Below are 116831 nucleotides of genomic sequence, written 5' to 3' on the forward strand. Positions count from 1 at the left end.
TCATTCAGGTGCTCAAACCCCTCCACCACGTTAAGGTGGCGGTTCCAGGAGGGGGTGTGTTTGTGTGTACATTTATGCACACACAAAATGAGCAGTCACTCTCTTTTTTAGTCATCAAGAGTACATGTAATCTAACCCTAATTTTAACTATATGGGTCAAATCAAATACTTTAATGGCTAAGTATTAATATGGTTAAGGTTTATTTAAAGACCGCTCTTTTAAATTGACTGCCTAAAAGACAACAACACAGCCTATAACAATTGCCTATTGAGGGCACACAAATGCACATTTTGTGTCCACAAGCCTTCACTAACGAAGCACTAACCAATGATGTCATTTTAAAACAAACCAATTAATGTTTTCAGGTGCTAGAATGTGATGTCACTACCCAGTGGGGGCAGGAGCCAGGTTTCCCTATTAACTGCATTACACTTTCACAAGTCATATCTAAAAAGAAAATGTATGAATTAGAAAAATGGTCATTAATATTATTGACTGACCTCTCTGTGCAAGACCAAAAATCTCCTCAAAAACCAAAATAATTATACCTGCCCCCCACCTCATTAAATATTATAGGCCTTTAGAATGCTGTGATGTCACCTGAAACTCCCACTCTGGAGTGATCCAGGCACTATGGAGGGGGGCTAACTTCACACAGGTCCACTACTGTGCCACTAGATGGTGCTGCTCCTCCACACCTACACTATTTGTTTGGTCTGTCTGAAGTTGCCCCCTGAGTGACTTCAGCAACAACATCAACTACAACAACAACAACAATAATAATAAGGATTTCCAGGGCCATTGTCAGACTTACTGGGGCCCAGGGCAAGAAGGTTGGGCCCCCACGCGTAGGCCTGTTTGGCGTAAAAACAAAAAAAAAGTAGAAAATGAGCTCCTTGGACCTCCATCCTGGGCCTGGCTGTCAAGTGTCTTGTTTTGGTCAGGAAACTATATGATGCCCCTCTTTCCCGCAGTCTTCCCGTATTAGTTTTATCCCGCAAATTTCCCGCATTATAATAAAATAAATAGAAAAAACACTCCTCTTGCCCCTCTCAACTGAACTGCCACGTGCAAAAGCCTGAGTGGCAGTTGTCGCCGGGAAACAATGGTATATTGACCCATCTTGGAGCTTGATTGGGCTGGTGAGACGGCTTGCAGCGGGTGCCGGAAAATTTTCCATATTTTCAAATCCAAATCTTGACAGGTATGCTCAGTTATAGGAAGAATAATAAACGTTTTTGACTTAAAGATGAAGTGTTAATACAAGTTTGCACTTTTCAACACATTTTACTCAATGTCTGACAGATTTATTCTTAGAACTGCTATTTTATTCAATTCGCTCAGGTTACACCAGCTTCCCCTTCCACTAAAAACAGGTACAATAGGTTAATCCTCCAACCAGGTGTTTCTGACCATCAATCTGGATGGGCCCCCGGGCGCCGGCCTACACTGGCTGCTCACAGGGTGCCCCAGCATTAAGGATGGGTCAAATACACTTGACCTTCAGTTAAGCACCAACACTAACCGCTGTGCCACAGGGCCGCCAAATACATCTTGCAATATGTATTGAATCGCGCCCTATGTATCGTGATACGTTGTATAGCGGCAGAAGTATAGGCCTATATCGTCCCAGGCCAAGCAGAAACGGACCATTCGATTCCTCAATTTACACCAAAGATATCTTGCATGTCATTGGTTTAGATCCCAGAACTTCTGCCAAACAGTTACTCCTCTTGACTACTCTTATAAGGGTGCTGGCCTGTTCACTGTTGTGAATAATTGTGGTCTGCCGTCTTGCATGGATACACCAGCTCACCACTCTAAATATATCCATAGACTGCCAGAAAAAATGACATAAGCCTATGAAGTTCAGCCTATATAATGAAACTAACTAGTTCCAAAGCATAACACCAATTACCATTTCACCCATGAGGCTATAGGCTACATAAATCTTCATTTGTGTAATGAGTTTCAACATGATTTCTTAGAATTAGATTATTACTTATATGCAGCTCTGTCACATAGCAGGCTACATCTCCTTGTCTTGGGAACACAGGGAAGATACAAACACCTGCTAAAAATGGCAGTCCTTCTGTCCATTTGCAGGGCTGCCTTTGAGCATGTAGGCTATTAAATAACCGGCATGTAGAACTGGTAAACCAACATTTCGGTTGAATGACTGATGATGAGATAACTTTCTAAATAAGATGAGCTCCACTTCAGACTTACCCTCTCCCCATCTTGAATTAGGAGAATGTGCTATGCCTAAGCCTACTTTCTCCCCTCTTACAAAATGTTGTATCACCTTTGACACACAGCAGTGACCTTTTAGTGACCACAGGCCCACCTGCAGAGAAAACACTTAAATGTCTTTGTTAAGAGCATGTTGAGAGAGTCATAAGCTTTGCCCTTGAGTGAATGTTCTAATGTCCCACTAGGCCCAATATGGCTAAATAGGCCTAAAACAATTGAAGGACATAAGGTCCACCAGTGATCTCCTGTGTTCTACTTAGATCACATTCCACATGGGACAATACTTATTATCATATATTATAATTTTGACAATGGTAGCCCCCATATCTTTCATCCAGCAGCAGCCTACACTGAACCTCGCAGGCGGCTAGAGCAATGTAAACCCACGGCCATCCCGAGCACCCTTCCCCCGCCCGTGAGGGTTTGAACGCAGCCACTGGCCCCTGCCCCGCCGCCATGCTGCGCGAGAGAAACTAACCAAACTTTGTCACGCTTCTTCCCTCTCGCGTTTCCTTGGGCTCTGAGGAAAACCCACGGGCAGTGAGTACACGACACTTTTCCTTAAATACTACGCATTATTTTATGAACTTACCACGGAGTTTGCTCTTTGAGTAAAAGTTTAATTTGCTATTCCGCTCCGCGGGCTGCCCTCATGTGTGCCGTGGCGGCGGAGAGCTCAGCCGCTGCACTTGTTGCACTCTTAACTTTTACTCTGTATCAAAGAGTGCTCGGAAAGATAGCTTTAACTTTGTGGAACTGACGGATTTTCTATCAATTTGCGGTAAATATGCATGTCGACGTTGGCGTAATGTGCGTAGATTGGCTGCAAACTGTCACCGCCGGTTATAGCGGTTGGAAACGCAGGTCCAACTCATTTGTATAAACATCAGACTTGTATTCAGGGGTCACTGGTTACCCTGTGCATAGATCAAGAGCTGGTCTTTCATTGCAATAACAAGGCTCTCAGTTGACAGCATTCAGGGCCATTTTACAGCAGGGTCAACTTAATATTTTTGTAACCTTTCATCTTAAAACACCATGTGTTTTGAGAATCAGCTGAGGATATTCGCTGCTACTGCCAAGTCAAACGTTTCACCTGCTTTTCCACTGCCTTCATCCGCCACTATTTTCATTTTAATTCAAAAACACATTATTGAACCTCACATTACATGCATTTTACTAAAAGAGAACTTCATAATGTTAATGTTTCTATTAAAGCAAACAACCTTTTAAAGAGATCAAACGAGAATAGTTTATATTATTAAACTATTATTTAAAATCTGTTGTTGTTTTTGTACCTAAACAACATCGGTGTCAACACAACGAAACTTGTACTTTGTGAAATGTACTTATACAGGTTTTGGCCGTAATCATATTGGTCATGAGGTGCCTCTCAGATGTGATCAGCCTGATTTTCTGATTGGTGTATACAAACACAGACACTAAAGTCCAAATTGTGTCATCTGGAGCCTGAGGGAGGCCGGGGGAACTGGATACAACAGGATATTGCTGTATGATCATTCACCAGCTGCAGACAAATCATTAAATCACTGGCTGTGTGCCACTAAATTGTTTCAGTCACTTGTGGCTCCGCCTGGCTTAGACCAATATCTTTACCAGGGAATTGCCGCACTTTGTTCCTTTTTATTGGAACAAAGTTAGAATTTCTACATTGATAATATATATTGGTTGCACTGCCTACCTGCTGAGCTACAAGGCTTTAACAAATGACGGCCTGTGTATGATTATCTTGAAGTTTGTTTTGCACAATATTGGAAACACGGGGTTCATCTGCGTAATTAGATTAGACGGCCTAACTGCTTCAAGATCACACCATATAAGCATGCAACATTTATTTTAACCAGCTCCCCCTCATAACTAATTTTGTCTTTACAAACAGCCATTTTGTTGTGAGCTGACTGAATAGGAGCTTTATTATGTTGAATTCAGTGCTGAAATGGAGAGTTTTATTTTGAATGGCTTGGTTTTGTTTTCAAATCCCGTCAGACTATTGCACTGGTAAAGGTTGGGCCAGTAAGAACCCACTAAAGTATTTTCCCAGAGTCCTCTAGCTGGATCGCCTCACTGTGCACGTCATCAAACACATGCACATTATTACTTCTCCATTGTCATGGCATTAGTTTGACTCCTCAGGGGGACATTTCATTTTCATTCACATTTTCTCATATTTTAATAGTGTGCACTGTGCACATCAGCGATCTGTTAAAGGGTTATTTAAGTCATGTTCACTTCAATGGTTAATAAATATAGAATCAGAATCGTTTTTATTGCCATGGTTTGAGAACAGGTTCACAAACTAAGAATATTTCTAACCCTAACCCTGATGTGCAACATAAAACATCAAAACATAGAACACAGATTCTAGGTAAAAATAAGCTACACAACTTTAGACTTCTTCTGCATGCCCCCTATAGCCTTATAGTAGAGTAATACTTCCGATAAAATATTAAAATAATACTATATTTTTTATTTTTTATTATTATCTCCAAACTGAATTAAAATTGGTAACATGCCCTTCTTTTCTCAGAGGTTTAGGGAACACCCTGTGAAGGGTTATGGACCCGGGTTTTGATCAAGCCTAAGGTGTGGAAACACTTGAAACAAACCCAATTTGGAAAGAACCATTTGTTAATTTTCAGAGATTGCTTCACTTGGACTAACAAGCACTCACCCCCAACACGGTTTGGACAAATGGTCCAACCATAGTACTTGGAGGTCTGGATATTTGTAATTTCCTCCTGGAAACGTCACTGTTAGCGGTGCCATTGGGTCGTTTTGTTTCTTCCACGATCAGATACAATTTTATAATTTGTAAAAATTAAAGATTTCAACACTTGCATTGTATACGTATATTGAAACGAAATAAAATGTAAATTAAGACAGTGATCTATTCGGGCCAAATGATGTATGCAGAGTGGGGGTAGTGTTCCTCCTGTGGGAGTTGGAGGTGAGAGGTGAGCTCTGCGTCTCTGTGAGGTGTGCTGCTTCAGCTCAAGAGATTTGGGGAAACCCCCTTCTCCCTTTCAACCAAAACCAAACCTCCATTTTCACACCCAGCACACCACACTGGCCTGAGGCACGTCTTTGGTCTCAGTTGCATCAGGAACCACCTCTACTGCGGATATTGACATCTTTGGATGGCTTATTGTGTTCCAGGCTATGCATAATGCATTACATACCAAAGATGTCTCAGCAGAATAGTACCATGTTTCAAAAGTGTTCACACTGGATTCCACATCAGCGGATGACTCGGCAGGCTTCCTGTTTTTTGTTTGATTAAATCTAAGTAACACTAGAAGAGACCTATTCACACCCAGCCTTTGGATTAGTTGATGCTATTATTTACTTTTGCTCTGTCATTTGACTAAAAGACCGGTAGTGTCATTAATCACAACAATACAAGCTCGTTTTTCACATGAATCACAGCCCTGGCAATGACTTTACTGACTATGTGGAAGTTCAGTGGTGCATGCTAAAGTGCCATGTTTTGAAAAGGGTCTCGGAGAGTAGGCAGCTGAAGGAGTAAGTGTGTCACCATCTAGCCCACTTTCATTATAGGCTATAGTAGAGCTCTGGACCGATGTGATGTCGCCAATATTCATGTTCTATGAGGAGTCGGACACTTGTATTTCCCAAATTTTCTCGGATCATTGGATACTCACTCACTGTTCCCACTTCACTCATGTTTGTGGTTTCCATCACCCTGGGCTAAATGCGGTGCTGACACTGAGCAGCAGCTGGATGGGCAGTGCCCATTCACGACTCTAAGAGAAAAAAAAAAAGTCTTTTCAACAAAGGGCACACTCCCTTTGACAAATGCACATGTCCCTAACCTCAACCCCTTCCCCCTTGTCCACTACCCCAAATCCCCCTCCCCCTCCTCAGCAATTGTATGTTGATGCGACTCCAGAGGCACGATCTCAGCTCTGCCGCTCTCCACTGCAGCCAGCGCCTGCCTGCTGAGACAGGGCGGTTTGAGCCTCGGATCCTCCATGTTCAGTACCACTGACATGCGCTTGTACGTAGCTACCTCTGCAGGAATCAATTTTTTTTACTCCTGCTCCTGTATGTTTATGCATCTCTTTTGGAGGACAACAAAGATGAGCTAGAAGCTAACAGAGGTGTGGAAGGAGAGGCATGCGTGCCGTGTTGAGCTGTAGGAGGTGACTGACCAGCCGTCTGGGGTGTTTTTCGCTTGTCATGCAAACCATTGGTGACTTAAATGACAGCAGTGTGACCAGGCTGGAAGAGCCTCACCCACAGCAGTGCCTCTGACAACCTGCTGGATTTTCGCTTTGCTGTTGTGGTAAGATTTGCTTAGAAAACATAGTGTTGTGTGATTGTTGACATGTTCCATGGTCAACAATTACTGACATTAAAGCTATAGAAATGTGTCTGTGTTTTTATCTGAGAGGTAAATAATTCAGGATCCTGGCGAGTGCTGATTCTTTTGGGGCAGTCCCTGCTCTGTGTTGTAGTTACTGTTTGTTTCCATTTTGCACAGTCTAGACCCTCACCTTCTGATTCATAGATTAAATGAATTGACACAGTTTTGTTAAATCTAATAATGTTTTGTCTATGAGGAGTGGCGCCTTATTGTGGCATTATGGATTGGCCATCTGATTATTTTTGCTGCAATTGGCTGCTCCAAAGCTAGGCTAACCAGTCTTTCATATGATGGTGTTTGACTTTGATAAAGCACATTTCAGACACAGACACATACTTGAAGGTAGACATTTAATGTATTACTTCTGAACACCTGCAGTCCAGCACAGAAGCACTTGCCAACACAAACAGTGACTGAAGTGTGACTATTAAGAATATACTGTCTGCATAATTACTACTGCTGAAAACGGAGACAAAGTTTGGCATCCTGACCTATACGCTCTCTTTGTCATTATTTATTTATACACTAAATATTAGGGCTGCACAATATATCAGTAAAATATATCGCGATATACAGTGACAGTGATACAATATCTGTATCACAAGAAGCCACAATATATAACAACATCATTAAAGTCTTAATCTGACCGAGATCGACACATTTCTTTGCAAACTTAAAACAAGCAATGCACTGAACTTGTAAATGTATAAAAGTTCAGTTTTCGTTAAAAGACGACTTTTAAAAAAAGACTGCATCAAGACCAAAACAAGACTAAAATGTTAGCGAATGTTTGACACAATTTGCTAAAAAACTAGCTACTCAAAACTTGCGTTTAATCAAAATGGAACATATCGTATAGAAATGGTTTAGTGAAATTTCACAATATCATATTGTGATGATATTGATATTGTACAGTTATCACATGTCGCAAGTTGCTTCAATATCGTATCAATAACTTAATAGTATTTAAATGCAATTCTAATTCATGCCACATCTAATTGTTTTTCATTTGTCTTTCGTATTTATGGTTCAGCATGCTTTTATTTTCAGTTTTTGTTATAGCTTGATGCAATTCCTTCATGTTGGAATGGTGTTTGGTGTCAATACTAAAATTAGCTGCAGACGATGATAATGATACAATTATTTTTTTAATTAATTTCTACATTTTTCTTTTGTAGTTATTTTACCACTGATCTGTCGATATGCTCTGCATTTATCTGGCTGCGTGTTGACTCGTTGCTTCTCAAAGGATTGCTTCTCTGTAGAGACTAGGAGGTGACTGGTTGGCTGCATTGGTAACCATGGTTACTGTACAGACGTGGCCAATGGAGAAAGAAATGTGTCTGAAAAGTTTGCTTGGCTTGGTGTTTTGACCTTGAAAGACTTGAGCACTTTAGTTTCTGTTATTGATTGAAAAATATATTTATTCATCTACCACCTCTCTATTTTTCTGACTTAATAGTTTTAAAAACTATTAGGGCTAGTTAATCTGTGACAACTGAACAACTAATTTCTGCATCACTGGTTTGAAATGCCAGTGTTGTACAAGGTTCAAGGTAACTTCATTTATACCCGTAGGTTTGCAGTTGACAGTTGGCTAATGTATGTGACTTTTATTCTCTTTATTTTCTAGGCCTCTGTTGTGACTTTCCTCCACGACCAGACAGTTTTCTGCTGAGTGAGGGAGAGTGAACGGAAGATTTCATGAATCAGTATTCGCTCGCCGAAGCCATGTCTGACAAGTAAGTGACTTTCGACAAGGTGCCAGCCTCACCCTGGCCTAAAGTCTGTGTTTGCCTGTTTACTCAGCTCCTCTCCGCTTCATGTTGGCTGGTGTAAGGGCTTTGAGTGCAAGACCAGAGGAAACACAACTGTGGTTTTGATTGCAAGCGTTGCAGCATGCTGTGGTCATGTGGGTGGCATAAAGACGCTCTGTTTTGCCTGAGCACGGCAGATGAGTGACATTTGCATCGCTCAGTTCGCACATGTCACCACTGCTGTTAGCTAGACATAATATAGTTAGAGGATCTGATACTTTAGCACCTGCCTCTTTTCCCTTCCCCCTTTTCACTTTGAAACCGCTTCCTAGCCTTGGTTCCCTTTGCAAACTTGGTGTTGGGTAGTTTTTGCACCCATGTTCGATAAGACGGCAGAATATTTTGCAGTAAGCTAAATAGTTTGCCGTCCTTGCTCATAATCAGCGGAACAAGTGGTTGCCGGGCGGTCAGCTGAAAAGGATAGGTAGAACACTGCAAAGACCAAGTCAGCTCAGGCACATTATGCACAGAAAATTGAAGGAGTTCTGCAAAACAAAACAAAATGTTAATCTCATTTTCAATTGTTAAAGTGAAAAAAAAAGTCTAATCAAACCGAAAAATCTTAGCTGGCTTCATCAAGATCGCTTGGAAGATGATGGTGAGTCATATAGTGCAAAAAGGAATGTCCAGTATGTAAACAATTCCACCTGAAAGGGAGTGGGAAGAAGATTACGTATTAATTTAGTTGTAAGTCCTGGTAAGTATACCCCCACACTTTGACACAATACGTAAGGTATGGGAGTACCAAGGTGCAGTATAAAGTACTCAGTGCATTTTCATCACTGACTTTTGAAGATTTTTGTCTTTATGTGTCTGACATGGAGTTTCCATGACAGTTTACTATCAATTATTACTCCCAAAAATGTAGTGTAATGTATATATACTTACGATTTCAATTGGGGTGCCAGCATCAATACTTATTTTCTGTCCAGACATTATGTTGCCATCATCATCATCTTTGTTTTATTTATATTCAAGGATAATTTATATCCATCCACTTTATTATATTTAGTCCCCTGTTTAAAGGAATTACAAGCTCATTATAATCATCACTACTGTAGAATATAATTTATATTAAACAGTTTTGGTCCAAGCACTGACCCCTGGGAGACACCACAAGCAATGCCGAGAGTATCTGATAAATGCTGACCGATTTTGACAAACTGTACCCTCCCTGTTAAATGCAAAGTTAAATTCTTGGTGTTTTTCTTTAAGCAGTCAAGTCATGCAGCTTTAATGAAGTTAAAAGCTGCATTACCCGAATCAAACAAAATGTTCACAATGTAGATCTATGGTGCCAAATGAAGTTTACCCTACGACAAGAAAAATCATTTCATTACTACAACTTTACGTGAATGCCAGAGGTCTCTAAGCATGTGATGTCGAACCGTCCCGCAGCGTGAAAGGTATCCAAGCAACCGGGGAAGCTGAAAGGCGGAGGGCGGTCATTTATTGTGCGCTGGATGCTAGTTCATGTTGCGGGATGATTGTCCGTCGAGGAGGAATGATAAATGTTATGCCCGAAGGAAGCGAAGGGAAAAGTTGGAGGACTTGCCCCCCGACGGTGGAAGCAAACAAAGCCCCCCTCTACGTGGGCCTACTTAAGATTCATACAAAGGGAGAAGAACGCTACTGCCTGTTTTTTCTCACAAACACCCCTTATATTCTCCCGCTCATGAGCAAACATTGTTGACATTCCCTTATCGTCAGCATTCCTATTACTTCTCCCACATGCACAAGCTCACGTAATGCTGTAACTCTGTGGTTCCCCTTGGAGTTTTATACTTCAAGTACCTCCTGTCAAGATTGCTGCCAGTTTACTTTTAACAGAATGATCAACTGAAGCTCAGATTTTTTTCCCCATACCCCTGGTTTGGAAACACTGCCGTAACACATAGGAAAAGTTGGATCCTCTAGTGTAGAAACTCGATTCAGTTCTTCACAAAATCCTGAATTGACACGTTTATGCGGTCCAATCGTCCTGCAAGGAATGAGAAAGTCTCTCATGCCAGATTTGCTGCATAGTGGTTGCTCATAGACGGGGATTCTTTTAGTGCAAATTCAAGCTTGCATAATCCTCTTCAGCACAATGCTTTTGTCTGTGTGTACGCAATAGTACAGAGTCCGAGCCCCCCTCTTTGCATGGATTTGGGCTGCAAGAATCTCACCTAGTTTTCCGCCTGGACGTTTTGGATATTGGACGTTGCATCATTGAAACAAATAGGTCAAGACTTGCGTACAGTTAACCGCAGTCATAGTCCCGTCATTGTTTTTATGCTAATTAGATACAGTTGAGCACACAATGAGGCGGTGTCCTGCACTCTAGTCTTACCTCTGCAACTGTTCAGATAAGAGAAAAGGTCAACTTAACTTTTCTTAGACCAATAACAGGGGTCTGATTTGCTTGTGCCTGTCAGAAGAGTTCTGCTTTTTGGTTTTGTTTTGCATGCGCTACCTGTAAATGGACATGACATTTTTCAGAAATGACTGATGAGAGAAGATGATGAGGAACTGCCGTCACCAGTGAATGAATTAAAGCACGCGTTTTCTTTGGCTCATCAAATCTTTGTATCCACATCTGTTTACAAAGAGACCAAAGAATGATTTTTAAAGTGGAGTTGATATCGATGAGCTTCATGGATGATCTGCCACAGTCTTTTGTAAAGACTCAAGACCGTTTTAGAATTGACTTTTCGGTCCATTTATCATACTGCACCCGGGCTCCACGACATCTGCACTTCCTCTTTGTCCCCCCCCTCCAGACCACTGTGTCAAATGGGGGGCTTTAGGGCAACCCAAACACCCACCCAGGACATGCAGAACTAAGGCCCGTGAAGCCGTCCCGTCACAGGGTGTCTGGATCAGCTGTCAGTGGGGTTTGTGTGAGCAGAGGAAAAGCCAAGTTAAAACACTTCCTAAAGATGTCAAGGGTGATCCAACCTCTGGCCTTGCACCCATCCATCTTCAGCCACTGTCATCTTCTCCCAACATCCCATTGATGCCGTCAGTCGGGACAGACGCGCCTCGCTGTTCTGTCAAGTCGTACCCCTTTCCGTGCAGAAGTGATGCACTTGCAACATCATGTTTCCTCTTTGCGTGACATTAACTCGTCATACCACACACAATTAATAAACGGCACTACAGTAGCCTTTCTAAATGAAATGATATTCAGTGGTTTACTATGGAGATTGAGTATTTGCCTTTGATAGACTGTGTCATCTTAGACTACTAATCTGATTATTCTTAAAGCGAGGGCTTACCCCAGCAGGCAAATGCTCTGGAATATTCACATTTGGGTTACGCTGGGTGGCCTCATTTCAATTGTCTGGCATATTGTCTGCTTTATCTGCCATGATGCCATTAATCCTTTTTTTTTTTTTAATTTACGTGTAGTTGTATGTGTTACATGGAAAAGAAGCAAGTCAAGGATCAGCCTCTTTGTGAAGGGTCGCCCCAACCATCTGTCTCCCTTTTTTCTTTTTGTAACCATTGCATCAATACGTTCCGTCAAAAAAATGTCTACTTTGTGTTTACATGTTGCATTATCCAGCTTATTGAACTTTGCTTTAGTGTTTATCAGTTGTCAGAAGTTTGTAATCTAAGCCAAACAGTGTTGTCACAATTGTATTTTGATGCTGAAGTCGTGTTGTTTGATAAAATGATCTTTCACCAAAGAAAAAAAAGAGTGGAAAAAGAGTGGTGCGCACTGAATGGGTGCTGCTGCCGGATGCTCTCTCATCGAATGCAATTTCTCCATCTGTGAGATCAATAAAGTATCATCTTATCTTATCTTATCTTATCTTAAAATGCTTGGTTCGCTGATGTAGGGTGAACTGCTGTCCATCACCATCTCCATAGTTCTGCATTAACCCAATTGTATTAATATACTTTGATGCAATTTTCAAGTCAAAATCATTAAGTTTTGTATGTTATCCCGGGGTTTTATCCTACTTCTATTTGCAGGAACTAGTTTAGATTCAATATTTAGTATTAATTATCTCGCTGCTGATTCTTCAAACGTCAATGATTTTAATTTGGTTATCCTGAATAGCATTTTGAGTGTAAGGCTCGAGTTCTGTCTTGTCTTTAGTTCGACCTTTACCTGCATCCGTTATTCTGAACATCTGTGGCTAACCTGACCCAAACCACACAGCACAGTTTCTCTCTCTCTGTGACTTTTCTCACAGACGATGTGTGAGAAGCAAATAAGTTATGGGAATAGAAAAGCACCACCACAGCCTACCTGCACAACACTTTAACCTTTTTAGCAGTGGTGTATGAAACATGTGTATTTTTGGTGTGGGGCCACCCGTTTGTAGCCACTGCTGAATGTAACTCTTGATCTTCTGTTTTCTCCACTCCCCATAGCGTGAGGATTTTATAATTGTCGCCTGAAGAAGAGCATCGCGTTGTGTCGAGCCACAGGTCAGAAACTTTTGTCCTCTCCCTCCCACCTCCTGTTCGTCTCCCCCAGAGCTGCTCACCGGCTGCATGCTTCAACACGAATGCCGCATGCTTCCCCTACCCCTTTTGTTCATCACCTTGGGGCCTTCCTCCTGCTTTACCCTCAACCCTGCATGACCACACCATTTTGAATTAAGTGTGGATTCTGTTCAATTATTATGATTTTTTTTTTTGGTTTGGTTGCAAAGCTGCTCTCCTTTGACCTATCATTTTATTTATTTATTTCCTGCTTGCTCTTAAGGGGTGCTTTTTGCTTGCTGCCCTCTATTGCACCACTTCAATCTTGTGATCAGTTTCCAGTAACTGTGTGAAATATGCATGACGAACAGTTTTAACTGGAGCACAGCTTTCAGAGAAGCTTTGTAGTTGATGATCTTATCGTCTAATTACAAGGAATACTTTACGTTCAAGGTAAAAAGATGAAACAATTGTTGTTGTGAAACCTATTCTCAACTTTCAAAAATAACCATGACTTGCTTTAGAACAACAGGTTTAGTATATATTAGGAAAATAAAGCAAAAACAAGAATAGACCGTCATTCAGCTTGTCCTGGATTTGTTGCACTTTTCTGGAAAACTCTGAAATTAGGTTTCCCCCTCTGTAATGGCAAGTTCAAGAGGAGACACAGCTCACATTCAGGCGGCCAGTGGGTGATGGGCTGTGGTTTTGCTCACTGCTCAACAGGATGGCTTCATCTGTGTACATCGGAAATCACCTCGATGACATCAGGGCAGACGAGAAGAGACGAGTGTAGAAGTCTGAAGCAAGAGACATGGCGTGGAAGCTCTCACGAAGCTCCTTCTCATGTGGGGAAACCCTATTCTATATAGATATATTTATTTAAACTTGCCACAGTCGCTCGCAAGCCGTCTTAACCCTTTTTACTTGAGTTTATTTAAAATCCATTTAAAAAAAAAAATCCGCCAATGTGACTTATGTTCTCTTGCTTCAAACCACAAGGCCGTCAGCTTTGGACCACAGGACCTTCAGCTGGGCTTCTGCAGCCTCCTAAAATAGTTTGGGATTATATACGCCCCAAGGCCTGGTCGCTATCCTTGTAATCCCAAGGAAACGACATGAAGTGAAAGGTTTATGACTTAACCAGACCATACTTCCCACTTAAAAAAGGACTGTCTTCTTGCTGTTTTGAAGGCCCCGCCCCCAGTTTTGTCCTTCTGAATGTGACATGTATGGGGATAAAAGTGCATATAATTATAAAGCGTCTTTATTCCTCCTGAAGAAGTTTCTTAATGGTTTGCTGCTTTAAACGTCATATTGCCCGGCTTCTTCTTTCAGTATTGAAGATGTCAATGGCGGAACCTTCCCTTCTAATTAGATGAGAGAGCGCCTGGTGATTACGTTTTGCGTGTTGGACAACAGACGTATACTTGCGAAGGGAACACCACACAGAAGCCCTTGTTCTTCCAGCATGCACCAGTGCCGCGTGTGTTTACGGGGACGCTTTTCAGATGTGTCCAGCCTCACGTGACACAGGGAAAAGGGCGTGTTGTTTTTGAAAAGCTCACCAGCGGCAGACTAAATATACCCTTTACTGGACCTGACCCCTCATTTGCCTTTTGCTGTGGCCACTTTAGGTTGACATGCTAGCTCAGCGGGGGCTCAACAACTAGTAATTATATAGGAGGGTTTCCATTTTACTTCCCCGTATAGTGTTGCCTTTTACACAAGCGCTTTTTCCTCCCAATTTAGACGTTGGGCTTATTGATGGCTTGGCGTTATTCAAAATGTGTGTTGTTTTCTTTTAACTCCTTTACTGAAATGAGTGCGTCTGACTGAAGCGGTGAAGTAGGTTTCCTTATATAGGGCATGGACGTTTTTTCCTGATGGTGCTTTTTTAGTTTGAAGTTTTCCTCCCTTCTGTCAGTCTTGAAGTACCCCATTAATATTTCATAAAATGCTACATCATCGGTAACTAAGGGCTCCGTGCAGCTGCGCCCTTTGCTTTTAGACGTCACGGTCAACGTGAGGCAGCAAAGACGCGGTGACTTTGCACTTAACAAGGCGAGGGAATTCACACTGGTTGGAGCTTCGACCGGTGTTGGTGTTTTAGTGCAAATGAGCCATTATCCAGGTATTGCAGAGTAACTATATTAACCCATTAAGTTCCCTTGTTAATGATTGAAAGCACTGTAAATATGCTCCACCTTGTATAGTTCTCTTTACCACCAAACAAAAGGATTTTCCAAATATGAAGTTGACTCAGGTCTTTTCAATGTAACCAGTAGATGTTAAATTTGTGTGACGTCTACAGCAGGCCTATGGAGCCCAACATGCTCAGTGTGTGCCACATCCTGAGCCAGAGTGCGTTAATCTGCTCTTGACACTGAAGGAGACATCTGTCCCCATCCGTGTGTCATCCTAAACGCCGCTCGCTCGCACAAACGGGCTGCTCTCCAAGTACTTCCTGTTCCTCTGAGAATTAAAGCAGATCCATACGTGCGTCCCCTCAGTTCAGCTGCATTCTCTGTTCACGTAACATTTGTGTGAATACACTCACAAACATGCAGTCATTCCTCTTTAGTAATGGGTAGAAGTAACAAATACTGTACTGTTATGCTGGGGTTTCATGCTCCAGATCCCAGATGGAGACAAATAGGGTTTCAAAATTCCGGGAATTTTCAATATCGGAGATTTTCCATGGGAATGAACAGATATGAACTGCTGTGTACCAATCTGATTTGATAAGTTTGGGGAGAGCATTTCCTAGCTTTACTCCCAAGGCTTTCAACATTTTGCCAAGATACTTTAGTACTTGGCAAAGTGGAACTTGGAATTTTTTGCTCTGGTTTTCTCACCTTTTCAGGCAGCTGCCATTTAGCATCCATAAACCGGTGACCTCTCACTTGAGCCAGGTCTCTCTTATCGGCTCTAAAACACAGCCAGACCCAACAAACCCAGCTCTCCCCAACACTGAAATATCTATTCCAGCAGGGATGAAAAGTCTAGAAGAAATCCTCTTGGCCACGTCTGAGCACCAGGGTTTTTAGAGTGCGGGGTTTTAGGTGTGAGGCCAATACAAAGGGGCTTCTGGAAATGGAATCGACTCAAGTGTATGCAGTGTTATATTATTGTTTTAAGAGTCTGTAGAGATTGTTTTATACATTTTAGGTCTGTTCTGGTCAGACACAGGCCCCGCCCATTCCTCGTCCAGTATTGGTCAGTGGTTGGCATGATTTGAGTGATGAGATGAGCCTTTAAATGGAGAAATGCAGGATAATGTGCAAACAAGTCGTAGTCAATAGATGTATCTTACACAATGAATACAAAAAAATAAAAAATATAGTGTTTAAGTTTTCATTACTGAAAATTCCTCAAATTTCCAAAGTGGCATGAAATGTTTCCGGTAATCTATTGGGTAATTGACGCCCCTTTGCAACCCTAAATGCCTTCTTTAAAACAAACAAACATGAAAAGCAGTGTACTGTTCTATTAGAAGCTGCTGGTTTCTTTGACCTTTCCATTGCTGGGTGTGAGCCGTGCACACATGGTCCAGCTGATGTAATGCATGACAGAAATGTACTGTAGGGAAGTGACCTACAGATTAATGATAAATGAATAATGATGCTTAACCGTACGGCACTTTTCTAGACACTCAAAGATGTTACACAAAGTATGAAACGGTAAGTGAAGTAATATTTGAAATAAAACATGAAGATTTAAGTAGGAAATTCTTAAAGGTGGGAGGTTATTGCATTCTCTGAGTGTTTTCTTGAATAAAGTGGAAAAGAAATCTCTCATATTGCGTGTCGAGGGATGAAGAACAGTTGGACAGGGCAGGCCTAAAGTGTACCAGCTTGTTGGCATGGGTCCTGGGGTGGTAGAGAAGCTCTTCAGTGGGTTGATGATTACTGAGGACATGGAAAAAGAGTGAGCGCTAGTGAGAAAAAGGCCGGGGATTTGGAGCTGTTGGCAGGAGCTGAATGTCTAAACCTCGCATTACCCCAACTCTGCCCACAGGATGTAGAGCATCTTCTCTCTGAATGATAATGAAAGTGGTGAATATGTCCATCTTTAGCAAAATACCATTACTCACCTTGACCTCAACACCTACTGACAAATATAAATGTTTTAATTATGACTAGAATATTCATGGTTATTGTTTTTCACATAGTTGAGCAGCCATGATTTGGGCATTTTCAGTATCCAACATAGTTTTTCTAATGTGTCCTGAACCCCTGCAGATAAGATCAGTTGCTCTTCCCCTCCCATGTCCTCTCGTCAGCGGGCATCTCGCCAAATTCCCTGCCCATTTCTCAGCGCGGTGCTGGGAACCCCCAGGCCCCGAGCAGGTGTCACCGTAACCGCCCAACCAAAGGAGCTCGTAAGACGGCACAATGGGCTCAAAGAGTCCTGCCAGCATGGTGACCGTCTTAAATATCTGTGAACAGTATGACCACTCCTCTAAATCTCTCTGCAGCACAGTGGAGCTGCCAGGTCACTCTTTCTGGGACTCTGCCCCTCTTTCTCAGACGCACATGGAAGATCTCTTTAAACTGCTTCCAAAGGTGTCTTGTTGTGCCAGGATTGATGTAGGGCAAACGGCTGACGAGAGTTTGATTCAAATTTAGTTTTGTAACGTGCCATCTGGTTGGAACGGGCAGTTTGTCTTATTTTGATCGAACTGTGATTCAGTTTTTTTGTATCAACTGTGGCAGTAACGGCTTATTGTACTGAGGAGTTGTTTGGACTTTGAGTAATGAAATGGAAAATGGCACTGGATTATAAAACGTGCATTTGTTAATTAAGATGAGGATTATGATTTAAAGTTAGGGTTACGCATTTAATCACAGGCCATTACAATGTGCAAACAACAAAATATTCTGTCTCCATGGGGTCAGCTGAAGATGCAGTAAAGCAGATCGGTCTCAAATGTTAATGCCTCTGGACGAGTTTAAATAGAAATAAATCCAGATTTGTTTTTATACATAACCTAAAAATGGATTGCACTCTGAACTGCCTATCAGTCAGCCATACTAAATCTTTGAAAAGTAGCTGTAAGATCGTCAGATGATACGAGGGTTGATGCCTGCCTCTGGTTTCTTTGCTCCTCTGTTCATTGTTTAGCACTTGATGTGATGATGTGGCCTGGACGAGGGGTGGCTGGGGGTGGAGCAGAGCACTGGAGGCTCCCCTCATCTTCAGTAAACAATGGCTCCTTGTGTATTTGACCCCCTCTTTAGAAACTTGGAGTCCACGGCCAATGCTGAAGCCGGGCTGGAATTCCACTCTTGCCAGATTTAGTCAGTGGAAGCCCTTGTGAAAAAAAAAAAAAAAAATACCCATGAGGGTCAGAGCTCTGGGGCAATTTGTTGCTCTTTACAAACAGATCAATAATCAATTATAGCCTCCCCATTTTTCACAAACTCTGGTGGGGCATCACTGATCCTCCCCCCTCCTTGATTCTACGTATTGGTAACACATATTTGGCACAAGTTTGAGGTCATTCATTTGATGTTACGTGGCTGTTTTTACAGTCTCCGGGGTAAATATAAGGCATATAAGGCATTAGTTGATGCCTCTGAAATGATCTCATGTTTGCTTTACCCAACTCTCGCTTTGCAATAAGACACAGGAGTTGATTGTTTTTATTCTGCTAAAGTGCAAGAATCTAGTCCAACCAGCTTGGTGCTGCATCGCTTTACTTTCAGAGAAGTACTCGCTGTGCCAACCCACCCCCTGCGTCTGATAACACCTGAGCCTAGAAAACCAGCTTGTGTATTTCATTCATAACATATTTGCTTAAAGGGACTATAAGGAGTTTAAAAATGTTAAAATTAAGTATTTTCCTCCCCCTACATGTTCCAGCCATGTCCTAATGTGTAGAATGAGCTCAGACCTGTTCACCACAACTGCCTCTATAATCCTGTACGGTCACTCAAAAATGTGTCACTTCGGCCCGAATTGCCGTCATGCACGAGCTTAATATAGGAGGTGCAGTTACACATATGGCCTGAGGTGGCAGTAGTGAGTATAAAATGGCGAACTTGCTTCCAGCCCCTTTAAATACCAGGTTCAAACTTTCTGGCCCCTTTTTATTTAACTTGATCACCAGCCCGTTACAGATCTGCTTGAGTCTGGAACAAGCTGCAATGAACAAGCCAGTGATACGATAATAAAGCCATTTTCAATCATCTTGAACTGTATTTTCATTAAGGGGAGTGGCTAAAGCATTTTATTCTTAGATATTGAATTTAAGTAAGTGCAGCATGTTTTTAGAGGTCGGGGAAACCGTAAGCGCCCGGAGGAACACTGGCTGCGTTCAGTTTCTGATTCTCTGAAGCGCTGCAGCGTTTCCTGGGTTTGTCTCGGTCTCAGAGCGTGGTGTCCTGCGCTGGTCAGCTCCTCCTCCTCCTTCCTCCTACGCAGCTCCCTCCGCTCCACAACAGTCTTTCACCATCTCCTGGGAAGAGCTTGGCAGTAAATCTCCTCGTTTGTCCCTTCCTTGTTTCCTGTAGCTCCTCTTGTGACACCTCCACTGTGCTGCAGGTGTGGGGGGGGCTCTTGGTGGCTCTTCAGTGTCTCAGAAGAAGACATTTGTACTTCTCAAATGGCCAGACCACTGCATGCATCAGAGACCTAATTTGGTGTTTGTGCTTCCTGTTTGAGTGCGTGCGGCGAGCTGTATCTGTCTTGTGCTCTGTGCAGAGGAAACTTCACTGTGCCGAAGTTGTCAGAGGCGAACATGGGCTTCGGTGTGCTGGGGGTCTTTCTGGGACTGCTTCTCGAAGTGTCCACCCATGGACCACACGCTGTTCCTCGGTCGTCCTGGAAACACCAAGGTGAGCCAGCAGTTATTTTTATATTCAAAGTACATTTTTATAAAAGTGTGTTTCCTAAATTTTAATTTATTTGAAGTGGAGATGTGATCATTTCAAACACTTCAAAGACAATAGCAGTTTGATTTTATTTTGGAGAATGATCTTTTTAAATACGTTTATGTGGCTTGACTGTGTGAATTAACAAGTTTGACCATAAAATCATCTCTGAGCAACGTCTTGCAGGAAGAAGGAAACTGAAAAAGTGTCTGTTCTGCTTAAGCAAAGTGTGATTCATTTTGATTCATATTTTTTATTGCATTAACCCATATGCAATTAATTAATCATAATTTTTTTTTTTTTTTTTTAAGTCACGACCCTCCTTTTTATCAATTTGTATCACACGATGACTAGACAATGGTCATTGCATTTACATAATAGGATGAGAAGAGTTTATTTGGCGACATGAATCACAGACTGGTTTTCTTATCAGACATAGATATTCGCGAGTTCTCTGAGCCCGGCATCTTCAACTACACCACTCTGCTGCTGAGTGAAGAGCGAGGCGCTCTGTATGTGGGAGCCAGGGAGGCCATCTTTGAGCTCAGTCAAAATAACATAACCCAAAGGAAAAATAAGGTATTGGAATCCATCACTGGAACCTTTGTTACTTTTTATTTTCAAATTCTAATATTTTACTGCCTGTCTTAGGTTGTGTGGACGGTAGAAGAACAACCAATGGAAAAGTGTTTCAACAAAGGAAAATCTAAAGAGGTTTGTGCGATGTTATGCAGCATCATTAGTGAAAACTAAGGCTTTGTTTGATTTCTCCTTTTCTCTTTTCAGAGAGAATGTCTAAACTACATACGAGTGCTTCAGGTTGTTGATGAGGATCGACTTTATGTCTGTGGCACTTATGCATTCACACCTCGATGTGACTACCTGGTAAATCAGATGTTTGTGATTAATTTTGGTCATTACAGAAACACTTTGAGTGAAGTCTGTCACCGTTTCAGAGTTTAGCTGATTTCAGTCTAACGGGACAGCCTGAGGACGGCAGAGGGAGGTGCTCGTTTGACCCTAATCAAAGCTTTACTTCGGTCATGGTTGGTGAGTAGAGATGTTTGAAGATGTTTTTAAAGTACTGTATTTGAAAACCTGCTTTATAACCTGATTAAAAATCTTTCAGATGGCGAGCTCTACACAGGTACAGCTTACAACTTCTTAGGCAGTGAGCCCATCATTTCTCGGTTCTCCCCTCCTCAGTCTCTGCTGAGGACGGAGTACTCCACGTCTTGGCTCAATGGTGAGTTTTATGATCTTCATGAATCTTGTTGGCATTTGTCACGGATTATAAACATGATGTATGTTGCCGCCTGTTTTGTTGCAGAGCCTAGTTTTGTTTTTGCTGATGTGATCAGAGAGGGGAGAAGTACGGCTGATGGTGAGGATGACAAAGTGTATTACTTCTTCACTGAGGTATCTGTGGAATACGAATTCTTTGGCAAGCTGCTCATCCCTCGGGTAGCGCGTGTCTGTAAGGTAATCTAATCCCAAATAACCACACGTTTCCTGATCCTAGCACGTTCCACTGTGGTTTCAGCTTGCGTTAATCTTTGTACGTCTACCTGTGCATGTTTTAGGGTGATTTGGGGGGACAGCGCACCCTTCAGAAGAAATGGACATCTTTTCTGAAGGCCAAGCTGGTGTGCTCAATGCCTGAGCTCAACTTTGTCTTTAACGTAGTTCATGATATTTATATCCTAAAGGCAGCAGACTGGAGGGACACAGTCATCTATGGGGTTTTCACCTCACAGTGGTTAGTGCTAAATGAACATGAACTATTTAAACTAAACAATAAAACAACCTTTTTGTCCTCCACTAATCTGATGTTTTATTCCATCTTTAATCTCAAGGGACAATGTAGGTTTGTCAGCAGTGTGTGCCTATAATCTGACGGCAGTAGAGGACGTCTTCTCTAAAGGCAAATACATGCAGAAAGCAACAGTGGAGCAGTCACATACCAAGTGGGTTCGTTACAATGGAATAACTCCCTCTCCACGGCCTGGTGCGGTAAGTTTATTATTCTACTCTCTCCCGCAATGCCAATCTCATCATTCATTACATCATTCTCCTCAGATTCACTGTCTGAGCTGATTATGCATCAAATATGACGTCATCCTGTTAACTCTTTCAGTGCATTAACAACGCCATGCGTCAGGACGGCATCCACAGCTCTCTGCACTTACCAGACAAGACTCTGCAGTTTGTGAGGGACCACCCTTTACTGGAAGACCCCGTCCTGCCCATTGGCAACAGGCCACGCCTCATCACTAAGGACGTGAACTACACCCAGATCGTTGTGGACCGTGTTCGTGCTCTTGATGGAAATATTTATGACGTCATCTTTACTGGAACAGGTAACACTGTGGATTAGCCACGCTAACATAGGAAACGTATGTTTTACGAATTTTAGATAAATTGATGCATTTATATGAAAATAAGGCAATTTATTGAAAACCACAAGTGGAAACAAGGTTTAAATTTGGGTTTATTTTGTTTAGAAATATTGATGTGGAGGGGATGTGGGATATTTTATTTAGTCTTTGAATCATCTGTATATTACTGAAAAGTGAACGTACAAATTGGGCTAGGAAGGAAACTGGATACCAACAAAAACTTACAAATAATGTTGACCCTGTAGGTGCTAGTTTAGGTGTTGATGTTCCTAGAAGGCAGTGGTGGAAAGAAGTACAAGTAAAAAGTACAAATTATAGGTACTTTTACTTTAATTAAGTACATTTTATGATAAATACTACCTACTCCATTATATTTTTAAATTGGGTTTAAAGTAAAAGTGTTTTATTTTGAAAGTGACCTCTCCACAATGAACTGGTTTAGTCCCAGTTTAGAGGTTTCCTCTTTAGACCTGGTTTAGACCTGGTTTAGTTCCTGTTTTTGCCCTGGTTTAGTGCCCTGGTTTACTCCTTTTAGACCTGGTTTGATTCAAATTATTTAAAAACCTCTTAAATACTTTTACCTTTTGCTTATAAAGTACATTTTACAATGCATACTTTTATGCTTTTACTTCATTAAAAATGTTATCAGATGGACCAAAATGTACTTCAGTAATAATATTGAGCATGTGTCCTGCGCTGCCAGAGGGTTGAGGAGAAATGCATTTTGAGAAACGGCTTATTGTGAACTTTAAGACTATTTCTTTGTTTCCAAATTAAATGTACATGTTAAAAACTAACCCAAAACCTGAAGAAGTAATAATTTTGAGCGTGTCCCTCCTTAAAGAGTAACTAAACACCAAATCCACTTTTTTTTGCTGATAAACGGTCTAAATGGTTGTTGAATAGAGTTAGCTACATGTCCCAGTCAATATGTTGACATTTGGTGCAAACTTGTTCAAAATCTCACTTTTGTGTCTAAAACCGCAGGGTTAGCGCCTCTACTGGTTTCACGCAGCAACTACATTTGATATTTTGTGGTTGGAGGAGAGTGTGTCCACGGCGTCCACAAAACGTCATCAGTTCTGCCTCTGTGCCTCTGTGGCCCCGCCCACACACGCCGCCGAATCCGTCACGAAGCAACCAGGACACGCATAGCGCACACACTGCCTGAACTCATGAGTCAAACCAGTAGATGGCGCCCCTGCGATGCTCACACTTCGGCCGAGGTGGTGTAGAGGAATAAATCCCTTAGAAAAGCTACTGTGCGATGCTCTCTCTCTGTTCGCAGTCACTGACAGCGAGCGAGTCGTCTACCAGCGGCGATCTTTTTTATTTTTTTCGTAGGATAGTTGCTACTAGTGATGCGCGGGTTGCGGGTTCCACCGTCGTCTTTACAGCAGGTTTTTGGCGTAAATATACGTCGGATTTTCATAAAACAAGCAGCGTTTTGCAGCTTGTGATCCAGAGAACGCTTTTGTGGAGCTCATGTCTCCTGTTTTCCACCGTATGTGCGACTGTGTGTGACTTCGCGTTAGGCCGACCTCTGCTCTCTTCCTCTCTCCCTCTTGCCCAGCGCTCTTCAGAGGGAGAGAGAAAGCGAGAGCGCGCGAGGGGCTGACACGCCGGTGCTGTTCATACGGATCATATTTGTAACGAGTAATTTTTAATGGTTGCGGGTGCGGGGCGGGGCGGGTTGTAAAAATAGAACAACGTTGCGGGGCGGGCTGGGTCGGGTTAGAACCTGCTCCAAATGCGGGACCCGCGGGTTGAAAAAAACCCTGACCCGCATCACTAGTTGCTACATCAAGCAATCACAAGTCATGAGAATTGCACCAACTCTCTACGAAAAAATAAACCTTGCGCACAGTGGTGACAGCGGTAACAGCAGTCTGTCAGTCCTGTCAGATCTAGGGGCTTGGTCTGAGACTGTCAACAGAGCAGACCCCGCCTACACACTCACCCCCCTCATCTCCCCGAAAGCCTCCGAGACCACCCCTTTCTCAGCACTTTTTGACTTGTGTTTGTGGGTGGGGAAAGGCTCTGCCACGCCCGTTTAGTTGCACTTTAAGCCGTCACAGATCTTGACATTTGTGCATTTTTGTTTTTCAGATAAAGGAATCCTGCATAAGTCTGTTGTGTTTGAAGGAGACGTTCACATAATAGAAGAAATCCAGCTGCTGAAAAACTCTCAGTCCATTAAAAACCTCTTGCTTTCCACAGGGGTCAGTGACTTAAAACAAGTGCTTATTTTGTTAAGCCTGCCACTGCATCAGTAATAACTCTAAGTTGTTTTTTACAGACACAGTCCATATATGCAGGCTCAGACTCTGGGGTTGTCCAGTCACCCACGTTTCTTTGTGGAAAGTATTTATCATGTACAGACTGTATAATGGCACGAGACCCCTACTGCGCCTGGGATCCACATACAAACAGATGTGTCAATACTGTGGCCAATCGGGATGGGTAAGTCACTTTTATTGCAATTTATCATTCCGGAAATGTGTGTACATTATTTTAAAATTGGGAATGTGTGTGTTTTTTAGTTCGTTAATTCAGAATCTCAGAGGTGATGCAGAACGATGTCCCACAGGTGTGTTACTGAAGAAGTTTACGCTAGTTTTGTTGTAGAACAGGTCTAAACAATGATCCTTTTGTTGTTGTTGTGGCAGGAAAGTCCCTGAGTAACTACCAGTCGGTCAGAGTAAAACCTGGGAGTTCTGCTGAACTGCCGTGTGTGGCCCCGTCCAACTTGGCCCATGTCTTGTGGAAGTCCAATGGCTCTCTCCTCACGGACGCCTCTCGCTTTCACCTGATTGGTGAAAGTGGACTTCTCATTTACAGCGTGGCCTCTGAGGACCAGGGGCACTATGAGTGCTGGTCAGTGGAATGGGCTCCTGCTGCGGAGAAGAATTTCAGCCGCCAACTGGCTGGATACATCCTCACTCTGGACATCCCTGAATCCCAGCCCCATCGGGCAGGTCATGTGACCACTACCCTCAGCAGCAAAGAGGCATCTAGCACACAGACTTTGGCAGGTAATGGTAAAGAGAGAGTACCACTAACTTCAGCACTTGTCCCCTCCAGTTTTACAACCTTTTTGACATCCCCACCCCAAACTGACTCATCATTAACCCCCCCTCACAGCAGCAAGCTTCAGCCCATTCAGACATTTTCACCAAGCTCTTATCCGTCCCGCTCTGGGAACCAGGACGCAACAGCAACATCATATTTGCAGCAAGACAACAGCACGGCCCTGCTGCTTCTTTTTCTCTTGTTTTTCGTCCTGTTTTTGGCAGCCATGGTGTACAACTGCTACATGCAGTACCTTCCTGCGCCTTGTCTGCGCTTGCGGACTGCACTTATTGGTAACCACAAAAGCGCCAGTCAGCCCGAATATCGGGCATGTGAGGCAGGGCTAATGGAGATGTCAACAACGGACAAAGTTAACTCTTCTGAGCCGCCTAAGCAGAATGGTAGTCAGTCCACCACCAATTTGCGAGCGCTGCGGGACACTGGATATGAAACTGAACCCGAGTGTGGCAATGGGAAGATCCACAGTTTTGACGACAGTCCTTCTATGGAGAAGCCCTTTGACATAGACAGTGACTCCCAGCCCATTGAGTATGCAGATGCTGATGTGGACCCCTAATGCTAGTGGAAAACAAGATTTTATTGTTGAACTAAATATTTAGAGCGTATGCAGTGTCCCTCTGCTAGTCACAAAGCCAAAATCAGGGTATTTGTAAAAGAAAGGACAAATATTGTTGTATTATTCAGGCTTGAGGCTCTGGGCTTGTCTGCAGCTTCTGTCTCGATTCTGTAAGCATAGACTCTGCACATTCTTGATCCAGCAGGAAAGCTATTGAATTCCAGATTGGAAACACAATTTACCAAATTGGTATGTTAGCTAGCTGTTTTCCAAATTGGAGTTTTGTTACATTTGTACAGCTTTTGCGAAATAAAATGCAAGTGTTGACATTTTTTTCATAGCAATGTATGTACCAAACAGTTACTGCTTCATAATTTGTTTTCACTCAGGGAAGGTTTTCTCAGTCGGTGCTTGTTATTGTTCATTGTTGTCATAATATTAACATCATCTTGGCAATGAAGAAGGAAAGTCAACAATGGCATCCGATAAAGCTGCATTTGATCTGCTGTACTGCTGTCCTCAAGTGTTTTTCGTTTTAATCCTGTGAAGTCAACAATCACATAAGCATTTAACCACTGCTGTATCATTTTTGTTGTTTAATAACTTTTTTACCACTGTACACACACTGATGATGCCCTGGATACAATCTGAAATATACATTTTATTTTAAATAACTTGTAATGAAGACCGACATGGTTATTTAAGACTGGCTTCAGCTTGTGATAATTTAATTTGCTAATTATAGTTTTATTGAGATTTTATTTATTGAAGTAGTTTCTGCGATGTACATTTTAAAAACTAATTTGTGTAGAATACCATTTTCCTCAACATCGTCTCTCTGTCCATCACTCCTCCCTCACAGCCTCTCCTCCTGTCGGCACCTCAACTACCCTCTCCACCTCTGGATGTAGCACTCTTTCTTCCTTTCCTTCCTCCTCCTCTTTCTCCATCAAAGCCCACACTGTGAAGGCCAAAGAGGCCGAGGTGAGACTGTTGCCTCCCCTGCTGAAGGATCAGGCCTGGGGTGTTCATGCTCAGGAGGCATTTATGCTCTTCTGCCTGGCTTTGGGTGAGTGGTGCCTCTGACAGGGCCCCCACACAGTCAATGGCTTGATGTGAAACTGTCCCCTACATCCCATCAAGTCTCATTTCTGTTTTTCAGTTCTTTGCACTCTGCATGTGCCAGTTCTGCAATGAAACTAACACACTGCTTGTTCCCTGTACACAACTGGTCTTGGTTGAGGTGTACAAGTAATGTTGCAATTCTGTACATTTTTGATGTGTAGTGAGATCATCGATCCAGTAATAAATGATTCGTTTTATCATTTCCTTTCTGCATATTCTAACTAAAAATATAGCGACATCACATTCTAGAAAAACAACCCATACAAGAACACTGACTGGAAATAATCTACAGTCATGTTTTTACTGTTTGTATGTGATCCTCTGTAAAAATGTTAAGCTGTATGTATGTATATAGAAAATACTTTGTACAGAGATTTAGGGTTTATACTGTGTCTCTTCATAGGGAGATCGAATAAAGTCTGTGAAATGTTTTTTAAATCTTGCTTGTGTTTGTTTTTGTTGCTAATCGCATGTACCTGTAAAAGTGCTGCATCAGCTGAGAGCACTGTCATTTACACAAGACTGTTTTGTATTGATGTAGAATGTTTAATGGAGCTATGCATAAGACAGTGTTTTGCATGAAGATAAAACTACGCTTTGCAAATGTAAAAGGTTTCCGCCGAAGGCAAGTGCTTTATTTTTTTACATTCAATTTTTAACATTAATTTACGCACACCACGTTGTGTTATAGGTAGTCACCGAGTCACATTGTATTCTTCAGGTCCCAGTGATCTTCACATTGACTGGTTTCTGAACGGAGACAGTCTGAAAAGCCTTGTTACGGAGTCCCGCCAACCTCTGGGTCAGCATGTGGTACTGGTGAGCAGCTGGCTACGGAAAAAGTCACTGATCAAGGATGCTCATTACCACTGTGTGGCTGAGGCCAGCACGGGACGGGACATGTCAGAGGTCGACCTCCAGCTCCCCCTTGGAGGTATGGAGAATGTGTGGCATATTGTTACTCTTATGGGTTTCATTCAAAGTGTGTCGTTAAACCATTCATTTGTCAGATGAAGACTCCATTGCCCCAAAGTATCTAAACAAGTGGAAGAGTGCACTTGCAGAATATGGACAGATGCTTAAGAAATGGGAGAAGACTTTGGTATGTCCATGTGTTTTGTGTTAAGTGCAAAGCAGACATGTAAGAGTGTATATGATGTAGTTCAGTACAAAGTTTGATTTCCTGAAGTAGATTTGTGGTTACTCAGTAGAAACAATGTAAATGTCTGGATTACAATTGATCTTCATACCAAACTGGAAGACTGAAAGGATGTGCTTTACCGCCTTCTCTTCAACAGGAAAACTGTCATGGTCGTTAAAAGGTGATGACAGCAGACAGCCTTTAAGTCCCGGCCACTCTTTTGGGGCTGTTTTGTCTGAAGACAGAAGAAAACTGAATAGTTCAGTCTGAACAGGTTGTGTCTCTTATTGACATTGGATGGACGGAGCTAATAAATGTACATGCACCTACACCAGTTCTATGGTATGTTCAATCAAAGGTGAAAGATGATGGAGTTGCAGATGGTTTATTGTTATATAATGCCTTTCTCAATTGTTTGCTGTATCATACATAAATTGAAGCCTCTCTGAACTAAAAATGTAAGAATGGTGTTTTTGACTCGGACAAGGAACCAACAGGTTTGGGCAAAGTAAAAATCACACCTGTGATCAGATAAAACGGGGAGAGGTCGACTAGATCTTTGCACTGTGTGTCTAGCCTGCCATACAAGCATAGAGAACAGAAAGAGGAGAAGGGCGCTGCTCAAATAGAAAGCTGCAGGCCCGGACCCGAGGCAGGTCCACGAGCGGTGAGGCGGATCCGCAGAGGGCGCCCTCTGCTGGTAGGAGCGGATACACGACGGTTGTTAATATTTTTTATCCTTTACGATTGTTGTTAGGGTTAGTTTAGGTTAGGTTAAGATTAGGGTTAAACTTAGGTTAGGGTCATTAGGGTTAGGGTCGTTTAGGAACAAAAATGACAAGGAATTCCTATGCTGTTCGAGGTTATGTTCTTTGCAAAATTTTGTATTTTTTATTTTAGTTACTCCTCGCGTATATATATATATACACATATACACATATATATATATATATATATTTTTTTACATTGTTAGAAGCAGGATATGGCTTTTGTGATTAGGTTAAAAGGGGACTAAAATACTTATGTCATTAAGTAAAATTTCAACGATCTGTTTGTGGGGAACCCGTTTTTACCAGCCTACCTAGGCTTGTAGAGTGATTTACACTCAGCAAAAATTAAACGTAACACTTTTGTTTTTGCCCACATTTTTTATGGGGTGAACAAATAAATACTGTGGAAGGCCGGAATTCACAGAGGTGCAACAAAATTGTATCTTTAACTCTGCTCATACTGTATTCAGGCAACACATAGACATGGTCTGCCCTCTAGTGGTAATAAATGTAATATGTAGCATGGATTACACCACATCAGAGACATTACACGCTTTTCTATAAACATTGGACCCATTTCTCTCAAACATTGTGTGAGCGCTTTGCTGAGATAATCCATTAGTGATGGGCAGATGATACCTCAAAGTGTCTGTCACACACTCATAATTGTGTCACACTGTATCACTTTGTGTTAGAAGGTTACAGTGTATAGGCGCCATCTCGTGGTGAAAAAGCATGACTGCAGTGATCCTGAATAAAGCTCACTCAACACTGACTGAGCTCATTTATTCTCATTGAGAAATGTGAACCAAATCGTCATGAATGAGCAGCTTAACCAGCTCAGAGTGATAATAAAACTACTCAAAATGAAGTCACTGACCACGTGGTAGTAAAGAAAAGTGCTTGTGACAATAAAAGGGCACTAAGCAAGTGTTTGTTTACACTTTTCTTACTTTAGCATTACATTTAGCATTACATCCAACTGGCCTCACAACCGCAGACCCATGTGTAACCACACCAGACCACCTTCACATCCAGCATGGTCACCTCTTAGATCGTCTGAGACCAGGCACCTGGTGAGGTGGCCCTGGGGTGGCACTTGGTTTTTCTGGAGTTTGCATGTTCTCCCCATGTTTGCGTCGGTTCAATGAGGATGAATGAGTGTCTTTGCGACTGTGGGACAACGGATGCAAATTAGCCAAGGCTACAATCCGGAGTGGCGTGTTTACATGCATGAGTCCCATGTCTGTTCATTAGCATGCACTGTCCCGACCACATAAACAAATAGATAAATAACTAATGCTAACACCACAACAAAACGGGTTGGATTTTGTTACTTACAAAGTGCCAGTCAGCATTATTTTTTGCTAAGTAAAAATAATGTTCATTGTGCCAACTTGCGCTATCATTAACATTCATTTTAGTTTGAACTATCAGTGATTAGTGCTGCATAACAAAAGGCTTCTTGATGATTATGCAGGTGGGGTGTACTAGTGAGTACTGCCACAAATATTCTTCCTTTTGCTTCCTCAGCCCCCCTGAGTGGGGTGGCACCTGGGGTGGCCCAGTAGAAATTAGAGATGGCCTGGGCCACCCCCTAGACACACCACTGACAATCGGTTGGCATTACCAAAGAATGTCTGCACAAACTAACAGGAACTTTCTCAGAGAATGTAATCTGCACACTCGTCCACCTCATCAGCGTCATCGGGGCCTGCACCTGACCGCAGCTCGGCGTCCTGACAGTCTCGAGTGGGCAGATGCTCACGTTCGCACATGAATCCTGGATACGGATGAGGGCAGATGGCAGATAGTGTGTGTGTGGTGTCCTGTGGGTGAGTGGTTTGCTCGTGTCATAATAAGCCTTTCAGAACCAGACCAGTTCAGTTCACTTGAGACCGGTTCATTTGGGCAGGGGCAGCCCCCGCAAGTTTGTTTTTCAAGTGTCTTTAGGGTAAAGTGGTCTGGGTCGTCATGGGAGTGGCCAATGTCAAGTGTCCTGTTCGTCCCGTTTGGCCTGGGAAACTATTGTGCCCCTCTTTACCGCCGTCTTCCTGTATTAGTTTTATCTTGTAAATTTCCTGTATTATAATAAAATATAAATAAAAAAACACTCCTCTGCCTCTCCGAACTGAACTCTGTCACGAGCCTTCCGAGATCTATCATGACTCTATCATAACTCGATCATGACTCTATCAAAACACTGTCATGACTCGATCATGACTCTATCATAACACTGTCATAACTCGATCATGACTCTATCATAACACTGTCATAACTCGATCATGACTCTATCATAACACTGTCATAACTCGATCATGACTCTATCATAACACTGTCATAACTCGATCATGACTCTATCATAACACTGTCATAACTCGATCATGACTCTATCATAACACTCTCATGACTCTATCATCCTAACTCTATCATGACTCCATCATAATTATATCATGACTATCATGACTCTATCATAACTCTATCATGACTCTTTCATAACTCTATCATAACTCTATCATAACACTGTCATGACTCTATCATGACTCTATCATCATAACTCTATCATAACTATCATAACACTGTCATAACTCTATCATGACTTTATCATAACTCTATCATAGCTCTACCATAACTCTCTTGGGATCATTCCTTGCACATTCCAAGGCTTCAATTTTAATTTCTGGATATTTGGGAGCTGAGCCAGAAAGGATTGAAGAGCTTCCTTTACTTCCGTATCCGCCGCAATGGCCAAACTACAACCAGCAAATGTGGCGCAAATGCTTGACGTCACCTACAAGCCCCGCCTCCTCCGCTCGCTGAATGGTAGGTTGAAATTCCACCGATGTAACACGGCCACTGAGATCAGACCCAGACGTACATGTAGGGAAATTATAATTAACTGGAGTTTACGGATGTCTAAGGCCAGGCTAAATCCAAACATGTGACAGGAAACAACCACAGCCTGATATCACTGTGCTTTAGTCCTACATCAAAACACCATTGTATGTGCTAAATTTGGCTGTTAGGTGTGGCAGAGCACTCATCTACAAAAATGAAAACGTAATTAGTCTATATTAGGCTATGTCTTGCATTTGTGAACAGCATAACGAAAAACGTATTTAGTAAATGTTTTCTAAAACTAATAAAATAGACTCTAATTTAGCCAGCTTTTATTTGTTGCTTCCAACAATATCCGCTACTTCGCACTGCCATTGAAGAGGAGTGGACCACCATACAGGCCACATTGTATGAGATGTGCTGCACTGCGTGAGGCAAATGGTGGTCACACCATGCTGACTGGTTTTCTGACTCTGATTTTTCTTCTTGAGAAATAAAAACCTGATTAAAGCTAAGCAATGATAGACTTGACGGTATAGGCTAGGTGTAGGCATAGGCAGGCCTATGATGATCTGCCAATAGATGGTTTTCCGTTCCCATGATCCTCTGCGCCACGCCGCCATTTTGTGTGGCGTTCGACAATCTGACAGATAAATGAGAAAAAGTGGCATCAAACAGATTTGACAACGGGGCTAGCTGGTAGCATGAAATAAAGCGAGTCTACGATGAGCTCGTAGACTTGTATTTTTTCATGCTGCTGTCAAACGCAAACCAGGTACAGTTAGCAGCTAGCAGAGAGATGAGACTCGGACAAATCACGGAGGAAGTACAGGCCGTCCCCGTAAAGTGAGACCCGGCGAGAGCGAGAGGCGGCCGGGGAGAGTGTGAGGAGAAGGCCGGGGAGGCGAGAGCGAGGCGGCCGGGGAAGAGCGTGAGTTGGCCGGGGAGAGTGTGAGGAGAAGACCGGGGAGGAGCGCGAGTCGGCCGCTGTTACTCTCTTCGTTCATCAGGAGGTAAACGCAGCACAGATTGGCGCTGATACACGTTATAGATACAGCCATTCCTCATTGTTTAACCGCTCACATCACAGCTGTTTGTTTGGTTCGATGGACAAGTTTAAGTGCACACTATGGCCTACGTGTTTTACTGTTATGATTACCGTGCATGTGTACATCACAATGATTATGTTAGCCTACCCATCACATGGCTCATTGTGAGTGAAAAAAACACATTAGCGACTACAGAACGGCCGTAGTAGACACAATTATTCATTAAATGCGCATGCCAGTCGTGCATAAACATTGTCGAACGCCACACAAAATGGCGGCGCGGCGCAGAGGATCATGGGAACGGAAAACCATCTATAAGCACTAACGCTGCGTACTTGCAAACAATCATGATTGGCAACTCTTATTTTACCCGCCTTTCCCGTGGCACGTGCAAGGGGGAAAAAAGGCTCTTATTTTGCCTCGAGGAGGGAAACGGGATTTCGACCAAAAACAAAACTACAACACGGTGACCTGTGGCCCACTGTGTAAAACATGTTCAGCAGCAGCAGAGACCGAGGAGGTAAGACGCTGAAATCAGGCATAGGTTAAATATAAGTCTATGTTAAGCACTGTAGCCACGTGCAGTCTTTTGCAGTCTTGTGTCTTTTTAGCGCTGGTGGGACAATGTTAAGAGTAAACTTTCTGTCACTTTGCCTCTGTCAGTGCCACACATTATGACTCATGTTGTCTCTGGCTGAAATCAGTAGGTTGATTGAAAGGCAACATGTTTTAGGATGAAGACGCCGCTTTTTGGTCAAAGTAAAGGCAGCATCAAAACCGTGGAGAAGCCGTAGACCCTAGCACCATCTAGTGGCAAAAGGAAAAATAGGCAAAAATGTTTGTCAAAATGTTTTGTAAATTATTAGCTTATTATTATTATTATTATTATTATTATATTACTTGATGGAATGTGGAAGAATTAAAATGCACGTAGACAGAAATAACCAGAAATAAGAGACAGTAAATGAAAAATAATTATATATATATATATGTGTGTGTGTGTGTGTGTGGTCTGACCTTCATCAAAATCATTTCATTTCATTTTATTTATTCTTTTTTCAAGGTAATGCAACATAAAATAATCCAACAGACAAACAAACAATCATCATCATATTTTTATTGGCCAATCTGGCTGAACTGCAGCAGTTTTGTAAAGAGGAATGGTCCAAGATTCATCCTTATCGTTGTGTGTCTAATCTGCAACTACAGGAAAGCTGTTATTGCTGCAAAAGAAGAGTCAGACAGATATTTAATACAAGGGAATCCACGCTGTTGTGAATGTCTCAGGTTTTTCTCTGCAAATATCTTCATAAACTTATGAATAAATTCTTCTATTGGTAATGGCACGTTGTCCAGGCCCTGAGGCATCAAAAAAGCCCCAAACCATCATTTTCCCTGCACGAGACTTCACAGTGAGCATAGTGTAAAGATGTTGGTCTGCTGTTTTGTTTTTTCTCCTCACATGACGTGTGTTCCACCCCAAGTATTCAACTTTGGTTTGTGAAAGAGCACTTGGATGCTCCACAGCACTACTGGATAAATATCCAGTTGACTGTTTGACCAAAAGTTGAATAGTTTGGGAGGAACACACAACGTCATGTGTGGAGGAATAATGGAACAGCAGAACAACATGTTTACACTATCCTCACGGTGAAGTCTGGAGCAGGAGAATCATGGTTTCCAATTCTGCGGGATTTCTGGGCGTTCACTTACTTTTTCCACGCTGTATTGTGAATCTTTACATGTTATGGCCAATAAAAATATGATAAAATTTAAATGTGTGGGTGGTATTAGTTTAAGCAGACACTGTTTAATCATTCTTATGATTTTGATGAAAATCAGACCACATTTAGTGACCAAATTAGGCAGAAATGTGAGAAATTCCAAAGCATTCACATACTTTTTCCTCCCACTGTATTTCTGATTTACTGTTATCATTTTGGATCAATACTTCCGCCACTGCTGCTGCTGCTGCTGCTGCTGCTGCCACTGCTGCTGCTGCTGCCGCCACCACCGCCCGAGTGGGGCGCATATAAATAAATTGCATATAATAATATATAATAGAATATAATAATAATAATAATAATAATAATATAATTATTTTATGTCTTTAACCAAGAACCATGAAAAAGCCTTGTGTATGAATAATATCCAAATGTTTTAACATTAGCTGAGCTTGGTACAGTTATTATTTTTATACCATTATTATTACAATACTGGGTTGGTACAATACCAATACCTGAACATTATCTTTTTCAATAAGTACACTAGATTATTTGTCATCCAGAAACATACAACATAACCATTTTGTTCCATAAAAGACAACTCTTTTTTAAATTATTTTGTTATCTATTGAGCAGAAACAACCAATTCACTTTCTTTAGTGCTGTCTCAAGACCCACTGGGCATCACAACTAAAGGAGAATATACCAGTTGTACCTTTTTTACACAATACCATTGTGGTATCGTTTAACAGTGCCCACCAGTCTCATACAACAGTGTTATAGAATCATTGTAGCTGCAAAGTAGGCTGCTGACATTGGGTCTTTATTGACTGTAGCCTCCAGAGACCAAAGGTTATGTAACACCCGTGTTATAATGGAAAAAGCTCTTGGACTACTTGCAGTTGTTTGAATACAACACATTGTGCCACAGCACAGTAATTGTGACGCATATTCCCCAAATGTGTATTTTAATTTATTTTTTGGGTACACATTTCAACTTACAATTGTCTGTCACTTTATTATTGGTAATTTCACTTGTTGCGAGTTGAATGTTTTTGGTAACCTGGCAACTGTAGTCAAGTAGAGAAAACTGCTGCCCTACTCCTCACCTCACCATTACGTCTCTTTTGCATGTGTGATAGACCTGTTACACAAATGCATGTTTGAATATGAACACATTGTTTCAGAGTCACAAATAAGTAGAGTTAGAGGAGGTCTCGGTGCTGCAGGTGGAGTGCAGTATCCGTAAGATGGGGTCCTAAGATGGGGTCCTGTCCACCAGATCCGCTCCCCACACCATCACTGAAACAAAATCTTTCCATCAGTCCCCTCATAGCAGCAATATTGAATTCTTCCCTTCAGTCTGGCTCAGTTCCATCAACTCTAACAACAGCTCTCATTAAGCCACTACTTAAGAAACCTGATCAGGACCTTAACATTCTGGCTACATAGGCCCATCTCCAGCCTACCTTTCATTTCCAAGGTCTTCGAAAAGGCTGTGGTTAGCCAGCTTGAGTGCCATATGCAGACCTGTGGCCTCTATGAGCCCACAGTACTGCTCATTGATCTGCTGGTTGCGGCTGACCGGGGCTATCCATCCCTTCTGGTTTTCCGAGACCTTACGGTTTTGATACGGTGGATCACGACATACTCCTTCAGCGCCTTCAACACACCATTTGTCTGACTGGAACTGTCTTCCAGTGGTTGCTGTCCTTCCTGGCAGGTAGAGCTGAGTATGTGGCCCTGGGGGACGCTAGGTCGAGACCCCACACTTTTACTTTATCCCACTATATTGTAACTCCTAAAGACTTCCCCCCGCTCACTTTTGTCAATAACCTTTAGGAGTTACTGCGCGGACGTTGTGCTCCTCGTATCATTCGTACCCCTTTTTATCTGCTTATAAAATCGACATGTTACATTTCTGTGTAAATATACTTCGCTTGAAAACACTTCACGTAACTTTATTTAAATAGGGAACACGTGGAAGAGCTTGGTAGCTTCTATCGTGAGCTTTTTTGGAGCTATATGACATGTGGGAGAGGCTGCGTATGTGCTCCGTTTGCGTGACAGAGCGCACGGACAAAGACCAGACGGGTATATATTAACTCGACTAAGGTTAGGTAAGAACATATCTCAGTATGTAAAAACGGTGGCCTATTCCTTTAAGTATTGTACTGTTGAATCGCGATGCCAACACGGCCTTTGTTTGGCTGGTAATCTTAAAGAACTTATACCTGACATTGTTTTTCTGTTTGTTCTGTAAAAGTAAATTTAGTAAGTGTGAAGTTTGCATGACATTATGATTTGTTGATCTTGTGTATGGTCAAATCCAAATAGTTAATATGTGACAAAAAGGGGTTTAACATTTTTGTCACATATTTACTTCCGAAGGACAGCCATGGCGGTAAAATACCTATTTCGTCACATTTTGAATAAAAAGGTTGAATATTAGGTATAGTTCCTTTAAGGATACTTATGTCTACTAAAGGCGTCGTATTGAGATTCATTGAATTGAGCCAATCAGAGACGGCTGTCGGCTGTCCCTAGCCAATCAGAGGCATCACTTCCCCTGCCAGTTGCTCTTGGGGAACTGCGGCGGCTGACCCACACGGCTGGTCTAGTTGGGGTCTCATGAGCTTTCCGTGCCCCATGTGCCCGTGACATCAGTGCAAGTCCAGAGCAAGTCGGGACAGAAATCTAACCAGCATGCACCGTGCGTCTGCAGGCAGCCCGTCTGGCTCACCTCGAACGAGCCTGGTGCTCCATGTGTAGGCGCAGCAGCCTCAACCATTGGACTATCCGCTGCGCATAGGGGTGTTTTTTTTTGTAATTTAAAAAAAATGTTTTACCTTTTGTAATCTCAACAGGAATGATGTCTTTCATTAAAACAATGAAAAACATTTTATAAATAATGTTGTTTGTATCTCTGCTACAATTATTTGAAACTAACACCTGTCTGTGGAATGGTCTCTTCCACTATTCAGCCTCCCCTGAATGAGTCATCCAGCTGGCTGCTCATTGGATAAGACCTTGCCATCCCTAGGGATTGCCTTGCAGAGGCAGAAATGCCTTGCTTCCATTCACAGAAACATTGGTATGCCAGCCTGCTCTTTCATTCACTTAGACGACTAAATATTGCATGCATCTTTGTGCTCTCTTCCTTTGTCCTTTGTCTTCTTTTCTAATTATGGAGGACCTTGGTTTTCTTCACTGCCTGTCTTTGTGTCTTTGTTTCTGAGGAGAGAACGCAGACGTACTGTTTTCTTTTTTTTTCCCTGCTGGAAAGAGATATGTTGGGAGGGACTGCAGTGCGAAATCTGCAGCAGTGAGCGCGGAAGCTGCTTATGAATGAGTGTTAGTCCTTCGCCTTCACTACTTTCTCCTGAGGACATTTCTACTTGAATGGTGTCTGGCTGTGTGCTTTCTGCTGTCGTAGAGACAAAATGCTTCTCACTGTTTTTGTGGAGACTCCTGGGCTGTTTCTGTCCACCTCTTTTTGAGTCATCTGCCTGAGACGCATGCTGTTCATTCTGTTCTTCTCACTCATGTTGCAGTTTTACCAGTTTAGCGTGCTGGCTGTTTTTGTAAGGATTTTTTTATCCTCGCTTCTTTTCTTATGCGCACCTAAAATTGAGTGCCTTCATTGCAGAGAGCTTTTTATTTGGCATCAAACATGGTAAAAGTGAAACTATTCATTTTCTGAAGCATCGATTTTAAACAAATGTATCATTCATAGATCACCTACATCTGAAAGCATTATAGATACTACAGTTATGATACATTTAATAGCCTACAAGTATAAATCGATGTGATTCATAATACAAATAAAACCAATTCTTCATTTTACAATCTGTGTAACAGGCACAGGAATATTACAGAAGAAAAGCGATTTAGATCAGAAGTTTTTGTTAATGACTACATCTTCATTGACAATTGTAAGCCCTCTGCTATCTGTTAGTTTCCTTGTGCAAATAAATTAAATGGGAAGCTAAAAATTACTTGGATTAAATATCAGTCTAGGGCATTAAAAAAATTGATTGGTTCCAGTGTGCTGTAAGTGGGAGGTTTTCTTTCTCCCTCGAACAGGAAGTGATTTGCAGTGCTCAGCAAGCCTTTTGTTGAGAAGGTTTTCTCAGATCAGTGAGTCATGCTTTAGCTTGGAGCCGACAGGCAGCAGCCAGTACACAGTATTTGCTCTTCTCACAGTATCCATGATCAGCAACGTTAACATACAACCTGTTCTCTGCTTTTGACGGGATTTGAAGGCGACAGATCTGCGTCAGAAATCCAAGCAACTGCATCACAACATTGTTGGTCTTCCATAGATCTTTTTTTTTTTTTTTTTTCACATCTCCTGCACATTTTTAATTTTTAATGCCGTTACAGAGGATTGTGTCTTTGACCGATTGGATTGCATTTTTGGATTTGACTAGAAACAGGGTGGACTCAGGAGACAGTGGCAGTAGCTGTGGCACAACCCAGTTATTGCAGTAACCTCCAAAGAGAAAATAATTGTCAGGTGACCTGTGATTGCTCAAAGGCATTTGCTGCCTGTACCACCGCCGCTGCTGCTGCTGCCGCTGCCGCTGCTGCTATGTTACAAGGGAGGCTAATCAGCAGAGCTCAGCCACGTCTGCCAGCACACTTGTGAAAGAGGCAGGCTGTGTGAGAGAGCAGGAGAAAGCTAGAGAGAGAAGGGTATGCTTCACCGTACCAAATACAACCGCTTCAGGAATGAGTCAGTAACATCGGTCGATGATCTTCTCCACGGACTGTCCATGAACCCCAAGGTCTCGGCCAGTCCCCAGTCTGTTGCCGAGACATCTTACACACCCCCATCTGAGGTCCAGCCCACCAGCGCTTCCTGCACCGCCACTGGCCACGGCTCCGACCACCTGGAGGATGGAGGCACCACCCTGTGTACACTCATCAACAAGGTGTCCAACCTAAAATTCACAAACTCAGGCAGCTTGCTGGGCATCAAGGGCTTGCCCTCAGCTGTCAAGGACCTGGCGGTGTCTAAGCTGCAGGGGGGTGGGGGATCGGGCGCAGGCAGCTCCGGTGGCTCTGGCCCTGCTGTGACAACAGCCGCGGCAGCAGCCTCTGGGGTAGGAGCCACTCAGTTAACCCCCTGCTCGCAGCTGGAGTTGGCAGTCAACATGAGCAAAAAAAGCCGAGTGGAAGACGTACAGCCTGGAACTGAGGACTGGAATCCAGGGGGAGGAGGTGGACTGGTCAACAAACCCTCTAGAGGATGGCTACACTCCAGCGAGAAGATCTCAGGACCAGGAGTGACATACATTGTCAAGGTTGGTGTTTTTTATTTTTTTTATTTTTTATTTTATATCTTACACATTTAGATCGGCAAAAGGGGAAGAACCATGAGTTTTGTATGTCACTTTCTGCAGATAGCTGGCTATATTTAGAGAACAAAGAACAGTGTTATATTTTTAAATATAATTTTGTAAAATGTTTATGTGCAAGTTGTGTTAATCAATCAGTTATTTTAATTCACAGGAGGCACTGTTTATGTATGTAATAACACTGCATTTATGAGATCCTATATAACATGATCTCCAAGAGCCTGGGTTGGCTAAAACTGGGAAAAACAGCCATGAATGTCATCATTTTAGCAATGAGTCAGTATGGGGAGTGATGATGCTCCTGAAAGTGTGAAGTGAATGAAGGTAGGACACTCCACAAGCACAGAGCAGCCATAAAAAACACATCAGCTGCTACATTATTTATGATACCTTTAAGTAACAGTTGGGCATCAGAGAAATGTGCTGCATGCCAAATCAATGTGATGACCATCATATGACACCTACTACAACTCACTCAAACAAAGCCACTAGTGTTTGTGACCGGCATGACATTCCATTAACTGAATTAAGGCCGAGAGCGCTTATTGGTCCCATCACCCCAGTAAAAGCCTCCTCACACAGAGTGGGGTATGGGCCCTGTCTGTGCCGTCACAACCCCCTGCCCATCCTGCTGTTGACAGTTTGCTCTACATTGAGAGCGCTGTGCTTTAATTAGGATTATGTGGCCACTGCTCTCATCATGTGCCACTATTGTTTTCCAATATTTTAACTATTAAAGTGATTAGAGTGAATTTCAAATTGCATTTGGGCCTAATACTTTTATTCACCTATATAAGGTCTCCAACATCCTGTGATATGGTAGTCACTTTTGTAATTGCATAGTGCCAATTGTATGCCCACATATAGCGGGATCAGTTTAATAAGCCAAATGGAAAAATAAGAACAAAGTATTCAGTCAGAAACAAAAATGTGAAATATTACATTCATTTTCCACTAATGTCCACCAAATTCACCCCGTGATAAACAGTTCCAACGTTTATGTGAATGACCATTGTCTTAAAAAGTTAAATTAGCTTGCGTGGGTGAAGGCCTGTATTAATTACTAGCCCCATTATGAATGTGATGGTTGTAATGATCAGCACAAAAGCTGATGCCATATTAATCAGAAGAGATGCTGTAACATGAGTAGGTGTTGTGGCGTGAGGGAACGTGCTTTTACCTAAAGTGTGATGTTGTAGGCCTATGGATGTTCATTTTCAGGACAGCGGAGCGGCCCTCCTTTGCGACGTTGCATTTTTGATGCTGTGCACTCCCTGTCGCACCATGGAGTTAAAGCTTCTGCTAAGTTGATGGTTGCCAAGTTTGTGTGGCCCATTCTCAGGAAGGACGTAATGGCGGGTTCACACCAAATGCCTCCAAAGCGTCAGGTTTACATTCAAAATACATGGCCGCCTCGGGGAGTGTAGAGAGATCCCGCGGCACGTCCCGCGCCTCCTGTGCACGAGCATCGACCAATCAGGTGCTTTCCCAAACAGTGACGTTGGAGCAGTGTATATCCTATGCTGCAGATATAATCATGGAGGATTTTAGCTTCATCGTTTTGAGAACCGGAGCTACAGCAGCTCTGCGACTTTTACAAAGACGCACATCAGTGTTTCTTTTACCTAAACACCCCTTGATGATGCACTGAGCATTCCCTCCAGAGAAAGGTAATGCTATAAGCTAAAGCTCCGATCAATCATGTGAAAATGAGAAATATGCACAAAGTCAATAAAACCACCATCTACATAAAGCAACCGTTTAACATCATCACACACTGAGCCGGGCTTGTTGATTTTGTAGATTATTGCTCACGTTTCATGTACAAGTGGCCGTATCCGATTGTTTAGCACTCGGAGCTAACTAGTTGCTAAGCAGCTAGCTCCAATCGAAGTATTACGCTCTAATTATGTCAATAAAGCAGACAACTATAAAGCAGCCTTTGAGATGATCAGTCGGGCTTTATTGCAGACTTTTCATCAACAATTAGCTTTAGCCGCTTAACATGCTAATGGCCTAACCTAGACTAGCCATTGTCCACCGGCACAAATAATTGCCCGATTTTCAAGCATGTGGGCTGGATACTATAGGCTTAAATACTGGGGAGATCCTGGCGTAGACCATGGGGATATAGTTCAAAATCCATAAGACATGGCAGTAGCAAAGAGGGAGTTATTTTTCAGGCAAGAGCTCCTTCCAAGATGAGCTGATGCACGTCCAGAGCATTTTGACGCTCGGTGACATTGTGACAAGTGTCTGACTTCAATAAGCACAATCGTCCAACTAGGGGCTCTAGGCTCGTTTTTGCTGCCCAAAAAAGCGTGCGGTCTGGACACAGTAAGACTTTGCGTGCCAGCGCGCTAAGGTGCAGAATGAAAGCTCCTTTAGAGCCCTTTCCCATTCCTGAGAGGCGTTTTGAACATGTACACATCGATCTTGTCGGTCCTCTTCCCGTCCCGTGGTTTTACTCACTTGCTGGTCGTGTCGTGGTTCGTTGTGCCCTTGGACAGTTTACCTCGGAGCTGTGGAACGCGATTGGGGCTAAACTTCACCGGACCACTGCTTACAACCCTCAGGCCAACAGACTGTGCGTGTGGTGTCATCGCACTATGAAAGCCGCCCTCCGTGCATCTCTGGTGGACAGTAACTGGGTGGACAGACAGCTGTGGGTTTTGTTGGTCTACATTCCGCCCTCAAGGAGGATCTGCACTCCTCTTCCACTCAGTTAGTTCTGGGTCAGTCTTTGAGAGTGCCGGGGGAGTTCCTGCCTAGTGTCTCGGGTGTGGGTCCTGTTGTTGTCGGGAGATTGTCCAGGGGAGGCTAGGTTTAGCTCTCCTGTTGCTGTGCAAGCGGGGCACAAGTCCATCCTTATTGAAATGGGGACTGGTCAGGACAGGGTTTCAGTGGACCGTTTGAAGCCCGCTCATGTGCTCCAGGAAGTTGGTGCGGAGCCGCGGCCGCCCGCCCAATCCTCCTCCGGACATTGACCCTTTGCCCGTCACAAGCCCACTGCTGGAGGTTGTTAAACGCAGTCGGAGGGGTAGCAGTTAAGTTACCTCCACGGTATAAGTAGGGTCATTATTGTGTGGTCTGGATGTAGTGTTCTCTTGTTTCACACACAAGTCCTCCCTTATTCTGAAGGGCTGGTTTCCGCAAGAGCAGATGTGGTTATGTTAGTGGTGCGAAGTTGGAAAAAGAAAAATGACTCGACATTTGCTCGACATTTTCATCCTCCAAAATATACTTATATTAAACCCTGTTTCCTTATGGTCTTATTCTGTTTAAAGCAAGCTAACCCTGTTGTTTAGACATGCAGAAACATTACTCTTCAGTCTGCCCTTAAATGTCTAACGCGAATATAAAGTTCGGGAATGTGATGTCATATTGCAAAGCACCATGGGATTAGCAGCAATTATAAACTAATGGATTTTACAAGTTAAAATACTGGAGTTATTGTTCACATTAAAACAGTGAGTTAAATTTAGTAACTCAGCAGCTAACAGAGTTGTTCCACAGCTTTTTTCTTCACTTTTTATACTGTTTTTTAGCTAATGTTAGTCTATGGAAAATGTATGCTAACAGGCAGACATGGCGGATCTCCATGGTAACAGTCATTTTTCCAGAACTCTATTCACCTTATTCCGCCCACTTTTGCCTCTTTTTTCCTTGTCTCTGCACTTCCGTTGTATTAACACTTCCGGTCGAGCACGAAGCCCGTTCATTTAAACGGAGAACGAGGGAAAATGTTCGCCACTCAAATCTGATGTTTAGTCGATTGATTTGAGTAAAATGTCCAATGTTTATTTGCACCAAGAAGTCAACACTGCACCGTTTCTCTGCATGGCCTAAAAACAGCTTTGTGTTTGTGTCGTAACTGATTTTATCTGGACTTCTCCAGTCCCATGTTAACTGATAGGAGAAAAGGGGCGGGCACAATTCATGGCGGCGCCCACGCAAATTCCGGAATAAGGTGAATAGGGTTAGTTTTAAAACTGAAACTAGATAATTAACTCAGTGAGGGCTTTCACAGAAGTAAAATTGACGACTAACTATAAATATGGTGAAAATGTTTACTGTTTTGTGTGTTCCAGTATTTGGGATGCATAGAGGTTCTTCGATCTATGAGATCTCTGGATTTCAACACAAGGTCTCAGATCACAAGGTGCGTGTTTTGAAAAATGTCCCCTTTTTAAAAAAATTTTTAATCTTCATACTATGCCACAATGAAAACCCCACTTCTTAAAAATAAAATAAAATCATGAAAAAAATGATGTAAACAGGTAACCTGGCTAACGCCAGACTGCTGTGTGCGCTCAAATCATTTCAAACTGCACAGCAGCCTGGGGACCATGGCTGAAATTTTTGCATGGATTTGGGAACCAATCACAGAACGAGGAGGAAAGGCAAGATGATGACGAGCTATTTGATATACGTAAGCTTGTAGTTTATTTACGGATTTAAAAAAAAAAGTTTATTTACGGATCCAACATGACAGCAGCAGACATGACGGTGTTTTTCGATCAAACTTTAGGCCGTGTTCTAAATAGTTTAGCTCGAAAGTTTACAGCGGGTACGTCATACGTCATCTCATACGATGATAGATTGGCTGACTATGGACGATCGTAAACCACACCTCTCCTACGAGAAAATGAATTGGTGGTCCCCAGACTAAATATCACTTGTGATTTTAGTCTGGCGTTAGCCAGGCTAGTAAACAGGATTAGTGGAAGGATAATTCTGGCTTATAAGTAGCTAAATGTTGCATAAACTAATGCAGTAAGAAGATCTTTTTTATGATCATGCTTTCAAGTCTTTTGTTGACATTCAAATGTATGTCCAAATTATTTAACAGAACATTTGGTCATTGGTATCTCGCATTGTTTTCCCTGTGCTACATTCCCAACCATTTTAATTTGTTACTGACAAAGCATTGAGTTGACACGTCAGATTTAAATGGGATTTGTTTTACCTACATGCTCACCATGCAGTAGGGCTTTGTTTAGCTGGGCATGGCACATGCCATGTCCACTTTTATGCTTGACTTCCTAAAGTGGGTGCAGTTGAAGATGGCCAGCCAGGCACCTAGCTATGGTTTTCACTGTATTGGCAGACAGTGAGTCTCTCGAAAAAAAAAGGTTTACACTGGTGTGTAACTGTTTTTCATAAATGATAGAAGTTAAATCATATACAGTATTTTATGTTAGAAACCTGTGAAGCGTGCAGAGAAACTATTTAATCTAAATGTTTATTTGTTACACTAAAGCTTAAACAAATCCATGCAATCCTCATCTTCCACATCATCTTGTGCCCACCCTCTGTCCTCATCCCTCCAGGGAGGCCATCAGCCTGGTGTGTGAGGCTGTTCCTGGGACCAAAGGAGCTTTGCGCAAAAGAAAGGTACATAGATTGACACATATATGGAAAGGGAGGGGTGCTGCACTGAGCTAGTAGAATTAATATTTGAGAGCAGACAAAAAGACAGGAGAATGTATTAGATATTCATTTACCCTTCCTGCTGCTATATATAGCACCCGTTGTGTAAGTTCTTTCCCCTCCCTTTTGTGTAAAAGGAAAGAAAACAATGACGGAGAGAGAGAGAGAGAGAGGGGAGGGGGGGGCAATGGCAGGGAGTGATTGCGCTTAAAGAGGACGCGGGGAACATGCAGCGGTACGGGGCTGTACGTGTGTGGGTGTAGCTCCAGCCTGAGATGCATTGCACACTACTCGCAATGCTTAGTGACTCATGTGCACATTATCTGCTATCAGAGGGATGAGATTGTGGGCACATACATCCAGTGCTTATGTGGGGAAAGAAACAAAGCATTTCTTGTTCAAATGTCTTGGGAGAGCTCACAGAACAAAATGTCGCACACACATTTTCTCTGAATGGATTCAAGCATTTATTATATATATAAAGATTATTTTGTCCACTTAAACTAGAAAAAGCATGAGATCTGTTCACCTGTGTTTCGTTATTTTTTGTACCTGCGTGTCATATTCATTTTAACAAAACTGTTTTAATTTTCTGTTTATTCCTTTGCTTTTTCTGTAGCCACCTTCAAAAGCATTATCCAGTATCTTGGGGAAAAGCAATCTACAGTTTGCTGGCATGTGCATCAATCTTAACATTTCCACCAGTAGCCTGAATCTGATGACCCCTGATTGCAAACAGGTACTGTCTATTAAGATCTCCTATGTTTTTAATAAGTATATGTAATTGTTATTGTTACTATTTTTGTACTCAACACAATATATGATTGCTGATCACTTGTATTACTTTTTTCACTGACAGATCATTGCCAATCACCATATGCAGTCAATCTCTTTTGCATCGGGTGGAGACCCTGTAAGTTTGACTAGTGTAAAAATAAATTAGGGCCCGACCAATATACATCGGCCGACCAATATGGCCAATATTAATTTGCCAACTGCAAGTACTGTAGTTCCGGAACGATGATAGAGACTGATAGAGCAGTTTTTTTTACATCGGAAAGAGGAGGGAAGGAGTTTTAAAATGAGGCCTCTGAACCTCCTATGCTGTGTGAAATAGCGTTGAATATTTGTGCTTCCTCTTTTACAGAACTGGGTTGTCATATATAAAACTGTCCTCAAGATTCTTACCGTAAGAGTATGTACGGACAAAACCCAAACTCCATGTACAGAGAAAAAATATGCGCACGTTTTTCTCTGCACTTCTCTTCATTTTTCCACCCACCTTTAGCAGAAATCTGGCCATAGGTCGAGCGGCTTGTTAAATAAAGGTCAAATAATGAAATAAAAATGACCCCTCCTCATGCCACGCCCTCTGCACGCCTCCACTTCACAATAAAAGGACAATGCACAGTAACATATTAATGAGATTTTCCTAAACATGAGACGGTAATGAGAGGGTTGTACGGGGGGGGGGAGAGGAAGCAGGACACAGGCTGTGGATCTTTGTCGTGACAGGTTTGGCGTCATGCACAATCCCGTTAATAAAATATTCATTATGCCCATTACCCGTTTAGACTGTAAAAAAAGAGCTTTATTAAGAGGCTGATTTTCCGGTCCGGGTGGTGTGAGTGAGGAGGGGCAGTGGTCCGTGTCGGGGGCTCTGTCGCGACGCGTGAAGGTGACATCGTCTCTGAATGGCATCTTGCCTTGTGTTGTGATCAAACTTTCTGGTGTGCTCAGGAGTTACTCAGACTTGTGTCCGGTCATTATTTCATGAGATTGCACAGTGATTCAGTTGGGACCATTCTGGCTTTCGCTCATGTGAAAAGGCAGCGGTTTGTGGTTATTATTATAGTCATTATTTTTTTTAGAAACAATACATTTCTCCCAGTGCGTAGGTTCAGAGTTTCCTTACAGGTCCACAACTTCCCACGTCAAGTTGTGTTTTTATCAATCCCAAACTTTACGGAAAACATTACTTACGTCACTTTTGGACACATTCTGAATGTTCGTGAGCTTTATAAATGTAACCCTGCTCTGGACAACTGTTACACAATTGACCACACTAAATAAACACTAAACAATACTTGCGTTTTTTTTTTTTATTAAAAAGATAAAATTCAAAATTGAAAAGATAAAATAAAATGCTTTTTTTTAATCTTCAAGATGTGTCCACCAGGCAGATGCCATTCTGTCCTATAGAGAATGGTGGTCAAATATATGGAGTGTCATTAGTGTAATGTAAATTCGATTGTATGGAGAAATTATCTACTGTAGGAAGATAATTAGTACCAAAATGTTGAGAATAAAGGCAGGTGGCACTTAGAAGGTCAGGTTTAAAAATGACCAAAATCCCCAAAGGCGCTTAAACCACTCCCCCAATTTGGACAATGTCCCCTGATGAATTTTTGGAATGTGCTCATTTCAAAAGCTTGATATGTGGCTGGACTGTATTGCCCACTTGTTCAGCGTGGGAACATTTTACTATACGAGGAAATCTATGAAACTTTATGCTCCTCTCCTTCCTCAGCAGTGTGTGTGTTGACCACTTTGATTGGATTATAGTTACCACGATCTTTTGTCAAAAGTATTCAGCTAATTTACTATGGAGTACGAAGGGCTGTGCTGTCCCTTTGCCCTCGAGTCAGTGACCCTGTTCAGGTGCGTGTGACATCACTCGTCCACGTGCTTATACCCCTTTCCAACCCCCTTCATATCGGTGTGTGACCCAAACATCCATATCGGTCGGGCCCTAAACAAATATGAGGTGTTAATGCTGGTCAGGTTGGCCCGCAGTGGCTCAGGACTAACCCAACACCTGAATGCTATTTAATACAGTAAAGCACTTACTTACTCAATGTGTTGTTGTTTTTTAACTTAAAGCCTTGTTTTTTCTCTGTTGCAGGAGACCACTGATTATGTTGCTTATGTAGCAAAGGATCCAGTTAACAGAAGAGGTAGCTGTTTCATAGGTTCACAGTGGAAAATAAAAGGTTGTTTTTACTCATTATGTAATTGTTGTTGTATTAAAGCATGCCACATCCTGGAGTGTGCTGACGGTCTGGCCCAGGACGTCATTAGCACCATTGGTCAGGCCTTTGACCTACGGTTTCAGCAGTACCTGCGGTGTCCTTCAAACAAGATGTCCGCCACACAAGACAGGTGAGCTTTTACGACACTGACTATGCAATATCAACTCAAAGAAAGGTAGCAAACAAACAATGTCAAAGGGGAAGAATCTACAGTTATTTTCCTTTCTATCTCCCTTGTGAACAATAGGCTAACTCCAGTATTTTACCTTTCAAAATCTCCATTAGTTTATTATTGCTGCAAATTCCATGACACTTAGCAATATGACATCACAGTCCTGAACTCTGTACGTTTGTTAAATATGACATCACACACAATAATAAGCTACTACCGGGTCCAAGCTGTTGAGAGTTCCCTCAATCAAACACTGCAGAAAAACACAAATGTAATATTTCTTTGTGATCAGATGTTAAAAAGAGCATTGTAGTCGGCTCTGCAGCAGGGGACAATCAGCTAAATCCCATTGTCGTGAATAGGACTAATGTTCCGTTGGACCCGGAAGTGGAGCGATGACATCATCACTTAACAAACGTATAGTGACCCTGTCGTTACCGTCTCTATATGATCAGTTCATGCAAACCTAACGCAGATGATAACCATGGTAACGCAGGACAATTGGAGCCATTCATATAACACACAGCACTCCATGGACTCATAAATATTGTTACACTGTTTTATCTTATGATCTGCTCCCCTTCCACATGCACGGGAAGTTTCAAGCATTTGGTAGAACTTTTTCTTTGCTTTATGCTACTCACAGTGGGTCATAATTTGCCAACATTTTAAGCAAAACACATGGTAATATCGTTATTTTTGTGCTTTTAAGAGTTTATTCACCATACCTCATGGCAATCCCTGTTCTCTAGGCTGACAGTAAAGATAGTGACAGATAGGATGGCTGAGCTGTAGTACTTCTGTGACTTCCATTTGACAGTTTACATTAGCAACAATATGGCGAGTTCAACACAAAATGATATTTGTTTCTTTCATTTCAACATATATCATTTGGATTGATACATGTTTGTCATCCAGTATTCTTATGAACTTATTTCAATATGTACGACTGCATAACTAGCAAATGGGTATCAATACCTGCTCAAATTAGTTTTAATGCTGGTTTGACCCTAGTTTCAATATTTCCAGGGTATTAACCATGGAAGAGTTGCCATGGACTGAGGAAGAGGAGGAAGCAGCAGATCACCCTTATTATAACAACATCCCTGGTAAAATGCCACCACCTGGAGGCTTTATTGATGCACGGCTGACCAATCAGAATGCAGCAACTGATGGCAGTCAGGTACTGTTTTAGTTAATGTATATGTTATTGAAGGACTTGTTTGTAAAATAACCTTTTACTGTTTTTGTATCGATCAAGACGGGACTTCGAGCAGTTGATCAGACGTACTATCAAGGGCGGCATTGTGGAGAAAACTGGGGAGATGAGAAAAAGCCTATTTTCATACAACAAGGTAGGATTTAGTAAAGAAAAATAAGTATCTCTATTTATTATGCTGCACAATAAGGGGAAAATAACTTTTCAACTATGCTCCAATTTTGATACAGTAACCTAAAATCAACAATAAAATACTAATAAAACACACAAATACATTCTGTGTGGTACACTACAGATACAAGACTAAAAAGTCACAAAAGCTTTTTGTTTTAGACAGTAAAATAAAAGCTAGGAATCTTTGGCAGAAAGAAGACATTATTAGCATTATTGCAAATATAGTTCTGTTTGAATATTTTTCTTGATATGTGTCTGTTAAATGTTTTTATCTCTACACTTTCAGGATCATTCGATATAGGTGACAACAAAGGTCAATCTATAAAGGCAGGAGAAATGCCAATGTACGTCAACACCCAGCAGATCGACGCCCAGGTGCTGGCAGCGCTGCAGGCCGAGGCGGACAGTGTCCCAAAGGGCAGCTTTACAACGGGAGCCAAAGATAGCCCACCCAAAGATCTGTTTGACATGAGTAAGTTAGTACAGTGGAGCTGAAAACTGAACATGCCTTTGAAGCTCTTCAATGATGTGAAGCAATCACACTGGAAACTAAAGAAAGTCACGACTATTACAACTTATCTAAGATTGCTTAAGACTCAATGGCAAGGAAAATGTATTTATACCGCATACTTCATGCACAAGGCAACTCAATGTGCCTCACAGCAGCACCAAAACCACATAAACACAATAAAAACACAATAAGACAATTCAGTCGATACAACTCATAAAAATATATAGATGCAAATATGTATATATTAAAAATATATATTAAAATTAGTTAAAATACAATCAATTACCATAGGCAGCCGTGAATAAGTGTGCTTTCAGCCTGGACTTAAACATTAGTGTTTGGGTTGAGGCCCGTCTCACGTCCTCATGGAGGCTGTTCCACACCTTTGCTGCATGTACCTGAAATGCAGCCTCACTTTGTTTAGTCGTGACTCTGGGAACCACCAGGAGACCCCTCCCTGAGGTTCTCAAGGCCCGAGGTGGTTCATATATCACCCCCTTCCCTGTTATTCAAGTTCATGAGAGACGAAGGGCTGCCCCAATTCTGTTTTGCAGCGAGGGCTCAGGGGCTTCAGATGCAGACTTACAGTGGAGGGCCAGGAGGAGTTTGACAAAACACGGCACAAGCTCCGGGACCCCTCTCAGAGCAGATGAATCAGACATAAAGGGAGGTCGGTGAGGTCAAGAGTTCAGACACTATGGGCCTGATCTTGTGCATCAAAACGGAGACGATAGTGTGACATTTTGCGCTCAGTAGGAGCGCACTTTGTGATCTTGCCACTCCAGACTTAGCGCATTTAAGTGGGCGGAGACACACCAGATCGACTCCGCGTCCAGGAGAGTGGTTGTGTGGTTGTGTGGGGTGAACATGTGCTTTTGTTTTGCTTCGCGTTCACGCCGAGCGCGGCCGATCCGCGCCACAGCGGACGCTGTAGCTCTTTTTCTCTCGAGACGTGAACATCGTTTAGCTCACGATGGGGTAAATAAAGTTTTTAGTTTGACCTGTGAGAGCCTAAGGCTTAAGAAAGAACGCAAGACAGCGCAATGTAAACGAGGAAGTGAATGTCAGCCGTGTTTCCATCAGTGCAGTCACCTCCTCTTGTGACGCCCCCTCACAGGTGGCGGAGGCGAATGGCACATATAGCGCCGCCACTCGGAAAATAATTCGCCAAGAGCCTGCGCCGCCCCGTGCGCCGCCACAAGATCTGGCCCGCAGTGTTGAATGAGCTTGGCTGGTATAAATAGGGCATCTGAGTAATTAGAGGTGTGGTTAGCTGAAGATAGGAGTGGTTGGTTGAGGCGTGGTTCTGCTCCTGAACCTAGTCAATAAATATTAACTTCGTGACTGTTTGTTCATGTTTCTGTTCGCTGTGTACCACAAGTATAATAGTAATTTGCTATAAACGTGTGCAAATGCATTCATCTGCGCTGACTTCGACGGCTGTAGTCCGAGCCCCAGGTCCGAGTGGGGTCTGTCCCAGCTCTGTGGGGTCTGTGAGTGGGTCTGTCTCTCGCAGTAGCCTATTATCAGCGAGGTGACATACAAGCAGACTGTAGGATAAAGCCGAGATCAAGAGAAGGATTTGGGCCGACAGTGTGCACTACTCTTGTTTTGGGATTAAATAAATGCTTCAGTCTGTCCCAAGTTACTGATCAAGTAACTGGTTCTCCTTAGTGCAGAGTGGAAGGGTTAAAAAAAGAAAATTGGGCTTGGCTTGAGCTGCATTTTGACGACACAAGTGTGTGGTCATGTCACACCCCATTTGAAAGCTCAAAATATCCCAAACCCAGTCACTGATTCTTCACTTATAGGAGGCCTCCACTAGCACTAATTACAACTTGATTGGTTGCAGTACTGAGATTGTTACTGTGAAGATATACAACAGAGCAAGTCATTTTATGCAATCTGGTTTTATTTTATATTTCACTGAATCTCTGGCAACCCAAAGAGTGAGACCCATACAGAAGAAGTTTTAATTATACAATTGCATTATCTTTTGCAAGGGCAGAGCAATATATGTCAGTCTTCATATAGATGGAAATTATATTTGTTACCAGTCCATATGTGTGTTTGCATTCATCTACACACACAAAGCATGTTAAAAAGTGTTAAAATACTGTTTACTGTACATTCATTTACTGCTCCCCCCCTGTTGACTTCACAACACCAGAGCCGTTTGAAGATGCCATTCATTCGCAGTCACACTTGCCGTCCCAGGTGGCACCTCAGTCCCAAGTAACTGGTCTCTACAAGGCTGCATCCATGGACAACTCGAGCCCCCTTCTTGTGCGGGCAGTGGCTTTTCGGGCACAGGAGGAGCTGGAGGGACAGCCCTGGTACCATGGCAAAATGAGCCGCCGCGATGCAGAGAAACTGCTGAATGAAGATGGGGACTTCCTTGTTCGGAAAAGCACTACAAACCCAGGGTCCTATGTACTGACAGGAATGCACAATGGAGTTGCAAAACACCTGCTCCTGGTGGACCCTGAAGGAACGGTAAAGATCAACATTAAATGTAAATCCTGCATAAGTCAAGTACACATAACTAATGCATATTTTGTCTTTTAAGGTACGGACAAAAGATCATGTGTTTGACAGCATAAGCCACCTTATTGGCCATCACCGTGACAACAATCTGCCAATTGTGTCTGCTGGGAGTGAACTGTGTCTCCTGCAGCCTGTAGAAAGAAAGCAGTGATGCAATGCATGATTGTTCAAAAAAAAAAAAAGTATCATTCGAAATCTTGGAAATGAGACTATACTGGCCAGCAGTATTTATACTGGAGGCACTGAAAAACCCAAGCAAGATTTGTGAAATTATTTATAGAACTGTTATTTTATTGTGATGACTGAAATGCTATATTTTTGGAGAAGATAGGTGCATTTGGACATAATATCTTGATTTGATGTTTTAACAGATTAAAAAGACAACTGTTCTTGTAGTTGAAGTGCAAATTATGCCTCAGAGAGGTGATTACAAAAGTATTTTAGAATAAAAACCCTAAGTATTAGTTTTGTCTGTCAAGCACAACCATATTTCTACAGATACAACTGGAAACGAGTTTGATGAATATTACAGTTTGGAAACTAATGCTGTTTATATCCAAATATTTTAGTAAAAGCATTCTTCAAGCATATCTGGTTAGAAATGAGATTGTGGGGTCACTGGGGAAAGAATAGAGCTGACTGTGTTTCCTCTGCAGTAGTCACAGTGTTTGGGTGCAAACAGACATCCCTCATAGTGCTGTCAATGGCTTTAAAGATCAACATTTTTATCCAGTATTTCTTGTGTCACTGCAGTTGCATGACTTCAATTCAGCTGTTCTTGTGGACATTGTTCGTAGATCTTGATGCCCCTTCATTTGAAAAGGGTGGTTGTGTATGCTGACACTGTAAAATATTATGCTTTGGACCAGTGATTATTTTCATATAAGTTGTTTTCTGGATCTCTATTTTCTGTGTAGTCAATGATACGTTCAGGGCTTCAATCATGCGATGGATATCTAATATAAATTTGACTTGACACGTTTGCCTTTGTTGGGAGTAGTTTATTGTTAACATTTCAATACTTACTGAAATAGCACAATCAGAAACATAAGGCTGATAGACGGCAAAGCTTCAGTGTGTCGCCAATATCGTTTTTACAAAGAAATCGAGCAACATGGGTTTTCAACATGTGGTACCAGTGAGTTTTGCCAATTTACTTAAGAGGGAAATAAAACTCACAGGCTGGCTTTGTACTAATCCCCAGAGTCATTTAGTCTTATTAGGGAAAGTATCCGCAACTAAATTAACAAATCAGTTCATATTTTAAAGTAATATTATGAAAAATACCAGAAATATAACTAGCATGATTAGGCTATTACTGTACATTTGTTTAATAATGTTAGTAACTCAATGGAAACCAAATCAGCTGGGCATCGTCCACTTGAGTTGAACCAAAATCAGCACCATTTCAGTAGTTTGACAAATGCAATGTACTATAATGTGCCTGTATTTTGCTGCAAGGGGGAGTGTTCAGTACCATTCACCTTAGAGCAAATGTAACAACACTTCCTTTTGAATAGTTGCTTTTTGCTTTTATGTTTTCCAGTTTGCTTCTCAGGGTGTGTTTCGAGTGGGAGACGGTGGAAGAGGAAACTAATTTATGAAAAAAATGTGCCAACTGATATTTTTTAGTTGAAAGTTTAACCAACGCGCAAGGAGATGGCATTTTCCAGATTTCTGTTCATAAAAATGTGCCTTTTTGTACAAATGGTGGTTTTATTTATTTATTTTGATCTTATCGAAGTGCAATAGCTTATCTTGGGGCATGCCTGTTTATTTGGTTGTGTTTTTCCCTTGATGCGTGTTACTGCTTGACACTACTGTTTGCTCTCTTGACCTTTCACCCCCTATTCTATATTCTAAATGTATAATTTCCTAAATATAAACATACATTTTGTCAAATCTTTGACTCTCACACAAATGCTCACTATTTTGGAAAAAGTAGAGACAAAACAATGAATAAAAACTACAGATGTTTACACATTTAATCTGTCAGATCAGCTCTCATTAGCTTTGTATGTCTCGCGTTAGACCTCTGGTGTTGTTCGCACCAGGACAGTGGCTTCAGTGACACAGCTGCATGTAGCATGTTTATGACCAGGTTAGTGACAGGAGACGGCACCAATCTGCACAATCAAGATCAAATCAAGAACCTACAGGGACTAATATTATAACAAACAGACTGTAGCATTGTATTTTAATATAGCTGGGATAAGTGATCAAGCCAACACTAACGTTAAATGAATTGTGATTGTTAAATTTCAAAAGTACTTCTGAATTTGAGTATAAAATTAAATACAAAATAAAGTCTGCATTTTACTGCCGAAGATTCTCACACAATCTCTTCATCTGATTTGACTTGTGACCATCTGAGTGCAGTGTCCATATTGAAGAATTTAAAAAGTTATTTTGTTAATTAAAATATGCTCAAGTAATTGCAGTTAAATGCATGCATGGGATTTTTTAAGTATAATTGAAGAAATAAAGTATCACTCTTAGTACACCCATAATGATAGTTACGGGTGTACTAAGAGTGGCACTAGTGATACTACTAACACTACTGAAATGTAGCTGTCTGAGTTGTTCACCCTGTGTGTTCTGCTCTATAGGTGCTGAGCAGGCGTATTTATATATTTAATAATGCTCATGCCTCATGCATTATACCCTTTCTGAAGCACCGGCAGCAATATCGCCTGATCTGTTTTACTAAGACACCGTTCCTGCCATTGACCAGCAGGTGGCATCATTTCATTACTTGTTGACAGTGAATGGCTGTGTGCTGTTACACATGAACAGCAGATTCAAATCCATATTTGCAAATATTTAATAGCTGTAATGTTAAGAACGTTCTTGATTAATGAGGAGTTGCAACAAGCTATGAAGTAACTAGTTACAGTTACGGTATTTATAATTACAAAACTGTAGTTTTAATCACAGCTTTTGCCTGTAGTTGTGATCAAAAGTCAAATGGATAATGCATCAGTTCTCTCTAAGAACTACTCATTGGCTTACATTGGTATAAATAAACATGCAGATCAATATTATATTCTGAATTAACTCCAATATTAATGGTCCTGCAGTTGATTCCAGTTTTTGCTGATGTACATAATGATGTACGCATCTGGCCAGTCTTTCAGGATTTAACGGCTGCCCCTCCAGTGACTACAGTCACCTGACTATGGACCTGACTGGCCTCCTCCTGGTCCAGCACTGAGGGCCCCGTACCAGCTGGCTGGCCCTGATTAGGGTTACTCTGGCTGCTCCACGACTTGCTTCTGCTCCGACTCGGTTCTAAGGACTTCTTTGCCCTGGTCCCGTTCGCAGACGACTTCATATTGAAGCAAAACCCACACACCAAGCCCAGGAAGGCCCTCCTCATCTCTCGGCTGGCCAACATGTAAATGATGGGATTCATGGCGGAATTGATCACAGCTACAGCAATGAACCATTCTGCTTTGTAGAGTATGGGGCACTTCCATCGCTGTTCACAAGCAACATCCACTAACAGCAAGACAAATATTGGCGTCCAGCAAGCAATAAAGACACCCACAACAATGATGACAGTTCTGAGTAAGGACATGGCATGCTCACTGTTGCTGTGCTTGTTCACTTTCCGACTGCTTGATTTAACTAATATGTAGATCCTTGCATATAGTATAGACACGGCGAGAAGCAAAACCATGAAAACAGTTATGCAGAATGCAACATACTTCTTTGTATACAGGGGCAGCACTGTAGAGCAATCTGGCAGGTTGTCCAGGCAGTTCCAGCCCATAATCGGAAGAGTGCCAAGAGATATAGCGATCAACCAACAGGCCCCGATGAGCAGGAACACTCTGTAGTTTTTGTTGGCGTCGTACGGCCTCATTTTGATCATCGTCAGGTGTCTCTCAATCGCAATAGCCAGGAGACTGAAGATGGACGCTCCGAGTGCGACAAACATGCTGCCCTCTCGGATGAACCAGAGAACAGGGGAAAGTTGGAGCGTCCTGTCCCCAGAAAGCAGCAGGTTGACCAGGTAAGCCACCCCGGCGAGAAGGTCACACAACGCCAGGTTACCAATGAAAAAGTACATGCGGTTGTGGAAGCGGTGGTTTCTCCATATGGCCACCAGCACGGTGAGGTTCTCCAAGACAATGAAGCAGCATATAACCAGGAAAATAACAGTTTGTACGTGTACGGAGCCGGGGTTGGTGCCCACTTTGGACCGATGGTTGAGCTTTCCAGTGTAGTTGTAGTGAAGGTAGATTTGAGGGTTGATCATCTTGCCCACTGGGGGTCAGATGCTGAAGATGGCGCCAAGTGGTGGTGTCACCGGCTTAGGTCAACTACAAAGGAAATGAATGCATTAGACTTTCAGCAGTCGAGTGATAGGGAACCAAAACTAAAAATATTAATTGTTCTTAAAACCGAGGTATAGTCTTGTGTAGTCTGGCATATACAGTACGTAGAGTAGGCTTTATCCTATTCCAAACTTTTAAAGCCTTTTATATATTATTAAAAACAGAGTTAATGAAAATCTCCCTCATCCACCACTTTCACTTTCTCAAACTCTTACAAAGCTGCCCTATAGGAACAGTATTTGAACTAAGCAAATGATGAGCATATTAGTGAATGATTTCTCACAAAGCTAAAGAAAGATCAAAAACTTACCATGGGGTGCTTCCAAAATACTCTCCACATGTCCGAACAGCCTGAGGCGCGCGGGAAAACGCAGACTTCACATTTTAAACAATATAATCCTGTTGTCAGTGACGTGAACGTGCGAGATGCAGCCGGCCAAAGCGCACAGCCGAGGAAGCCGCTGCTCGTCTCATCTTTGGGCGGATCTGTGCGGTGTGAGCTCAGTAGACCCGCGGGTGCTCATGCTGAAGCTACACCCCCCTCATCCTCATCCTCCTCCTCCTCCTCCCGGGCCAGGACAAGGAGCGGGACCGTCTGCTCTTACGCAGTGAGTAAAATGCACTCATCTGCACAGAGTTCAACGAAGAACGACTCACGTTGACGTTTGGGATTATATTTGTTAACTGTGAATGGATCAGTCAAAGTCCGGTACATGTTTTGAAGATGCATTGCTGGCGTTCGCCTCGCTAATTGTGGGTAGAGTTCTGAACAATTTGAAGTGTATTTGTGTATGACTGCAAAAAGACAATAATGAAAATGACTTTGGCCTCAGTCTTTCACCCATTAACAGCCCACTGAGACCCCCTGCCTCATATGGGGCCCTGAACGTCATCGATGGTCCCGAGAGGTTTTTGAGAGACTGCACCAAACAACTTATAACTGCCTACTATTACAATACACAATATATTTTGACGATCAATCTGAATTTAACTCAAAATGCGTCAAAATGTCCTTTTAGATCCAGGGCGTGCTGGTCATTGTAGCTTAGCCTTAGCCAGACTAAAATCACAACTGATGTTCACTGTGCAGTTGGAAATGATTCCACACAGCAGTCTGGCATTAGCCAGGTTAGCTTAGCCTAAATGTTTCACTGAAAAAATCAAATGGCTCCCTGGGCACCTAGGTCCATGATTTCACCACTGTGAGAAACTAAATTATTTTAGACAAAGCAAAGCTTAAAGATTAGTATTATGCTTTTTTCAGTCACATAGCACCAGTCTATATCACACTACGATGATGACAAAACCCTCTGCTGGTCTGTAAATGCAGTAAATTAGAATAACTGTCTTGTATAAAATTGCTCTCTCAAAATGGCTGTAGTGAAAGTCTTGAAATAGGCCTCTGTCTCTTTAAGAACCTCTGACCCTTTCTGACACGCCCCCTCCACACGCTGTCTGTGGCATCAGTGGGGAGGGGGTTCTGCTGAGGAGCAGTGGTTGGTTACTCGGCTGGTGACGAAAGCTCGGAGGCGTCTCCAGGAGGTGGGTTAGGAGGACTCAGGCAAAGCTATCCCTAAAATGGCTGCCATCAGAGTTTTTGTGAATGTGCCAAGGCAAGACTTCAGACATGTTTTAATGAGGGAATGACTTAATAACATGATGTAAAGCTTGAAAAAGTCCATTATGCATAATACCCCCCCTTTAAGTTTGGGCCAACGTAGGGATTCTATGGGCTCAGCGCGCGCTCAATCTTTTTAGTCGTACAAAAACTGGCCAGCGACCAAGCAAACCTGCATGGATGTGTGTTTGCGATGGTACAGTACTTCATGTGTTATTTTTATTTATTTACAAAGTAGTGTATTGTGTGCATCATATAGGCTATTTAAAAAATCTATATTCACCTTATTCCGCCCACTTTTGACTCTTTTTTTCCTTGTCCTGACACTTCCGGTCGAGCACGAAGCCCGTTCATTTAAACGGAGAACGAGGGGAAAAGTGCACCTGTTTAGTCGATTGATTTGTGTAAAATGCCCAATGTTTTCGTGTAGTGACTGCTTCTGAAATAAGGTGAATAAATACCTATCCTGTGCTTAAAGCCACACCTCGTAGAATTTTACCCGATAAATAAAATTGATCTACAAGTATGTTTTATGACAGATATTTTCTTGCTGTATTAAAGAGCTGGGAGGTAATAGTTGTGCAAATCTTTTATTATTTTCTCTTCACTAGTATCATTTTGATCCAGCACATTAGCTTTAGTGGATGTGCCTTCACCCACATGACAGATATTTTCGTCATTGAAAAATACCTCATAAATATAAATGTACAAACAAACGTGCTTTTACTGTGAGAGGCTCAGCTCTCCTAAAACGTGACTGTAACTTTACCAGGAGTGGGTACGTCTCCAGCTCGTCTCCATGGGGATGTGACTAAAGGCTGCAGAATTTGAGATTTAAACAGGTTAGGTCCTCGTCCAAATCCATCCTTTGATTACCCGCTGCAAAAATATCATTTTCTGTGTGGAGCTGGTCATTGGGAGCATGTTTTGTACTGACTGCAACACTAGAGTCCAAAATGTTTCGCAGTGTGCCTTTAACACAGCGGCTCAAATTATTGTATTACAACATAATCATAAAGGGACTATTTCACCTTCCACATGTGCACCATATTCTGTCATACATTCATTCATTATTATTTAAATGAAAGACTATGTACATTCAGACATAAGTAAAAACAATGCTGCTCTGATTCCTGTGCAAAAAAACAATTGCCTTTTTGCAAAACAAAAAGCATTTTTTCCAGTAGATCCAATTTTAGCTCTAATATTCTTGAGTATGTGTGAATGAAACAATATACAATTACACTTCAGACACACCCAGACAGACAGGACAGGGTGGAAAATAGGGGAAAATGAAAGCTCAAAAAGTATGTTAAAATAAGCTTGCAACACAACTACATGCCATGAACCATATTTTATATTTATCATGGAGTCAAAAGTTGGGCAAGGTCAACATGACGGATGATGGCAGGTCAATCTTTTGTTCTGTGGTGAGCTCAGGCAGGAAGGATGGGAAGGGCAGGTCATAAGGAGTGAGTCCGAATGGTGCGATTTTAAATAGATGTTATGAAGCAACATTGAAACAGTATTCTATTGTGTGCTGTTCTTTAAACACAGGCCCGTGATGGAGCGGACCCCTTAAAGACTGAGGGGTCCGCTATTGAAGTGTGGCTGAGTAAATGGCTATGGCCTGGCATTGTCCCATTGTCACAGCCATAATTCCTATTCTCTCCCAGTTTTGCTGTGTGGAGAATCTTTGAGGAAAGCATTCTGGACTCTCAGAAAGTTGGGGCCGGTCCCAGACAGTCCACATAAAGGCAGCTGGCCGAGCAGAAAGGACCACAGTTGGAAAAACTACAGTGATGTGGAACCAGCATCTGCATTTACATAAACTTGGGCCAAAAGTGAAACAGTCAGCAAGTCCAAACCTATAATATTTGGTTAGAGAGGCCTGTGCCTGCCTGGGTGTATTCAGAGACAGACGAAGAACAGCAAAGACCACCCTCACTCGAATGTAAAAGATGGATGGAAACTCTTTCTTCAGCTTTGATACAAGAGTGTGAATGAAGTCCTTTGGTGACCTCATTTCACCATTTTGTAGACGTTCAAAACATTGTAAATTCTCATGGACATTAAGCATTAATTTATGAATGAACATATAGGGACTTATGTTGTAAACGAAAAGGTAAAATAGGCCTTTTGCCTTGATGACTGCTTTGCCCACATTTTCTCAGTGGGCTTCATGATGTCGTCACAAGGAATGGTCTCTTGACTTCACAGACTGTTGAAAACCATTCCAGGTGACGACCTTAAGAATCTCATCAAGAAAATGCCAAGAATGAAGGGTGCCACCATATTTTGCTTCCTACATAATCCTCATTCATAGTTTAATGTCCTCGGTGAGAATCAGACAATGTAAATAGTGTTGAAAATAAGGAAGGCTGGTTTGTAAAAAATGTTTCCAAACCTTTGGCCGGTGCTGTATGTGCGTGTGCTGCTTCCATGAGTTACAAGGAAGTATGAGTACACATAGAACCCCTTCATTAGAAAGGAGTGTCACCCCTTCATACTGTTAATCTACTGTCAATGCCTCATACTGGACTTTAAAGCTGTTGTTGCTCCAGAGAACTTTCCACCAACTTTGTTGCTACTCACAACAGGCCACTCTCTTTCCTTTTTTTAACCAAGACAAGAAAATACAGCTTTATGAAGACTGCAGAAATGTATGTTCAATTAATCTCCTCTCTGTAGTGTGGCCGTATCAATTATTCATTGACAATGGACTTGCATTATAAAAAAAAATCATTATTACTTAACAACAATGCACTTACCTTAAAGGCTCTGCGCCTGATTTCTTTTCAAGGAGTGGAATAAAGTTTGTTTTATATTCGGTGTAATATTAAAGCAGACATTAATGAAAAAGATTATTGTGTAACTAAATGTCGGAGCGTGCTTATTGATCAGGAAAGAAATCCTAGCGTAAACTTCTTTTGGCATGCTTTTCATTTCCCTCCAGCACAAATAAGGATCATTCGGAGGCTACATTAGCACAGTGTTAGCATAGCGGTCCGCCCTCAACTCGCTATGAACATCCACTGAGGCGTCCTGCTAACTGACTTAAAGGTCCTATATCATGCAAAATCGACTTTTTGGAGCTTTTAGCCATGTTGTTATGCTATTTCCTTATCAAAAACACCCCCAGAGTGGTTTGCGGCTTCATTCACGCAGCTCTCAGTAATCCTCCTGAATCCTGCTCTCTGAGCAGCTGCTCCTCCCTCTCCTGGTGAACGACTGAGTGTTCAGTTGTGTCGTAACAGTGGAACAGAAGTGCTCGACGTCTGTAATGTAATGTCTTAATTCTATGCTTACGGAACGGAAGTTTATTCAACCTTTTTCAAGAAGAGGCCACTCTCTCAGAAGTTGTTTTTTTTCTCCGGGATTCAGCGACTTTCACCAAAATAGTGTTTTTCTGTGACTGTCTCTGATGGATGTTTGGTGAACCTTCGCCAGAACCAAAGTGGATTAACTTTTATAACCAACGCGAGTCCCATAATGTAAACAGCGATGGACCAGAGCGGTGAGTCAATCCAAGCGCATGTTAGCATGTGTGTTAGCATATTAGCATGTGTGTTAGCCATTTATGAAGCTGTGTTGCAGATGTCAACTCCGTATAACTGCATCGTGAAGTAACTTCACTTATTGTTGTTTATTTATATTACGGTAAAGTTGTATGTGCGGAGAGAGGGGGCGGAGTTAACTGAATCGAAGTGTTTTGTCTTCCGGGTTTGAAAAATACCTCCAGAAAACACTTATATTTATCACAAAAATTAGTGCTCCATAATGGTAGAGGTACAATATATCATATAAATGCCTATACTTTACTTTGGAATGGCTAAAATAGCATGATATAGCTCCTTTAAGTGAACAATCGGGATGTGTTGAGGGCCTGTGAGAGCTACATTTTACTCAACTGCCTACAGATTTCATGGTAGTAACTGAGGTAGTGCTGCTTTAATACTGAGCTAATATTACATGATCTGGATAAACTAAGCACTGCCTTTTTCCGTTACAGGCAGAATGACGTGTGTGGCTGTATCCATGACTCTGCCTAAGTTTAAGCCCTCAACCCCTCATTATTGAGCAGGAGACTCGCTCATGAGCACACCACACAGTGTGTACAATTACACAGAAAGCATGTCTTTAATTTAACATTTCTGAGTCTGGGCTTCGGTCCCTCCTGCTCTGTGGATTTTGTGGTGACAGTGTTTCCTGGCATGGCAGTCTTTGCAAGCAGTTTTACAGAACACGGTCTCCCAAACTTTAGCGGGGAATAATTCAAGCGGTGGTAAAGTTTTGTCTAGGTGGAGCTGCCCGTCTGCCCACACAGACATACGTGTCTTTTACACCCGTGTTATTAGCTCCGTTCCTCTTTCAGCTATTCACTCATGTTTATTTAGGGATTCATTTTTGTGAATAATTCTATAGTTTTTTATAATAATAATATGATGATTTGAACAGCTAAAATGTCAGATTCACACCTCCAAAAGTATGTCTGCATTTACTATACTATATTAATGAGTTACTTTTAATTTCAGACAAAACTTAAATTGGCAAGACATTTTTGTTTTAGGCTGTAAATCGGAATATATCATATCATATACCAGGGGTAGGCAACGTCAGGCCCGGGGACCAAATTGGGCCCTCCCTCATGAAACATCTGGCCCTCAAGATGATTTTGAGGAATATTACTACCCAAATTAGAGAATGCCTGTTCAAAAACCTCTTACCCCCCTCTTTCACCCAGTGCATTTTGTCCAGTTCGGCTTTACCTAAATCTAAAAGCTCCTCGACTTAAGAAGCTTGGCCAGTGTAACGCCTCATCGCAGCGTTTTTATTTAAAAATTAAAGCGTTTTGGTCACGTTCTCATCTTTTTTGTTGGGTTTTCATCACTCTTTACCATAGCTGTGTTGTTGTCACTTTGTTATTGGGTTGCTGTTGCTCTTTTTTTATCATTGGGTTGTTGCTGTTCCGGCACGTTTTTGCCACTTTTTTTCCTCCACTTTTTGTTGTGTTTCACCCTCGCTAATTTGGTTCAAGTCGAGGTCAAGAGGTTAAAGTTCTCGAGAAATGTGAAAAATACTGTCAATCCCGTAAACATTTCTGAGCACCCATATATGAGGTTCAACGCTGGCATTTGTAGAAAGTGATGCTTTCTAAAAATCTAAAAAGGATTATCTTATCTTTACTTCGGGCGACAATTGGAGGGTGCGGCCCTTGGGTCTTTTGACGGTGAAGAAAATTGGCCCTGTCATATACGGTAGCCTTTATATCTTTGCTTTTTAGGGAAGTTGTGTCAACTTTTGCTTATGTTCATGTCTGAGGATAGTATGTTGTTGTTACTTTCTGTGTTTATTTCAGAGATGGAGACAGATGTTGAGAGATTGTGTGGACCTGGGAACCCCCTTTGCATCATTCAGGCATATGCCCCCCCCTCGCAGAACCAGGTGAGCCACCGAGAAGCTCTTAATGTGTTTATGTATGTTGGATTTTAGTGCAATTTAGAAAGCTTTTATAGTTCTTTACATTTATTTTATTGCACAAATAAACAAATACTTAAAGAAAATCATCACGGGCGGTGAGATGCTGATGGGAAGTCAGCGGCTACGTGTTAAAAACTTTACGGTGGATGTAAATACTTGATTGCAGGAAATGTCTGTGTTTATTGAGGTAGGACCTTGAGCCAATGGCAGCCAAGTATTTCCATCCAAAATTTGTCTTGAAGCTAACGGCTAACACGAAATGAAAATTAGAATAGAAAATGAACCAACAAAAATCACAATAGATATTGTCACAGTGACTTTTAATGAAGTCCTTCATTTGCTCCATGAGCATTAGTGCAAATCAGGGTGACGAGCTGCACGAAAATATGCAGATTTCCCTGAAAGTGCGCCAGAGTTCTGTGAAATACTCTCTTACAGTATTTTAACCAACAATTGTCTCTTTTTTTCCTACTCTGCATACACCAGAGTATATTGAGCCACATAGAGGGTGTGTGTGAGGTCATTTCCTTCCTCTTTGTCCTTGCAGACAGTTAGTGTAAGTGTATAGCATTGGTGCATTTATCAGTAATGCCTGTGCATCTCTCCTGGCCATTATATCCCCTGTACTAAGAGCAGCTCATATTGATGTGCAGCTGTCATTGACCAATTCTTGAGTTACTGCTGAATGGACAGCTTTACTGTCATTAAGAAGTCTGGAGTCTTTTCCGTCCAGAACAAAGGTCTCACGCCCCATTTATATCACTAGGATGAGGGTCATATTCTACATTCATTTCCAAGTTAATCAATTAAGAGATTGTGCTGTTACTATTTTTTACGTATCTTTATCAGGTGTAGAACTTAAGTCCAATTACTGCACACTAAGTTACTGTTTTAAATAAATATATTTCAGGATTTTTGACATAGGGCCTCATTTCCTAGTTATCCAGAGTGTTGTTGATTTCTGGAGATATATATGCATTTTTAATTCATGCAGTCCTTATATTTGAAGAGTTTAGTGGTGCTAGGCTAGTGCATGTCTATGGTAGCTAGTACCCTGCATTAAAAACAGTCTGACCCAAGCACAGTGCACCAGAGGCAAATCACACCAGACATACCCATATAAATGTCTCTGTTGACTGAATAATTTTTTAAAATACAACCATTTTGCATTTAAAAGAACTTATTTTTGCTTCCTGGTTGTAGCTACGCAGCGGTGGAGTGATCTGCTCAGTTACCGGATCTACAGTAGTTTGTTTACCTGCGGCCGCATTACTTCACGTGGAATTCACAAAGGAGCTTTCTACAAATCAGATATGGCAACGTTTGGAGGATGACCCCATGATTTTGAAGAGGTTTTTAATCCAGGCTACTAGTTACCATAGACATGCACTAGCCTAGCACCACTAAACTCTTCAAATATAAGGACTGCATGAATTAAATATATAAACATCTCCAGAAATCAACAATACTATGGATAACTAGGAAATGAGGCTCTATGTGAAAAATCCTGAAATATCCCTTTAATGGTTTAGGTTTATACATATGGTTTACTTATGGTCAATGAAAAAAAGTATTGGTTCCTGTGTTTAAAAAAGTGCACTTAGCGAAGAAAGCAACATAAAAACACCTCAGCTCACTAACTCAGTCCAGTCGAATATTTAAGCTTCACTACAATTAAAACATCATAATGTGTGACATTGGTTCTGTTACTCATGCCTTCTATGGCCACTTTTGTCCTGCGCGCTAACACTGGACACTGAAGGTGCTTTTCAAGGAACTACTCCGCTATAAACATGAGGGCACACAGACTGTTAAGAGCGGGAATTGCACTGGCAACTTTGGATCACTGGGCGAATACTCAACCAGCTGAGCTACTGCTGCTCCTCGGCTCTTTTAGCGTATAGGGTGAAAGTGATAAACAACCTCCATACAATCAATAAGACCACTTTTGTGGTAGTAATGTATGTGATGCAGTAATGTGTGTGACGCATGCAGGAAACCATTACAGAGCCACTGATTGTTGAAGGTGTGTAGCAGATCTGATACTATCCAGGCTTTCCAGGTTGAGGGCAGTTTAACCTGCACTGCTAATACTGACATTTTTTATTATAGTCAGGTTATTTTATTTTTGGCTGTTTTTACTTTTCTGGTAGTCATTGTATATAAGATACATCTATTTACTATTTCATTTTTTTGCACATTTCCTGTCTATCTTGAGAGCTGAATGTAACAAGTGAATTTCTCCATTGTGAGATCAATAAAGGCTTCTCTTATCGTATCTTATCTTATCTTAATGGGCTCCTGTTATATAGAATACCCTACAGACCTCAAGCACAAAGATGTAAACTGTACTAAGTAAAATATAAAAGAAAAATAATGTGAATTGGTTTAATTATCTTGATGCACTTCTGGGTGCTTTATTAATTGGTGGCTTTGCTTTCTTAACACAGTTTAAAGAACTATCATGCAAAGAAGAAGAAGAGCTCCTTTCACAGACATAGTCACAGAGTGTGAGAGCATTTCCGGTGGTGGTAAGCTGTCTTAGCAGCTTCAGTTCCCCCTGGGGGAGACTGACAGAAGCGCTGTCGCAACTGCACACATCTGTGACCCCGCACATTCATCCTGGCCTATTGTGCATGTTTTTAGTGGTAGGGGAAACCGGGGTAACGGAGACCGGGGCTATTTATCACACGGGGTAATTTGTCAGATTGCTTTTTAGTATAGTCACACTAGAGGGCGCTGGTATTGATATATAATTATGTGTATCCTCTTCTCTTCCAATAATAATGTTCTCATTTGGACTGAAGACACATTTGAATTGTTTTTATGCTTTTATCCAAACTTTAATGTTTGGGTTATTTTTTTTAATGAGAGCTTTCCTTTAGTTAGTGCCTTAAACAAAAGACACTGATCTGAAAGACAGAGATGTTAGCTTTGAGTTGCGCCGTTTTAGCGCTAACATGCTAAAGCCGTTTGTTAGCTAGCTGACATTGTTGGTAAAGTGGACATTCGGGGCTATTTGTCACAAAAACTGAGGGGTCATTTGTCACATGGGGAATAACATAATGGGACATTTTTTTCTGACTCTTTATTTGAACATTAGCTTTTATCGAGGCCGTATGTTTGGGTCATTTTTTGTGAATTTGTGAATCTTACACCTTAGAGCATTTTTCAAAAAGATGAAGATGTTCGTTCAGATGAGTGTCATGAACAGATCTGGCTTTGCAACTGTTTTAAAACATATATTGTCTATTTATCTCAAAAAGCAAAAAAGTTACAAAGGTTTATCAACTTTCAAGTGAACATAAAAAACTCCATTAAAAACAATAGTGACAACCAACCCCAGACAACTTGCCCTGCACATGGGGCACATTTGATTTGGTTGTCTCTGACGCTTAATAACTATTTATCTCAATATGATGAAAAAAGAGAGCGAGGTCGACTTCAAGTCAAGGGTTCAAGCTTTCATTTAAGGCTGCTCTGACTCTTGTGGGATATTTTGTTGATGAGCAGCGAACTCTTGAAAAAAAAAGTGTGACAAATAGCCCCGGTCTCCCCTACCTGGAGGAAACCTACACAGACACAGGGAGAACATGCAAACTCTACACAGAAAGGTTCCTTGTCCATCCTGTGTTTCAAAGATTGTTAGCTCCCCATTTTTTTGATCATCACCTCCAATCCTCACCCCTTCTCGTCCACACTCTTCCCACATCAATCATTTGTCCGAAGAATTCCAAGAGCTCCAGTTATGTCACACATTGTTCTAGTGTTTGTGAGCCGACCACCGAATAGCTGCTACTTTTTCAAGGCCCTTTGTCTCAGAGGCGTTTCCTAATGGCTCCGTGAATCCCCACAGAGAACATCAGAGTGCGTCCCGTCCAGCTCTCCCCGCGCTCCACTGCCGGGTTGCTTTGTGTGGGGGCATTGTCATGTCGTTTCCTCAGAGGATGTCCCATTAAAAATGCAACAGACACACTCATTTAGACACACAGTCTCAACAAGCCCCAATGTTTATGCCTTAGTTTGGAGCATGGCCACAGAGGCAGAGAGACAGAAGAGAGCATGGGCTGCAGGAAGTCGATCGCAGGAAGCCTCAAACAAACATGTGCGCCACAGTTCAGCGGGGAGAGCTTTCCAACTGTTGAGAACAGCACAACTTAAATCAATCTTAAAGGAGAAACACCTCATCTGTGTAAAGTGGAAATGGTGATGACATCTTCAATGAAGGTTCTTGACTCATGTTCTGTGCTCTGTAGCGACACTAAAGTTTCCAGCTAAGATAACGGACTAGTGTTGCTGAAGAAGCCTTTCGGGTGAGAGGCGAAACGTCCTAAACTTAAAGGGATTTTTCAGGATTTTTGACATAGGGCCTCAGTTCCTAGTTATCCAGAGTGTTGTTGATTTCTGGCGACATTATTTTTATTTTTAATTCATGCAGTCCTTGTATTTGAAGAGTTTAGTGGTGCTAGGCTAGGGCATGTTTATGGTAACTAGTAGCCTGCATTAAAAACAGTCTGACCCAAGCACAGTGCACCTGAGGCAAATCACTTATAACACCAGACAACCCATATAAATGTCTGTGTTGACTGAATAATTTTAAAAATATAACCATTTTGCCTTTAAAAGAACTTATATTTCAGCAGCATCAGCTTTATGGTTGTAAGCTACGCAGCGGCGGAGTGATATGCCAGGTTACCGGATCTACAGTAGTTTGTTTACCTGCGGCCGCATTACTACACGTGGAATTCACAAAGGAGCTTTCTACAAATCAGATATGGCATCGTTTGGAGGACGACCCCATGATTTTGAAGAGGTTTTTAATGCAGGCTACTAGTTACCATAGACATGCACTAGCCTAGCACCACTAAACTCTTCAAATATAAGGACTACATGAATTAAACAAACAAAACAATCTCCAGGAATCAGCAACACTCTGGATAGGAAATGAGGCCCTATGTGATAAATCCTTAAATATCCCTTTAAACTGCAGAGTACAGAAGATGACTCAAGAACCTTCATTGAAGATGAACAACTCTTGTACGACTGAGAGCGTACAACGATTAGATTATGACAGTGATTGCAAATTAATAAACTGACTGCATAAAATGGTATATACACAGAAACACACAAACTAAGGAAAAGGAAATGCCGGCTATAAGAAAGAGTATTTACTGCAGTATATGGCAACCTTAAAAAATAAGTATTGGGATAGTCATAACCATACATCTATAATGTTATAAATGAACTGTTAAAAATAACAGTCGATTGTTAAGACTATTCCACATATAGCATGACGCTGTTCTCCAAGTCCTCACTTATGTGGATTCACTTCCTCTGACAGTTTGCCGAATGTCTCTCTGTTCTTCATTCACGGTTTATTTTCATTGAAATGTGAAACAAGTGCACCGAGATTGAGGCCGTCTAGAAAAGCCCTGAATGATACATTAATGACTGTTGGTAAGACAGTCTTTATGTTTTATCCAAGTTGTGCTACATTAGGTTAGATTCCCTTTGAGACAGTCTGCTTTAACCTCTTAACTCCCACCTGACCGGATGCCATTTTTTCCAGTTTGGCTTTACCCTAATCAAAAAGCTTCTTGGGAAAAAAGCACCAAAACAGCCACAAAAAATTAGAAAAAGAAAACAAGTATGTAAATGCAACAAAAAAGTGACAAAAGCTTAACAAAAATGTGACAAAAATTCAACAAAAATTTGACAAAAATTTAACAAAAATGTGACAAAAATTTAACAAAAATGTGACAAAAACTCAACAAAAAAAATTACAGAAACTCAACACAAATATATATATATAACATAATATAACATAATAACATAAAAAAGGTGACACAACACAGTAACAACACAGGGAAAAAGATCAGTTTTGTGGGTCTTAGCTTTCAAATGAGATGTTACACAGGCCTCCATAATAGCCAAAGAGGACAGAATGTATTCGGTTTAGGCTCGTGGTAAGAGGTTAAGTGCGAATGTAACAGATATAGACAACGTGGCTACAAGTTTGCACTGCCCTCTGGAGGTCACATGGGGGAAAACAATATTGATTGGAAACAGTAAATACCACATAAGGAGAATATTAACTTAAAATATGAAAATGTACGTGTTGATTCACACTGCTCAGTAACATATACGGCTGTAGGTGCATTATAACACAATGCAGAAGTATTCAAACAATATGTAATATCACTTATTTCCACTAGAGGTCAGGGCATAAAAACGCACAGCACTTAATGTACCTTTGTGTTAAGATACTGTACAATACATAAGTGCAGCATAAGATCATTTTCGAAAGTATCTGCTTTAGTAGTTATTTGGTCTCCCTAAGCAGATGAACAAGTTTCCTTTATGTGTTACGTTCTGTTTCTTTAATTTAAGTTGTTTATTTGAGCATTAAAACAAAACAAGTTACGCTGTATTTGGCTCAAGCTCAAAAGGACTCGGTTGAAACTATTCTTATTGACTTTGTAAACCTGGCTTTTGTCATTAGTGGTAAACCGACTGCTATCTGCGCCCTTTCCATTTAGCTTTTAACTTTTAAAAATGTTATGAAATGTGTATTTCTTTGTGTCAGAGTTTTTCATTTGGCGGTGGAAGTGGATCTGATGCATTTTGAATAAAACATCTCGCCGGGCAGAGTCAACATTTAGTGTCTTTATAAAACAGATTTGCAAAATATAGCCAAGGCTCATTCATTTAAATATGCATAAATAGCAAGAAAATACTTTCCCATTTCAATTCAAATAATTTCAAACAGCTTTATGTACATCAATGATTACTGAAAAGCATATGAAAAATTAAACACAAGCTTATGCAGCTAAAGCAACTTTTGATTAGAATTATACACATCTGTAAAACACACACTGTCATCATAAACAATAAAACAAATCTTATTCAAGTCAGTGAAGCAGTAGACATCTTTGGATGAAATTCTCAGAGTCATTGAAAAGTCATGTTTTACATGAACAACACGACTGTAAACACCAGCGTGGCAGTTTAGGTCTATGTACAATATAGTGCAGACAAGAGCTTGAATCAGGAAAGGCTGTTAAAGTACTTAACACATTATCTGTTTTGTGTACATTCAATGCCTGAAGGAGATTTTTTATTTTTTTCAACTGTTTACCAAGCATTTGTTCTGCATAGGTGCAGGGTCCTCTTTGTGGCAGATGTTAATTCTAATACTATGATTGTAATTACACCTGCCTTGACTAAGGACAGATGCTATCAGTTTATAAAAGTAAGTAAACATGACATCCGGCAAGCATTCAAAGTGCTTTCTTGAAAACGTGTTGTAGCACTGCTTTGGCAGCAGTTTTTCTTTTTTTTTTATGTTCTTGGTTACTTTGTTTCTAAAAGGTGCTTGAGCTCCTGCGAGCAGATTTCAAATGTACACTGTTCATTTGGCTGGCTCTGAAATGGGCGGCGCTCGCTCCAGACTCCTGGTCCAAGGATCCGAGGTTGCATTGTAGAAGGGAGACTGAGACAACATGTCTTCCTCAGAGATGGTGAAGGCGAACATGCCGTGCTGGCGCGCAGCTCTGGGCTTGTGCTCTTGGGGTGGGACAGCTTTCCCTTCTGCTTTGACATTGTCCCGGGTCTCTGGAGCTGATCCCTTAAAGCCGAGACTCCTGATGCCCAGGCCAAGCATCTCTCCCAGTTCATGAGTCTTGACGGCCTGGTACGCTGAGCTCAAACTGCTCTCCTCATAGTGGCCGATGGGGTTTGTGGGTGGACACAGGAAGTTGTTGGGGGGGGTGGACCTCCAAGCAGCTGGCTTGCGCCCCCTGCGAGGGCGGGACACACGGCAGCTCTGCCGCTTGATGTGCCTGTGCAGGTGGTCTGAGCGAGTGAAGCTTTTGTAGCAGTGTTCGCACTGATATGGCCGGACGCCCGTGTGTATTCGCAAGTGATTTTTCAGGTCATAGTTGTGAACAAACTTTGAGTTACAATGGAGGCAGATGTAGGGACGCTCACCCGTGTGCTTCCTCATGTGGATCTTTAATTTGTCCTGCCTGCAAAAAATAAAAGAGAGTCATAAGAATCAGATCATGCACACTTTTTATCAAACAATCAACCCTCTGACACAACCAGGAAACATGTAGTGAATTGTAGGACAGATGAAATTTGATTTAAAAAAAAAAGATTCTCACAAGTTGAGAAATGTTCTTAATTATTTGATGAAACAGGTATTTCACTCAGCTGTTTTACATAGCTATTTAGCGAGGGGAAAAATTGCACCAATAACTTTTATTACAATTGGAGTAAGAAGATGAACACACTAGCCTGTGTTTCGCCATAGTCTGGATACTAAGTTCATTTTACTAGGTTGCCTCAGAAAATGTTCTCTCTTTCAGGTTTGTGTGCTCAAAAATGTAGACAGAACCCTGACAATGAAACAGGATGTTGTTGGTGATAAAGACCTAATGAGAGGGGCTTTCCACCTATACAGCCCTTTGATATTTAGATAAAGTGCATAGAAACAGGTTTTTTCCATCAGCTCTGGTGTTTCCGAGCAGCTGCATGTTTTACATAACCATCAGAACAGAGAGTGGCTCAGTACCTGGTGAAGCGGACTTCACAGATAGTACACATGTAGGGCTTTTCTCCCGTGTGCGTCCTCATGTGCCGGGGCAGTTTCCCAGCTCCTTGGATGACTTTGTTGCAGATGGGACATTGCTGTGAGGCTTTGGGCTTCATCTTCCTCTCCTCCTCCAGCTGCCAGGGGGGTAATAGTGCCCCCAGGTGGGACGCAGAGCTCAGAAAGTTCAAGTATGACCGGAAGTCTGCCTCGTCCTTGATCTGACCTAAAGCATGCCCCTCTGCTGCCACTGATCCTTGACCATTAAACTCTTTCATGAAGTCACCGTGGAGTAATGTGGGAGGGACTTCCTCTTTCATCTCCTCTTTGATGACCTCTCGTTTGACAGCGAGGTCTAGGGGCCGGGCACTCTCATGGGCAGCAGCAGTAGTAGGATAGGAGTTGGGTCTGCCCAGAGGGGATGGTCCTGAGTGTGGATGGCGGCCGGGGTCTAAAAATTGTTGTGGGAAACCAGGGAACTCTGCAGCCCAAACAGAGGGGTAGAAACCTGGCAGTAGAGGGGAGAAGTTGGGCCTTCTGTCCAGTGTGGAAATCCGTGGGTACAGCCCCTCCTGAAGCAAAGATTCAATGGAGAAGTCCTTCAGCGAGCGGCCTTCGAGACTCTCCTGAAATCAGACAAGCAGAGAAATACTCAATTTCCAATTTCACTCTCAACGTGTTGTTATCGGCTTATCTTAGAAACTCTCATGTGTCGTTACGCTGCTATTGCACAGAAGAGTTATAGCAATATTTATTCCAAACCTGTGTACATCTTATCATATTTCTGGAATCTTAAGCTTTTAGTTGCACACTGTTGTGAGAGTATTGACAAAAGCTCTTAAGACATACATCTGATCAATGTGGATGCGAGTGACCGTAGTAGGATGAGTGAGAATTATATTTTCTTAAGTAGTATAGTGTAGTTGTTATAGCAATATATTTTTTGTATCAATAAGAGCGAAAGAAAATAATAATGGTGACCTTTTTTCCCATTACCTCTTTTGTCAAGTATTATTTTTTTTAAATGTATTGTCAGACAAGAATTCATTGAAATAGTGCACCAAAATAAATAAAAACAAACGTACGAGCTTCGGTGTATCCAACCCAAAATGTTGGCCTGGAGCTGGGATAAAACAGTAGCCTGTATCTTCTACTAATGTTATACAGTAGTGATGTTTGATTTTTTTTCTTATATATTTACTTTTTCATTTCGTTTTTTCCTTGTGACGAGTTCATGGCTCCACCTCAGACAGTTCCGTGCTACAGAAACCGTACCTGTTTGCCCGCGATGTTGTCCGGAGACTGAGACTGCAGCTGCGGCCGGTATGAGGAGGTGGTGGGAGGGGGTGAGGAGCCTGTCCCGGATGGCGTCTGTTCCCCTCTGCTTTCGGATGACCTCATGGATCGGTCGCTCGTGTCGTCCTCCTCATCCTGCTCATCCTTCCTCGAGCTCGGGCTGCACCATAAGAGAAAGACATACTATATTCCACAACTGTCTTCTTTGCTAAACCAAGACATTTAAAGAAGACCTCAGGGATTTGACGCTGTATTATTTGTGATATGGACGTCCTACCTCGACCCCATGTCCTCCTCTTCCTCCTCCTCATCCTCCTCTTCGTCTTCCTCTGCCTCCTCTTCCTCCTCTCTCCCCCCACCGCCTCCACTGTCCAGAATCTCCAGGCACACGTTGATGATGCAGGGGATCTCCAGCATCTGCGCCGCGCTGAGGATCTCTTTGACGTTGGACGTGGTGACGGTCAGCGTGGAGGTGTAGGCGAAGTCCAGGATGGCCGTGAGGGACTCAGGAGCCACAAAGTCAATCTCGTACACCGCCGCTGCATGGTGGGACGGGTCTCCTCCGTCTGTTGTGGCCACGGTGAAGAGTTTCTTGAAGTACTGGCTGCAGGCGGCCAGGACGGAGCGATGGGTGCGGTATTCCTGGTCCCGCACGATGAGCACCACGTCACACAGCAGGCCGTTCCGCCGCTGCTCGTTCAGGCTGCACAGGACGTCACTGCTGTGGTTCGGGAAGGGGATCCCGATCAGGTCCTCCTCTGTGTGGTGCACCATGGTTCTGGTTTTGAAGTTTCACTGAACAGAATTAGTTTGTTTTTAGAATAGAACGAATTTCACACACAAAGCAGTTGTGCATTATTATGGACCAACATGCATTCACACACATATGGTAACAAAGACAAAAGGGTTTCGTTGAAAATTATCCTGGGCATATTTTGCATAGAATTGAACTGAAATTTTCATTCATAGATGGATTTCCACACACCAATTGTGGATTTGATTACAGAGGCTTCCAATTGAAACTAGCAAATTAGGATTTGATTATTTATGTGAAATAAAGTGCTCTGAAACAACAAAATAGCCTGTTTACATTGGGATTTATCCTCCATAAAAAGCTGCTAACCCTGTCAGATGGAAGCGACTTTATTTGTGTAGCGCCTTTCACAGACTTGGTCACAGCGCGGTCTGTAGCTCAGACCTCTGCAACAAATGATTCTGGTATTCGTTTTGTGGTTCACATTCCAGTCTCCTCTCTAATGGAAATTCGTTTCAAATGTGTGAATGATTTCTATTTTAAAAAGTAAATCACAAATATACTCGCAATGTTGAATAGAAAAAATGCTCTTATAGTCCTGTTCACTATGTTTAGATTTCTGCTGTTTGGGATTTCCTTTGAGAGAATAAAAACTGTATATTTTTGTAAACCTTATGGCAACAAACAATGTTTCCATTTGCCCTTGTCATTTAGTAAAATTGTGCAATTATACCATTTTTCCATTAGAGTAAATGGGGAGTTCTGGTCATCGCTACGGCAATTCCAAGACACGCATGACAAGGGTTTCATTGACTTTTTTGACTGGAACGACCAAATGGAACTTTCTGCCAAATTTCGTCAATTTCCACCAAACTACGTTTTTTACTCCCCATAAAAATGTTATCATCACTATCATCACACCTTTTTTTTTTTACATATGGAAACATTGTCTTTCTGATTTCTTAATTAATAATATTTATTCAAAAAGTGAATAGTGAACCGGACTATTAGTCATTTTCCAGCCCTACTTTTGCCAGTTTGAGGATGTAACACTAAGTTTGTATTCAGTAAAAATATGAAGCTCTCTATTCACATTTTGGTGATGTATTTATTGCATTAAGAAGAGATGTATTTTCTTAACCAGTGTAGAAGAAAATATCGGCTCCGACCTTGGCTATCTGGATTCGATGAATTGTGGCGACATGTTTATGCTGTGAATGAGGAAAGCTGAAAATGCGTCGTGAGGTTAAAAAAACTCGAGGAGTTGGTGACGAGCGCCGTAGCAGCTGGGTCGCTCTCCACCACCTCCCTTTTTTCTTTATTGATATTTTTTGCGATGATTCTACCACAATGAGTGACAGTTTGGCTTTATTAAAATATACTGTGGGTTTGCTTGTTGGTGTGCCATCTGTGCAGTAAAGGCAACAAGTGGTAAATACAGCATGCCTGAGCAAACATCGCCTGGGCTAATATTTATTCTCAAATGTGCTATCACTTTCTTCACTGTAGGAAAGTGTTGCAATTGTTGAGAACACAGGCTGTAAATTAAAAAAAATCAACCACAATTTAGTTTAATAACGTACTTAATGTAATGCAGCAGTGGCATGAATATATCTGATCTCTCAGTGATGCTTCTTTACATCTTATATATTTCTCCAAATGTTTTAATGGATGTGGGATGGTAGAGCTCACTTTTATTAATATGATTTCTGTTTTTACAGGGAGTCAAGTGCAGCGATGCATGAACCGTGCAGTGTGAAATGGCAAGACAACAAAAGCAGGTCAGATCGCACCCATGCCAGACATTGTATCCTGTCAGAATGCTTAGATCACACTTTTACCTTATCTACACAGTTTATTAGACTGCCTGCAGTGTGAAAACAAAAACCTTTGACTAAATTTTCCTTTTTTTTATTTTTTACTTCTCTTCATTCTCCTCTGCTGACTGGATCGCCACCTGTTGATTCACTGCGCTGTTGTTTACTGTGATAAAACTTCCTTTGGCGAAGTGCTCATTCATTCACGTCTATGAATAGAGCTTCCAGTTCGGAGTCCGCACTTGGTGGTCACCGAAGGCATGTGCAGATAAATACTTTGAAGCCGGCCCCACTGGCCACAAGCTGCATTGTTGACTGCCTCAAAATGGGCCAGGGTAAGAAACCATAAGTACACACGCACACACACACACGCACACACACACACACACTGCCCGGCCAGAGAGTTTTTGTCCTGAAATGTGCGGCAAAAAAAAAAAAAAAGGAACCAAGAATCTAGACAATCCTATAGTTCACCTGCAGGTATACGTCTCAGATACCAATCTCCCATGTAGTTTATTCTTGTCTGCTCTGTTGCTAGGTAACAGTTGCTATGTTCATCCCAATGATACAGACTGGACATAATTAAGATAATCTTTACAAGAGGCAGAGGCTACAGGCTATAGATCAAGCTTTGTATTCAAGAGATTGGAACAGAGCAAATTTAAGATTAGCAAAAGTTCAGATTTACAGCGGCTTGAACGCGTAATCTAAAATAGCGCAGCGCGGAAGTTCTTGAACTTTTCACACCAAGTGCCATCTCAGAAAACACATCCAATTTAAATGGCTTATAAAACGTCGAATTACCCATGACCCTGAGTATCACTTGAAGCCCGGGTGCCACTAGTTTGAGGAGTCCCTGGCACCACATGGATGGAGCCCCTTCACACAAACTAAATAATTAGGTCCCTTTCTTACTTATTTCACACTGCAGGAGGGCCATGAAAACCGAAAGTCTGCGTGAGAAAGAGAGAGAATCTTCAGCCATAGATCAGATGGCCCTAGAAGTTCCCTAACAGGTTGCACAAACACCAGCTCAGGGGCCGCTCCCTGTAAGAGCCTGCCAAGACAAACAATAGCGCCAATCTCTGAACAACGGGGGATAGGAGAGAGTGTGTGAGCGACTGGGAGGGCCCGCTAACCCGCTGTCATCCCACCCACTCTATGAAGTAGGACTGGACACGTGCTGCTGGTGCCGTTTGTTGTACGAGTGGCCCAGCAGTGGAGGAGGACCACACCCCCTCTATCCTGGTTCCCACTGTTTGCTCGCCGCTAGGAGCTCTTACAGCAGCCTGCCCCTTAATTACAGCATGAAGAGAGGATCTAAGAAGGATGTGCCACATAGACGGGCTGGATGAGGAGGAGGGCACGGCTTTCTCACCACAAGGACCCGGAGCTTTTCACCAGCCAAACAACACTTAACCCTTTTCCCGCCCACCTACCCATCCCACAAAAGAGTCAGGGTGGGGTGCCTTCAGACAGCGTATTTAGAACTACTCTTTAAGATATTTTTGGAGAAGTTCTTAAATCTAACTTACTGTCATCAACTTGTCGTGGTGGTAAAGTTGTGTTTAAGCAGGAGCACCAGTCCATCTTTGTCTCCAAAATTCGACCTGCCTTCACGACAATATGCGAAAAGACGAAAAGATATGAACGTGACCAGTTACGCTGGTGTCCCTCGCTGCCAGTACTGGTTCTGTCTCCTCTCATGCCACACTTAGTCATCAACACTTTCAACTCAGCACTCCCACCCCAAATTATGTGTCACCTCTATTCACTGTCCTCTTTTGCCCAGAACTGGATTTCGGGCCATGCAGAGCCATGAGCAGCCGCGGCGCCCTGCTCCTCTCCCTAATAATTGAGGTGCACTCCTCGCTCTGCAGCTGGATCATTATGCCCCAAGTGCAGGGCTACCTCGTCCCTAGCCCTGACCGCTCAGGCCACAAATCAGTAGCTAATGTCCATCCCAGCCCTTGTCAGAGACAGACACTCATTTGGCCTGTAAGCTGTTACAGCTAAAGCCTAGTTTATCCCTGTCAGGCCGCAGCATGCACCTGACCCACAAGCTAAATCACCAGCTCCAAAGTTTGGTGCTGTCACCCACTGCCCATTGCAAACACCTGCTAAACAGCTGTCACACACCCACAATTGCATGGACAATAATTTAGAGTATTGACAGGCGAGATTCTGACCCTTATTAGGGGAAGACATTTATTCGAGGCCGTGTGCAGTAGTCCATTATCTGCTGTGGAACAGTGCGACTGTGTGCAGAGCATACACTCTTTAAATGACTTTTTACACTGAGAACAACTGTCTGGGGTCATATGTGGCTAATAGCCAAACTTAATTTAATTGCTGTCAATTAGTGGAGCCAAACCTGTGTATATCAATCTCTACAATAATTATAGTGCAATGTCACAACCAAATTGCAGCATTTAAGAGCAGAGTTTCTACAGCGTAGTCAAGCTGACTGAGAATCGCTGGTCATCTCGGATGTGTCCCTGTGGATTATAATGTTTGTACTAACCAGGTGTCCAGAATGCAGCAATTCAGGCAATAATTAAAACTATATTCTTTGTAAGTTATATGTTTTCTCCTTTTCAAACTCTATTTAAGATCAGTCAGGGCTTCTATTGTCATTATTTGTCTTTTAATTTCAGCCAATAAAATAAACACATTTGTTTTTATAATTACCATTAGTAAGCTTGGACAAACTGGAGCCAATGCACCTGCCTTTTTAAGTGCCATCTCACAACTACACATCATTATTTCTCTTCTCCCAATAGAAAACAAAAGTTTTAACATTACTATGTTAGTAACATTTTTATCTATCACGTTTTGAAATATTTTCTCACTGTAAGTTTATCAATTTAGAATGCACAATATCCCTAAATACAACAGTGTTTTCCTAACACAGAAACAAACTTTGTTCATTTTGATTGCTTTATTTACTGTATTTGTGCAGTTAAAAATATTCTGTTTATCTTTGGATGCGGTTAATCTAATTGCATTACAAAATAATGTCAACGCGGACGGACCACGCTGTCATGTCCTTATTATACGTTTAGCACAATGTGAGATAATTCATATATATTAAACTGCACAATACAAAATATTTTTCACTTGAGTCACTGACTGATTAGACCTTAAAAACATGTTATAATGCCTGATTGTAACAGCATGAGGTCAGGTATCTAAAAAAAACCACACAAACAAGTCATAATTTAGAGCTCAAGTTCCAATCCAAAACATGTTTTTATCATTGAGACGCAGAAACATCTTTAACACTGATGAAGTTCTGTTGTTATCTAGCATTTACTGAACGCAGGTATGAATAAAAAGAATACTTGCACTATTTTGGAAAAAGACGTTACTTAATTTGTAAAATATTGATGTAGAAGTTTTCTGTTAAATAATTACAATATAATGCAAGAATAAATTATATTAAACTAAACATTTTATCACGCACATGTTCACACCAGTCTGGCCTTTTTGACCTCAGACAATACTGCTCCATCTGCACTGTTCAATTCAATAAATAACTTTGTTTAAAAAATTTACAAGTTTTCAAGTGTCAAGACACACACAAATAACCCGGTTTGTCCCGAAATCTCAAGTGCGTGACCCACACACCCATGTGCGCACTCCCAAACTCTGGCATTCAACCTTCATCCACACATGTCTTGATACGTTTTGCCCAGCATTCCACAGCTTTCAACAGGCTGCGCTCAGCTCACCTTGACTTCGCCGATTCCCCTCACGTGTCTTTGTGTAAGTCCCGTTCGCTGCTCCCCGTGTGACCTCTCACCATCGCCGTGTCTGATGGAATCACAGCTGATTCTGTCTTTGTCTGTCAGTCAGTGCCAGCGGAGAGTCGGTCCATTCAAAAGCCGCCCCACACCGGACACAGCGACGTCTCATTCATAAAAAGCTGAATGTGGAAAGCCGGGAGGGGGATATCCAGCAGTCGGGTAGCTCTGGCTGTTTCGGGTCTGTCTCAGGGCAGTGGAGTTTCGACTGAGCGCTCCTTGTTGTGTGTGGCTCATGAGGCACGAGTCGCGAGTGAGTGAGAAGAAGAAGGGAGGGAGGGCAGCAGCGGCAGCAGCTCTGCACTGGGGAGATGTCGCACCACTAGTTTTTATAGCAGGGTGGGTAGCTGGAAGATAATAATACCCCATCCTCCTACACAACACAAGTTTTAGCGCACTGTGTAATAAGCCCATGGCGCAGAAACCCTCTGATTTGGGTCAGACAAAATGAATTTTTAGTTGTGTTTTGGTGGATTTCATTTTGTTTTTTCTAAAAGGAATGGGCAAGGGGTTGTTTGGGGAGCCGGAGGAGGGTACAAACGGAAATAATGAGGAAAGTTGGTAAGGCTATTCCGTGCACCTCCACCTCCGCTGCCCAGAGATCACATGCACGGAGCTGATGACACAAAAACTTTGTCAAGGTCCTCCGTGTTTTGAGCCCATTCCAGTTCTATACACTGCCACACAACTGTTCACCCCCACATTCATACAGCCGGCACTGAACCTATTTAACCTGTAGCTTCCTTCATTTTTAGTAGCCAGGCCTTCAAAATGCGACAATCTTCACATTTGCGTGTTGTCAGCCCTGGCCTCAACGTCAAATCTCAGAAATATACAGTGAAAATCAGGCAAACCATCACATTTTCCTTTTGTTAGGCGTACTTTGCGAATCGAGGAAAGTGGGGCAACAGGAGAGAGTGAGTTGAACTGGGAAAGCTGATATTTAAAAGCCAAATTAGCGACCCAGAAGCATTGAGTCTAACAGAACAGATATTCTTATTTTCATAATGTCATCTGGCTGATCACTTCCTACATGGCATCACTAAACCACTCCCTTATTGAAATGAGGTGCCCACGACAGGAAGTTTCACAATCGTAATCTGTGGGTGCACCGAGAAGACACTGAGAAAATATGTGTAATACAATCATGTCCTTAGTGTGCAACTTGTCTATATTGTTTTGACTCAAAAGAACAACAATCACATTATCACGAGTCCAAACCTACCATTTACTTCCATTCATAAAGGTAGCACAGCCCGGTGACCATTGTTTGCTCAGCGGTTAGCAAACCTTCCAATCTGAACCAAAATATTTGTGTGTATTTATAAATCTATCCTGAAAATCATAGTATTTCACGGCGAGGAGCTAACCTAGACAAACAAGTGGACACGAGCGTAAGGCAGACAGCTATGTCCACTGCTCTCAGGGGGGAACCAGGGGACCAAAGCTGACCGCAGCCTGGGCCTAGTGGTTTACACTGTTTTGTACAGGGTGAGAGGCCGAGCCAGCTCACTTTGGCATCCCGTATATATAAACAGGGTTAGCCACTAACTGCTCACAGCTCAGCCAGACGGCCAGAAAACAACTGCCGCTATACTGTACCGTGGTCCATCTATGCTCCACACGTCACGGCAGCCATAGCAACTCACTGTAAGTGGCACCTGTACTTTGTATTCTTTTAAACTCTATCACAATTAAACACGTCCCCCATGGTTATTCATTAAAAACGCAACGCCACTTGGTCAATGCTGTGTTTGCAAATAATAATAATGAAATGATGAGGGTAAATGAAAAAATAACGCAATTATTAGCTTAATTATTAGATACAGACGGCATCTCTGAAATCGGCCATATATGGTCATGTTTGAAAACAGATAAGGGGGAAAACAATTTGGGGAAAAATATAAACTTTCTTTAACAAATGCTGAATTATGAATATAGTTTTCTACCAAATAAAGATACAAAGACATGGGGAGGAGCAAAGTGGTTCAGCAGCCCATAATTATATAAAAAAAACGGAGAATGCTAACATGATGCTTCATGTTGTGCCAATGCTAACGCTAGCGCTTGCTACGGCAGCTGTTTTTTCACTTCTACTGAACAATCTGCATCCATATGGACCCAATTTAGACTTGACTTTATTTGTATGTGATAAATAAGTTATATTTTGCCAGAAAATTACTAAAAAGAGTGGAAAAATTGTGTTTCCCAAAATATTCGCCCATATAGAGTTCAGGAAATTCCACGGTTACCATGGAGATCCGCCATCTTTGCAGCTGTTAGCATACATTTCCACAGACAAACATTAGCTAAAAGCAGTATAAAAAGTAGAGTTACTGCTGGTAAAGACATCTAACACACTGTGGTGTCCAAGTGTTTCAATATGAACAATAACTCCAGTATTTTAACTTTTAAAATATCTATTAGTTTACAATTGCTGCTAATCCCATAATGCTTAACGATGTGGCATCTCATTCCTGAACTCTATATGGTCATGTTGAAAGAGTTATGGGGGAGAACAAAACAAAAAATCTTAACTTTCTCTAATTATTCAAAAACAACTTTAACAAATGCAGAATTATTTGTATAGTTTTCACCCAATAAAGATACAAAGTCATGGAGAGGAGCAAAGTGGTTCAACAGCCCATAATTACTTAAATAACAGAGAATGCTAACATTATGCTTTATTTTAGCATCATGCAACATGCTAACACTCGCTAGTGCTAGCTACGGCCGTTTTTCCGCTTCTACTGAACAATCTGCCATGAAAAATATCCATATGGACCCGATTTAGACTTGACTATTCATGTGTGAAAAATAAGTACATATGTGACCAGAAAATGACTAAAAAGAGTGGAAAATTGTGTTCTCTGTTTTCCTGCGCAGTGAAGCCACGCCCCCTTCTATGACAAGATGCCGTCTGTATCTATGCCATTTTCCTCCTGTAATTTAACAGGAAAGTCCTACTGAGATTCAGAGGCAAGGCTGCTGCTAATAAACCCCAGACTCGCTTCGCTGTCCTTGTAATAAAACTTAAAGAAGGAGTTTGTTACGATCAAAGCTTCCGACTGTGGCATCATTTCTTTCTTCTCCAAATGCCTAACTTTCCACTACTCAAATCACCCGAGTGCAAGAAGACAGAGCAGTGTCATGTGTTGAGTCTGTCTGTTGCCCGGTCGGTCTGTCTGACTGGTTGGCATGTGCTGGGTACCTGTTTACCAACACCTGCTGTGCCCAGTGCGCTCTGCGGGCGACACCACCAGATTGGAGCTTTGGAGGGGGCTGGGGGTGTGAACAGTCATTAGATCAAGTTAATATCACAACGACTTTGGATCGTAAAGATAGACACAGTACATAACGCCGTGCCTGCATGTGTGCGATCTGCGAGATGTATCAGTATGCCACATGTCACCGGGCAGTAAGGCGCAAACTGGTGATATACACAGGAGCTGTTTTCAAATCTGCTTTACTTTTTTTTCTTACTAAAATGTTCATCACTGCTTAGTTCAACCTTTGTTTGGTCCTTTATTTAGACCTGGGTCAGGCTGTATCTGTTATTCTTGGTTCCGTCCTGGATCAGATTAGCGTTAATGTGTTCAAAGCTTTACTTTGCAGAACTAAAATGTGTCTGAAAAGAGTCTTAAGCAGGCTTAAACTGGACTCAAAGATAAACAGGGCGTAAACCACGTGAAACAAGAAAAATGTCTACATTAACCTCTTGGGAGGTTAATGTAGTGTAAGGGATATTTCATTTTTGACATAGGGCCGCATTTCCTAGTTATCCAGAGTGTTGCTGATTTATGGAGATATTTTTTTTCATTAGTAGTTTTGGCCCGAAAGCAAAGAATAAAGAAAAAAGCATTCTCAGGATGTACTAAGGAAGCTACAGTGATAATGACTCCTGCCGAACACTTTCACCGCCTCGATCCTTTATTCACTTCAAAGGCATTAAAACCAAACATACTCACAACAAAAAGGGGGGGAGATCTGACTGTTTTGTTCTAGCGTTGCCCTCGCATTATACTGGATGCTGTCTCTGCCTCAGTGTGCCTGTTTAAACCACAAACACAGTTAAATAAAAACAAATACTGTGACTTCTAATAGATTGGGCCTCATTCATAAACATCTTCTTAAAAAAACGTCTTACGATCCACATTTAGAAAGGCCGTCCCTGTGAGGAGAGTGCGCCAGATTCACCACACTTTCTTAAAGGCCCCTCTAGTAGTGGAGCTGAATAGTTTTCATCCTCCATTAGTATGTTGTTAACTCAGACTCTTGTGAGCTCGCAGGCAAGTTTTCTAAGGTTTCTGTGACCCTGAAAAGTGACCCTGCAAGTTGTGAAATGCTCATATAAACTCATCCCTGTGAAGAATTATGATGTTAGAAATGTGTGATGAAAGTTAGTAATGAGTTTGTACCACAACTAACAATTTGACTCTTCCTCTTTCATTGTTTGTCATCATGGTGTTATGTCAGTTATGAATAAAAGCGCCACAGGATTTTGAAGGACAGTTTTTGTTAATAAACGTTGTCCTTCCTGCTGTGGTATAGGTGGTATAGGTGGTATAGGAGCAGGTGTGGCTGCTGGTGTGAGGGATGCGTCTGACGGAAAGGGAGGCCTGACATTGAGCAGATAGTCTCATACTGTCCAGACCCTTCACCCAGTGCGAGGCTCGACCTGCTGCACTCCACTGCTGCTGGTACGTCGATGCATGTACTCGAATACATCACACATAAATGATATCTCTCTCACTGTTTGCCACTGGTTAGGAAAAAAAACAACAGGACTATATATATCCTGTTTTTGAACTATTATGATGCATTTCACTTCTCTGGGCTAATCACTGGGGAGACCCTTTCCATACAGTCTGAACATGTGGTGTGGCTACTGCCTTGCACTGGGTATATATGCCCGTTGTTTATTATCTAGACTAGAGACATTGTTTGAAACTCCTTCCATTAAACATTATTTTTCAAAACAACAAGAAATGAGCTTGGAAACACTCAGAGGCGGTTGGTAAAAATAGTGGAATTAAAATTAATAATGTTTAGAGAGAATGTAATTTACCTCATTTAGAGCTATTTGGCAGATAAAATATAAATAAAAGTCAAATATGGAAATGTATTCTGAAACAATAAAACAGACTGGACTGGAGTCTGGTTGTGTGACCTGCATATCCCTCGTTCGTGGCTGGATCGGGCTGGGGTGCACATTAGCGTGGAGGGTCGTGGGGTGATTGAGGACACCTCCTTGTGGTGATAACAAGGAGAGGCCAGCCTTGGTGGGACAGCCTGTGTCTGCCCTCGGGTCGTGTGTGTGAGTTTATGTGTGTGTGAGCCGGAGCAGAGCCTGCGGCGCTCTGGCTCCTCCTAATTAAAAGCAGTCAGGCTGCAGGGCAGGGGAGACAGATGCCTGTCATGAGCCGCACTACATATGGGCACACAACTTCAGCCACACACACACTTACATATACATGATCGGGACACAGCGATCTGCCATGCCTGTTCCCCGTCACACCCGCCCACTCAGGTATCACACAGGTAGGATATTGTGCATTTGTCCAGGAGCACCAAAAATGACAAATTGGGAGTGTTAATAGGGTTCTTGGTTAAAATTGCATTGCTGCATGAATGTTTTGTTGCCTGATTTGAGCACGTGCCACTTCCCTGAAAGAATTCATTATTGATATCTGTGCATTGCCTCAGGTTAAAACAAATTTTGCTAATTAAAGTTAAACTAGTCAATGATCTCCTTTAACTTTTGCCTCTCCACTACATGTCCAACTCGTTGTGCAGTGCCACTCACGTGCACTTTTTTCAGTCGTGACCTGCTCTTTGCTTCCAGATTGACACATCTCTCTTCCTCCCCAGCACAGAATGAGACATAATTGTCCTGAATGTCTGTTACCTGCAGACTCTTGTCACTTTGTATCTGCTCCCCCTTGTATGGCCTGAGCTGGAAGCAACCACATCTAGTACTTATTTGGCTAACCGCTGTTTGTCTGGGGTAGGTGGGTGGATCAAGGCACACTGCTCTCCTTTCTCTCCCAGTGATTAGATAGCATAAGCAGGCCAACTAGCCGAACCCACACACTCATGTCTCTAAAACTGCCATGCAGGCCTGTGTTCTCCGAGCTGCCTCTCACACACAGGTGGGTGGACCCACTTATTCAACCCAGATCTTTTCTCTCAGACATTATAAAATCGTGCTGTTTTTTCCCCTCCTCTCTTCATCGAACTCCCTTGAGTCGATTGACATTTGACAGTACACGATACACGCTAACATGCGGCGCTGTTTTCTTTTTACACGCGTTTCCTTGTGTATGTCAAGCTGTAGCTATGTTCACTGTGAGATTCTGGCCAAAACTAGATGGTTCCCGATGGTTACAGAGTGAAAGCATTAGTGTTTTACACTATAAAATGATGTTATTTTTTTTCTGTTTCACACTGTTTATTTTTTGGGTGTTATATTGGGATATTTTTCATTAAAATAATCTAAACTCTCATTTTAATGAGAGATGATTTATTTATGTTTTAGTAAGTCAGGTGTTTTTCATCGTGGTTTTCCTCCAGTTTAGACATAAAATAGTCAAATTTATATCCCTTTTAGTCCTGATTCAATGTCCATCCTGGTGGTACTTGTGAAGTGATATATTTTATGTGGTGGTGCTACTTGATGTGTAGTGGATTATCATCAGTTCTTCCCACTCTCGGCTGTGTTAAGCTACATATGTAATCACGGCGATTCCGAGCTGACTGACTGAAGTGTGGTTGCCAGTTTGTCCTTAAAGGCAAGCTTAGTGAAGTGTCTTGCCAAAGGACACAATGACTGTATACATCAATCAGAGCCGGGATTCAAAACTCTGGCCTGTTGAGACCAGTACATTTGGCAGAAACCATAACAGACACAAACTAGTGAAAATAGAGAAATCCATAGATATGGATGAACACATTGGTAGCGGACGAAAGTGTAAGGTCTCAGAAGCTGAGCGTGTACCACAGAGGCGACCTCGCAGAGAGGCAGGGGCTGCCTGTGTCGTTTGTGCCGATACACAGCGTTTTGTGAGGAGCGCAACAAACAGATCCCACAGAAGGAGCTTTTTTGGCAGGGCTGAGGCCTCCCACCCACAGCAGCCTCTTCAAGCCTCCTCCCTCCTCTGTTCATGTGTGCGGGCGGCTTACTCATTCACCCAGCAGCCAGCCCTTCCACACACAACAACCTGGACCGGCCGCTACGGGGGAGGCTGCAGCTCAACACACGTGCAGGGACCTATAGGGCCTAGAGATCACGATTTGCCTTTTCTCCCTTAAATTGAAAGCAAAGCTGACAGTACACAACAGGGACAAGACAGGTCTGTGCCCGGGGAGTCATGTGAGGATTTGTACGTGATCTCAGGTGGGAGAAGGCGTGTGGACTCAGTCACTCTGTCAGCGTCATTAACGGACTCATTATAATTTGATCTTTTAACAGCCTCATTCACACATGACTTTGCCAGACTCACACATATTGACTCTTGATTATGAAATTGTGATGGATTTATTCACCCTGTAATCCATTCATCACACAATACTATATGCAAGCAAACATGAGTGAAATCTGCTGCGAGTAATGTTTGTACAACACAGAATATAAGAATGGCCGGTAACAAAAGAGCAGTGAGATCCTGTTGAAGTGGGATAATCTGAGAGAGACAGGGGCAGAATAGGGCTCTTGTCGGGGCGTGGAGTGTGTAGGTGTGGTGCTCATGCTTCTCAGCCTTATCCCCATCTAACCCTCTGTGAAACAATCAAAAATATGTACATGCAGTGGAGTCTATAAGTTCTGCCTTTTGTGTCGATAATAATAGTGGAGACTTGGAAGGGCTTGGTTTCAAGTGTCTTCTGTAAATGTAAGAATCTACACTGAAGATATCTAATTGGCAATTACTGTTGACACCAACAACTTCATCATCATTAATGTACAGACTGTAGAAAGGAACTTTCGTTGACTTTAAGCAGTAAAACGTAACTCATGCCCCTAGAGGCCATAAGCACCACTGCAGGTGTCGTAGCATGTTGCAGTTTTTTACTCATTAATTGTCCGTGAGAGTAAATACTACGCTGACAGAAAAGACAAAGGCAGAGAGGGATATTGTACATCCAATTACACAATAGAGATCATTTTTTTCACTCAAACTTGGCTGTAAATACTGTTTAAGTGGCGCTAGCCCACAGTTAGCTTTGCCTGTTAGCTTCTTCTTCGTGATTCCATTAGTGTGTATTGGTGACTCCGACCCGTAGGCAGGAAAGCTACAAGTGAGGTTTGCTGGCCAGAGCCACCGGGGGGAGATAAAAGACCCCATTAGGGTAAAAAAAAAAAAGTTACTTTGTGCTGCTTTAATGGCTGCCAAAAAGAATTGTGGAGTAGATGGCTGATTGATGAAGCACAGCCTTTATAGATCCAAAGACCTCCTGAGGTCTTTGTTTAACCTCTTACCTCCCACCATTTTCTCCAGTTCAGGTTTACCCAAATCTTAAACAGATCTGTGTCCTCACATAGTTGCCGTGTTGTGGTCACTTTTTGTTGTTGTCTCCAGTGCTTTTTAGGGGCTCTTTTTGGCCAATTTAGTCACTTATTTGTCGCTTTTTGTGTTTTTTGGGTCACATTGTCGTCGCATTTTTGTCAGTGTTTGCATTTCGTTTTTGACCCTTTTTTGTTTGCCTTTATTGTTGCGGTTTTGTCTAATTTTTATGTAAGTCACATGACATAACTTTGGGGGAGCTCTTTTGCAGCTTTTTTTGTCGTGTTTTCATCTTCGTTTTCGACACGTTTTTGTCGCCTTTTTCAAGCAGTTTTCAAATTTGGGTAGTAGCAAACTGTAGGTGGGGTTAAGAGGTTAATGAATATTGTAATGTTTTTCCACATACATACAAGTAAGAATATTTGTCTGCCTTTTTTTGTTGCTGTATGTTTTGTTAATGCCAAGTTTTATGAGTGAACATTCACACTCTCCAATGACTTCAAACCAAAACATTTACAGTATTCATGAAGCTCTTTTTCCAACACGTGACTCCACTAATGCTTCCCAGAAAAATCAAACCACAAATCAATCATCTGGCATATTGACTCTTGTAAGCGCACATGATGCAGTCAAACAGAAGCATAATAATCCATAACTACCAACATGCGTCTCTTGCTCACCTACACTTGGGCTGGTGCGTGGAGGAGGAGGAGTGCACATGTATTGCAACATTTCCAACCACAGAAAGCGAGGCCCTGTTACGGTGCACCACAAACTTCACCAAAGGTCACCATTCTTTACGACGTGCACACCTTACCTAATTTAAGATCATGCCGCGATGATAAACCCGGCCCTCTCAGTGTGACAGGAAAAACTGAATGAAACAAAAGAGGGAGGGGATGATGTGTTACTGACCTTTTTTTTTCTCTCGAGAAGTTTTGATTTCCGTTCCTTCTGCTCTAAAGTCCCTGTCAGTGTGCTTGAGCAGCGGCAGCCCTGCGAGAGTGAGCCAGACACATGAGAATCTGAATTTGCTCAGAAGGTGTGTCGGTGATGGGGAGTGAAAAGGTACCGTTCCGCGCAGCGATTATCTAAGAAACACAACAAAACAAAAGTGCTACACCCACCAGCTCAGCCAACACCCCTCCCTCCCTCTAAACCAAAACTATTTGGCAGCGTTCCCTATACAGTCCACCTGTGCTTAGGGGAGGGGAGTGACATTACATTACATTACTCAGGCATTTTAGGCCAAACCTTGCTGGAGCTGTGACAGAGAGAGTGGGAACAGACTTGCCAGAGACACCTGTAGCACGACTCCGGCATAGTGACTGATCAACAGGATATACTGGCAAACTTCAGGTCAAAAGTGGCATTTTTAACCCTTTATAGAGCGTTCATTGAAATGCTTTGAAATATTTTCAACTTAAGAGTGTTACTGGGGGAAATAACACAAGTTTATTTCTGTTGTAACATTTAAAAAAAAAACATTGTCATGCAGAAAATCAATGTGAGCAAAGTTATCATATTTGGTTCCTTGCCCTAAACTGGTAAAAAAAATAATAATAATAAAATACAGTAAACAAAGTAACCATATTTAGTTTATTGCCCTTTAAGGGGTAAAGGAATACAAAGGTTTATATATAAAATATACAAAAGTTCTCTCAGGTCTCGGGGTGTGCTGGTATTCAGGAGACGGTGTGTTTTGTGATATTGATGTTTGAATGTTGAATGTTGCAGTGGTCAGGCACCTCCAATATTGTTTACCTAAAAAATATTGTTTTTTATGTCAATAAAATACTTTAAGTATGAATAATAGGTGTAAGGCGCATGTCCAAATATGGACAAAACTAATTAACTGTAGGTTTACGTGAACAGGGCGTATGATCAAATATGGTGCCTGCCTTTTTCATGCTCTAATTTCACTACGTCCTCCAAAACCAACACATATATCATCACTTAGCACAATTATTCACCAATAAAATGTGTGAGTTTCATCAACTTACCATGGTTAGTTTTACCGTGGTGTAAAGAAATGCACCATGAATTTAACCAGACTTGGGTCTTTTTTTGGTCAAATGCCACAGTGGGATCTGTGATGGAGGGTTTTCTCTTCTGTGAACTACATGTTTCTCTACCTTACTGATGTGCAGCAGTAAAGTACTTTACTGATGTGTGCGGAAATGACCAAAAATAGTCATTAACTCTGTTTCAGTGGTGTCTTTTACTGAACTGATTCATTTGTAGCTTGCATTCTGTTTGGCTCTTTGATCCACTGTTGTCTAAGTGCTTTGTAAAGCTTTATATATAATTGCTTTATAAAAATGAATTGTGATTGTTGTTGCAGGATCACAATTTTGCAGAAGTATCAATATCTATTGTAATAGGAATTATGTGGCAATTCCGGCACTTCTGAAATACGTGCTTGGTAAATGTTGAGTCGATTTGTGCAAACATGGGGCAAAAATAGTACAAGTTGGGACATAAACATTCCCCCAGCATTTTAGGGCCCTTTAAACACCGCAGCAAGATGCAGTATTCTCACAGTGACAGTATTTCAGATCTATTGGCCGTCCCAGACTCGCACATGGCGACATAATCTGCATGAACTAAGCACGTAATAGTTTAGCGCTCCCGATTACAGCTGATGGACTCAGTGTATTTATAAGCTACAGTGGACGTTTGGACGTTAGCACGAGTCACGGACGTTGAGATCAGTCTATTTATTATGAAGCAAAGTTATGGCGGTGCTCCAGAGACCGTGCAGCAGCACTCAATATGATTTATGACAATGAGCGATTAAAATCGGTGACCAGAGTGACTAGAGTGTCTGATGCCAGCAGTGACTTACCAGCAAACAGGCCTGTCTTTGTTTTCATGTCCCAGCCTGCGATCTTTCTCAACAAAACTCAACTTCGACCAGATCGCACGCATTTCGGAAGGTACAACTGTGAAATCAGAGACGAGGTCCTTTTCCTCTCATTTAAAATCATCCGAAGAAATGATCTGTTTAATATTGAGGATCCTCTTGGACATAAACAAGTTTGAGCACTGCTGCATCCGCTGTGCCAAACAGGGTCAGAGGTCATATCTGGCCTTGAACAAATGAGCGTGGAGGCGAGGCAGACGTACAAACGACGAGAACCAGGACGTGTGTCTGTACCAGCTTGTACCTAGATAAATGAAAGAACATTTGTGTGATTCTACTGCCCATAATACAACTTAACTATGATACTATTTGGGTGTGGTTTGACCATTCAAAATGGACTGCCCTGTTATCAATTATATCAATCACTTTTCTGAACAACATGCCTTTTCAAAGCCTCACAGGTTAAGCAGATTGGGCCTGGGTAGGACCAGGATGTGAGTGGTTGGCGGGTCCATTGGCGCAGACTTACCATCGTCGGCAGGGCACCATGGAGTATGGGGAGTCTATGACTAATTCATGAAATTGTAAAGAGGCTTTTTCATTTTCATTATCTTGAAAAATGTAATCTATTTTAATCTAGCTCAAGTTACTTTTGAATGATGAATTATGTTAAGACAGAAACACCCATGGTTTATACTATACTAAATGAAAGTAACCTGCAGTGATGAGAGGCTACAGTTTCTTACAGTATATATGTCAGACTATGAATTTTAGAAGGGGTTTTCCTGTCCTTGACGTCACCAGGCAGTGTAATAAGTGTCCCGATGTAAGTTAGTATTACAGATGCCCTGCCCTGTGTGAGGTCAGACAGGCGGGCAGGCACATCCCAGCCTTTGTCTCTCAGGTTTTAAAAATGAAAAAGAATATTTTTACATTAGAAGTCATTGCCTCGTGTCTGACGATGTAAAAACTCTCTTATCTATACGATGAATGGTTAGTTTGAACCTCATTGTATTTCGTCACTTCTGTGGATTCCTGCTGCCTCAGTTCTGTCAGTTTATTTTCCTTAATTCGACGTAAGCATGAAATGTTATTGAGATTTATGGATCACCACTGCCCTTCCTGAAGAACATCTGCCTTTTGTGTGCATGAAGCCCATCCAATAGGTGCATTAAGTGCAATAGTTGGCTTTTTACTGTAAAACCAGGCTCAATCATTGTTAAGCTGAAGATATTGCACTAACTGACCCTCAAGATGAAGATGAAATTGTTGATTTGACCTTGCACTCATTTATATATGGCTTTTTGATGATCTAGTATCAAATTACTGAAGTGACTTTATGCGGTTAAGATTTGTGTGTGTACATTTCCTTTAACTTACAGTGGATTGTGTTCGTATGTTGATTGCAAGAATGCAAGTTTTCTTGTTAATTGCTTCAACTTCACAAGGGCACCTTGGGGTCAGACTTTTTGCCAATTAATAATGTTAACATTTCCAAAAGTCCAAGCATAAACAATAATAACATATTTATTAGTTACTAGTGCCTGTGGTGAAGCGTCAGATTGGCACGCCATAAAACAGAATAATACAAAACAACAGGGCAGAGCTACACCCACAGGCTGCTGTTGCTTTTAGGGTGCCACCTGTGGAGTGGGTGTCACACTGCCATCACTAAATCTGTCACAGACAAAATAAATGCTCATCAAATTGATTAAATTATCTATTTTTTTTATTTTTTATTTATGATGTTAAACTTTTGGTTGTGCTCTTTAATACTGCGCGCATCTGTTTTCACCCAGTCCGGTGTTAGCGTGGTTCACAGAGCTAACAGTGGAGGGGTCAGAGGCGTGTGTAGGTGGACGTAGGAGGCTCTGCTCTCAGGTTCACTGTTCAAAATGCTGCACATGACCCAGAGTCTGATATGCACGTGTGTCCTCTCTGACCCCCATGCGAGGATCAGCACGAGTTCAATGCATGGCCATCATTCAGCTGTCCGACCGCCTCAGCTTGAGCACAGAAAATGCAAAGCAGTCCCGATTCAAAGTGATTGTCATGTAGTTCTTGATGAAATAGCTCAAACTGGTGATCGTTAAAGCTGGTGACAGTTGGGCATCAGCAGCATACATAAAGGTGTGTCAATTTGCTCCACATGTTTCTACTGCGCTGCCATAAAGCCATCACAAACCCCATAATAACCACAGAACCAGTTCAGCATGCTCTAACCAAAGTGTGATCCATGATGAGCCACAAGACAAAAGCTTAGATTAAAAGGAATGACAGATGTATCTCAACATAACTCCTTTAATGACTGTAAGACACAAACAAAGAGCTTTTGTGTTTTGTTCAACTGACAGTCGAGCTATAATGTAGTGTGACGGCAAATCTCAGTCATGTTTCGGAGATATTTTGTTGAAAAGATGAGTTACATACAAAATATATTTATATACTGATGCATATGACACATTAGACCAATTTTTTGCTAAAACATAGTTAACACATTTATATTTAAGATTTTGCTGAAGATTGTACCCAGCTTTTCTTTAGTTAGGCCATTTTTGTGATGTTTATAGTTTCACTTCCTTATTGGACAATGACAGGAAGTGACATAGATGAAGGCAAACAATTTGAAACTGCTACCGTGTCAACCATGTTAAGTCAGTGGGTCAAGCTGCTCTGGAACTTTACCTTTTTCTATGTCAAAAATAACTTTTCTGCCCAACATTTCTTCATTAAAATGGCTGCTTTACTGAAACAAAATGACAATTATGTAGCTGATGAACTTGCAACTAATGTTATCTTCCTAAATGAGTCCTTTTTTCAAAGCATTGAAACCTGTCATATGCACTTTAAAGGAACAGGCCACCGTTTTTCCATATTGAGATATGTTCTTACCTGAGCTTGGACGAGTTGATGTGCACCTGTCTGGTCTTTACGCGTGCGCTCTCTCTCTTAGCCTATCCTCCTCTCCTCTATGGGGCCAAACGGGGGTGAAGTTAGAAGCGACCAACCTCTACCACGCAGTAATATCTTGACTTTACTGCGTGGACGTCAAAGTGTCCTAAGGTGTTATTACACCTTAGAATATAGTTCAATATAGACATGTTTAATTTTGTGGATCGTGTCACTACTCACGTAACCGTATTTAAATACGTAAAACGTGGAAGAGCTTGGTCGCTTGGTCGTCACAAACGCACCCCCTCAGTGTCTTAACAGATGTCATGTTTGCCACTGAAAGTTGTGAAGATTGAGCTCTTTCTAACCTACTCTGGACACGCCTGTTCTTTTTTCTTACCTAATGATATTGTCACGGAGAAAAGCGCGTTTGGCTACGAGAAGAGAGGACTTTATTCAACCTTCCTAAAGAAGAGGCCACTCGCCAGAAGTTGTTTATTCTCTCCGGGATTCGGCGACTATCAGCCAAAATAGTGTTTTTCTGTGACTGTCTCTGATGGCTGTTTGGTGAACCTTCGCCAGAATCAAAGTGGATTAACTTTTATAACCAATGCAAGTCCCATATTGTAAACACTGAAGCAGCCAGGACAGAGCGGTGAGTCAATCAAAAAGCGTGTTAGCGTGTGTGTTAGTGTGTTAGCGTCTGTGTTAGTGTGTGTTAGCCATTTATGAAGCTGTGTTGCAGATGTCACTTTGGGATGGCTAAAATAGCAGATACACATCCTATAAAGGCTTGGATTCTTGGGTGGACGCAGCAGTGAGGTCCTGACGTTGGTCTTAGTGGCTTATAATGACTTACACTGAATGTCACCAGAGCAATGCACCTGAGCAGAACTCTGAGAACTGTTTTATTTAAACCAGGATTATACAGTCTTCCTAGAATAATGTATGCTTCATTTATTCAAAGCCACTCAGTAAATTCATATGTGGCTGTTAAACAATCTTGTAACAGTATAGAAATAACAACTTTCTTGTTTTTAACAATATTCATTAGGAAACACATTTTAACTTTACAAAGAAAGTGTTAAAGATCTGTAAAGCAAAGCAAAGCCTCTCTTTGGGCGAGCCATCAGTGGTGCCCATCTTTCCCCTGTCCCTTCCTGCCTCCACCCAGCAGTCCACCATCACTCCTTCCCCTGTCCCATCTGCAGCCACACAAACACCCCACCCTGGGCATGAGAATACACTGTGGCAGATATGACCGCACGACTGCCGGCCTCCAAAACCCCCTCCACCGCCCCCAAGCCTCCACCCCCGTGTATGCATGCGCTCCGCTCGCCCCTCCCTGAGTCTCCTCCTCATCCTCCACTCCCTACAGCACCGTTGCCAGGATGTAATGTTTTTCTTTAGCCTCTCCTACACACTTTTCACACAGTTTTTTTTTCTCCCTCTCTCTCATACATACAGCAACATCCCACACTCGCGGGGCCCAGCTGACCCACCGAGAGGGGGTGGGACACATTTGGGTGGGCAAGGGAAAAGATGCCATCATTGAGAGACAAGCGCATAGACCATTTTGTGTTTTAGAAGAGGTGTAAAGTGTAATGAAAGCAGACATTTTGTATAGTAATATATTATTTATAACAGAATAAAACATAAGACACATAACTAACAAAACTAGACCGTCTTTTTGTGTGTCTTAAGTAAAGAAGTGAATTACTAATAAATAATAAACAAATGTATTAATAAGTGTGGGCTACCAAATATATGGACTACATGTAAACTACAAATCACAAAACTACAAATCAGTTCATAATCCGTTGGCTCCGTCTCTGTTCTCACTTTCAGTAAGTTTTTTCACCGGCTCCAATCCTTCAGCTGGCCTATATTTGCGTTCTTATTAGCGCCGTGCTGTTTTGGTCCGGGGCTGATGTGCGTGCTGACAGGATGTGGCGTAGGATTGAGTCGTCTCCATGCAGAAAGAGAGTTTTAAAGGTTAGGTTGTCTGTTATCAACCCGTCCTGATACCTGCTGCTCGTCGTCTGTGGGTTTCACTGTGGGGCCCTCGCAAAGAAGAAAAAAAAGCATCTGTGAGGCTCAGCGCGTTGAGAGGAATTGTTACAAAGTAAATTGGGCTGTAAAGATTTGAGGGCCAGTGTCTTATTCCTCTACATTCAATATTCAATAGTTGTTCAGCTGCTTCCTCTTTGGTCAGGAGATGTCACAGCAAACATCTGTTCAGGTTATTTCTTTTAATTATGACAAATGTCCACCCTGTCTTAAGTAGCACTAGCTAGGCCTTTTCCACACACATGGTTCAGGACCCTGTATGTGGCTTCCCTCTGTACTTGTAGTGTTTTCATTACAGTACTCTGTGGATGGTCTCACGGGGGACGCGAGACGTGCATCTCTATAACACACAATTAAGGAGGCTGTGGAAAGGGAAGTTTGTCGGCCGAGAGGTGAACACTGGGGACACTGATTGAGTAGAGGACGTTTCTCTTGTTGTCAGATGTACATCCGATATTTGAACAGCTCTACTGTGATGGAAAAGTCCTGCAAAACAAGAGTAAATGCACACCGATGGCGTTTTAACTCTACCATTTTAGGACCAAGCTTACACTAGGGCTAAAGGAAGTCTAAAAAAGGCTAATATAATTCTAAAATGTAACCTAAAAAAGCACAAACAACAAATTTGCCTCTGTGTTAAACAACAAGTGAAATTGCAGACAACTTCCAGTGCCACCTGGAGCAGCAACTTCCAAGTCTAAAGCTATGGGGTACGGGCTAAACTCTGCTAAACGCACCCATTTGAAATTTTCACCGCATTGACCACCGATATGTGGCCCTCCATACTGTAAACTCTTAAATCGGCCATAAATGGAAAAAAGTTTGGACAGCCCTGGGCTTAGACTATAACTTCTGCTGCTTCTATAAACTTGGAAATCGTGCAAAACAATGAGCTTTTCATACAATAGTTACAAGGACAAAACAAATGTGTTTTACAGAAGTCACAAGTCGTATGAAAGACTGACTTTTTTAACTACACTACAGCAGCAGCAATACGTGCAAGAACATCTAATTAATTAAAGCAGAATTAAGTAACTCATGCCCCTGGAGGCCACAAGCGCCACTGCAGGTGTCGTAGCATGTTGCATTTTTTTTTACTCATTAATTGTCCGTGAGAGTAAATACTACACTGACAGAAAAGACAAAGGTAAAGAGGGATATTGTGCATCCAATCACACAATGGAGATATTTTTTGTCAATAAAACTTGGTTGTAAATGCTGCTAAAGTGGCGCTAGCCCGCAGTTAGCTTTGCCCGTTAGCCTGTTAGCTTCTTCTTCATGATTCCATTAGTGTGTATTGGGTTGGGGCAGGGAAAGTTGTAGTTGTGTTTTTTTGGCCTGAGACACCAGGGGGAGATGAAAGACCCCCCAGACATCCCATGAACACTTGTATTACCCCCAGAGGGACTACGGAAAGGATTTGTTAAGGTAAACAAGTTACTTGGTTGTGCGTTCATTTGACGTGCATTTATTGCATCCTTTCCCTTGTGCAGAGGTGCTTTCTGTACGATGATGCAGTTAATAAATGAATAGTTGAATAGATGAGTGTGCCATTCCTTGGAGTGTTTTATAAAGTGCCAGGTCTGGACGGAGCAGGGCGATTCCACAGACAGGTGCCTGGTGAATTCTCTGTCTGCACAGCTTGAGGAGCGACCGCTGAGAGAGCGAGAGGCTCGTGTTGCCTGAGAATCACTGGTGTCTTCGTTGGTTCAGACCTGGGTCAGTTTTTCAGTGGGCCTTTGGCCTGGTTTAGATGTGGTTTTGTCCTGGTTAAGTCCTGGCTAAGTCCTATTTTCGTTCTGAGCCATCCTGTTTTTTGTCCTGGGCCTTCTGTATGCCGTTTTGACTGAGCAGTATTGATTAGAGTTTTGCTTTGAAGCCATGTATGTGTGAAAAATGTTAATTGAGTATTTTGAGACCTTTTCAAGAATATGGCCTTCTGTAAGAAATAAAAAAGCAGTGCAACAGTATAAGCCAGAAAACGTGAAGCCGTCTACATTCTTGGTTTCCCTGCCTCGACAATTTACTGAATGTTTCTCTCTACTCTACACATCCTTTCACTAACACAAGCTTTGCTATCCAAAAAGAAAACAAACCAAAATCAAGAAAAAGATGATACGTTTTATGAGCAGACAGAGGCACCGTTACATTATTGTATTAAATGTTTTTATACAGTGGTATTTCAAAATGGTGGCTTGATCTTCCTGTCGCAAAAAAGACATATTCCTAAGATTTCAATCTGCTAATCTTTAAAAGAGGAGGAAAGCTTACTGATTGGTAAAAGTGATCTTTCCTTCATTGTATTCGAGTGTTAATCCAACCACACCCTTCGAAAGCTTTAACAGATATAATTCAACAACAAGCATTTTAGTTTAATGAGGAGGGTTAACTCCCTCCTGACTAAATGAAGCAGGTACAGATACAGATATCAGGTATCAGCCAAATGTCCCTGACGGCAGCACAGTCATATCAAGCGATTGCCCACCTCACGATTTGAGACTATTTACTGAGCGTACCGTGCACTTATGAAGCGAGGCGGAAAATAAGGTCATGGAAGTCAAGTGGCGGATTTATGCGCAACTCACATTTGCCTCTGGTCACAAGCAGATAATGAATGTTTGCAATTTATATCAGCTTAAACTTTGTCAAGTATGTAACAAGCCCTTCCCAACCCTTGATAATAGCGTGCCTGTTATTGTGCATTATGTACCATCATTTTCACACTTTTTTCATAAGCTTTGAACCTTGGGGCTTATGCAACGGTGCGGCCTATATATGTAAAAAAATATTTTTATATATTTTTTACTTAACCGGTGCAGCTTATATTCAGGTAGTCCAAAAATGACGGTACATTGCAGACAGAAACGATTATAAAACAGTCATGCACTGTGTATTCTGCATGGACAACTGTTCAAAAGAAAACGCTTCAACTTCCAGATTTTCACGGGATTTTTAGGAGATTTACAGTTTACAGTTGAACGCTGATTTTGGTCATGGCCATGAGATTTTACTCAGTTCATCCATTAAAGTTAGGGAGAGGCCTGATCTGCCAATGCCCAAATGAATTAAAGCAGAACTAAGTAACTTGTTTACCTTAATAAATCCTTTCCATAGTTCCTCTGGGGGTAATACAAGTGTTAATGGGATGATTGGGGGGTCTTTCATCTCCCCCTGGTGTCTCTGCCCAGAAAACCGCATTTGTAACTTTCCTGCCTCCAGGTCGGAGGTGCAATACACACTAATGGAATCAGGAAGAAGAAGCTAACAGGCTAACGGGGAAAGCCAGCTGTGAGCTAGAGTTACTTAGTTCTGCTTTAAACTCTTTTTTGTCAAATCCAACCGTGTTTGAATACTATCTGGTGAATCTCTGTTGGGATGGTAATAGACAAATCAATGCGTTGTTTGGAGTAAAGAAAATGTAAACTGCTTTGTGTAAATTTAGAGCAAATGTAGACAAAAGAAAACAGTGACAAAAGGGTGAGACGGCAGACATTCCTCTGTTGGGGCTAGACGGTTAAGTGAGCAGAGCCATGTTTCAGTGTTTGGGATGAATGATAATAATTGTCCCGCTCGATCAGTGTCCACATCACAAATATGAGCAGCAGTGAGGAGAGGGCGACGGTCAGTGATTGTGGGTTTTGCAGTTCAGAGCTGCTAAAATAGCCGTGCGACCGGCGCGGGCTGCGTCTGGAGCGACCCTGGCAGCCGGGATGGAACCACGCGCTGACACAAATGAGTAGCCTCTGTGCCTTTCATCTCCACAGGGAATCACAAGCCGCTGTCAGAAACAACAGGCCACAGGAGCACGAGTTAGGACTGTCAGGCCAGGCCAGTGAGGGGGGAACACTCACTGTTCGAGCGCAGGAAATATTTTATTCAACAACGTCACCGTGGTGGAGTGATTATCATGTTCACTGTGCTGTTTCACAGTGAGTGTTTGTTCAATCCTCCAGACGGTTCAGTATTTGTAAGAAGATTAAATATTAGGGAGTTATAATTATAGTGGATTGGTTAACAAAATATTACCCTTTAGTGCCAATTGATAATACTGATTGATTTCTGATTTGCTCAAAGTGCATATGACAGGTTTTAATGAAAATATGACTTATTTAGAAGAATAGCATCCATTTATTTCAATGAAGCAGTGATTTTAATGAAGAAATGTTGGGCAGAAAAATTTGCATTTTTAAGCTGCTGACAGGAAGTGACATAGAAGGTAAAGTTCCATCGCAGTTTGACTCATTTCCTATCGACTTAACATGGTCGGCATGGCAACAGTTTATAATTGTTTACCTTCTTTGATAGATACAGACGGCATCTCGTCATAGAAGGGGGTGTGGCCTCGCCGAGGGGAAAATATAAACTTTTGGGAAACACAATGTTTCACTGTTTTTAGCCATTTTCTGGTGGAATATGAACTTATTTATCACAGACAAATAAAGTCAAGTGTGAATCGGGTCCATGTGGATATTTTGTCACAGCAGATTGACGGCAGTCATAGCAAGCGCTAGCTAGCGTTAGCATTAGCACGATGCTAACATGTAGCATCATGTTAGCATTCTCAGTTCTATTTATGTATTATTATTACATTATTATTACATTATTATATTAATAATTCAGCATTTGTTAAAGAAGTTTTTGAATAATTAAAGAAAGTTTAGATTTTTCTCTAAATAGTTTTCCTCCATAACTGTTTTCAAACATGACCATATATGAGTGAATCCAGAGATGCCGTCTGTATCTATGTCACTTCCTGTCGGTGTCCAATAGGGAAGTGAAACACACAAAAATGGTCAAACTAAAGAAAGCTGAGAACAATCTTTAACAAAATCTCAAATATAATCGTGTTAACTATGTTTTAGCAAAAATTGTGTCTAATGTGTCATATGCACTTTAAGCTTCACAGTTTTTCTTGACATTCTGGGCGATTGCTTATTTTGGTGCACTATTAAAATAAGTGGGGGTCTTATGTTCACGCTGATTTGGATAATAGGCATGTTAATTATAATGGTGTACTGTGTGTCTATTTCATGAATCGCAACCTTCGTATCCGTGTCCTTTTGTATTGCACTACCTATTTTACCCTGTCCTTGTGCTATACTTCACATTGCTTGGTGTATATAGATATAGCTCCAAGTGAACGCTCTCTTCACAGCTGTAGTTAATGTTGCCAAGTCAACCTGCCCACTCCACTCTCCACACTGTTGGGTGGATTGGACTGAGCAGAGGAAAAGGTGAGAGCAGAAGTGGAAATGATAAAAGAGATTTTGGATGGCAATGATGCAGGCAGTTAACCCTGTGGAGAGAGGAAGGGTAATGGGTTGCAGTTCAACTCAAAGTCAAACCGTTCTCTGCTTCAATGACACCGAAATTAAGATTTGAATTCTCATGTCAAACTGGTCAAATGCAAGCGTGTGGTCATGTTGATCGTACAGAGTTAAAACGTCCCTAATAATCTAGACAAACTTTTGGTTCACGCCACAAACCTCTGAGGAGCGCGTGGTCAGTCTGGTATTGATCAAGACGATGCTTTACTTATGATCAAGCAAGGCCTCAGCTCTCTGTCCTGATATACCCTTTTTAAGATAAAACTCGCATGAAAACAAACTGGTGTTTTAAGTGTGTGAGCGCCCTGGCATGGTCTGTAGCTGCCAATGTGTAGCACTCAATCCAGCAAAGGCACAGCCTAATTACAGGCGCACGGCTACAGATTTAGCCGGCATGCTAACCATAACGGAGGAAGCAGCAGGGAGGGGATCGCTACGGCTGGACGGGCGCTTCACAAGAGCGGACCACAGGGACAAGGGAGGGGGTACAAAACTATTTCAGGATATGCACCACTCATTATTTATCATAGAAGTTCTCTCAGCAAGAGGAGCTAACCTACTATTGACTACAAGCATGTGGGAATAAATGGACATGCAAGGAAAACCCCTGTCCCATAGTCAGCCTGTCATAAAAGCCAAAAAGCAGACAAAATAATACGCCTTCCCACCACTCAGTCACAGAGGTCACATTTGATTCTCCATGTGCCAGTCCCAAACTTAGATAAATGGGCAAGGTTGCTCCAGACAGGGCATCTATAAAATGACATAATGCACAAATAGAGAAAGGCCATTGAAACATGTAATGTAATAATAGAAAAATAATAGGTATCTGTGCAAGTATCATTTCCTGTAACAAGCAACCTCTGAAATCCTCATTTGTAATCTCAATATTTATTTTATAGCGGTGACGGGCCTGCATGAATGTTTGTTATGCTCGCAAATGAAGAGTGTGTATGTGACGGACAGTTTGTGAGTGCAGCAAGGGTTGGCAGTCAAACTCTGAGCTCACCCACGACTCTACCACTTCCACCCACAGTGTCCTCTATACAGCTGCTCTCACTGAGACCAACTCACACTTCAGCTCACTCGCTCCGCTGCACCCTTACACATCCATAGGTCCGAGACGCTCGCTGTCTGTTCCAAACCCCCTCACCTTTGCTCCATCTGTGTCTGCAGGAATATTCAGAATTAGGACTGGTATCTCTATATGTGCTGGCAAGTCTGAAACTTTTGGGTGTCTCTGCGTGACTCTGCGTGGGAACAACTATTTCACATAGAGCTATATATCTATCGATTACAGAGGCTATTTTATTGAAATAGCCCTCTGCCAACTGGTATTCAAAATGTGCAAATATTTGTGTGTGTGAGTGAATAAATAAACAACTAGAAATGAATTGGAGTTAGATGCAAAAACCCAGTGGAAGGAAAAGAATGGTATCATGGTAATTGAAGTGAAGTTGCCTCAATGTTGGTTACTCTGTATAAGAATATGAAAGGTTTAATTATTATTATTATTATTATTATTATTATTATTATTATTATTATTATTATTATTATTATTATTATTATTATTATTATTATTATTATTATTATTATTACTAGCATTTACACCTGTATAGATGTCAAAGGCAATGTGGGTGATGTAATGTCTTGCTCAAGGACATAAAAGCACTATACTGTCATTGATTGAACTGTCTGCCATCTGTCTTGGAAAAAAATAAACATTAGATTTGGTGACCCACACGATTATACCGTTTCAGGAACAAACTACAGTGTTATGGAAAAGCCTCCATTCATTGTAAATATTACATCTTCATATCGTTTGTTGTGCTCTCAGTGAATTAACATACAAATATTTCCGGACCATTTGTACAAAAGATGACGAGGTGATGAAGCAGAGAAAGTCATCGACAAGAACAGAGGACTTGACTCACTCAACAACAGCTCAGTGTCCGCTGTTTGTCACATTTACAATCCGTTTACCGGGGTCTGAAGGGCCTGCGCCAACAAATGGGAAGATTCACAACGTTTCCCCCAAAACTCAACCATCTCAACCATCTGCTGATGCAACCAAGCATTCAACGGTGATCATAATACATGACAGTGAACTAACTACTGCCCTCAAGACGCTGAAGAGAATTGACTAAATTGACTCTTTTTAAACGTGTCAGAAATCATTGTGGGAAAAGTGGAAGGTGCCAATTTTGTTGTGAGCCCTTAAACCAATTTTCATCATTTAGAGTGCAGACTTTTGTTTAGCTCAGAAAGCACACACACTCGGGAAAGACACATCTTTACATACTCTACTCAATGGTAAAGTTGGTTTGAGCAGGATGCTAAATTCCCTTAATGAAGTGTAACTTTTTGAAGACACATTTACATTTAAAGAAGTGTGGAAATGAATGAAGCACATTTACCAGAGCAGTTTATTAAAGTTAAGTGGAGGGGCTCTTCCACGTGTGCTGAAGAGTGTCCCATAATCTGCTCATTACATTTGTTTACAAAGTTTGTAAAACTGCTATTCTGACAGTCATCAGTGTGATAATGATGGTAAAACCAACTTTAGGTATGTATTGTTGATATATTATTTTGCACTTTAATTAAAATTGTAAATGATAAAGCTGACATCATGAGTGATCAAAAGGTGTGAGGCGTCTCTCTGTTGGATAATCCTCCTGATGTCGGTGACGAGTGGGAAAAACTGCAGCAGAATTTCATAGCCTGAGCAATGGTGAAAGTGATAAGTTGCAGATAATGAAGATAAGTTGTAACCTCAGAGCTCACCTTGAACAGCGACGCCCACGAGCGGCCGGAGCTGTGCCGTGTCAGCAGTGCACCATGGGAAATAAGGAGTGGGTGGGTGTGTGACCTGGCGACCTCTCGATAGCTCACCTCGGGCCGCAGCACAGCACCTCTCTGCTCGGCCTGCTTCATCGATTGCCTCATTTTCACATGTACAGAAGGAAAACCAACTGTTTTACAGTTGTGTAGGGACGTGTGTGAACTGGGGGAGGTGCAGAGGAAGCTGCATTGCAGATGGTTGTTGTGTTTCTTAGACACTCTCAGTTTACTCACCTTCTGGGCTTGTTAGCACTTTTACACCATACTTTTTAAGAGAACAGACAGGAGCTTATGGCTCATTCCTGCTGATCTGAAAATTCCCCATTAATTAAATTGAGTTGTTTTTTTTCTCTTGATTCTACGTGCAACTTTTTTTTCTGTGTTCTGTGTGGTACATCTGCTGCATTAAACAGCGGTTGTATTGGATGTGCCTTGGCGAGCTGCAGTGCTTTATGAGTGAATGGACTCTGTCATAGATGTCATGCTCTGGCTGTCAGGTAGTTGGCACTTCGACAGATGGCACTGGTGTTTCACTCTTTCATGTTAATGACAAAACTCACACTCCGCAGGGCGCCACACTGTTTACTGAGATGGTTGTTCTCTGGAGCCACCGAGTTCAAGGCTGAAGGATTCGCTGTTGTCTGACAAAACCAAATAGATAAACCCAGGGACAAAGCTGACAAAGTGTTACAAAATGGCAAAATAAGCTGGAAATGAGGTACAAAATATTTATTTCTCTTCAAAACATCTGATACAAAAGAATAATGTGCCAGTAGTATTAGCAAATGTGATTACAGGTCAAACAGTCCTCTTTTCATTATAACACAAGTACCAGATTCAGAACCTTTTACAACGGCAGTTAAGGAAAATGCATTGGCTTAATAATACATCAACTCTGAACATTTATAAAATTCAAAATCATAAAACTCCTCAATCTTTTTTTGAGCTTGTGAGATTTTTTTCTTTCCCTTATTTCTCTTATTTAAGGCTATTTATTTATAAGCTTGACATTATTTATTAAATCTGTTGATATTTTTGTGCTGCTTCCATATGGGTGCACGAAAACGCTGTGGACGGGGGTGATGGCAGGGACATCATGGGAAAGGGTTGTTGACAGGGTGCAGTGTCCTGGTGCGCAGTGCCAGAGGTGAACAATGATCTGGAGACGAGTAAAACGAGTAAATGGGCAAACAAGCATCCTGTTCAACTCTGTCGTCATGAAGACAGAAAGTGCAAGATTTACCGAGACACCTAATGTGCTCTTTCTGCAGCCGCTCGTCGCAATCATGACACTTTCAAAATACCTTTGATTGAAACCTTTAATACAAGCAGATGGTTATGATGTGACAACAGTAAATAAATTGTACATCAGGAAACGAGCAACAAAAAAACAAACTATTCACTACTTTAAAATGTTGGAAATTCTTCTGAATCAACAGATTAGCGTTTGTTGATACTTTTTTAGTGAATATCATGGGTTATTTGTTTGCGGATGTGTTGCCATGCTGTATTGCGCGACACAGCAGGCTCTAATCAGCCCTGCTCTTGGGCAGGAGCCTTTGGCCGAAGGCACAGAGGGCCACGGTGGGACCCCCAAATCCTCCCAGGCCCTGTCACTGCCCCATTAACAACATATCAACGCAGATCACCTCCACTCACCGAGCTCACTCCACTGCACTTTATATGGAATATACATTTTCAAACAAAGCCAGGCCATTGATTCTGACAGGTGTCCCTGGACACTTGATCCATGCATAAACTCCCCCTAAACTCCCTATACACAGAGCTGTCATGTCCACAGGGCACACTCATACAGCAGATCATAAACGGCAGCGTGCCTATATGTTTGCACCACATCTTATCACTCTTGTTTAGAACTTTAGGGAAATTCATATTGAGTTTTTTCCCCCCACAATATTGTTGTATTATTATGCTATATAACAATGGTGTTACATTATTACAATAACGATATTATTGCAATACTTTATCTGAACAAAATCACAGTCAAAATCAAGTTAAAACAATTCTTAACCAGGGTCGAATTTTACTAAATTAGAATTATCACTGAAATTGAACTTTCAGCCCATTTTTGAATTAGCGTGTGCTTTTGTTTTAGTGATTTTGCGATGTGGAATTGCCTCACGTAACATTGCTTGGACAATCATTTGAAAATGTATTTTGCGGCTGTAATGAGAAGCACGACATGTGTTTGAATGGTTCCTTACTGGTTCCTTACTGTGAATCGCTTTGGGCCTGATAAAGGTAGAAAAGCTGTAATATACTGTAAGTCAAAGAGTCCGTTTACCATTTTACCGTTTGAAGACTCCCTCTCCCAGACTGAGATTCGCTGATAAAAGTCGTCTGCACTTGTTGTGGTGTCTCGTTGCTGAGTTTACACATGTGCTTCTGATATTTCTGGGACATAACTGCAGGTAGGCCAGGACATCTGAGGTGAGAGATTTGACTCAGACTCGTTGCGCATGTGATGACCTCTTTAGATTAAAAACTGCTTAGTGTAGTTTTATGTACTTTCTGTGGTCCTGAAGCTCCTGAAGCACAGAGATATTTTAAAGGGGGGGGTTATATGCCTTTTGCAGGTACCGATTTCAAACACATCTCGATCACTATCTTACACTTTGTTAGTTAGAAAATGCCATTATGATCTAAAACAGGGCGTTCAAATCCTCCATCCCCATGTGATCCATCCTTCAAATACACTTTTGGGAAAGATAGCTAGATGAAGACGCCTATCATGCATGTTTTGGGTTGATAGGAGAAACAGGAGCTCCCTGAGGAAACCCGCCCAGACACGGGGAGGACATGACACATACACATCCGCCTGGGCGTGTGGGATTCAGGGCTCACGACCTCAGCCAGGGACCCTGACCGGACAATGACCATTACAATGCACCCAGCTGTCTCCTAGACCGGACACTTATTGGTTTTCACACTAAAATAGCCCCAGACTGCTCACATTTTCTGCTTATTAGCAGGTAACCATAGTCTGTGGTCGTGAAGAATGAGAAGGATAAAGGCACAAACCCTCAGGGGTGTTCAGATCAACGATGTACAAAACGTTCTGATCGGAGCACCTCATGTCAATTCAAATTTTAGATTTAAATGTAATAAGTAAAGAGTAAATGTGTAATAGCTATAAGTAATGTTAGTTAAAGCAGCACTAAGCAACTTTTCTACCTTAATAAATCCTTTACATAGCTTGTAGGGGTAATACAAGTGTTAATGGGATGATTGGGGGGTCTTTCATCTCCCCCTGGTGTCTCTGGCAAGAAAACCACAATTGCAACTTTCTTGCCTCCGGGTCGGAGTCACCAATACACACTAATGGAATCATGAAGAAGAAGCTAACAGGCTAGCGGGCAAAGCGAACTGTGGGCTAGCACTAGTTAAACAGTATTTACAGCCAAGTTTGAGTGAAAAAAATGATCTCCATTGTGTAATTGGATGTACATTTTCCCTCTGTCCCTTTGTCTTTTCTGTCAGCGTAGTATTTACTCTCAAGGACAATTAATGAATAAAAAAACGCAACACGCTGCGACACCTGCAGTGGTGCTTATGGCCTCTAGGGGCATGAGTTACTTTGTTCTGCTCTAAGTTATTCCAATTATTATTATGCTAAGTCAAATGTAATGAAGGATATAATGGATAAGAGAGACATGTCCTCTAAAAGCGTTACTACGATTCTGTCTCAGAATGGCATTCAAATGGTTATAAGCAGTTCTTACCACAGAACAAAATCCATGTTAAAGTTTAGAGTTTTGGTTGGAACAGCAGCTGCTACTGTTCATTGCATAATGGGAGAAATAATAGACTTGCTAACTGGCTCTATACCGACTTAGTGACTTCTTCATGGTAAAAATAACAAACACAAACTTAGATGAACTGCACATAGCAATTTAAACCCAAACCATTAGAACCTCAGCAGCAGGCCTAATGACAAATGCAGCAGAAATTTTACTCAAGTTAACTCAGGCCCTGAATCATTCATCATGGGTCCCCACACCCCCAAACCCTGCCCGAGATAAAATAAACCAAAATCTGTTTATGCATTCATTCCATAGACTCTGTGGCACATTACATTCTGCATTGCAAATGGGGGTGCAGGTAATGAAGCCTATACAGTGTGAAAAGGCCAATTACTGTGGTGCGTGGCGGCTGGGACCAGAGTGAGCTCAGGCTCCCTCCAGGCTAAAGACAGAGGCCAGTAAACACCTCATCAGCTGATGAGGCGCACACAGCCCACTGCAGAGCCCGCGCCATGCTCTCATACAGGCCATTGTCAGACACACAAGCGCAAAGCATTTAGAGGCACTGAGTATCTAAATACCATCATACAGACAGGTCAGGGAGGCGAAAACTTTGAACACCTTTGAACTTTGTAGCTGGAAGGTGTTATGATGCAAACGTGCGCAATAGTTGTGTTTGGTAAATACTGTGTTGTGTACTGGACAAACTGAGGAGCCGGCCCTCTTCCCTAACAACATATAGAAATGATTGAGTCTGTGAGGGGTGTAAGTGCACAAATCTGAAATATTGTATTGTCATAAAAAGTCTAAAGAGATAAAAATGATACAGCAGAGAATATTCTTATTCCCAAGTGTAATACTGAGGTGGGAGACAGATCTTTAATTATGGTCATGTTTTTACCTCATTCATAGTGAACATCATGCTGTGTCCATCCATATGAAACAACGTTTAACCAATTCTCCAAACGCAAAAATGAACTAAAGTTTAGTTTGGTTAATTGAAAAGGACAGTGTGCAGTTACATTAAAAGGACGGCTGCACCACATTTATGCTAATTTCCAACTACAAGTGCAATATACAAATACAAAGTGCAAGTTACAAAATGCATTATTGGCAAGTTACATTAGAAATTATAAAGTGCAACAGTTTTATCAAAGTCTATACAACACATACACAAGATAACGTTATTGCACTAGTAATCTGGTAGTGAAAGTGAAATCTTTTGTTTCACTTTTAAAAGTAATTACTGATAAAGTGATAAAAGCATTATTCAGTAACAAAGGTGAGGTCGGTTAAAAGGGCTTAAAGCTGCTAAATTACTTTTGTAAACTTTGTGGACCCAGTCACTAAAAAACAATGATCCGTTTCAACATGTCGGGTTATTTCTTTCAGTCACTAAGTGGCTCGTCGAGGTATTTCAGCCCCTGCCCTCGTCCATCTGAGATTATGACTCCAATGTCGTGCACTCATTTACTCAAATATACAGTTGTTATAGTTGTATTTGTGATCAGACAGCAGCTTAAAGACCGGCTCAAACTAGGAGATGAAACGGGAGCACATACAGCAGGGTGCTCTGGAGTCAGTGGTGGTGCGGGGTCATCATGGGAGAGGTGAAAATGAAAGCGTGCGGGCGGCGTCTCTCACCTCGTCCCAGACAGGACCCCTCACGCCCCTCAGTGTCCTCCCGTGTGTCACCGAGTGTGCGTGCGTGTGTGTGTGTGTGTGTGTGTGTGTGTGTGTGTCTGTGTGTGGGTGGGAAAATGGAGGGGGCTACTGAAGCTCAGGTGGATCACTGTTGGACCTTTAGCACGTTCCTCGTCATCGACAGATCATCGCACAGACTGTTTGTGTGGAGCAGGGAGAGAAGGCTGCTGTCACGTGTGCAGACAGATTATAACTGAATGATTATTATTATTGTGGCGCTAATCTGATACAAATAAACTGCTGATGTAATAATATACGCTGAAATATATTGGGTGAAGGTGTGTCAAATATTTTAGAAGGTGGGAAATGGTAGTAAAGCAATTAAGCAACATGTAGACTGTGCAGTTTCATTAAAGTGGCCGAACACAACCCCCCCCCTCGCTGTTTAGAGATGAGTTTGTGTCATTCACCTTCAATCTGCAACTTTGTACAACTCCCACCCGCTTCCAAATATCTCCGCCTCAGTCCCTTTGCAGTACTTTCCACCTCACCCCTTCTATGATCCTATGATACTGCGTGAAATGCAAACCATTAATACATAAATTAACGTATGCGCAGATAGCCGAGGGCAAGGCCATCGATTCTCAAACTGTGATGCATGTGCTGCGTGTTCCGGTCGGTACACAGGGTCATTTGCGATTTCTTTTAATTAGACATCATTTCATTTAGTCCTTTTTCTGGCTTAGACATGGTTTACGCCCTGCTTAGCCATAATTTAGGACCATTTTACGCCCCTTTCAAGACCTGGTTTGATCTTCATCGAGGTGAGATGGTCAAATATTTGAGGAGTTGGTGTGAAAGGTTGGAGGTGATGCTGATCCCTGACAGATCTCAGAAGCTAAGAAACACAGACAGCATATTACATGTTATAGATGTGAGATATCAAATGTAAGGGGGGGGGGAATGCATTTGTGAAAGTCGGATAAGTGAACAATGCTGCACAAAGAATGTCTTGCAGGTGATTTGTTGTAACAAGAGTGGAAGAGGGAAAAAAGCTGGAATAAATGTTTCTTCTTCTCTGCGCTTCTGCATGTACCATTACAGTACAAAGAATTCCATGGTGCAGATGCGACAAAGGCACTGATAAAGCAGAGACGGTGAAGGTCAGACAGAAGGAGTGACATGAGAACAGTCTGAGACGAGCCCAGGGAGCAGCACGGGGGAGGGAGGGGGGGTTGAGGGAGGGAGGGAGGGCCTGGACACACATGCGTTTCCATGCAAACAAGTTGGCCATGCCGGCGGTTAGGTGGGAGGATGTAAGGGAGAGGGCTACACCCTAGCGCAAGGCTTTGTTGTGTGACACATAGACAGCCCACCCTAACATTCCCACCCCTATATTTGGCCTTGAATACAATTGCAGGTTTGAGAGTGACAAATCAGCCGGGGCCGGGCAGACAGTGAGAGCAGAGGACAGCGGGACCAATTAAGCCCCAGTGAAACGCTGCTGCCGGCCGCCGCCGCTGTGCACGGTAGTACTGAGGTTATGCGTGTGATGTCATGGCTCGTGCAGATTTAACTTTTGTGCTTGTAAGTGTTTGGCCCTCAATGAAAATATCAAAGAAAAGAGTCCAAGAAAAATTAATCTTGATCACAAAAAGACCATTTTGAATCGTCACCTTGTAAAATATGACATTTCTACAACTGTAAAAGTCAAAAGCACTTTTCAATTTGCTGATAAGATTTCAGTAGCTTCCAGTATTTAGATTAGATGTTCATGAGCAGCCTCTTCAATATGCCTTTGCGGGTATACAAATATTGAAAAATGTATATATACCTATTGTGTTTCTATTTTTTGTCATGAAAAAATACAAGTATTGACATTGTCCTCCGGAATAGACATGAAAACATCTTTTACAGCATGTGTGAAACAACACTTTTTTCTCCCCCTCTTGTCATTGCCTCAAATATATATTCTCCAGTGCAGACTACAGTAAGTACATGCCTGCTCCCAGTGCCTGTGTGTAATTATGCGTGTGTATTTCTGTCACTGATGTGCAGATGTATGTGTCCAAGAGGGTTAATTACTCTGGGCCGGACTGTGGCGGCCTGGCGGGACAGTAAATCAGCTGGAGAATGACTTGGATTGGTGCGTGCTTGGTCTGCGCAGGGAGGGACGCCCCGTGCATTTGTACACATGTTTTTCTCAGCTTGCAAATGACTGTGTCACTGCTAATTTCTGCACGTGTGTATGGGCGTGTCGCGCCGCTCAGAGTGCTGTGTGTTGGTGTGTCACTAAAAAAAAAAAGAAAAGAAAAGAAAAGGGGGACGTTTGACTGCTGCCTGCAGACCGCGCTGACCACTGGGCCCGCGGCCACAAAGTTAGCTGCTATTAAAAAGGCTCCCCACAAAACCCAGAGTCAGAGAAATATTTTAGTGCGTCACTCAAAAAGGCATTGCTCAAATTTTATGAGATGGCCCCGTGTTTTCAAAGGTGCAGTCAGGACGTCCTCCAGTTAAGAGCAAATTCTACTTATAAGATATAATTGTGTAAGATACAGCCTTATATACTATATGAACATTACTTTCAGAGGCGCATGTTCCAGAAATATACATGCATTAATTAATAAAATAACAAAAATCAGGTGCAGTTGAGATTTTTGTTTCTCATAATAAAGGCCACAGGGCAAACTCATTTATGTATCAGATTTTTGCCGCTAAAGATAAACAGTGTCTAAAGATAAATCAAATGCTATTAAAAAAGCACAGGCTCATTTTAAGCAGTACTGGCAATTTAGCTCCTGGCTCAGTAAATCCGGCCCTTTATGCTTCAGTGACGTAATCCAACAAACTATAAAATAATGTGACGATCATGATTTAGAAAAAAAAAAACATATATATCTATGAAAAGAAATGACATATATGTTCTCTCTTTTTATATTAACATGAAGCGTTTGTCACTTACAGATTCACTCACACTTGAAAGAAAATTCATATTGGCAAAAAACAAACTGTGTGAACAAGGAAATGTTGCTTCTAAATGGAACTGATTTAGTCGCAGTTTGTACAGTTTTGCATTGATTTAACTGTTTTAAAATTAAAATGCCTTTTTCAACCAGCAGCCGCTCAGTAAAGCTCCTGTAACCTTTTATCCTTTGTTATCGTGGCGTCATTTTTTTTAGTTTTGTTGTTTTGTTTTACTTTTTTTCTGATTCCCTTTGATTAATTTCCTTTTGGATTTTGTGTTATTCTTGCATTTCTCGCGTTACATTGACGCAGGTAGAGCAGTAAAAATAACTCCAACCTCAGATCTAATGATAGTTTAAAATAACCATAGCAACTTGCAGCGTTCTGCCTCTTCGGCCTCTTGCATTTACTAACTCATCAACTCAAACGCGTACTTATGCTTTGTACAACATTAAAAAAAAAAATCTTTTAAAAGTATTTCATATTCTACATTTTTTCAGTTCAGACAGTTTTCCGATCTCTTTGAATGATGTCGTCTTTATTGTGTAGCAGACTGGTACTATTTCTTTTTCTCTATAGGTAAAAGATGATCCAACAACAATATATTAAACATAGAAATTTAAACACAAAAAAAAAAAAATCTGTGCTGTTTCTGGACATCTAGATAAGCTTAAGTCTGTAGAGTCTCTTTGGTCATAGTGTACATTTTGTCTCAGATTTCAACAACATAACACAAGAATATTTACAATACTCCCTGAATCTGCGATAGTAATCCCTCAAAAACTGCCAGTTCAACAAAAAAATAATCTTGGTGTTTTGAACCAGGTATTTTTTGGCGTTATAAAGCAGCACAAACGCAGGGTCCGGAGGAGAGCACAGCCGCCGAGCCTTTTGTGGCCTGTGCCTCCATAAGAAGAGAGAACAGAATAAGCAGACACACAGACTGGGCTCAGCCCCTGCTTTCACACAGGCTCACACATAACACAGGTGTTCTGCACAATCTCAGGAGCTCCTCTCTGACCGTAAGGCTCCTCACTATTTCACTGTGTGCCCTGAGACAAGCTCAGCTGGGAGAAGGTTCTCAGTCAGCGCCCATTGTTTTTATACTACCCATCATTATGTTCAGAGCACGAGGAAAAGAATACAAATTAAAACCTTCATAGAGAAAGCAGTGTTGTTGCTTATTTGCCTTTCTAATATTGTATATGTTTGAGTAAATAACTTTTCCCTGCATTCACAGATTAATTATTTCTCTAGATCCCACTGAGAGATCTAGGCAAAGATCTCCGAGCTCAGTCTGAGCGAAGGGCAAGATCCACCTAATATATATGTTTTCATACACTGTACCAGTCAAACGTTTGGAAACACCTTCATGCATTGGTTTCCTTTTATTTCAAAACTATTTACATTGTTCTCATTAAAGGCATTTATCTATGAATGAACACACACACACGCACGCACACACACACACACACACACACACACACTCACACACACACACACACACACACACACACGTTTGTAATTCTATCTTAGAGAGGACACTCATAGACATGATGTATTACCCAGACACTAACCTTGAACCCTAAACCCCTAACCCTAACCTTAATCCTAATCCTAATCTAAACCCAATTCTAACCCCAACCCTAAAACCACATCTTGACCCTCAAACAAGTGAGGACCACCCAAAATGTCCTCACTTTACAAAAATGTCCTCACTGTTGGTTAAAAACTCAAACTGGTCCTCACAATGTCGTAATTACAAGAACACACACGCACACACACACACGCACACGCACACGCACACGCACGCACGCACACACACACACACACACACACACATTTTGACACATGACCTTAGTCAAACTACTTCTATTACAACAACTATACGACCACTACTATTATTAAGTAATAGGTCTAAAATCAGTGTTGCCAGATGGAACTCACCATTACCAGCCTAAAGGCCACTTATAATCTGTCTAAAAGCAGTAAAATTAATATTATTAGAGAATACCGAGTCACAATAAGAGAGTAGCACAGAGACATGTCATTTGCAGTCAGAATGGATTAGTTCAAGGTGATATGTACCGGACCTGTGCCAGAGATCTACCAGTATCTCACAATGTAATGGTTTTTGACCACTGCCCGAGCACATGTCATCTATTCCAAGGCTGTCTCCTCCACCCTGTAGCCAACCTGCCCCGCACTCACTCCCCTCCCCTTTACTGCGCCCCCCTGCAGATATATCACCTCACTGTTTGCCTCCCATACTTGCCCCACTCTCTGTGACTTTAGTTCTATGCTTTTCTGACACTCACGGCGATGGCTGCTGAACTTCCTTCTGTCTTCCATCTGCCCCTTTCCCACCTCTCCTACTCCCTTCCAGCGAACCCACCTACTCAACGGGTGCTCAGCATCTCTGCAGCCTCGGCCTAAAGCTGAGAGCACATGATCTATAGGGCCGGCCAGCCTGAACACGGAACTAATTAGTTTTGCAGAGCGGTGATTCTTGATTTTTGTTGAACTGCTTTACACGTACTTTACTAACGCTACCAAAAAAGGAGATGCTGTTTTAGATCTATTGCTTCTATGCTGTGGATATATGGGCGTTGTTAAGAACACGTCAGAGTAGAAGGTGTGTAGTTAGGGCGTGTTATGTGAACTGAATTTCCCACCCACAAGACATTACTTTTCAAAAAATCAGTCGAACATAAAGTAAAGATCAATTGTCCTGTTTTAGATGCTGGTGTGCTGCGGCGTCTTCTCAACCAAAAAGGTTGAACAACATGGAACTAACTGGAGAGCGATCGTGATGTCTGTGTGAGCTCCCAGTTGTCCAGGAGTTGTCCATCCTATAGACAAAGGTTCTTAAAGTGAAAGTCTGTAAGTTTGCAAAGTAAGAGATAGAGTGAAATCTGAAAGTAAAGTTAGTTTGCAAAATGAGGCAGGAACAGAATTTTCAGAAGTAAACAATCAAGCTCATCCCCCTTCTCCCCTGATTGGACCTGACAGGCCGGTTCACAGACCCAGGCGGTCAATTGTACACAATCTATTAAATTTGTGAAATATTTAAACTTACAGACTATCACTTTAAGTCTGAACTCTGCAGTTGAAGGGTAGGACGTTTTGCCTCGCTCGCCTTTTCATACACACTTTAAAATAATACAGTTTAAAGTGTGTGTTTTATGTGATGTATCCAGTCCTGTTGAATTGTCATGATTTGTTTTTTTTAACAATGCATCAGACACATTAATCAGTGTAAAGTAAATGCCACAAACGTTGAAGAATAACTTAAGTTTACAGGCCTATACTCCAAAAATCTGAGCACA

General features: G+C 41.9%; 4 protein-coding genes across 8 annotated transcripts; 2 read left to right on the plus strand and 2 right to left on the minus strand.

The window, feature by feature from the left end:
* The first annotated feature begins 2677 nt into the window (after positions 1-2677).
* Positions 2678-28286, plus strand: sema4d (sema domain, immunoglobulin domain (Ig), transmembrane domain (TM) and short cytoplasmic domain, (semaphorin) 4D). 5 transcript variants are annotated; one of them, XM_079582893.1, is made up of 20 exons: positions 6071-6581; positions 8296-8404; positions 19610-19743; positions 20213-20358; positions 20431-20493; positions 20566-20664; positions 20736-20829; positions 20909-21025; positions 21110-21261; positions 21363-21538; positions 21636-21792; positions 21917-22139; positions 24288-24400; positions 24478-24641; positions 24722-24768; positions 24848-25213; positions 26690-26896; positions 27674-27886; positions 27963-28054; positions 28251-28286. In XM_079582893.1, the coding sequence occupies exons 2-20, from the start codon at positions 8367-8369 to the stop codon at positions 28269-28271; spliced, it is 2622 nt and encodes an 873-aa protein (XP_079439019.1). In that variant the 5' UTR covers positions 6071-6581; positions 8296-8366; the 3' UTR covers positions 28272-28286. The 5 variants fall into 5 exon arrangements, with proteins under 5 accessions (XP_079439016.1, XP_079439017.1, XP_079439019.1 ...); XM_079582891.1 differs by lacking the exons at positions 6071-6581; positions 26690-26896; positions 27674-27886; positions 27963-28054; positions 28251-28286 and adding exons at positions 2771-2794; positions 12848-12904 and having other exon boundaries at positions 24848-26447; XM_079582892.1 differs by lacking the exons at positions 26690-26896; positions 27674-27886; positions 27963-28054; positions 28251-28286 and adding an exon at positions 12848-12904 and having other exon boundaries at positions 6088-6581; positions 24848-26447.
* Positions 28287-38469: 10183 nt separating this feature from the next.
* On the plus strand, positions 38470-54866 carry shc3 (SHC (Src homology 2 domain containing) transforming protein 3). The gene is made up of 12 exons (XM_079552117.1): positions 38470-39783; positions 43929-43999; positions 45171-45234; positions 45890-46009; positions 46130-46183; positions 48176-48227; positions 48303-48432; positions 49504-49657; positions 49736-49829; positions 50154-50339; positions 52549-52874; positions 52948-54866. The coding sequence occupies exons 1-12, from the start codon at positions 39175-39177 to the stop codon at positions 53074-53076; spliced, it is 1989 nt and encodes a 662-aa protein (XP_079408243.1). The 5' UTR covers positions 38470-39174; the 3' UTR covers positions 53077-54866.
* A 611-nt stretch (positions 54867-55477) lies between these two features.
* On the minus strand, positions 55478-57227 carry s1pr3b (sphingosine-1-phosphate receptor 3b). Its single transcript, XM_079551473.1, has one exon. The coding sequence runs from the start codon at positions 57187-57189 to the stop codon at positions 56059-56061; it is 1131 nt and encodes a 376-aa protein (XP_079407599.1). The 5' UTR covers positions 57190-57227; the 3' UTR covers positions 55478-56058.
* A 14259-nt stretch (positions 57228-71486) lies between these two features.
* On the minus strand, positions 71487-80936 carry zbtb7c (zinc finger and BTB domain containing 7C). Its single transcript, XM_079552316.1, has 5 exons — positions 80562-80936; positions 74534-75051; positions 74236-74416; positions 72943-73586; positions 71487-72394 (listed from the first exon to the last, which is right to left on the minus strand). The coding sequence occupies exons 2-5, from the start codon at positions 75028-75030 to the stop codon at positions 71779-71781; spliced, it is 1938 nt and encodes a 645-aa protein (XP_079408442.1). The 5' UTR covers positions 75031-75051; positions 80562-80936; the 3' UTR covers positions 71487-71778.
* Between the last annotated feature and the right edge of the window lie 35895 nt (positions 80937-116831).

Source organism: Gobius niger, assembly GCF_951799975.1.
Source record: "Gobius niger genome assembly, chromosome: 2".
NCBI lineage: Eukaryota > Metazoa > Chordata > Actinopteri > Gobiiformes > Gobiidae > Gobius > Gobius niger.

What these genes read in the sequence shown, in the direction of transcription:
- zbtb7c (XM_079552316.1), bottom strand. Translation starts at nt 75,030, where the DNA reads ATGGTGCACCACACAGAGGAGGACCTGATCGGGATCCCCTTCCCGAAC. An exon ending in ACAACATCGCGGGCAAACAG is followed by an intron (nt 73,587 to 74,235) that starts GTACGGTTTCTG and finishes GTCTGATTTCAG; the next exon opens with GAGAGTCTCGAAGGCCGCTC. An exon ending in TGTGAAGTCCGCTTCACCAG is followed by an intron (nt 72,395 to 72,942) that starts GTACTGAGCCAC and finishes TATTTTTTGCAG; the next exon opens with GCAGGACAAATTAAAGATCC.
- shc3 (XM_079552117.1), top strand. Translation starts at nt 39,175, where the DNA reads ATGCTTCACCGTACCAAATACAACCGCTTCAGGAATGAGTCAGTAACA. An exon ending in ATGTCCGCCACACAAGACAG is followed by an intron (nt 48,433 to 49,503) that starts GTGAGCTTTTAC and finishes CAATATTTCCAG; the next exon opens with GGTATTAACCATGGAAGAGT. An exon ending in TGGTGGACCCTGAAGGAACG is followed by an intron (nt 52,875 to 52,947) that starts GTAAAGATCAAC and finishes TTGTCTTTTAAG; the next exon opens with GTACGGACAAAAGATCATGT.
- sema4d (XM_079582890.1), top strand. Translation starts at nt 8,367, where the DNA reads ATGAATCAGTATTCGCTCGCCGAAGCCATGTCTGACAA. An exon ending in GTCGTCCTGGAAACACCAAG is followed by an intron (nt 19,744 to 20,212) that starts GTGAGCCAGCAG and finishes TTTTCTTATCAG; the next exon opens with ACATAGATATTCGCGAGTTC. An exon ending in GGGTAGCGCGTGTCTGTAAG is followed by an intron (nt 21,262 to 21,362) that starts GTAATCTAATCC and finishes TGCATGTTTTAG; the next exon opens with GGTGATTTGGGGGGACAGCG.
- s1pr3b (XM_079551473.1), bottom strand. Translation starts at nt 57,189, where the DNA reads ATGATCAACCCTCAAATCTACCTTCACTACAACTACACTGGAAAGCTC.